Source organism: Miscanthus floridulus, chromosome 6, assembly GCF_019320115.1.
Source record: "Miscanthus floridulus cultivar M001 chromosome 6, ASM1932011v1, whole genome shotgun sequence".
In the NCBI taxonomy this organism is placed as follows: Eukaryota; Viridiplantae; Streptophyta; class Magnoliopsida; order Poales; family Poaceae; genus Miscanthus; species Miscanthus floridulus.
Genome location: NC_089585.1, coordinates 25,715,388 through 25,857,516, shown reverse-complemented (window position 1 = coordinate 25,857,516; position 142,129 = coordinate 25,715,388). Strand labels below are relative to the sequence as shown.

The window sequence follows — 142,129 nt, the reverse complement described above, 5'->3', positions numbered from 1 at the left end:
AAGGAGAGGAACAAGGAGGCCTCGGAGGCTGCAGCCGCACACAACTCACCAGGGAAAGGTACCCCGGCGTCGGGCGCATCGGGAACGGGGACAGGCCGCTGATCTTCTGCCGCCCCTCAACCGCCTCGTTCACCCGGCGTAGAACCTCCTCGTCGGAGAGGGGCGCGGCGGACATCCAGATGCCATCGATCGGCTCGTCCGGCGTCATCTCGAACAAACGTCGCCGCCGCGCCATCAGCGGCAGCACCCTCCGGCGATGGAAGGCCGCCATCACCACTGCCGCCGTAAGGCCATGATCACACAGCCTCTCCAGTGCCTTCAGCAGTGGCCGCAGCCTATGTTGCTCCTCGCTCGGGACGCCATACCGCCAGTGCTCCAGCTGAACCTCCACTACCCTCCCAGTATAAGGAGGAAGCCCGCCGTCATCGTTCTGGAGGTAAAACCAGCTAGAGTACCAGCGACGATTGGACGATGTAAGTTGGGCTGGGACGTAGAGGTTTAGCCGGTCCTGACGCACTTGGAGAGTGCAGCCGCCGATCCTTGTCGCCTTCCTCGTGCCCGTCATACCCGTCAGCCTGGTGGTATGCGTCGCCCGAAACAGGTGAAGCCATAGCTCCCAATGGGGAGGGATTCCCAGGTACCCCTTGCAGACGGCGACGAAGGTGGCCGCCTACGCAATGGAGTTGGGGTTGAAGTTGTGGAGCTCCACGCCATAGTAATGCGGGAGCGCCCGCATGAACCGATCCGCTGGAAGGCCAAAACCACGCTCATGGAAGGACACGAAGCTCACGACATAGCCGTCGCGAGGCCTCGGCTCTGGTTCACCTCCCGGAGCCATCCACTCCGGCCTGCTGGGATCGGTGATCGGGCGGAGGAGACTGACGTCGACGAGCGACTGCAGCACTCCCACGGTCATGTCAGACCGATCCCATGGGTCTGCCGGGAGGACCACGATGTTGGCCATGCACGCGGTGGAGGTCGCGACTACCGCGGTAAGGCTCGCTTTCTGCCTCTCACTCCCCCCTTTCTCCCTTCTTCCCGGTGCTCTCTGTTTTTCTTTAGCAACAGCTAGAAGGCAGCAATGGCGGACACAGGCAAGGTGAGGGGAGAAGGGGCGAGGCTTGTTTCGTATTTATGCAGGGAAGGGAGCAAATCGTGGGCGACGAAATCGGGGAAGTTACCCCAAAAAATTCGCTGCAGTTATCCAGATCCGGTCTTACCGCCCACGCGCCCACTCCCTCCTCATTAATTGCGCGTACGGTTACGTCCCATCGGCTGACACTATGTCGCGTCCAACCACAGCAGCAGCAGGCGCCGTTTCGCCTCCCCGAAAAAGCTGCCTCAAAAGACGCGCCTACCGTTGTTAGCCGTAGGGAGAGAAATAACCCCCACCCGATTCCTTTCAGGCAAAGGAACTGGGCACCAAGCCTACTATGGTCCAGGGGTTCGAAGGCTGGACCCTTAGGGGTTTCGACGGCCGCCCCAGGGCAACAGAGTCAGGGGCGACCACGGGCGAGCCTGTATGAGGCCGAGGCCCAAGCAAGCAAAACGCTTGGGATGCCCTGTGTCGTGTCCGAGACCGGCAGGGAGGTCTCCGAATGGGATCCCACCGTAGGGAGGCACCGAGCCACCGAGGCCCAGCGAACGGCCTCGGCACCCACTAGAGAAACCCTCTGGTACTCTTGGAGCGCGTCTCCAGACCGCTAGCCGACCCCCAGCGAACGGGGTACGGGCCTCCACTCAGACTTACCCGATAACAGCTCACCGGAAATGCCATCGCTCACGCCCACCGAGGGTAGCGTGGCACATTCCACCCCTCCTTCCGAGCGAAAAGGAAGCGCGAGGGTCAAACAAAAAGTTAGGAGAACCCCTGACAGCCCTCTTGCTCCATGCAGAGGCTAAGGGACTCTTCCTGCAAAACATTGCCGAGGCCTAGCGACTTAAGCTCGCGCACGAGGGGGCTCGGCAAAACAAACCCTCCTTCCGGGCGAAAAGGAAGCGCGAGGGTTGTTCGAAAAGCCAGAAGAACTCCTGACGGCCCTCTTGCTCCGTGCAGAGGCTAGGGAGCTCCTTTTGCAAAGACACCGAGACCCCATGACCTAGGCTCGCACCCGAGGGGGGCTCGGCAGACAAACCCTCATGCGTGAGGGGCGAACCAAAAGCCAGGGGGACCTTTGACCGCTCTCTCTCTCCATGCGAGAGACTCGGGGGCTCCTCCTGCAACTTTGCCGAGACCCAGCGGCTCAGGCTCGCACACGAGTGGGCTCGGCAAATAACCCCCCGTCTGAGCAAAAAGGACGTACGGGGGACGGACAAAAAATTCGAAAGGACCCCTGACCGCCCTCTCGCTCCGTGCGGAGGCTCAGGGGCTCTTCCTGCACCCAAGATAAAGGCAAGCAACCCAAACCCGTTATGGTCCAGGGGTTCGAAGGCTGGGCCCTTAGGGGTTTCAACAGCCGCCCCAGGGCAACAGAGTCAGGGGTGACTATGGGCGAGCCTGTACAAGGCCGAGGCCCAAGCAAACGCTTAGGACGCCCTGCGTCGTGTCCGAGACCGGCAGGGAGGTCTCCAAATGGGATCCCACCGTAGGGAGGCACCCAGCCACCAAGGCCCAGTGAACGGCCTCGGCACCCACTAGAGAAACCCTCCGGTACTCTTGGAGCGCATCTCTGGACCGCTAGCCGACCCCCAGCGAACGGGGTACGGGCCTCCACTCGGACTTACCCGATAACAGCTCACCGAAAATGCCATCGCTCGCGCCCACCGAGGGTAGCATGGCATCTTCCACCCCTCCTTCCGAGCGAAAAGGAAGCGCGAGGGTCGTACAAAAAGCCGGGGGAACCCCTGATGGCCCTCTCGCTCTAGGCAGAGGCTAAGGGGCTCTTCCCGCAGCATCGTCGAGGCCCAGCGATCCAAACTCGCATCCATGGGCTCAGCAAACACAATGAAAACCCCTCACTCGAAAGAGACGAAAGCCCCAGAAGAAGTGAAATCACTCCTCTAGGGCCTCGGGGGCTACACCCGGCGGGTGCGCTCGCGCGCACCCACCGAAGCCCTGAGTCCAAAACACCATCCCGACAGGAACTATCAAGAGCCAATTCTCGTCAAAACCTTAGGGGGAGTGCCTCCACTCCCCCCAAGGCTCGGGGGCTACTGCCGGATACCGTGAGAAGGGGTACCCTAAGCAAGAACCAAAAAACGACTGCTTATACTTCATAAAGATCGAAACCAGCTAACAATCGCTGGCCTTGGGCGACCTCTCACCAAAGGCCTCGGCCAATTCTCCGTATCGCTCGAGGCCCCCTCACCGCTGGCCTCGGGCGATCCTCCACCGAAGGCCTCGGCCGACCCCCTCTCGTCGCAGGCCTCGGCCGGGTCGCCGACCCTCCGCCTCGCGCGAGGCAGGCTCGGCAACACTCCGCTGCCTCTTCCTTCACCTGTCCCTCTGACCAAACGTCGCGTCACATTAACTCAGCCAACTACTACCACTAACATCGGCCGCATGCTTGGCACAGTACAGCGGAATGGCCGACGGGACGGGGGGCGGGACTGGACAGGGGTTACCCACCACTGTGCCCACCGCTATGCACATGGTTGACGCCCATGCCTCACTGTGCTGCCAACTCCTGCTCCGAGAACAACGCGGCGTGGGGAGCCACGACCGGGATACTGTGGCCTCGGAATCGGTACCCAGGACCAATAATTCCCTTCAAAGCCTCGGCAGTTTGCTTCAGGGGCTCGGCAACCTAGGGATCCATGTCCGCTGAGCCCCCACGATAGCTCGGCCTCGGCATCTGCAGAGCCTCGGCCCCCTATGACGTCATCGCACGATGACCGGCACGTCGCCCGCCATGCCCTGCCTCAAGCTATACTAGAGCCCCACGACGTACAAGATCAAGTATGACCGGCGCATCACTTCTGCACGACAAGGACAGGGCCACTCCATCGACCATACCACAACAGTGGACGGCTACAGGGCTCGGACATGCCATCCCCACTTATCGGACGCTATATAGCAACATATGTACGTCCTGGTTCTCCCTTAGAGTATAAAAGGGAGGGGCCAGGGCCATTTCTAGGGGGGAGGAGAACGACGAGCAGAAAGAGGAACTCACCAATAGAACCGCACACTTCTACGCTGCTTGAGAACAACGCCTCAAGTAGCCCGCACGACCCCCGGCCGAGACTTGGGGCTAGGCTCCCTCTCTCACCTAGCTTGTAACCCTCTACTACGAGCACTCCGGTGCAAGGAATACAAGATCGATCTCTCAGACTGGACGTAGGGCGTTGATTGCCCGAACCAGTATAAACCTTGTGTCTCTTTGCATCACCATCGGGGATTAGGGGCACACAGCACAAATTCACTCGTTGGTTAAGGACCCCCCCGGTCCGAAACACCGACAGGTATCGATGTCGGTAGCGGCTCTGCTCCGATCGATCTGGATAGCGACGGTGGCGGCGGTGATGAAGGGGCGACAGGTGACTAGGACCCTGGTCGCCTCCAACAGCTCATCTCCATCTGTTGCTGGTACATCTTCTGTTGGTAAGCGTAAATCTGTTGTGTGGGCTGATTTTGATGAGATCTATGAGACTATGAATGGTAGGCAGATTTGCACTAAAGCTACCTATAAAATGTGTAAGCATACGTTGTCTGCTAGACCTTCTGCTGGCACTGGCCACTTGAAGAGGCACCAGAAATCTTGTAGGAAAAAAAAACTGATCAAGTTACTAGGGTTCAGTCTAGGCTTGCTTACAATCCTGATGGTTCTGTACATAACTAGGACTATAAACCTGATGTTGCTAGATCTGAGTTGTGTCGCTTGATTGTTAGGCTTGATTTGCCGTTAGGTATTGGTGAGACAGAGGCCTGGGAGGAGTGCATTGTTCGTTCTCATAACCCTAGGTTTGTTAAGGTATCTAGACAGACCACCACTAAAGATCTTAGTAAGTTGTTTACTGAACATCGTAATATACTTAAGAATTCTGTGTTGTCTGCTGCTACCTCTGTTGCTTTGACTTCAGACATTTGGTCTAGTAATGCTAAGGTGGACTACATTAGTGTTGTTGCTCATTATATGAGTGCTAATTGGGAGTTACAGAAAAATATTATTGGTCTTAGGTTGATTGAGGTGAAACATTCTGGTGAAAATATTGCTGAAAGAATTGCTTGTGTGATTGAGGAGTATAGTCTGATTGACAAGGTTTTCTCTGTAACTTTAGACAATGCTTCTTCTAATGCTAAGGCTATGAATACTTTGACATCTATGTTTGCTGGTCATTTGGGTCTTGATCCTTCACCTGAGCCTTCAGATCATTCTAAGCGTAAGCATAGTCTTGTGCATCAACATTGTGCTTGTCATATCATTAATCTGATTGTAAAATCTGGTTTAAAGAGAATCAAACCTTACACAGAAGATTTTAGAACTACTATTAACTTCTTAAATTCCTCTAATCAAAGAATTGATATGTTCAAGAACTACTGTACTGCTCAGGGTGTTAGACCTAGAAAGTTTGGCTTAGATATGGATGTTAGATGGAATAATACATACCTTATGCTTAAACACTTGGTTCCATATAAGCATGTTTTTTCTGTGTTCATTAATTCCAATTATGGCTCACAATTGTTGTCTGCAAGGCATTGGTATGTAGCTGAAAAGATTGGAGTTCCTAGAACTATTTTTTGACTCCACTGTTGTTCTTTCAGGTGTTTACTATCCAACTAGTCCACTTATTCTGCACCATCTGCTAGAGATTTCTTCTCATTTGCATGCAAGTGAAAAAGATCATAATTTAATAGTTGTTGTGAAAATTGAAATTTACAAGTTGTTTAATAATTATGAGAGAAAGTTTGGTGCAGCTAGGTCTCAAAGGGCTGCATAGCCTGCAAGCCATACAGGTAACAAAAAACAGGCTTGGGGAAGAATCTTTGGAAGCCCTGGATCTGGTATTGTTGATCCTTCCCCTGTCTCTATCCCCACTTCATCTTCATCTGGTTCTGCTGTTTGTGAGCTCTCAGTTTATCTGGACAGTGACAATGTCACTTCATATGAGGATGATTTTGATGTACTTCTCTGGTGGCATCACCACAAACTAACCTATCTAATTCTATCTATAATGGCTAGAGATATTATATCAGTTCCTGTTTATATTGTCTCTTCAGAATCATGTTTTAGCTTGACAAGAAGGATAATTGAAGAGCGGCGACGACGCTTGTTGCCTGAAACTGTGGAGATGCTGACCTGCATAAAGGATTGGGAGTTACGAGAAAAAAGGTTACAACATGCTGTTTACAACGAAGAGTTGGAAGACTCCTTCAAGAATTTGTATTTTGATGAAGATGAATCTGGGGCAGTTGCTAGTACAACTTTGGCTAGTGCTACATCTGGGGCTGCTGGTACATCTGGGGCTGGTGCTGGTTAGTGTGAGACTTGAGAGTTGAGACTTGAGAGATGAGAGTGTTATCTGAGGAGTGGGGATTGGGGCTGGTGCGGGTACTTAGTGAGTTAGTGTGAGACTTGAGTTGAGACTTAACAGAGGTGAGTGTTATCTGTGAGACTATGACTGTGAGACCTTTGAACAATGGTTTAGTTTAAGAGCTGTGCTGCACTCTTTTTTTCTTTCTAGGGTTTCTCACAAAGGTGAGTTTTACCTAGAAAGGTTTTTAATGAGGCAGTATTGCACAAACAGCTCATTTATCTTATCTCCTTTGGTGCCTTTTGTTTTGTTGGATTTGGTCATTTGGAGTTTGCTAAGTTCTTGACTTAGAAGTTAGAATCTGTGATCAGTTTGTGGTTGAGTGTTGGATGAGAAGAATTTTGGAGTTTGCTAAGTTCTTGACTTAGAAGTTAGAATCTAAGAAGAATTTGGTCATTTGGAGTTTGCTGAGTGTTGGATTAGAATCTGTGATTACTACTGATCAGTTTGTCACTTAGAAGTTCTTGACTTGTGAATTGAGATTTTAAAATTTGAATGAATGAATCTATGCTAAGTGTTGGATGGGAAGAATTTTGAGGTGCCTTAAGATCGCCAGGCTTTGTGCTGGCCCGATCCGCAGATCTGGCCGTGCTTCGCGGGTCAGCACGGCACGAATTACGGCCCATAGTGTCGTACTTGGGCCAAAGGCTAGGCATGAGGCCCGAAGAGGCATGACCCGGGTGGCACGACAGTGCCGTGCCAGCCCAGACCCCTACGGGCCGTGCCTGGCCCGTGCCCCGTGTCGTGCCGAGCCGGGCCGGCCCGTTGGCCATCTATAACGTCATCGTCGGACGCCCGCTAATCTCTCCGTCACTCCATCACGCGCACATACAGAACCACGCCCACGTACAGACCCGGGCTCCAAACGTAAAAAGGGAAATCAAATCATAAAAGGAAAACCGCGCTCCAAACGAAATCCGATACGTGCACCAGACCACGTGCAAAAAGATGATGTTCACTAATTAATTCCAGTATGTTTTCGGAAAAAAAATAATTCCAGAATGTATGTGATAGCTTTAGAGGTGAAAGTGATGCTCAAAATTTTCTGCTCCCCTCCTATCTGAATGTGAATTTTGAAGGCATAGAGAATTCTTTTAATATACATACGGATATGAATAATCTGAATCAGGTTGTGTGCGGATGCGGGATAGGATATGCAGTTGGCAAAATTCAGTGGATACGGATTATCCAAAGTTTTGAATAGGATATCCAAAAATTTCTGCTCCTAAATTAAAACCTAGAGGAATTCAGATTTTAAAAACAGTTGGCGTCGAAGTGTTTGACTCCACCCATTAGCGATTTTTGTAAAAAACCATATTAAGTGTTAATTGTGTCGTTGGCCACTTGGCCGTAGGCGTGACAAAAATTCTTATCCTCGTGCAACGCACAGGCATATCTATATCTATATAGCTAAAAAATAGTGTTATCACCATTGTCGCCACGCCCCGCTCGACCCACTTGCGCTGATGACATCACCCCGCTCGCTAGATCCGGATTTATTAATTTCTAAAAACAATGAAATCCGTCGCAATAAGCTTGGGCAAAAATTTGTGCTGCCGTGCAACGCACGGGCATGATTCTAGTATGTAGCTAAATTTGGTAAACCGAAGAATCCCGAATATAGCTAAATTTGGAAACTAAGAATATGAAAAAGTAATTTGATTTCTATACAATCAATTCCATGAATAATATAACCAAGGAAAACTGTTGATAACGATTAGTATTGTTGGCCTTATACTTCGCCGTCTGTGTTTCTTGGCCTAATATTGAAGAATCTTATCTTATTATATATCCATCTCTAATAAGTAGTTTGTTATCTCTAAATAAATGTGCATTCTGCACGTATGCACAGGTGCAATGGCCAACAATGAAACGATGTGGAAAAATCGAGAGCGGCCTTCTCCATAATCATCAGATATAGTAGCCCTTGACATCAATAAAACTCCACACTAATTTGAGTTAAAAATTACGTGTCTTCAAAAGAATTCGTGAAACTTCATATTTAAATGCATCAATGTATGGATATTTAAAAAAATTAAACTTAACTTATATCTGCGAGCAAATATTTTTGTGCTTAGCAATGCGAGAACAAAATCTATCAGAACCTTATTTTAATTTGATATAAGCTTAATTATACATTATCATTTTATGGTCAACATTAACTTATATTTTGGATGTCGTCACAAAATAAATAGTTATGTAGCACTTTTCTTCCGTTGCAACGCACGGGCACATTTGCTAGTAATAATATTAAAGAGCCAAAATTTCAGTCCATATTTTGTTCACCCCTCTAACTATCAGATAATGAAGAGTTTCTTCTGTCCAGACTTATATGACCTGTGCTCATAGGAGTTTCAATAGATCGCGTCTAGCGATGATCGATATAGAGTCCGATACCAATACGTATTAGATGGCGTCCTACGTATATGTACCTTTCTATCTCTATTCTCTATTTTTTTATTCGGTAATGCTCTCCTTAGGGTGTGTCCGTCCGCCTGGATGTTCACGTTCGAGGCCCGCGACGCACGTGCAAATGATCCCCTCCTATCCGCTCGTCCAATGACTCTCTAGACACTGTAGTTTCTCAAAGAAAAAACCACTACAGTGGAGCTTGGCCAGCGCACAACTCACAGTGCTCCACCCGCGCACTTATCGTGCTCCGCCTGCCTAGCTCGCCACGGTCGAGGGTGGAGCTCGCTCGCGTGCAGCTCACGACAGCCTGAGCGGAGCCCGCCGCGCACATCTCGCGCTCCACCTACCCAGTTCACCGTGGCTAGGGTGGATCTCACCCGCGCGCATCTCGCGATGGCTGGGGTGGGAACTCGCCCATGCATAGCTCGCCCTCCACCTACGCAGTGTAGAGATCCACCGTGACCTTCTCCAGCGGACATGTCGCGACCTTCTCCACCGGAGCGCCGATCTCCGCACCACCGACAAGCTCTACACCTGTGAACTCCACATGCCGATGAGCCTCCATTCTCCCAAGCAGCAAGTAGATGTTGCACTAAAACCGCATGTTGCAACCGTCCATTTCTTGTCTTTCAAATGTTTCATAGGTATGTCGCAAGTGTTTTATATCGATGTTGTAAAAGTAGATCAGGATGTTGCACATGTTGCAATGGTGTTTTAAGTGTATGTTTCAAATGTTTCATCGGTATTGAGACGTATGTTGCAAGTGTTTTATCTAGATGTTGAAAAAGTAGATATGGATGTTGCATATATATGCATGTTACAACGTATGCTTCAAGTGTTTCAGGTGTTTCATACATATGTTGTAAATGTTTCATCTGGATGTTGCATGTGTTTTGCAATGGCTACTCACATGTTTCACTAGTGTTTTAGACATATGTTGCAAGTGTTTCAACTTGAAAGGATCAAGATGCCCAAGAGGGGGGGTGAATTGGGCTAATTCGAAATTCTCTTGCAATAAACAAATCCTACGGATAGCCCAATTAACCCCTTGTGCCTAGAAAAGTGTTTCTATCAAACTAATGCACAACGAACTCACCACCTATGTTCCAACCTTACTCAAGCAAGCAATTCTATGGATGTAAAACAAGTATTGAATTGCTCAAAGTAAATACTCAAAGTAAGTGCTCAAAGTAAATAGGGAGAGAAAGGAACGCGGCGATGTTTTGCCGAGGTATCGAAGAGTCGCCACTCTCCACTAGTCCTCGTTGGAGCACCCGCGCAAGGGTGTAGCTCACCCTTGATCCGCGCAAGGATCAAGTGCTCTTTACGGGTTGATTCTTCGACACTCCGTCGCGGCGAATCACCCAAAGCCGCTCACAACTTGAGTTGGGTCACCCACAAGCTCCGCCGGGTGAACACCAAACTCCCAATCACCACCAAGCCGTCTAGGTGATGGCGATCACCAAGAGTAACAAGCATGAACTCTCACTTGACCACGCGAAGCCTAATGAGAAGATGGATGCACACTTTGCTACTCTTGATTTGCTAGTGAGGCTACTCTCTTGGATTCTCAAATCACAAACACCTCACTAGGACCTTGCTCTTCTTGGCACTCACAAACGTGTTTCTCAGCTGTTGGAATGAGCAAAAGTTACTCCACTCACGAGTGGAGCTTCTATTTATAAGGCAGCCTGAAAAACTAACCGTTATGAGCTTCTGCGGGGTGACCGGACGCTCCGGTCGTGATGACCGGACGCTCCGGTCAGTTCAACCCACGAACCAGTTTTCAAGTGATGACCGGACGCTGCCAGGGTCCGGTCAGTACCGACCGGACGCGTCCGGTCGCTCTTGGATGCTTACTGTAAACGACCGGACGCTGGATACACAGGGTCCGGTCACACTGACCGGACGCGTCCGGTCACTCTTTTCCAAGTCTGGACCCTTACTGGAGTCGACCGGACGCTAGCCCTCAGCGTCCGATCACACAACCTTCCAGCGTCCGGTCACAACAGACTTAACCACCTCAGTCAAACGAACTGACCGGACCCTACGGCCAGCGTCCGGTCGCACCGGAGCCAGCGTCCGGTCAGTGTTTGACCCTCCATTCACTTCCAACTTTCGAACATATGTGAATGAAGTTTGCTCCAAAGGATCTTAGGCATTCATAGGAGCTGCCTCGAGCTAGTTTTAACAAGTGTGCACCACACCTAACTCACTAGACTCAACTAGGTCAAGCTACCCGTTCATACCCCCCTTCATAGTACGGCCAAAGGAAAAACAAAGTCCTAAACTACTCTAAGTGTCTCTCCAACTCCAATTGACACTTAGAACTAGTTATCCTTAACCTTGTCGTGCGTCCTTTGAAAAACCGAAACGATATCCATCGTAGGGGCATGACAACCTCGATTGCCCAATCGATCTCTATTACAATGACCTAACTTAATTGCCTCTGCAAAACACACGTTAGTCATAGTAATCTTGTATTGACATTAATCACCGAAATCCAACTAGGGGCCTAGATGCTTTCAATCTCCCCCTTTTTGGTGATTGATGACAATACCACCTCGAGTATGTTATGGAGTGAGGTTTTTGACGGGCTTGGTTCATATAAGCTTTTGTCAATAAGAACAAAAGAGTTAGTCAAGCTTATATGACCCAAGCCAACACAATGTACTCAAAGGATATGAATTAAGCATGAGTACTAATTACAAAGCTCATTTGCTTCTAAGTATAACCGCGGAAGCAAAGGGCAAATGAGCATTACTCAAGTGATATGACATATAGATAAAGCAAAGTAGAAGTCACACATGTCAAATATCACAATCACGTAGATAGCACTATCACATATATATAATAGTATGCATGAAAGTAAACACACGAATGCATAGTGTATCACACAAATGAAACTCCAAATGTATATAATAAGCTAATACTAGATAACTAGCTCCCCCTAAAACTCGCTCCCCCTGAGTCTACATACTCAAACCCTCTCCCCCTTTGGCGTCAAACACCAAAACCTAAGGGTCGGACGGCGGGGCTGCAGCGGACGAGTCGGGCGCTGAAGTACGTGGAGCAAGATGGAACTGGGCGGCATCATCATCTGATCCTGAGCTTTGAACTGACTGACCCTCTGAAGCAGGAAGTGTCGCTGAAGCGGTCTGGGTCTGAGCTGGGGCTGGTGCTGCCTGTGACGCTGCAAGTAAGTCTGTCGTAGGATCTGACGAGGCGACAGACGAGGGGAGCCTCTGAGTGGTCATGATAGCTGGAGCTGCTGTAGACGGTCCGGCAGTATGCATGTGAGGCGGAGTAGGCATGCCGGTCAACTCGCTGAATGATGCTCCAAGACTCCTGGAGACTGACGACTCAGGCACGAACAGCGAGGAAGACTGCTCTGGTGTAAAGCCCGTCTGAAAAGGCATGAACTGCGGGGCAACACCCGGTGAGGCTAACCACTGGGACACCTGTACTAGAGGTGACGTGAACTGAACTAGAGGCTGTCCCTGACTCTGAAGCCCGATGGGCTGTACTGCTGGAGTCGTCGAAGTGGTAGGAGGCTGTGCAAGCTGGGGCGAAGGCTGTGGCATTGGGACCCCAATAGCTGTCACTACATGCTGCATGAATCCCATGAGCTGCTGCTGCATTAGTAGCTGCTGGTGCTGAAGGAACTGCTGCTGCCGCTGGAACTCGTCCTGACGAGCCTGAAACTGTGCGAAGTTGGCAGCTGTCTCCTGTGCCTGTCGTGTCTGATCCTGCTGCATCCGCTCAAGAATAGCAATGAGAGCGGGGTCTGTCTGTGGAGCAGGTGGAGCAGAACTGGAGCTACCGGCCTCTGCATCGTGTCTGCGTGGAGGCATCTGAGGTATAGGCTGGTAGTCGTCGTCGGAGCTATCACTGTACTCACTCACCTCCTGCTGTGCCTCTGGCTCCTCCTCCTCAGCAGCTGCAATCCCTCTGATGATCTCATCCTGCTGAGCTGCAGACTCTGGCACGTCGGGGCGACGGCTAGGCTGACTGGGTGCCTGAGGAGTGGCGTGTCTGATCCGCTGTGACAGGTTGTAAGCTGGGAACTCTGTGGTGGCACCTGTATACTCATCCATCATGCCAGGGGGCTTATCCATCACAACTCTGCGAATGAGGAAGGTGATCCAGTGAGCATAGGGAAGCTGCCTGCGACCCTTGAATCCCTCAGCAATAGTATCCTCCATCTCAGAAAGAAGGAGGTCCCAGATGTCAAACACTGTCATCTGCATGATGGCATTGAGAAGCCAGAGCTGTAAGCGAGTCAGGCCCTCCCTGTATCCCAACCTGGGAAGCAGTGTCCTCCTGATGATGGCCTCTAGTATCCTCGCTGTAGGAGTCAAGTCACTGGGGTTCCTGCTCGACCCCTCACCAAACGGCTCCTTGAAGCAATGCCGCACTAAGTCTGTAGGGGGTACCAACCCTCCATGGGGACGCCTGGGAGGCCCCTGCTGTCCATAGCAAACCTCATGCATCTTAACAGGCTGCTCCTGTAGTCTCAGTATCTCCCTTGCTCTGCCACTAGTCACTCTGTGGTCTTTGCCGTTGAAAGCAAAGTGAATGAATCTGTGATGAGGATCAACATAGAGCGAGGCATAAAACTGACGGACCCAAGAAGGTACATATATCCCTGTCCGTCCAATCAGATCTGACAGTCCTGGCAAATATGACAAGTATTGCCGAATGCCCTCTCCGGCTGCTGCCACAATGGACTCTATCTGACAGACCCTCTGTGATCTGAACACTGCCCCACTGTTAAGATATGCATTGTAGAAATCCTCATGCAGTGGCGTGTAGAACCCCTCAGCTGCTCTCTCATCCCTCCTCGGAGGAAACCAGATCTCAAACTCAACAAACCGCAGCTGCTGAACCTGCCTGGCTGTAGCGGCCCTCAAGTCGAGGTGTACCACTGGAGGCGGACCCTCTGGTCTGGGCGGGGGACGTGAACCCCTGCGCTGTGTAACTGGCCTCGGTGGAACTGCAGCACTGGTGCGACTCGAGCGACGTAGCTGAGGTGCCGGCTCGGTCTCCTGACTCTCCTGAGTCTCCTGGGCTGGCTGAGGCTCTGCTGGTGGGGGCTGCTGCTGTGCTGACGGACCCTCCTCAATGGCAACCCGTCGTCCTGCCAACGTGGCAGTCCCAGCTGGACTACCATGACGACGCTCAGCCTCCTCAATCGCAGCTCTGACTGCGGGTGAAACTGGCTGATCTGCTATGACAACTCCGCTGCGGGTACCACCTCTCTCGGCACGCTCTGCGGCCTCTGCAACAGCTGCTGCTCTTGCTGTCTCTACGTCGGGGTACTTCCGCTTCTTGGATGTTACTTGCTTGGTTGACTTGCCTTTGGATCCGGCTGGCTGACGAGGCGGGGGCCTCCGATCATCATCACCTGGACCACCACCAACATTCTTGGTGCGAGCCATCTGAACTGACAAGATGGTGAACTGTCGCTGATGAAGATCAACTGTCAAACTGCTGCTTTCGAGGCTTGCCTCGATCCTTACTCGTGAGCTTGGCTCCGAGTTTACTGCCAACTGCCAGACGAAACACAACGGAACCGACTCGCTGCACGATAGAATAGATGGATATACAAATAAATACCATATATCTAATGGATGCGAAATCCTAACAGAGAAAGCAATGTAGATGCGAATTTGAATCGAGTGGCTTTCTACCTGACGATCAGCGATCCGAGAAGAGATAAGATATCACGCGGGGGATTCTCGGAACCGGGCTAGGGTTAGGTCAAATGCCCTGAATGCAATGGGGAATCAGTGCGATTAGAATTTGATCTAGGTCACAATTTTGAGATCAAGATTGAAACACAAAGATTTCCATACCAATCAATGGGAGGATAGCCCTGGGCAATGATTGGGCAGCGAGCTTGGGCCCGAGGTGACCGGCGAGGTGCAGCAGAGGCGAGCTGGCGCGGTGGTTCGGCTGGAGTGCGACTGGCGAGCGGGGGGGGGGGGGCCGAGCGTGGAGGCGTGGCGAGGCGAGGACACGACGGCGCGGCTAGACAGGCGCACGGAGGCGCGGGCGCAGGTGAGGCTGCGGCGGGTTCGGTGAGGCAGCGGTGGCGCGGCTTGGTGGCGCGTGGGCTAGGGCACGGCGGCGGCTCGGGCTGAGGTCAAAGAAGAAAAGGAGATCCGGATATTTAACCCCCAACACGCGACAGAGAAGGAAACGGGAAAAGAGTCCTTAAGACGCGCGAGATCCACTGACCGGACGCTCCGGTGGTAGCGACCGGACGCTACCACCCAGCGTCCGGTCGATTCCAGAGAGGTCCAAATCCTCTGGAATCGCGACCGGACGCGTCCGGTGGTCCATGACCGGACGCAGGCAGGGTCCGGTCAGTACAGCTTGCCCTTTCTTCATCGACCGGACGCTGGACCCTTTCTGACCGGACGCACAGACGTAGCGTCCGGTCACTCCTTCAACAGCAGTTCACCTTCTGTGAACTGACCGGACGCTGGACAGCAGCGTCCGGTGCAGCGTCCGGTGCACCTTTTCCAGCAATTCTTCAACATGCCTTTGCGCTACCTGTTCCCAATCAAGTCCCAACTTGAATAAGATCCAAATAAACACCAATTGGGACTGATGTGAGTGACCTCTCTCAAACCCTCATATTTTTCAAAATATTATGCCTTAGGCTATAATTCTTTTTAAGAAAATAGGCAACAAGAGGGCAAATGGAACAAAATGACAAAACAACATTCATGCATATGTAATACTTGTAAGTAAATCTAGTTGCTTGTCAAGTTTGATCCAAGGTTAAGCTTCTTCACACGCTTTTCGGCGGTTATCTTAACCATGTTAGACAAGCCCTATATGCATTGCCACAAATTAAACATGTTGTATTTTACAATGAATGCAAGGGACAACACAAGCTCAATTTTTTGTGAAGTTACTAAAATCAAGTACATTGAGCTCGTTCCACAATCTACAAAATGTAGCTTCATCTAGCGGTTTAGTGAAGATATCCGCTAGTTGATCTTCGGATCTTACGCCTTCTAGTGATATATCATTTTTAGCTACATGATCTCTTAGAAAGTGATGGCGGATATCTATATGCTTGGTGCGAGAGTGTTGAACCGGATTATTTGCAAGTTTTACCGCACTTTCATTGTCGCACAAAAGAGGTACTTTCTCTAGAACTACTCCATAGTCTAGTAAAGTTTGTTTCATGTATAATATTTGTGCACAACAAGCACCCGCGGCAATGTATTCCGCTTCGGCGGTGGACAAAGCCACACTATTTTGTTTCTTGGAGGACGAAGACACAAGTGATCTACCAAGCAAATGGCACCCTCCGGATGTGCTCTTTCTATCAACTTTGCATCCGGCGTAGTCCGAATCGGAATAGCCAAGTAATTCAAATAAAGCTCCTTTGGGATACCAAAGGCCAATGCTTGGTGTGTGCTTAAGATACCTAAGGATTCTTTTTACGGCAATTAAATGTGTTTCCTTAGGACTAGCTTGAAATCTAGCACACATACACACACTAAACATGATGTCGGGCCTAGATGCGGTTAAATATAACAAGCTACCAATCATAGAACGGTAGAGAGTTTGATCAACCGAGTTACCTCCCTCATCTAGGTCGAGATGTCCATTAGTAGGCATTGGGGTCTTGATTGGCTTACATTCATCCATCTTGAATCTCTTGAGAAGATCTTTTGTGTATTTCTCTTGAGAGATGAAGATGCCTTCTTTCATTTGCTTGACTTGAAAACCAAGAAAGAATGTAAGCTCACCAATCATTGACATCTCGAACTCCTTAGACATCAATTCACCAAATTCTTTGCATGAGTCTTCATTTGATGATCCAAAGATGATATCATCAACATATACTTGACAAATGAAGATATGCCCATCAAGCTTCTTGGTGAATAGTGTGGTGTCGACCTTCCCAATGGTGAAGCCCTTCTCAATAAGGAAATCCCAAAGGCGCTCATACCAAGCTCTTGGGGCTTGCTTAAGCCCATATAGTGCCTTGGACAACCTATAAACATGATTAGGATATCTAGGGTCTTCAAACCCGGGAGGTTGATCAACATAGACTAGTTCATTAATAAAGCCATTTAAGAATGCACTTTTCACATCCATTTGATATAGTTTCATTTCATGATGTGATGCATATGCAAGAAGGATACGGATGGCTTCTAATCTTGCAACCGGTGCAAAGGTTTCTCCAAAATCTAAACCTTCAACTTGAGAGAACCCCTTTGCCACTAGTCTTGCCTTGTTCCTCACAACAACACCTTGATCATCTTGCTTGTTGCGGAACACCCACTTTGTTCCAATGACTCTTGCATCTTTTGGTCGCTCTTCAAGATTCCAAACTTCATTGCGAGTGAAGTTGTTCAACTCTTCATGCATGGCATTGATCCAATCCGGATCTTTAAGAGCATCTTCTACCTTGGTAGGCTCATAGCAAGAGACAAAGGAGTGATGAGCAATAAATGAAGTAAGTTTTTGAGATCGAGTCATCACCCCCTTTGTTGGACTCCCTATGATGAGATCTTGTGGATGATCTTGTAGGAGAGGTGTATTTCTTCTATTGACCACTTGAGGAGGAGGTTGTGGAGCATCAACATCTTGTGCTTGTACCGCCATTTGTTCATGGGAGATATGAGTATCTTCATTTTCTACTCTCCCAACTTTTTCACCATCTTGTGGTACATTTGATGAAGAGGGTTGATTAATGACTTGTACATCATCTTCATCATCCTTTGGCTTGATGTCTCCCACCGGAATATTCTTCATAGCCTCCCTCAATGGTTCATCACCTACATCATCAAGATTCTCATGTGCTCCTTGGGAGCCGTTAGATTCATCAAATTCCACATCATATGTTTCTTCAACCAAGCCGGTGGCATGATTAAATACTCTATATGCTTTGGACTTTAATGAGTAACCAACAGGAAAACCTATATCACAACGCCTTTGAAACTTCCCTAGGTATTGCCGCTTCTTGTAGATGTAGCACTTGCAACCAAACACCCTAAAGAAAGAGACGTCTGGCTTCTTCCCATTGAGCAACTCATATGGTGTCTTGACAAGGAACTTTTGAAGAAATAGGCGGTTGGATGCATAACATGCGGTGTTGATTGCTTCCACCCATAGAGCTTCGGGAGTGTTGTACTCATCTAGCATTGTCCTTGCAAGAGTGATCAAAGTCCGGTTCTTCCTCTCAACTACACCATTTTGTTGAGGAGTATAGGTTGCGGAGACTTCATGTTTGATTCCAACTTCATCACAATAAGCTTCTATGTTTGTGTTGTCAAACTCTTTGCCATTGTCACTTCTTATCTTCTTTAGCTTCACTTCAAATTCATTTTGAGCTCTCTTGGCAAACTTCTTGAAACATGATGCAACTTCGGATTTGTCATGAAGGAAGAACACCCACGTATATCTTGAATAGTCATCCACAATCACAAGACAATAGAGATTTCCTCCCAAACTCTTGTATGTTGTTGGTCCAAATAAATCCATGTGTAGGAGTTCTAGCACTCTTGTGGTTGACATGAAAGCTTTGGTTGGATGAGTGTTTGCAACTTGCTTGCCGGCTTGACATGCACTACAAAGCTTGTCCTTCTCAAACTTCACATCCTTCAACCCTCTCACCAAATCATTCTTCATAAGCTTCTTGAGTGAGCTCATCCCAACATGAGCAAGTCTTCTATGCCATAGCCACCCAAGTGTTGTTTTGGTGAATAGGCAAGTCTTCAAGTTTGCATCTTCGGAGGTGAAGTCAACTAGATATAAATTGTTGTATCTAAATCCATTGAATATCACTTGATTGTCATCTACCTTGGATACTACAACCTCCTTTTCGGTGAATAAGCATTGAAAGCCAAGATCACACAATTGCCCAATGGATAGCAAGTTGAAGCTCAATGAAGCAACATAGAGCACATTGGAGATGGAATGATCATTTGATATTGCCACTTTGCCCAATCCTTTGACCTTGCCCTTAGAATTATCTCCAAATGGTATTTTCTCTTGTCCATCTACCTCTTCATCTAGTGAGGTGAACATACGTGGATCACCGGTCATATGTTGAGTGCAACCACTATCAATAACCCAATGACTTCCACCGGTCTTGTAGTTCACCTACACACAAGAGATTCAAGCTTTAGGGATCCAAGCTTGTTGAGGGCCCTTCACCTTCTCAACAAGTGACTTAGCCACCCAAATTTTCTTAGGCCTACTCTTGTTGGGGGGACCTAAGAACATGACTTTCATCTTTCCACTCGAATCTTTTCTAAGCATGTAGTGAGCATTGAAAGCAAAGGGTCTAGCATGCTTGGGCAAGGGTTGTGGTGGTGGAGTTTGACACTCATGAGCAAAGTGGCCTTCTTGTCCACACTCAAAACATCTCTTTGGCTTTGGCTTTGGCTTTGATTGTTGGTGTTGAGCTTGAGCCTTCTTCTTCTCTACACTTGCCATGTATCCAATGCCACTTCTATCCATCTTCATGACGGTATTCATGAGTAGCTCACTTTGGAGATGCTTGCCTCTAGCAAACTTGCTCAATCCCACCTTGAGATGCTCTTTCTCCATCTTGAGCTTCTTGTTCTCTTCTTTTAGCTTCTCATTCTCAAGGATCACCTCTTTGTCATGATCAAGAGTTTCTAGCACAATGGTGTTGTGACTTTTTATTTCTTCAAGATCTTTCATGAGCTTCTCATTGTCACTCTTGAGCTTGACAAACTCATCATAGTCATTGCACTCAACCACTTGCTTGCCCTTGCTACTAGATCCATGCTCAATGCTTTCATCAATTAAATCATCACATGAGGTAGCTATATCAATCTTAACAACAAGGTTAGTAGCATCATGTGGCTCATTTGGTAAGAATTCTTGTGCAATAATAAGGGTATCATAATTGATCTTTAGAGTTGTATATTCATCTTTTAGCTTATGGTGACTAGTGACAAGCTCATTGTGCACCCACTCAAGTTTATCATTTTTATCTTTAAGCTCTTTCTTAGAAGATTTGAGCTCCTTGAGTTTGGATGATATAGAATCATTTGTTTCTTTGAGCTCATCATTAGCCTTTTCTAATGTATCACACTTAGCTAAGAGTGAATCATTTTTAGCATCAAGTTTTTCATTTGTGGCTCTACTCTTTCTAATGATCTTAGTATATTTTCTTAGTATTTTGACAAGATCATCATATGTAGGTGAGTCATCATCATCGCTATCACTATCATCACTAGCATGTTCATCATCACTACTATCATCACTCTTAGTTACCTTGCGTTCACCTTTGGCCATAAGGCATAGGTGTGTAGAGGATGATGGCGATGGTGGCGGTGAAGATGCAAGATCAATAGCAATGGCGGCCACCTTTTCATCGTCACTCTCATCATCGGATGATCCACTTGATGAATCAATGTCCGTGAGCCAATCACCGACAATGTAGGCCTTGCCACTCTTCTTCTTCTTGTAGAAGTCCCTCTTTTTGCCATCTCTCTTCTTGTATGGCTTGTTCTTCTTCTTTTCATCTTCATCACTTGAATCATCTTTCTTGCCCTTGTTCTTGAACTTGTCTTTCTTGGGCTTTGTGCATTGATGAGCTAGATGGCCAAGTTCGCCACAATTGTAGCAATCCATCTCAGAGATTGGCTTTCTTCTTGAGCTTGTGAAGAACTTCTTCTTCTTGCCATCAAACTTGATGCCACTCTTATTTAGCCTTTTTAGCATCTTGGTGGTCTTCTTCACCATGAGGGCAAGACTTTCTTCATCATCTTCATCACTTGAGCTCTCATACTCAAGTTTTGCTTTGCCCTTGTCTTGGCTAGCTTTGAATGCTAAGTCCTTCTCTTTCTTCTTTGTAGAGGATGAGCCATCTTGTGGTGTGATGTGCATGTACATCTCATGAGCATTGATCTTTCCCAAGATTTGTGTCGGTGTAGCGGTGGAAAGATCACCTTGATGTAGCACGGTCACAATGTGCCCATATTTATCAATGGGGAGGACACTCAAGATTTTTCTCACAACATCGGATGGTGACATTTGAGTAAGTCCAAGCCCATTGACTTCCTCTACAAGAACATTTAATCGAGAATACATCTCATTAGCACTTTCTTTGGAAAGCATCTCAAAAGAATTTAGCTTTTTAATCACAAGATGATAGCGTTCCTCACGCTCACTCTTGGTTCCCTCATGGAGCGCACAAACGTCCGACCATAGAGCATGGGCGTCTTTGTGGTTCCTTACACGATTGAACACCTCTTTGCAAAGGCCTCTAAAAATGGTGTTGCGAGCCTTTGCATTCCATTTCTCATAATTTACTTCATCGCCTTGAAGTTGTGCGGCATTCCTAGGTGCGGGGAACCCTTGAGAGGCGGCTCTAAGAATTCCAACATCTAGAGCTTCTAAGTATGCCTCCATGCGGATTTTCCAATATGGAAAATCATCTCCCTCAAAGATAGGAGGAGGTCCATCCCCGTGAGACATCTTGCTCTAAGCGATTAAGCTTAAAAACGTGAGCACGAGGCTCTGATACCAATTGAAAGGATCAAGATGCCCAAGAGGGGGGGTGAATTGGGCTAATTCGAAATTCTCTTGCAATAAACAAATCCTACGGATAGCCCAATTAACCCCTTGTGCCTAGAAAAGTGTTTCTATCAAACTAATGCACAACGAACTCACCACCTATGTTCCAACCTTACTCAAGCAAGCAATTCTATGGATGTAAAACAAGTATTGAATTGCTCAAAGTAAATACTCAAAGTAAGTGCTCAAAGTAAATAGGGAGAGAAAGGAACGCGGCGATGTTTTGCCGAGGTATCGAAGAGTCGCCACTCTCCACTAGTCCTCGTTGGAGCACCCACGCAAGGGTGTAGCTCCCCCTTGATCCGCGCAAGGATCAAGTGCTCTTTACGGGTTGATTCTTCGACACTCCGTCGCGGCGAATCACCCAAAGCCGCTCACAACTTGAGTTGGGTCACCCATAAGCTCCGCCGGGTGAACACCAAACTCCCAATCACCACCAAGCCGTCTAGGTGATGGCGATCACCAAGAGTAACAAGCACGAACTCTCACTTGACCACGCGAAGCCTAATGAGAAGATGGATGCACACTTTGCTACTCTTGATTTGCTAGTGAGGCTACTCTCTTGGATTCTCAAATCACAAACACCTCACTAGGACCTTGCTCTTCTTGGCACTCACAAACGTGTTTCTCAGCTGTTGGAATGAGCAAAAGTTACTCCACTCACGAGTGGAGCTTCTATTTATAAGGCAGCCTGAAAAACTAACCGTTATGAGCTTCTGCGGGGTGACCGGACGCTCCGGTCGTGATGACCGGACGCTCCGGTCAGTTCAACCCGCGAACCAGTTTTCAAGTGATGACCGGACGCTGCCAGGGTCCGGTCAGTACCGACCGGACGCGTCCGGTCGCTCTTGGATGCTTACTGTAAACGACCGGACGCTGGATACACAGGGTCCGGTCACACTGACCGGACGCGTCCGGTCACTCTTTTCCAAGTCTGGACCCTTACTGGAGTCGACCGGACGCTAGCCCTCAGCGTCCGATCACACAACCTTCCAGCGTCCGGTCACAACAGACTTAACCACCTCAGTCAAACGAACTGACCGGACCCTGCGGCCAGCGTCCAGTCGCACCGGAGCCAGCGTCCGGTCAGTGTTTGACCCTCCATTCACTTCCAACTTTCGAACATATATGAATGAAGTTTGCTCCAAAGGATCTTAGGCATTCATAGGAGCTGCCTCGAGCTAGTTTTAACAAGTGTGCACCACACCTAACTCACTAGACTCAACTAGGTCAAGCTACCCGTTCATACCCCCCTTCATAGTACGGCCAAAGGAAAAACAAAGTCCTAAACTACTCTAAGTGTCTCTCCAACTCCAATTGACACTTAGAACTAGTTATCCTTAACCTTGTCGTGCGTCCTTTGAAAAACCGAAACGATATCCATCGTAGGGGCATGACAACCTCGATTGCCCAATCGATCTCTATTACAATGACCTAACTTAATTGCCTCTGCAAAACACACGTTAGTCATAGTAATCTTGTATTGACATTAATCACCGAAATCCAACTAGGGGCCTAGATGCTTTCACAACTATTTCGGATGTATGTTGCAAGTATTTTCATCTAGATATTGCAAAAGTAGATCTGGTGTTGCACATATTGTAGTAGGATCCACCGCAGTCACCTGCTACAGCTGCTGGGCCCATGTGCATGCACATGGGAGCGAACAGGCACAAGCCACAGGAGCGGGAAACAGAGCGAGGCGTAGATCGAGACATGGCCCCGCGTGGGCGCATGCATAGAGGCGGGAAACAGAGCGGTGTGGGCCCCCACATGAAGCGCGGCAGCGTCCGGACGCTAGCGTCCCGGAATGGACATCCAGGCGCTAGCAAGTTCGTTTTTTATTTTATACCAAGACCAAAATTTCTACCCTAAATTTTAGGTCTATCTTCTTTACCTATGGTGGAAGTCAAGATACAGTCTCATCGTCATCCACTAACTAAAAACAAAGGTGCAGTCTAACCAAGTTGTCCTCCACTGAGATGCATATGGATCAATAACTCACCGGTTGCGCTACTTACCAGACATCCGGGGCATCCGACGCATCTCGTCCACTGCATGCATCCGCTCTCTTTTAAAAAATCCTCCACTGCCCTTATCCTCCACTCATTCGCTGACTCGCTCGCCTCTCGCCCTCACCATTGCATGCGTCGCCCGCTCCCTCCATGGCCGGCAGCAGCGATCCCACTCGTACCCCGACGTGTGGTCATGGCTACCTCCTTGGTCGGCGACGGCGCCCTCACCCACCTCGGTAGCTCCGTCCCCCACCCTGGCGGAGCACCTCCCCCCACCCCGGCATCCTCCCTCACGCCAGCGTCCTCCCCCATCGGGAGACCCTAACGCCCACAGATCTGGCGGCCCTCTCCCCCACACCGGTGAGATCTATGGAGCATGAGCGAGATCCTTTGGAGGTGGCGTGGCGGTGTTGCAGGGGAGTCGACGGCTTTCCCCCACCCAAGTGCGATGCCCTCCCCACCCCCGATGGTGCCCTCTCTCACCCCGACGACTGTGCTTCCCCCACCCCGGTGGCCATGGCGCTCCCCGCGCTAGGCTCTCTCTCTCACCCTATGTTGCATATTATGTTTCAAGTGTTTCAGGCGTTTAAAATGTATGTTGCATTTGTTTCATATGGATGTTGCAAAAGTAGATAAGAGAATATTGTACATGTTGCATATGTTGCACTTTGTTTTAGAGGCATGTTGCAAGCGTATGTGTTGGGTTCATAAACCTGGGGTCCCTCGGGGATCGGCTTCCACGCCAAGGCTTGGCCCAAACAGGCAGCACGCAACTCATGGCCTGGCCCAAGGGTCTAAAACGACAGGCCGAATGGGCAGACCAATCACCGACCAGAGGGTCTGGCCAAATAGGAACGGCGCCCGCTCGTCGACTACTTTGGCCCACCTCTCCGACCGGAGCGCTCGCTCCGGACTCCAACCACCTCTGGATGGCCCCTCCGATTGGAAGGCCTGGCCCAAAACGCTACTCCTGACTCTGACCCCGCGTCTCCGACCGGGGTTTGTAGAAACCCTGCTCATCGTTCTTCTCCAACTGGCGCGACCATGGCCGACTAGGGCCATCCGACCGAGGACACCCGCTCGGAAGAAACCAGGGGACAAACGGAGAAAGCAAACCAGGGCGCACAAGTCAAACCATGATACCAGGGACCATACCCTATACACCTACAGGAACAATACTCTGCAACCGCCCTAACACAAATAGTATTGTAGGCACCTACATTTCCCTCTGCAGTGTTGTGGGCGCTGGCAACTCCCATACGGTAAGCCGCCCCACATGCCTCTGGGCATCAATAGTGTTGTGGGCGCCGGGATTTACCATACCAGGTGAACGTGGTGAAACTCCTCAAATGCCTCTAGGCATCAACAATATTTGCAGGTACCGACATCTGCCATTTCTAAAGAAGGCAACGCAACCTCCCATGTGCATCTAACTTCTACAGTGACAACCAATAGTGTTGTAGGCGCCTACCATTATCTTGTACCTGCCGACATGGGCAACAGAGCCCAGTAGCATACGTACCCTCACCCTCTCACTTGTAAAGCCATCCCTTTTATCTATAAAAGGGGATGCGCTCCCTCCAACAAAGGAGAGCCTTTTTAGTCCTTTTTAGTGAACCAATGTCGATCTAATTCATCAGCTCACAACCACAGAACCACCAGGTTCGTACACCAAAGACACGCCTAAACACTTAGCTCATAGTGGAGCTCCTGTCGCTCTTGGCCCTTCCGACCAGACCTCTCGTACACCCCATCTTTCTCCTCCTCGTTTGTAACCCCACTGCAGACTTCGAGCACCTGAGCTCAGGAATAAAGTCACCGACCGACTCAGACTGGACGTAGGGCATGTTGCCTGAACCAGTATAAACCCTATGTCATTGAGTGCTAGGACACCTCCGATCATAGCATACGGCAAAACTATAAATATTTACTAGTTGGTCACATTCTGCACTGAAAGTTGGCGCCGTCCATGGGGAAGACGTTGTACGTTCAACACTTTTTGGTCATCGGATGGCCCACTTTTCCGCCACCCTCGCCGTGGTGGGCTCGGGCGATACGATTCGCTTTGGCTCACTGGAGTTTCCCGTACTCTCACCGGCTGGGATGCGGGTTCCACCCGTCTTCGAGCCATCCCAGGCCTTCCTCTTCGAAAGTCTAGACTTCATCACCGACTGGCTCGGCGTACTACACCTCTACGAGGAGGCTCATGTCCTGGCACCCATTGGAGGGACGCCCTCCATCAACTCTAGGATGCACGACTTCGACAACGCGGCATTTGCGCTTCATTCCAAGCAAACTCTCTGCTCAAACCTCGCTGTAAGTAATATGCGTACTGTCATTTACTTTTTATTTACTATCACCCACCGATCATCCGGAGGGACTATATCACCCACGCCATGAACACCGTACGATTGGTTTCCCTACGGCCTCACATCCTCTGCGGATGCGTACGCTCAGGGGCTCTGAAGGATGCTGGCGCCATCCCCTCTTGCATCCAAATTCATGGGAATGATAGGCCATGCTCCTGCCGCTTTCCATGAACTCCTGGATGACGAGGGCGAGAGCGACGGTTCCAGCATCAGTGACGTGGCACCCCGCCATCGTCCATCCCAGGAATGTGCTATGGCGGACGTTTTGGGATAGCCGCCAGTGGTTGTGGAGTCTGCGTAGACTCACACCCCTCCGAACCTATGTGTGGGGGCCCTCATGTCTGCGCAAGCACACACCGAGGAATTACGACAATGGCGGCAGCACCAGCCGCCGCCTACGTCGACGCACTCGATACAGCACGCTGCGCCCCATGCACATGGCCCGGCGGGTGGCGCCCGGGGTCACGCCCGTTAGGTCCAACATGACATCATAAACGATGGGAACGATCTCCCACAATTCGCTCGAGCCGGCCAGAACATCGTCGCTGCGGCAATGCTTCTGCGTGGCATTCCTGAGCCCGTCGACCCTAGGAACGGGCAGTCTACCGGAACCTCCGGGTTCTAGTAGAAGCCGCCGCCGTTCAATAGGCGGAAAGCTCCACATCGTGACTCCGACTCACGCCCTCTCTCCCCTCCAGGGGACGAGGATGCACCAAATGGATCACTCCATTCGCTTGCCACTACAGCCGTCAGGCATGGCTCGGGGGGCGGCAGCCACACCACGGTCCGATCCGGCACCTTCTCCACACCGACCACCGGTACACGAGTGGCCTGATCCGCACCAGGACACTCGCCGCATCATCAACAACCGGCATCGGGCCCGATAAGATGATGATATCCACCATACGGTGGCGGGCGACACGAATCCTGGCCAAACCATCGAGGGGAGCGATGAAATGTGCCCCAGGCATGCTCGCCGGCCGGACGACCGGAGCCCCAGCCCTGAGGGCCCGGGACCACGGGCCTTCAGCAGGCGTATTCGGAGAGCACCGTCCCCACAACGTTTCTGACCGCCCGCCCACATCACCAAATACACAAGGGAGACGAACCCAAGCATTTGGCTCGAAGACATCCGGCTCGCCTGTCGGGCCGGAGGAGTGGATGACGACTTGATCATCATTCAGTATCTTCCCATTTGCGTGGGGGAACATGTTCAAGCATGGCTTGAGTTCCTCCCACATGACTGCATCCACGACTGGGCGGACCTCAAGAGGGTCTTCGTTGGAAATTTTCAGGGGACGTATGTCCGTCCTGGAAACTCTTGTGACCTCAAGAGCTGCCAGCAGGAGCCTAGCGAGTCCCTTTGGGATTACATCCGTAGGTTCTCCCAACAATGCAACTCCCTCAATGATGTCGTCGACGCAGACATCATCGGCGCATTCCTCTCCGAGACAAACTGTGGGTCCCTGATCCACAAGCTTGGCTACCTAAAACCCCGTACCACCCATGATGTGCTCGACGTTGTCACTAACCACACCTCTGGTGAGGAGGCAGTCGAAGCAATGTTCAGCGGAGGCCAAGACAAAGGCAAGGCCAAACGTGTGGACCTAGACAAGGGCCCCTCCACACAGAGGGGCAAGAAGAACAAAAAGAATCAGCACCGATCGGACAACACCACGATGGTCACCATGGCTGATCGCACGGGCAAGCAGCCCCAATAGGGGCTGCCTAACTACTTCAACAAACTCATGGACAGTCCATGCACCAACCACATCTACTCCGTCAAACACCTCTACAAGGACTATGAGCTCCTCAAATGTTTCCTCCGACAGGCCAGCGGGCCAAAGGAGGGAGACGGCAAAGATGCGGCAGCCAAGAAAGGAGGCACGGCAGGAAAGGATGGAGATGGTTTCCCCGATGCTGACGAATGCATCATGATCTTCGATGGATCTGATGCCATCTGGTCCAAGCGACAGCATAAGGTTCGCTATAGAGAGGCATGCACCGCCGAAACGGCCATCCCCTCCTTCCTCAGCTGGTCGGAATCTCCGATCACCTTCGATTAGAGGGACCATCCCTCCCACGTCGCGAGACTAGGACGCTACCCACTCGTCGTCGACCCCATCATCCGCAAGAAGTGCCTTACCAAGGTGCTAATGGATGGAGGCAGCAGCCTCAACATCCTATACATCGACACCCTCGATGCCATGCACATCCCCCGATCGAAGCTTCACTTGGCGGGCTCCCCCTTCCATGGGGTAATCCCGAGAGCGCAGGCATACATGCTTGGACAGATCGATCTACCCGTCACATTCGGTAGCCAGGCCAACTTCCGCTCGGAGGTCCTCACCTTTGAGGTGGTGGACTTTCCAGGGTCCTACCATGCCATCTTGGGCCGACCATGCTATGCAAGATTCATCACCGTCAAGCTGAAGATGCCGAGACCAAATGGCGTCATCACCGTCAGCAGCGCCTTTTTGCATGCCTTCGCATGCGACCGTGAGCACTGAGATCGCCACTATAGTCATCAATTCATCTGAGCTCCCACGGCTCGGGGAATCGTTGGCTCCGGCAGTCCCAGACTACAGCAAACCAACCTCCTCGGCGGCCTTCCGCCTGCTCGAGGAAACCAAGGCGGTGGGAATCAACCCCACCAACCCAACCAAGATGGTTCGAATCAGGACCCAACTCCCAGCTAAATAGGAATATGAGCTCATCGACTTCCTACGCAACAATCACAACGTCTTTGCATGGTAGCCTTCTGACATGCCGGGCATACCACAGGTGGTCGCCGAGCACGCACTGTGCCTTATCCCAGGCTTGAAGCCTGCCAAGCAGCACCTGTGTTGCTTCAATGACAAAAGACGTAGGGCCATAGGCGAAGAGATTGCCAAACTCCTAGCAGTCGGATTCATCAGAGAGGTATTCCACTCCGACTAGCTTGTCAATCCCGTTCTTGTAAAAAAGAAGATCGAGAGGTGGAGAATGTGCTTTGATTATACTGGACTCAACAAAGGCGTGTCCAAAGGATCAGTTTCCCTTGCCGCGCATAGACCAGATTGTCGACTCCACCTCAGGTTGTGAAATCCTCTTCTTTCTGGATGCCTACTCAGGCTATCACCAGATCACGATAAAAAAATCCGATCAGCTCGCAACTTCGTTCATCACCTCGTATGGTTTGTACTGCTACGTGACCATGCCTTTTAGCCTAAAGAACGCTGGCGCCACCTACCAAAGGTGCATGCAGCAATGCTTTGCCGACCAAATCGACCCGCTCGATCAGCCTGATCAAGCCGAGCGGCCAAAACCAACAATCGCCATCTATGTTGATGACATAGTGGTCAAAATAGGTCAAGCTTGCGACCTGATCGCAAACTTGGCCGCAACATTCATGAACCTCCGAAGGTTCAACATCAAGCTAAATCCCGAAAAATGTGTTTTCGGGGTTCCGAAGGGGAAGCTGCTTGGATACATCGTGTCCGAGCGTGGCATCGAGGCCAACCCCCAAAAGATCACGACCATCTACAACATGGGCCCCATACGCAACATCAAGGGTATGCAAAGGCTCACCGGCTATCTGGCTGCCCTGAGCCGCTTCATCTCCCGGCTCGACGAACGGGGGATGCCACTTTACAAGCTCCTCAAAAAGATGGACTCCTTCATCTAGACTGAGGAAGCCCAGCAGGCTCTCGAAAGCCTCAAAACATCCCTGACGTCAGCCCCAATCCTCATCGCTCTCGAACAGGGAGAACCCCTCCTCCTTTACATCATGGCAAGCAACCATGTGGTGAGCGCCACCCTGGTCATCGAAAGGGAGGAGCCAGGACACCAGCTCAAGGTACAGCGACCCATATACTTCATCGGAGAGGTACTTACTGACCCCAAGGTCCGGTACCCCCAGGTGCAGAAGCTCCTATACGCCATGCTAATGGCAACCAGGAAGCTCCTACACTACTTCATCGACCACGAAGTTGCGGTCGTCACTTCATACCCACTTGGAGACATCATCCGCAACCACGATGACGTGAGACGAATCTCCAAGTGGGCACTCGAACTCATGGGCCATGACATCAGGTATACCCCTCGCACCGCTATTAAGTCTTAGACTCTCGTGGATTTTGTCACCGAATGGATGGAGGTCTAGCTACCGACCCCGGACGTCACCCATGAGTACTAGACAATGTACTTCAACGGGTTCGTAATGGTGCCCAGCTCAGGGGCTAGAGTGGTTCTGATCTCCCCAGATGGGAGTAGGCTCCGCTATGCCATCCGTCTCCATTTTTCAGCCTCAAACAACGCCATAGAATACGAGGCCCTTATCAACAGACTACGCATCGCCATCGAGCTCGGTGCTACACGACTCTACGTTCGCGGCGACTTAGAACTGGTCATGGATTAGGTCATGAAGGAGTCCTCCTACAAAAGCCCCCCTCATGATAGCATACTGCTAAGAGGTGCGCAAGCTCGAGGACAAATTCTAGGGGATCGAACTACATCATGTCCCTCGAAGGGACAACGATGCCGCCGATTTCCTTGTGAAATTGGCCGCTAGATGGGAGCCATCCTTGAGCAGGGTCTTCATCAACGACATCCACAAGTCGTCCACCCGGATCCTGGAAAGTCCAATCCAGACACACCCTGACACCTAGCCAGCGCTCAGGGGCTTCGACCCCGACGCCTGGCCGACACTCAAGGGCTCTGACCCCAACGCCAAGCCAGCACTCGGGGGCTCCGATCCTAGTACCTCTAGGACGACGTCACCCACGAACGTCGCCATATTGGCACTTGATCAAGCTGACTGACGAGTACCGCTACTTGCCTACCTCCTCGAGGAGGTTCTCCCATCCAAAAGGACTGAAGCCCGATGGATCGCTCGATGCGCCAAGACCTTCGTCGTGCTTGGTGACAAGCTCTACAAACGGAGTCCATCAGGGGTACTCATGAAGTGTATCCCCACCAACCAAGGGAGGTAGCTCCTCCTCAAAGTCCATGCCGGGATTTGCGGGCATTACATGGCCCCAAGGTCGCTGGTCAGAAAAGCCTTTCGCCAAGGTTTTTACTGGCCCACCGTGCTACAAGATGCAAAGGAGGTCATCCGCAAGTGTGAAGGATGCCAATTCTATGCTCGGCAAACCCATTTGCCAGCGCAGGAGCTCCAAACCATCCCCATCACCTGCCCATTCACGGTCTGCGGCCTTGACATGGTGGGACCCCTCAAAAAGGGACCAGGCGGTTTCACTCACCTACTCATAGCAGTCGACAAGTTCACCAAGTGGATAGAGGCCAAGCCTATCACCAACATCCGCTTGGAGGAGGTAGTCAAATTCTTCCTCGACATCATCTACCGGTTCGGTGTTCCTAACTGTATCATCACTGACCACAGGACTAACTTCAATGGGAAGAAGTTCCTAGACTTCAGCAATGGATACGGCATCAGGATCGACTGGGCTTCGGTCGGACATCCATGAACTAACGGTCAGGTCAAACGCGCCAACGGCATGGCCCTCTAGGGACTTAAGTCACGCATCTTCGACCAACTCAACAAGTATGTCGGACGATGGGTTTTAGAGGTCCTAGCGATCCTCTAGAGCCTAAGAACGACCCCAAACCGATCCATAGGGTTCACACCTCTCTTCCTAGCCTACAGAGCTAAGGCAATATTACCCTCCGACCTTGACCATGCCGCCCCAAGAGTGAAGGCTTTCGACCGCGACCGAGCCACGGAGGCCCAACAAGACACAGTCGAACTGCTCGAAGAGGCCCGCAAGACGACTGTCATCCACTCTGCTCGCTACCAACAAACCCTCCATAGATACCACGAAAGGAAGATCAAAGGGAGGATACTCGAAGTCAGCGATCTCGTACTCCGGAGGACCCAATCGACGAAGAAAAAACACAAGCTCTCTTCACTATGGGAAGGGCCCTATACGGTGACCGAAGTAATCCGACCGGGCGCCTACCGACTGGAGGACAACAACGGCAATGTTCTCACCAACACTTAGAACATTGACAGCTACGTCGTTTTCCCCCTAAATTTGGTCTAACCACTTTTTAGTTAAACACATGCTCCTGTAAAAGCACCCCAGCCCGAACACTTTTAGCCCAGGGTGCTCGGGGGCTTCATAAGGATACAATATCAAATATTACCTCTCTTCTCCTTACTATCACATGATAAAACAACTTTGTCCCTGAGCGGAAGCACATTCCATTCCTTTGATTGCCCTATGTGACTCTGTTCTTACTCCCAACCGAACACACCCCGCCATTACCTACGGTTATAGGAAGCCGAGCCCCGCGGGCCACGCCCAGGCTCTTAACAGCTGTGGCCTACGGAACTAACGGGCAGGTGAGAGAGGAAAGGGATAAAAATGAAAGTCATGCTGGGATAGAAACAAGGAACAGATATCATGGTTCTATCACAAAAGTAGTACTGGTGTATTCATTGATACAAAAAACTGTTCACACGGGGATGCACCCATGAACTCAACTATTACATTTTCTACTAAATACTATTGTGGCCGCTCACTGACATTGCCTGAATGCCAAAGGAGAAACCATGGGACATGCCGCTAGACATACTCAACTTCACTGGGGCCCCGCCTGGTTCCGCTCCCTCAACTTCGGCGAGCGCAACGGGTATCTCAAGGGACCCACCCAGTTCCGCTCCCTCTACTCTGGCAAGCACAACAGGTACCTCATGGGCATCACGCCCATAGATACTCAGCAGAAGAGCATAGAGCTCCTGACCTTCTCATGCAATCGAGGCAGCCCCTAGTCAGGGACGATGCTACCGAGGTATGGCCACCATGGCTAGAAGAGATCTCATCAAACTTTATGAACTGGCCAACCTGAGCAGCTGCAGGCGCGGAACCCTCCACCGACGCGATCCCGAGCAACTTCCTCTCCGACAAGGCTCGCCCAATGAAGATCCACCGGAGAAAGTCCGCACACGGCTCCATCTCGAAGAAGGCCTCATGGATAAATCCAGCAAGCCACCCCCTTCGACGGAAGCCGCACCTTCTCAGGCAAAGACGGCCAACACCGACCCGGGCAGCCTCTAGCTCGACATCACATTCTGGATTCACGAAAGGATCTGTAAGTCCACCCCCTCGCTTACCATCTCTCTCACTTAGGAACCGCCACGGCATACAGGCACTCTCACTGAGGAGGAAGAAGGAGAGACAATAGTTGGAGAACAGGCAAAGGACTACGATGAAAAGCCCCCCCCCTTCCCCCCTATTTAAGGAGGAGACACGACAGCTGAAGAGGGGCAAAAGATCATAACAAAAAACTCTCTCCCTTCCCCCATTCAATACAGATGGGAAACGATGGGACGCACACTGACCGATAGAATGATGTCTGGTCAGACGGAGCGACGCCCAGTCAGGCAGAACGTGGCCTGGGTATGGCCCACCACTACCGCATGACCAAGCATGAGAGACAAAGCATCACCACACGCAGCGGGCTCTCCACCTTTCTAGGCGGGACTTGGAAAAAACCGAAACAGGATCTCCGTCGAGAGACACCACCGGGCTTCCCAGGTCGATCGAACGGCTCAGAAAGACACACTGAGACATAGGTAGGAAGCGAAGGGGCACCCCATGTAGGCCATGCCGACTCCATCACGAACGACGAGCATGGGTCCCGGTCGGACATTTCCGACTGAAGCTCTCCAAACCCCGTCACTCTAAGTCACCAAGGGGAAAACTACAAACCCCCTCTATTTCCTTAATAAACATTTCATACATTCATATGTGCATTCATTCCATACGCCCATGCCTCCCGGATGATTCGGGCCCTGAACCGCCTAGGGGCTTGGGAACTAAGCATCGCACATGCAGCGAAATGCATCACAACGCTCTGTGTTGCGTCATGAAGCGGTGGTTGCCTCGTTCGACATGAGCAACCAACAGAGCTAGGGGAGAAAAACATAGATGAGCCCCATGCGGCCCTCGCCCGATCTGGCAGATTGGGTCATCTCAACCTTCTTGTTCGATCCTAAACCTCTCGCCAAGCCCACATAATCTCCATCGAGGGGAGGCCGTTAGGCCACCTAGGTCAGTCTCCGAAATGACCCAGGCATCTGTCGAGTTGCAGGTAAAGGAGTAGTGGAATGTCACAAGAGGGCTATGTCGACCCCGTCATGAATGACGGACCCGGATTCCACTCGATCACACCTGTTAGCAAACTCACCGAGTGCGTCACTCAAGCCCGAGCGATCGGGACAAGCGACAAAACTCAGCCCCTCTGGTTGTGAGGAACCGAGGATGGGTAACGCACACCACTCACACTGACTCTCACTAAGGCCCGACAGGGCTTGGGGGCTCAAGATACGAAAAGCCCGGGTCTACAACCCCAATCTCGCCCTATCCGGCTACGCTTCTGACTGCGCTCCTAAACACCTGGGTCTGCGACCCTGATTTCGCCCCATCCGGCTACGCTTCCGATTGCGCTCCAAACACCTGGGTCTAGCGACCCTGATCTCGCTCGACCCGGCTACGCTTCCGACTATGCTCCAAACACCTGGATCTGCGACCCTGATCTCGCCCCATCCGGCTATGCTCCGACCCTGATCTCGCCCCACAGCTTCGCCTCACTTGATCCCACGGCGTGCATCGATGTCAAAATCAGTGAGCTCTGTCCCATCCAAACTAACTTCCTCACTTGATCCCACGGCGCGCATCGATGCCAGGATCAGTGGGCTCTATCCCGTCCAAACTAACTTCCTCACCCGATCCCACGGCACGCATCGACGCCGAGATCAGTGAGCTTTGTCTCATCCAAACTAACTTCCTCGCCCGATCCCATGGCGTGCACCAACGCCAGGATCAGTGAGTTTTTGTCTCAAAAACTCTCAAACAAAAACACCTCAGCTACACAATGATGCCTTGGTTAAAACAAACTCCGTCCCAACTAAAAACACGCACACATGCCCGCTACCGAACACCCCCCAAACTGGTTCTACCCGAACCACCCAGGGGCTCAGGTGCTACACCCGTGGGTGCGCTCGCGTGCACCCGCCGACAAAACAGAAAACCCCATAGACGGTTCTGCCCGAACCACCTGGGGGCTCGGGGGCTACACCCGTAGGTGCGCCCGCGCGCACCCGCCAACAAAATAGAAAACCCCCTAGACAGGTTCTGCCCGAACCACCCGAGGGCTCGGGGGCTACACCCGCGGGTGCGCTCATGCGCACCCGCCACCAAAAATAAAATCCCCTGGACGATTCTGTCAGGTTCATACACTCGGGGTCCCTCGGGGACCGGCTTCCACACCAAGGCTCGCCCTAAACAGATAGCACACAACTCATGGCCCGGCCCAAGGGTCTAAAACGATAGGCCAAATGGGTAGACCAGTCACCGACCAAAAGGTCTAGTCAAAGAGGAACGACGCCCGCTCGTTGACTACTTCGGCCCACCTCTCCGACCGGAGCGCTCGCTTCGGACTCCAACCGCCTCCGAACGGCCTCTTCGATCAGAAGACCTGGCCCAAAATGCTACTCCCGACTCCGACCCCACGTCTCCGACCTGGGTTCGTAGAAACCCTGCTCACCGTTCTTCTCCAACTGGCGCGACCAGGGCCGACTAGGGCCATCTGATCGGGGACGCCCGCTCGGAAGGAACCAGAGGACGAACGGAGAAAGCAAGCCATGGCGCACAAGTCAAACCACGATACTAGGGACCATACCCTATACACCTACAGGAACAGTACTCTGCAATCGCCCTAACACAAACAGTATTGTAGGCGCCGACATTTCCCTCTACAATGTTGTGGGCGCCAGCAACTCCCATACGGTAAGCCCCCCACATGCCTCTGGGCATCAATAGTGTTGTGGGCGCCGGGATTTACCGTACCAGGTGAACGTGGTGAAACTCCTCATATGCCTCTAGGCATCAACAGTATTTGCAGGTACCGACATCTGCCATTTCTGAAGAAGGCAACGCAACCTCCCATGTGCATCTGACTTCTACAGTGACAACCAATAGTGTTGTAGGCGTCCTACCATTATCTTGTACCCGCCGACATGGGCAATAGAGCCCAGTAGCATACGTACCCTCACCGTCTCACTTGTAAAGCCATCCCTTTTATCTATAAAAGGGGATGCGCTCCCTCCAACAAAGGAGAGCCTTTTTAGTCCTTTTTAGTGAACGAACGTCGATCAAGTTCATCAGGTCAGAACCACAGAACCGCCGGGTTCGTACACCAAGCACACGCCTAAACACTTAGCTCATAGTGGAGCTCCTGTCGCTCTCGGCCCTTCCAACCAGAGCCGACCGGACCTCTCGTACACCCATTTTTCTCCTCCTCGTTTGTAACCCCACTGTAGACTTTGAGCACCTGGGCTCAGGAATAAAGTCACCGACCGACTCAGACTGGACGTAGGGCACGTTGCCTGAACCAGTATAAACCTGTGTCATTGAGTGCTAGGCCACCTCCGATCATAACGTACGGTAAAACTACAAATATTTACTAGTTGGTCACATTCTGCACCGACAGTATGTTTCGAGTGTTTCAGATGTTTCAGAGGTATGTTTCATCTGTGTTTTCCGAACGCATGTTGTAAGTGTGTTTATCTGGATGTTGCATATATTTTTTGCATACATTGCATGTGTTTTATTTGGATGTTGTGTATGGTTGCAATGGTTTTTCAAGCGTTTTAGGTGTTTTTTAAGTGTTTTAGATGCATGTTTTAAGTGTTTCAACTGCCTTAGACGTATGTTGCAACTGTTGTATTTGGATATTTCAAAAGTAGATCAGATATTTCATGTCTCCTCCCCACCTTCTAATGCATCGTCTCTCCCGGCGCCGAGGCATCCATACAACGCAGCGGCCAGGTCCTTCCATATCGGAGGTGCGCGCCCTTCCATCCCCTCTTGTCGCTCGGGCGGCGCAGGCCCCACGTGGAGCGTGAAACGGAGTGTAGTACGTGGGCATTCGGACGCGGGCGTCTGTCCGAACGTCCAGGCGCTAGCGCTTCCGATAACTCCGAGAGCATGATAAAGGAAGCTGAGCTTGTCAAGGCCCTGTGCGAGATGCACATGGTTCCTGACTTATATAATAATATATTATATTTCATATAAATAAGTAAAACATATCATTTATGTTGATGTTTTAAAAAATATTGTAACCATGTTTATTTTATTTATATTTGATCTGTTTTGTATCAAATAGAAATACAATGGTCTACTGAAATAATATTCATGATTGATCGTGCCTACCTATAAACATTAAATAACTTATTACGAACAGTTAAATAAATAGACAGGTACAAGCTATTTGTGTGTCAGATTTTAAGAACTTGCATACAATTCCTTGTCCGTAGGTTACACATGTCCCAAGTGGATGGTACAAGAATTACATACTAAGCAATTTTATGGATTAACGACCCTGTGTCTCTGGCTAGCTCTCAAAGCAAACCACACATTATCGACGTCATGAATGGGACCACATTATAATACGTGCACGTGATTACAAACACACATCACCATCAGCCATTATTGACGTCCCTGCCTGCGCCGGCCGATCTTCCGGTCTACTGGTGGCAGTGCAGAAGGCGGCGAAGGGATTGGCGGGGGAGCCCCGGGGAGTGAGCCGCAATGGTCGCGGCAAGACGACCTGCCCGGCCGTCGATGGAGCCCGGCATGCGGCGGTGGCGGCGGCCGGGGCGCATGGTTTCCGCGAGGCAGACGAGCTACGGCTGAACCTGGATATGCATGCATAGGACTAATTTCATCACCGTCACTGAACAAGCGCATGCAGATTCACTCTGCCACACAGCCTAGAGTGAGATTAATGACTCCACAAATCGGTTAGCTAGTCGTGCGTACCAGTACCACCAATATGGGCTTGGACCTCTGGCTCTGAGCAGTGGACGACGACGGAGCAAGAGATGGTGATGGCCAGCGCGATCGTTACTATCAGCGCATACTTCACCCCGACAGTGATGGGAACTTCTTCTTCATGATATCTAGTATTTTCGACCTTGCTGAAACTTAGCAGAAGCTAGGATTAAACAAGTGGTGGTGAGATGGCTAGCCTCCTCCTTGCGTTCGATCGTCTTCTCAGTCTTAACCGCCTTTTATACAACTAAGCCCTTGTTTAGTTCCACAAAGTTGGAATTTGGGGCTACTGTAGTACCTTCATTTTTATTTGGCAATTAGTGTTTAAACATGGACTAATTAGGCTCAAAACGTTCGTCTCGTAATTTCCCACCAAACTGTGCAATTAGTTTTTTTTCGTCTACATTCAATGCTTCATGCACGGGCCGCAAATACTCGATGTGATAGATACTGTAGCACTTTTTAGGGATTTTGAGGTGAAACTAAACCCGAGCTAATATGAATACGGGTGCTAAAGTTCCCATTGAGTTTCCTTGCAACTCATCTCCAATGGGCCATGTGCATGCAAGGAGGACTTGACGAGCATTGGAGCTAGCGATTCAAGAGATTGACCTTGTCAAGTCCAGTCCAATAGTCAATAAGTCCAGTCCCATTCATACATGCATGGAAGTGTTCAGGTACTGCCTCGAGATTCGGGAATCGGGAGGCATCCGAGATTCCAACCGCAGGTTTGACTCGTAGTCTACCACGCGTACCTAAGCCGTCTTAATGGCTACAAACTTTATGTAATTTCTATACCTATTAATTTCTATAAACACTACATATAGAAACCATGGTCTTAATGGATAGTTTCTACAGAACAATTTTTTATCCAATCACATAAATTCTCTTAATTCTCTACCAATCACATCTCTTTATGTCTTAGTTCTCGTGTAGACATGGTTTCTAATATAGACCCGGTTTCTATGATTTTTGATCTCTCTCTTCAATAACTACGTTGCCATATCAGCAAAAGGCTTAGGTGACAGTACAATTAATGTCCATAGAAACTATGATGATTTCTGCATTAGGTGTGCCCTAAGTGGGCCGAGCGAATCCTTTTGGGTGGGATGCCCATGGACATAACCGCATGAGTAGTAGTCTCGCCAAGTTTCAGACACTTTGTAGTGAACACTAGTGATTTGTGTGCGCCCATGCAGGCGAGTTCTCGTCCGAGCTTTATCTTGGAAATGGATTAATGTTGACGAAGAATGAATATGATGAACTCTATCTGAAACAAACGGGGAACAATAAAATAGCGACTACATATTACACGAGACATGGGGGTCCTCTAGACAGCATCTTAATGTTCCAGGAGGCATAGCCACGGTGGGATGATAGGTGTCTTACGTACATAATTCTACATAAAAGTGCTAGGGGGCAGGTCGCAAATGATACATGATCTGAAAGGCAGCCTAATACAACATACTGAGCACGACAAAAGGCATAGCAGCGCATGGCCAGACAGAAGAGCGACGTAAGGAGTGCCAGCTTCTAAGGTATCACTGATGTTGGCAGCTTCAGTAGAGGTGCCAGCTCCGATCCGACTCAAAGCTACAAGCGGGTGAATAATCCGATAATTGCATGTGTAAGGCCCTGTTTACCAAAAATTTTCACTTCAAACTATCACATCAAATCTTACGACACATGCATAGAGCATTAAATATAGACGAAAAAAAATTAATTGCACAGTTTGGTTAGAAATCGCGAGACGAATGTTTTAAGACTAATTAGTCCATGATTAGCCATAAGTGCTACAGTACTAACATGCGCTAATGATGGATTAATTAGGCTTAATAAATTCGTCTCGCAGTTTCTAGATGTGCTATGTAATTAGTTTTTTATTAGGATCCGAAAACCCCTTCCGACATCCCAAAACATCTGATGTGACACCTAAAATTTTCATTTCGCGAACTAAACACGCCCTGAGCATGTGAAAACTGCAACTTGCAGAAGCAGAGCTTGTATTGTATATGCCATGCAAGTGTCAGAGATGACACCGAGGCTGCTGGCGCATGTTAGCAGACGGCATCATCGTATGCACGCATGTGACGAAGCACAATAATCGCGACTCTCGCAACCCATCGTGGGAGTATATATGTAGGGATGGATTGGACTCGCATGAATCAGATTTTGATAGCACTATTTACTACTTCCTTCATCTCAAATTATAAGTCATCTTAAAAATCTTGAAGAGTTAAAGCATCTTAAATTTGATCAAATTTATATGATAAGATAATAACATTTATGATGCCAACCAAGTATCATTAGGTTCTTCGTTAATTATATTTTCATAGATATCTATTTGATGTCATAAATCTTTGTACTTGAGATACTTTGGCTCTCCAAAATTCTTAGAATGGCTTATAGTTTAGGATGGAGGGAGTGTATTTAAATTTGAATCCGAATACGGACATAACCACTATCAGATGTAAATATAAAACAGATATTTCAAATTCGAATTCGTATTCAGATATCTACTAGATTTTAAAGATAACAAGTATGTATTTTCTTATTGATAGTTTATTACAACAAAATCATTATACAGGTAGAAATTTAAAATATAACTACATAACACCCATAGATAAGAACGACTCATAAAACAACATATATAATAATAAATATTTTCTATAATTAAATATATAAAAGTAAAACTATTGATAAATATTTATGAATAAATAATTAAAGTACCTAAAATTAATATGGTTACACATTGTAGGGGACCGTGACGTCTAAGAGGGGAGGTGAATTAGGCAACTTAAAATACTGACTCTAAACTATAGTCATTTTTCTAACCTTAGCAAAAACATATACAAAAGATAAATTATCTAAATGAACGACTACGGTTTTACTAGTCTGCTGCGTCGTTTGGTTGCATAACAGAGAGCCCAGGAAGACGGTGTCCGGCCTATATTTTTTATATAGAATTAAATAGCCGAGGTAAGAACGTAACAGCGACGCGTCTATGGATGTGTATACTATTTTTTCTGACAAGAATAGAGCACTATCAGTAGAGGAAAGTGTAGCATTGAGTTATACCATGTCCTGCTGACCGTCGATCAGATCTGTCGGAAAGGGATGAGCTCGAAAGCGAACCCTGCAGCATGAAAGGCACGGTCCGTGAAATAGGGAGCAAGGAAGGACATCTCGAATAATAGCCGGAAGGGAGGGACCAGAGGCGCTTGGAGGAGTGTAGCGCACCTACGGTGGTCCGGCGCAGTTGGTGCTTGTCTTTGGCCGGATTTGGTGGAGGCCCAAGCGCGGTCCCTGGCAGCACAGATCTGGCGTCCTTTTGAACTCCACTCTCAGGATCTGCAAGCAAAGAGCAGGGAGTGGTGCATCTTGAAGGCTCGATATACGGAACGAAAGAATGTAGGAGGGAGGGACGGCGGGCAGAGCGAGGAGACGCACCCGAGGCGGCCCGAAGAAGAGAAGGGGAGCGCACGTTAGAGCGACACAGCGGGAAGCTGCTCTTAGGCGGTTTAGGAGGCTGATATGGGCCAGGCGTCGTATCTGACGGTGGGCCATGCTGGGTAGGCTGGGCGTAGAAGAAGGGGCCTGGATGTCTATGCTGGTCATCTGGAGGCAGGGGACGGTGCGTGGCTGCCAGTGGACCCGGCGTACCTGGCCCAATCGCTGGTCGACAGCGAGCTGAGCTGGCAATGGACAAGCACGAACGGGTGGGGACTGTGGAAGGGCGATGGGGAAAGGAAAAGCTGCAGTATGGACGGTGTCCGAGTTCTATCAGGAAGACGAATTCTGTTACTGAGCACACGTATAAGATGGATTCCATGCTAATTAAAATAGCCAGAGTTTCCTTACTCAAAGAGATGGACAGATTCCAGTCAAACAACGCTCTACAAAAGCAACTCCCAGGCGCATTGATCTTTCTAGGAGCATGCTATGAGAAGAGTTTTAAAACATAGCCACGTACAGAGGCTAAACAAAATGTCAGGATACACCAACGTCATTCCTCCTGTTCGCTTGGCTTATAAACCGTATTTTTTCAGCAAATGAATAATATTTTTCTCTAACAACAAATCAGCAACATTACTTTCAGCTATGACTTATCAGCCAAGTGAATAGGGCTATTGCTAATGAGATGCAGGGGAAGCCTATTCCTTGACAGAGTTCCCAGTCTGTTTGGGAAGAAGAGGCAAGGCGTTGTCTGAAGATTCAAGAAGACATTGCAGCTCTGCACGCAGTTTCGTTAGTCTTTGAGAGGCTGCAGCAGGCCGAAGCTGGATCTATCTTGCTACTGCTCTGAATCATCTCCTGACGGCTTTTCATTCTCGGGGATGCCATCGAGGCCTTGTTTAGTTGAGAATTTTTTTTAAATGGTACTGTAGCACTTTCGTTGTTATTTGGCAATTAGTGTTTAATCATAGTCTAATTAGGTTTAAAAGATTCGTCTCGTGAATTTCGTCTAAACTGTGTAATTAGTTTTATTTTTTATTTATATTTAATGCTTCATGCATGCGTCCAAAAATTCGATGTGACGGAAAATTTTAAAAAAATTTGTAAAATTTTGGGAACTAAACAGGCACCTACTTGGGTTGGAAGGAGTGGAAGCACTGTTGAAGCCTCCTGGCACACAGAGTCTCTGTTCGGATGATATTAAAGTCGGCTGATAAGCCGGTTAAAGCTGATTTATTGTGAGAGAAAAATACTGTAGATTCTAGTTGATAAGTCGGCTGATAAGATCAAACGAACAGTAATTTTTTTTTTCAAAAAAATGTCAAATTGTAAAAAATCGGGCTCAGTCTCAGGATCCACGGGAAAGCGAGCGGGGCTCTGATCTAGCTCTGACAAATGCTAAATTTATTTAAAGGGCATGCTGCATGCATGGAATCATCGGCCAGTGGTAGGGCCATTCATCACACATTAATATATGATTTAATTATATCCTATCATATTAGTTAATCAACTGGTTATACACTACTACTGCCATAAACAATTTTATTGGGATGTCAAGATTTTTTGTCTATTCCTCTCCTCCTGTCTTAGCAGGGCGGCTGTGGTTTGGTCAGGTTTCGGCATCTGATGGATGGAATCAGAGGTAGATCCCTTGCAAGGGAATAGAAAAGCCTCCACTTGGAACGGTCACTATGCAGGCACTAGCTCGATCAGATCTCTGTGTTAATCTTGGTTCCAGTTGTTAAGTTTGGGATCTGATTTAGCTGCTATTTACTCGCTCATCGGTGGATGCATTATCTTGAGAAAGAAAATGTGTTTTGGAGTGGCAATGTTTGGCCACAGGCATATGCAATGCAAGCTGGCTTTAGGGCGCGTTTAGTTTCAAAAAAATTTGGTTTTTGTCCATCACATCAAATTTTTTGGAAGTATGCATGGAGCATTAAATATAAACGAAAAAAACTAATTGCACAGTTGGGTGAGAAATCACGAGACAAAACTTTCAAACCTAATTAGTCCATAATTAGACACTAATTGCCAAATATAAATGAAAGTGCTACAGTAGCCAAACCCAAAATTTTTCGCGAACTAAACGTGCTCTTATTTTGGAGAAGTGGCAGAAACATCAATCATGTGCTGGTAGCAGAAATTGTAGTGATTTAATTACTACTGCTCTAAGTACATCACAGTACTGCTCTCCTCTCGGCTAAGTACTAAAAAAAAGGTGCTCTCGTGACAAAGAGGAGGCAACTCAAAATTTCCATGGAGGCAGTCTTCATTTTTCTTATGTTTTTTTTTCTTACATATTTACTTATCTGTCACTACAAGAAATACCCTTATACATGACGGTTTCGAGATGACGTTATAAGAAATTGTCATAGAAAGTCCTTATCTGAGATGGTTTGTATACGAGGTGATAGAACGCTCTAAACTGTGACGGTTTGTAATAAAAATTTAAAAAGAAAAGAAAATTTCTAAACCTAATCCACCGGCCTCTCTCCCACAGTCTACACACATCCATCTACTGCGTCGCCCCTTCCCATCCGCCGCCACCCGCATCCATTGTACACGCCCTCCCCTATCCGCCGCCACCCATAGCCACCGCACGCCCCCGTCCCCCATACTTCAGGTCCCATGCCTCCCCTGCGCGGGCACCTCCCCTGCACTGGCGGGCCGCACGGTGACGGCGGCAATGCGCCCCTCCCCAACGCGGGAGGGCATAGGGGCATCTTCTTTGCACTCACGTCAGCTTTGAGTTTTGAAACATGTTCAGCAATCATCAATTACTATTCTCTTTTCGTTTTCAAGGTGTGTTAGCACAGTGTGGTAAGCGTTCTCGATTGATAGGTTCTTTGTGAGTGCAGAGCTGCCCAAAAACTCTTTGGTTTCCCTATCACACGATTCTTTTGACCCAATATTGCCAATCTCTAGCCTGGTGATGAACGTGTCCCCATCGATCTGTGTTAGCACAGTGTAGGATGTTTGTGCCTAGGAACCTCTCCTGCTATATGCTAACAGGACCAAATTTATACGATAAGATAATAACATTTATGATGCCAACCAAGTATCACTAGGTTCTTCGTTAATTATATTTTCATAGATATCTATTTGATGTCATAAATCTTTGTACTTGAGATACTTTAACTCTTCAAAATTCTTGGCATGACTTATATTTTGGGATGGATGGAGTATATTTAAATTTGAATCCGAATATGGACATAACCACTATCAGATGTAAATATAAAACAGATATTTCAAATTCGAATTCGTATTCAGATATCTACTAGATTTTAAAGATAACAAGTATGTATTTTCTTATTTATAGTTTATTACAACAAAATCATTATACAGGTAGAAATTTAAAATATAACTACATAACACCCATAGATAAGAACGACTCATAAAACAACATATATAATAATAAATATTTTCTATAATTAAATATATAAAGAGTAAAACTATTGATAAATATTTATGAATAAATAATTTAAAGTATATAAAACAATGTCATCAATATGAATAATTAAAGTACCTACAATTAATATGGTTACACATAATGAAATTAATTAAACTTAACTTTTTATATATTATTAATAATAGTAGAATTAATATAACATCATTAACCATAGAGATAATTGTTAAATAGTTTAAGTGATGTATACCATTTGTTATATTAAAACATATATCATTTACATTACTAGTTAGCCATAGATATAAGTTTTAAATGATTTTGTCCGGTGCTTTGTTCTCCGTGGATGTAGACAATGTTAGTTTTTTATATGTTTTTTCAAATATAGATTTTAAATCAAATAGAGAAAAAACCATAGAAAACAAATTCGGAAACGTCCATTTACTATCTATTAGAATTAAATACAAATACAGATATCTCTATTAATATTAATATTAAAATGAATAGGGATATACCCTCTCTATTCTAAATTATAAGATATTTTGATCTTTATTACTTTTGTTGTTGTGTATTTAGATATAGTGTATATCTAACTACCTAACATAGTAAGGTATATAGAAAAAAGTCGAAACGCCTTATGTCGACGAAATATGGTTGGCAGTCCATCTAGGGGTATGCCCATGATGGTAGATTGTCGGTAGACGGTGTGTGTAATCAGGAACCAGATGGTTACAGAGGCACAAAACACAAGATTTATACAGGTTCGGCCACCGTGTTGGTGTAATACCTATATCCTGTGTCTCATTATTCTGTATTGATTGAGGTGAGATCTGTATGATCTGTATGATCTAGATGATCTGTCCTCTAGGGGGACCATTGCCCCTCCTTATATACTCCGAAGGGATAAGGTTACAAGTAAAGTATCCAATTTGGTACAATTACAATATAGCGTGCTCCGCACGCTTCATCTTGCGGGCTGGGCCACCCCCGGTGGTGCGGCCCATGTATACCCGTGAGGGTATAGGGGGTCTATTCCCCCATAGCTAGTCCCCGAGCGCCTTGTATCCTTCGAGTAGCGCCGTCTTGAGCTTGCCAGAAGGATGTAAGGGGCTCAAGATAAAATTTGAAAAATATTTCCCCCGAAGTGTGCCCACTTTGACTCTGAGTCGAGAAGAGACACCGTCGTCCTTGTAGAATCGGAGGCGTTTGATCCAACAGATCGAGCACATTCACCGTAAGGTGAAGTGTGCCCACTTAGTCCCCGAGCCTGGTAGTAGGTGACGTAGGCACGTGGTGCCAGGGTCTAAAAAGAATTCCCAGTTGAGAATCCAATCATCGTACAGGCGATACAAGATGCATCGGTAGGTGCATCGTACCGATGTAGTCCCTGAGCTTGCTGGAAGGCGAGGTATGGGCCTTGTAGCAATGTCTAAACGAGAAAGAATATCCTGACTGTATGCGACTCGCCAGTCGCATGTAGTTGGGACGCGAAGTCCCCGAGCCGTGGTCGAAGAGTGGTCGAGGCAGTCCCCGAGCACAGGTCGAGGAGCGAGCGACGAAGTCCCCGAGCTGTGGTCGGAGAGTGATCGAGGCAGTCCCTATGCGTAGGTCGAGAAGCGAGCGACGAAGTCCCCGAGCTGTGGTCGGAGAGTGATCGAGACAGTCCCCGAGCGTAGGTCGAGAAGCGAGCGACGAAGTCCCCGAGCATAGCTCGAAATTCCTGCGATATAAATATGTAGAATGGTAGTACATGATGTACAAAATAATAAATTATGGAGAAAAAATCAGCGGTGAAGAAATAACGCTCAGCAGTCCCCGAGCATGATGTGATAAAGCAGTTGGTGCTTTGTAAACATCAGTGTTAATATGAAGTTTGTGTTTATACTTAATATATACTGCCCGACCAGTTAGTATGTAGCTGAGCCTTCAGCCCTATCTAGCTTCACTATAGCGTGGAGCGCGGAGCCCGTGCACGTGTAGGAAGGCGTCGCTAAGGAGCCGCTGCCGACCACCCATAACGCAGAGGGTAGACGCTCGTGCACGTGTAGGGAGGAGCCGGAGATAGGGCCGTTTCTGGAGACATCGAGCGTCAATATGACTGGTCGAGGATTTGCATTAAGTATAGCTGTATGTTATCTTTAAGATGGTATACATGGACAAGCATTATTTGAAGAATAATCACGACGAGGACGTTTGTGGAGAAACGTCGTAATGAAAATTGTATTAAATATAAATATTAGAAGTGTACTTATCTTTGGATAGAAATCTGGTCGATGGCGATAAAGTTGTCCGGTCCTCGAGCTTTCCGACATATCGTTATGACGGTGGTCGTGGTTGTCGTAGCGCCGTTCTTCGCGGCGATCATTATTGCGACGTGGTCTAGGCGGTCGATGTGGTTGGAGCTCGGCAGAGCTGTTCGGGACGTGGTCGTGGTCGACGTGGTCGGAGCTCGGCGGAGCTGCTCGGGACGTGGTCGGCAGAGCTGCTCGGGACGTGGTCGTGGTCGACGTGGTCGACGTGGTCGGATCTCGGCGGAGCTGCTCGGGACGTGGTCGACGTGGTCTATGGTCGACGTACTCGGAGCTCGGCAGAGCTGCTCGGGACGTGGTCGACGTGGTTCCGTGGTTGACGTGGTCGTAGTCGGCGTCGCTCGCTGGTCGGCTCGACGTGGCTCGCTTGGCTCGATGTAGCTTGCTCAGCGGATCGATGCGGCTCGCCGATGGCTCGGTGTGGCTCGCTTTCTTCCTTGGATGGATGGGTACACGACGAGTCGTTGTCGCAACGAAGCTGCGTCGTCGCGGAAGACGTTGATGAAGAGAATCCCCATCAGGTTCGCCGAAAGATCAGCACGCACAACCCCTAAAAGGGGACCCCTACCTGGCGCGCCACTGTCGACGAAATATGGTCGGCAGTCCATCTAGGGGTATGCCCATGATGGTAGATTGTCGGTACAACCCCTAAAAGGGGACCCCTACCTGGCGCGCCACTGTCGACGAAATATGGTCGGCAGTCCATCTAGGGGTATGCCCATGATGGTAGATTGTCGGTAGACGGTGCATGTAATCAGGAACCAGATGGTTACAGAGGCACAAAACACAAGATTTATACAGGTTCGACTGCCGTGTTGGCGTAATACCTACGTCCTGTGTCTCATTATTCTGTATTGATTGAGGTGAGCTCTGTATGATCTGTATGATCTAGATGATCTTGATGATCTATCCTTTAGGGGGACCCTTGCCCCTCCTTATATACTTCGAAGGGACAAGGTTATAAGTAAAGTATCCAATTTGGTACAATTATAATATAGCGTGCTCCACACGCTTCATCTTGCGGGCTGGGCCACCCCCGGTGGTGCGGCCCATGTGTACCCATGAGGGTATAGGGGGTCTATTCCCCCACACCTTATAAATTGGAAGGGAGAGATGTAGTGTGATCTTTTAGATTTTTGAACATCCGGATCCATGCATATGATCAACAACCACACCCAGCTAGCATGGTAGGCTGAGATGCACACCGACGCAAATCATGTCATCTGCTTTTTTTAGGGGAAATCAATGCCATCTGCTTTTTTTTTTTTTGAGCAGAATCATGCCATCTGCTAAGGTACAGTATATATGTGCTGGGTAGAATAATATCTACACCGGCCCATATCCCGCGCCCGCACGCGCTGATGGTCGGCCCATCTGGCCATCTCCCGCACCCGCTCGTGCGCGTCTTCCTTTTCCGTATCACCGTGCATGACAGCACGAGGCCGCATGCATGCAGTACACTGCTTTAATTCTCTCTCTCCTGCCATGAGCATGCTGTGCATATGATCCCTGCAATGGACACGAATCATTATCAGTCGCACGTTAACTAGATATCTTTTTTTAATCAAATCAAAGGTCCAGCCCAGCTTTTTATTAGAAGAAATTTGAAGAGAAAATTGGATTTTTGTCACTCAAAATAGTGAGATTCGCAACTTTGCCCTTTAATTTAAATCTTTGATTTCGCAAAAATACTATTCAAAACATTTGCTTCTTAGTTTTCTTTGCCATTTTCCCTATTTCTCTCTTTCTTCTTTTTCTCTCCTATAATCAGCCACGCTGAAGGACGAGATTGCCCAATCGACGTGGGAATCGACGTAGGCACCGATCGGTGTTTAGCATTGCAGCCGCTTCGTCTCCTGCCGCTCGCCTGGACGAGGACGAGGCACGGTCTCACCCCATGCATGGACGATGGCCGCTGGGCTGGGCTGGGCTCGGGCCAGACCGACCGATGCACCCCGGCCCGCCGCCCGATGCTTCCCTGCAGGTCTTGCTGCACCAAGCGCCGGATCCGCACGATGCCCTAGCGCCACCGGTACGGTTGCTGTTGCGCCGCAGCCAACTGTGTCCGGAGGCTACTGCTCGATACGGTCTCACCCTGCAAGAGTTGGTGTTTAGATCGGGGTGTCACATCGGATATTATATGGAGTCGTATAGAATATTTGAATACTAATAAAAAAATAAATTATAAAATTCGTCAGTAAACCACGAGATAAATTTATCAAGCCTAATTAATCCGTCATTAGCATATATGTTACTGTAGTACTTTATTGTCAAATCATGGACTAATTATTCTTAAAAGATTCATCTCGCAAAGTAGTCGTAATCTGTACAATTAATTATTTTTAGCCTATATTTAATACTCATGTGCCTAAATATTTGATATAATAGGCCGTAAAGTTTTGACTGGGGAGATGCAAATACAACGGGGTGCAGTTGCCGTTCGAATGCAAGTACTAGGCAGAGACTACGGCTTGACGCAACCCATGTCCTGCGTCTGATGCCCAGCTGAGGCCTGAGGAGACGACGCATTCAATTGTCACGACCCAGTCGAGGTACCACGGCCGGAAGTGCTAAATATAAATTAATTATATATATTTATACCTAATATTAAAGAGGTAAAATTTCTATCACCTATAATTTTTCGTCCAACCTGATCACCGGGACCTTATTCGTATTCAGGCCTTATTTAGTTCCACCCTAAATTCCCAAAAAGTACTACAGTACCTGTCACATCGAATGTTTGCGGCCCGTGCATGGAGCATTAAATATAGACGAAAAAAAAACTAATTGCACAGTTTGATGGGAAATTACGAGACGAACGTTTTGAGCATAATTAGTTCATGATTGAACACTAATTGCCAAATAAAAATGAAAGTGCTACAGTAGCCCCAAATTCCAACTTCCTGACACTAAACAAGGCCTCAGCCAAGTTTTGCTTCTGTTTTCATCTCTATTTTTTCTTGGGCTGCTTTGTCTTTTTTTTTTCTCTCCTTTTTTGGCACCGGGTCTTAGCTATGAAGGTGCCGTACCAGCTCCTGGATGATGTCCGTGACTTTCCTTCCTTTTATTTGTTTTTCATTTTTTATTTTCTAATGAATTAATTTTGCTTTTATATTGTAAAAATAAGATAAATAATAATAAAGTATTACAATTTTTTAAAACGTTGACCCTTACTTAAAATAAACAAATATTTCTATTTTTATTAAGTTGTTTAATAAGAAATAAATTATTATTATAACATGAATTAGCCGATGAGCTCTAAAAAAAATAATCAAACGTATATAAACTTAAATCTTGAACACTTCTCACCCAAACCAGTAAAAATAATGTTTCTTCAAGCTTCTACAGATGTCAGTGCAAATCTCTAAGTTATCCTCATATAATAGGGCAACTCTCGATAAGGCTGACATGTGAAAATCGAGGCTACGATAACTACTAACCCTGCCCCACTTTAATAAATATTAAAATATATATTTTTATGGATCCTCAAAAGAAGCCATAGAACTTGATATCCAACTATTGTCATCCTTGTTTCCATTAATGAGCCTGTTCGTTTGTGATTTGTTTAGAGATTACAAAGTACAACATAAACGCTCATAATGCACGCTCACTCACCCGAATGAACGCACATACGTAAAATCTACCCCTACGAATACCTTCGAAGACTGGACCGACAAATCCTCGAGACAAGATTGACGAAGTCACCCACGCCTCGCTATCGACGGGAACGTCGCCTACCACGGAAAGCACGATGCCGTTAAATCCTAGAATACGAGGAGTCAAACCTAGGATCGTAGGTGCTAATGAGGCTCTTATAGACACTAGGCTACGAGCCCTTCGTCCGTTCGTTTGTAATTGTTGCAATAACCACCCACAATATCAAAAGTAGCACCTGTACAAATTAAACTGTCGTGGCCATTGCAGCTATGTAGCTAGCTGAAGTGAAGTGAATATATCGAACGCTTGATAGTTTTTTCTCTCTCGTAAGCAACGCACACTTATGTTTTCTCAGTTAAAACAAGGTGTGGCTTGACATATATTTTCTTAACATATGGTCATCCATAGCAACGCACGAATATTTTTCATAGTAATATTAAAGAGGCAAAATTTCTCTTCACTCATTTTTCGGTCCAGCGTCCAGCCTCCCCTAACTAATGTGGAGATGGTCTCTCTTCATGTCTGTCTATAACTCTCTTATATATGCCGTGTTTCTTGAGGTAACTTGAATTAGGAATCATAATCCTAATCAAATAGACCTCTCTAATCTTTTTCATATTATTTTTGAGTAAACCTGAGTAGGAATCTAATTCAATAGTTTTACTTTTCCGTGTACGCTTCAATTTTCGTTTCATTTTTCCTTGTTCACGTTTCTGTTCAACAATAACAAAAAAAAAAAAACAGACAAACGGATCAAAAGGAAACAAGAGCCCGCTGCTTTATAAAGGAACACAAAATTTCTGTCATGGTAATTTTGTTCTACCCGTACTGCTTAAGTCGTGAATGCTCGCTCTAAGGTTCGACACGGCAGACGACTCCGTCCTTTTCCTGTGTCATCCGACTCCGTCTTCGTCGTGTTTTACCGATTTTTCCTGAACCATACCGTTCACAGTTCCGTCCTTTTTTTTTCCCCATTGATGGATGATTCTTCCGAGCCGGCTGTTCCTATTTTCTTTTTTTATTTACGTTTCTTCCGAGCTGACTGTTCTGAATTTGTTTTCTTTTTACTTTTTTTTTCTGACTCCGTCAACCGTTTCTTTTTTCCTCCGGTCCGCAATTCCATCCATTTTTTGGTGTTGTTTTATCCTAAGCAAGATCCTTCCATTTTTTTGCCAGTTTTTTAGTGTCGCCTACGGGATCTCAGGGGCTTGGAACAATTGGTTCTTTTATGAAAAACAAAGATTTCTACTACTAAGTTATTGATGCATTGCTGATTTGCATATTAGAACTTGGTTCAGCCAATGATATAGCTCATCACACAGTGAACTAAGATCTTAAGGCTCTATAAATAAATTTGTCTTTGCACTATAGGCATACACCAATACAAACCCTCATCGTATGGAAAATCAAGACAACTCTCCTATTATAAATCATTATTACCAAGAACAGTTCCTTGACACATCGATACATAACATTTTTGCTGACTTGAAGAGAGATTAGATTTACAATGTTTTATAAATTTTAAAGGAAGTCACAGAGCTTTGACATTTAAGTACCAACGCATGGATAACATGAATATTAATGTTATAAATTAATAAGTCAGTGTGCATTGCAATGAGAGAAAAAAATCTCTTAAGATTATTTTAATTTCATACAAACTTTATAGGTTACCAGCATTAACTTAAATTATGAATGCCATAATAACAGTAAAATAATAAAAATAGAGCATTGATTAATAGATCCCCATTTCGAACATAGGGTGACAGACTTTAGCTGGTGTCAACGCAGAGGCTAAGCAATCTATGTCCATATGTACTCAGACACACTAAGGATGACAGAGGTCGGGGTTGAGAAAACTATGAGCAAGCCGGCGCTGACTGAAGACGAAAGCGGGTAACCATCTGTTGCAACGCATGGGCACTTTTGCTAGTAAAACTAATTATAGAAGTCATGGCTAATTAGGCTAGACGAATCTATTAAGCCTAAGTAATCCATCATTAGCACATGTTTACTGTAGCACCACATTGTTAAATCGTGGACTAATTAGGCTTAATAGATTCAGTCTCGCAAATTAGTCTCAAACTGTGTAATTAGTTTTGTAATTAGTCTATATTTAATACTACAAATTAGTGTCTAAGCATCCGATGTGACAGGGACTAAAGTTTAGTTCGTGGAACCAAACACCGTCTAGTCCGTGTCATGTCGGACGTTGAAATGCTAACTAGGACTAAACATGAGCTAATTCTAAACTAATTGCACTAGGAGTAGACTAATTAGCTGAGATGAATCTATTAAACCTAATTAATCAATGATTAGCACATGTTTACTGTAGCACCACATTATCAAATCATGAACTAGTTAGGCTTAAAAAATTTCGTCTCGTAAATTAGCCTCCATCTGTGTAATTTGTTTTTTAATTAGTCTATATTTATTACTCCTAATAGTATCCAAACAACTTACTAGTTTATTTCGAAAAGAGAAAGAAAACAATTTTAGAGTCGCCAGGAGCGGTGCCGCCTGTACTCGGACTTTCTCCTAGACGTGCTGCGGTACTACAAAATCCGGCTAGCCCACCTCACTGCCCAACTCCATCGTCGCCCTCTCCGTCTTTGCCCACCTCTGGGTGAAGTGGCTGGGGCTGCCGCCCTCGCTCGATCTGTTCCATTCATACTACGTGTCGGATAATTTAGCTTCAGAAATGTCTAGGAACGAGATCACGTAGACAGATTTAGATAGTAGCACACGAGACATAAGGATTTATATTGGCTCGAGGCGCGGAGGCATGCTAAACCCTACTCCAGTGGTGTGGCTGCTATTGTATTCGTATGCTTAGTTACAGGGGCTGTTGCTTCTAGCTACGAGGTAGATTGAAATGAGGCGATGGTGTCGTGGTAGACATGCCTGTCGTGGGATCCTTACCCCTTTATATAGGCAGAGGGGTAGGGTTACATTGAGGGCGATCGGCGTTACAGGTTGAATTCCTAGATTGTTACAATAGATCAATCTTATCCTACCATAAGTACGATGGCGGCAGATACTCTTGATACGCCGTGATCTCTAAGTCGATGGTTGCGCCTAATCCTCGTGGGCTTCATCCTCGGCGTCCTCCACTGATAAGCCAAATATATGGTCGGTGAGGGTACGCCGGACCTATATGTCTGACACTACCTTTTCCGCGTTGTGCAGGGGTCGAAGGATATAATCGGCGAATGCCTTTTCCGGCTTTGTGAATCCAAGTCTACCACAGAGTACATCCACGTCCCGTGGCGCGGATGGTTTAAAGGATGGAACAAACAGTGGTTGTACATCGAGGACGGCGGCCTTGAGGAGACAGTCGTCCCGACCACGCATGCTGTGAGCACACCGTCGTGGAATGCACCGGTCCCAAACACCCCTGAGCTGGACTCGCTCCGGGAGCGTGTGGCAAAGCTCAAGCGACGTGGCCTCACCAGGGACATGGTGATGCTTGACGCCGTCAAGTGCAAGCTGGCGCCGCTCTGAAAGGACATTGAAATTTTCCCTCAGGGCGTGCATGGTGAACCTTTTCGGTCAGAAGATAGCCAAGCCTGTCATGGAGGATGACGCGGGGGGGGGGGGGGGTGGCTCTGTTCGCTTTTTATCAGCCATGGAACATTGTTTTTTTCTGACAATAAATCAGCCTCGACTTATCAGCTGCAGAAACCATCAGCCGAACAATTCAGAAGAAGGGGGTGAAAGAGGATGACGGCGAAGAGGGGGACGAGGACGCTTCTTATCAGCCATCGAACCATGTTTTTTCTGATAATAAATTAGCTTCAGCCAACTTATCAGCCGCATAAACCATCAGCCGAACAATTCAGAAGAAGAGGGTGAAAGAGGATGACGGGGAAGAGAGGGACGAGGATGACGTCCCAGGGTCCGTTGCGGCACGGTGGGGCGACGAGGATGACATCCCTGGGTCCGCAGGGGCGCAGGGCGACGAGGATCACGTCGTCGGGTCCCAGCGTTTGATGAATGAGGTCGAAAAGGCCCGGCAGAAAGCCCACCGCTTGACGGAGGAGCTCGAGCGCTGCAAAACAGAGAACAGCAGCTTGGTGTCGGAAGTAGAGAAATATCGCTTGTTCTTTTGCCATGAGGATAGTCTCAGAATCCATAGCATCCTTGGTCCGTTGCGAGGTTGTACCGGTCCCGGGCATGGCGAACTCCGACCAGGGCGAATGCGCGAGGACAGGGAGGACATGCATGAAGGAGATGCTTCTGGTAAATAGTTTTCTTTTTATTTCAGTTCAGTTTCCTAGCTACTAGGCTGTTTACGGGAGGTATTACGTGCTGCTATTATGGTTGAGATAATTGGACAATTAAGCTTGGAAATGTATGCATCTAAACTGTGTGTCATGTGTCAATTGTAGTTTAAGCTTTCCTGTTATTTTCCTTATCTCAGCAACTCTAGCATCACTGATAGTTCAATTGAGAATTTTGAAATTTGACGGTGGAACCAGAGCTTTTCAGTCTCTTTGTGTTAGCAGAGCAAATGTAGTTAGTTTCTCTCTCTTTTTTGTTAATTTAATTACCGTGCTGAACTAATTTGCTTGAAATACTTCAGCAGTACTTTTCAAGCGAACGAACATTGTTTTTCTGTCACAACAAATCAGCATATGTCAAATTTCAGCGAAACCAACAGGGCCTAATCTCTGTGATATTTGATGGATGACTAAAAGTCCATAGGACACTGCGATGAGGATGATGTCCCTAGGTCCACTGGGGCGTAGGACGACGAGTATCACGTTGCCGGGTCCGCTGCGGCGCCTCACCTCGTGCTCCCCCAATCTCTGGAACCGACTCAGGTGGTGGGAGGCAAACGCCCAGTCAGGACAAGCACAGTGTTGGGGACCAATACTTGGATACCCGAAGAAGAGGAGTTGATACCTGTCAGGTTCATAAACCCGGGGTCCCTCATGGACCGGCTTCCCAACAAAAGGCTCGGCCCAGTAGACAATGTTGCGAACGACGCACGTCTCTTGGGCTGGCCCAAATACCTAAACGACAGGCCAGAAGGGCGATCCAATCTCCGATCGGAAGGCCTCGCTGAGGAGGAACAACGCTCGCTTCCGACCCCGTCCTGCCTCTCCAACCGGAAGGCCTGGCCAAGGAGGAACAACGCTCGATTCCGACCCCGGCCCGCCTCTCCGACCGGAAGACCTCAGCCCTTGCTTGGGACTCCGGCCCGTCTCCGGACGGCTTCTCCGACCGGAAGGCCTGGCCAAACACCACTTCCGACTCCGACTCGCGTCTCCGATCAGGGATGCGCCGAACCCCTGCTTACAGCTCTTCTCCGAACGGCACAATCAAAAATGACTAGGACCGACCGGGGACGCCCGCTTGGTGAGGACCTGAAAACGAACGGAAAAAGTAAGGCTTGGCACTCAAGTTAACCGCAATAACGAGGACCGTACCCTGTACACCTGCAGGATAGTACCCTGCAACCTTCCTGACATGTCAGAACCCAAGCAGTGTTATGGACGCTGACATTTTCCCTACAATATCGTGGGCGCCATCAACTCCCATACCAGACAAACACGGTAAGGCTCCCCCACATGTCTCTGGACATCAATAGTGTTGTGGGTGCCGACATTTACCATACCAGGTGAACATAAAAAACCCCTTACATGCCTCTGGGCATCAACAGTGTAGCAGGCACTGACATCTGCCATACCGGAAGAAGACGACGTAACCTCCCACTTGCACCTGACATTTACAGTGTTATGGGCGCCTACAATCATCTTGTACCCGACGGCGTGGGCAACAAGACTTAGCATACGTATACTCTCTCTCTCTTGTAAGGCTATCCCCTTCATCTATAAAAGGGGATGCACTTTCTCACAAAAGGGGGATCTCAGTTCACTTAGATCGATTCAGTACACAACAACAGAACCACCAGGTTCAAACCTCGAGCACACGTTCGAACACTTAGCACATAGCGGAGTTCCCGTCACTCTCGGCCCTTCAGACCAGAGTTGACCGGACCTCTTGCACCCCCCATCTTTCTCCTTCTCGTTTGTAACCCTACTGCAAACTTTGAGCACCTAGGCTCAGGAATAAAGTCACCGACCGACTCAAACTAGACGTAGGGCACATTGCCTGAACCAGTATAAACCCTGTGTCATTGAGTGCTAGGCCACATCCGATCACAACGTACGGCAAAACTACAAATATTTACGTGTTGGTCACTTTCTGCACCGACAGTTGGCGCCGTCCATGGGGAAGATGCTGTACGTTCACACTTTTTGGTCATCGGATGACCCACTTTTCCACCACCTTCTCCATGGCGGGCTCAAGCGATACGACTCGCTTTGGCTCACTGGAGTTTCCCGCACTCCCACCTATGGGGATGTGGGTTCTACCTATCTTCAAGCCATCCCAGGCCTTCCTCTTCGGAAGCCTGGACTTCGTCGCTGATCGGCTCGGCGTACTACACCTCTGCAAGGAGGCACTTGTTCTGGCGCCCGTCGGAGGGTCACCCTCCATCGACTCCGGGATGCACGATGACTTCAATGATGAGGTGCATGCTCTTCGTTCTGAGCAAACTCTCTGCTCAAACCCCGCTGTGAGTAATGTGCATTATGTTATTTACTCTCTATTTACTATCTTTCGCTGATTATCCAGAGGGACCGTATTGTCCGCATCGCCAACACCATACGACCGGTTCCCCTACGGCCCCGCGTCCTCTATGGACGCGTATGCTCGGGGGCTCCGAAGGACGCTGGCACCACCCTCTCTCACATCCGAATTCGTGGGAATGGCGAGCTATGCTCCCCCCACTTTCCACGAACTCCTGGATGATGAGGTTGAGAGCGATGGCTCCAGCATTGGCGACGTGGCACCTAGCCACCGTCTGTCTTGGGAGTGGGCTATGGCAGACGCTCCGGGACAGCCACCGGTGGTTGCGGAGTCTTTGCAGACTCACACCCCTCCAGACCCATGTGCGGGGGCCCTCGCGCTCGCACAAGAGCACGCCGAGGAGCTACGACAACGGCGACAAAACCAGCGGCCACCTGCACCAGCGCGCTCGGTGCAGCACGTTGCGCCCCATGCGCGTGACCCGGTGAGCGGTGCCCGCCAAGTCCAGCGCGACATCGTGAACAAAGGGAACGACCCCCACAGTTCGCTCGGGCTAGCCAGAACATCGCCGCTACAGCAATGCTTCTGCGCGGCGTTCCGGAGCCCATCGAGCCCTAGGTGCGGGCGGTCTACCGAAACATCCGGACACTAGTGGAAGCCACCGCCGTTCAACTGGCGAAATGCTCTGCATCATGACTCCGACTCACGCCCTCTCTCCCTACTAGGGGAGTGGGAGCCACCAGATGGATCGCTCCATCCGCTCACCGCTACGGCCGCCAAGCATGGCTCGAGAGGCCATGGCTGTGCCACGGTCCGACCTAGCGCCTGCTCCACACTGACCGCCGCTATGCGAACGACTTGGTCCACACCAAGATGCTCACAGCGTCATCAGCAACCGACATCAAGCCCGGTGTGATGATGATGTCCTTCGGACGGCGGCGAGGACAGGTGACACAAGCCCTGGCCGGACCATTGAGGGGAGAAGTGAAACACGCCCCAGGTATGGTCGCCGGTCAAACGACTGGTGTCCCAGCCTAGATGGCCTGGGACCACGGGCCTTTGGCCGCCGTATCTGGAGAACGCCGTTCCCACAGCGCTTCTGACCGCCCACCAACATCACCAAGTACACCGGGGAGACGAACCTTGGTATTTGGGTCAAAGATTTTTGGCTCGCCTGCCGAGCTAGAGGGGTGGATGATGACCATTTCATCATTCAATATCTCCCCATCTGCGTGGGGGAACACATTTGGGTGTGGCTTGATTTTCTCCCACACGACAGCATCCGTGACTAGACGGACCTCAAGAGGGTCTTCGTAAAAATTTTCCTGGGGATGTATGTTCGCCCTGGTAACTCCTAGGACCTCAAGAGCTGCTAACAGGAGCCCAGCGAGTCCCTATGGGATTACATCCGTAGGTTCTCCCAACGATGCAACTTCCTCCCTAATGTCGTCGACGCAGACGTCATTAGCGCATTCCTCTTCGGGACAACCTGTGAGTCCCTGATCCACAAGCTTGGGTGTCTGAAGCCTCGTACCACCCATGACCTGCTCGACGTCGCCACAAACCTTGCCTTCAGCAAGGAGGCGGTCGAAGCGGTCTTCAACGGAGGCCGGGACAAAGGCAAGGCCAAGCGTGCGGACCAAGACGAGGGGCCCTCCATGCAGAGGGGCAAGAAGAACAAAAAGGATCAGCGCTGATCGGACAACACCACGTTGGTCGCCGTGACTGATCACACGGGCAAGCAGCCCCAGTAGGTCCTTCCTGACCACTTCAACAAGCTCATGGATAGCACCTCTACAAGGACAACGAGCTCCTCAATTGTTTCCTACGACAGGTCAGTGGGCCGAAAGGAGACGGCAAAGAGGCGGCAGCCAAAAAAGGAAGCACGGCGGGCAAGGACGGGGATAGTTTCCCGACCCTGAGGAATGCATCATGATCTTCAGAAGATCCGACGCCATCTGTGTCATAGAACCGTCTAATTTTTCAGAGCACAAGTACAATAGCAATCACCAAAACGATCAAATCGTCATACTTGAGCCCATATAAACCCAGTAGTCCAAAGAAATCTCGAAGGATCTCAAACAACCAACATACAAACCAAGATCGTAGAGATTCAACACAACCAGTCATATGTTACATCACAGTTCACAAATATATCTCATACATCGGAGTCCAAATAGTTATTACAAACTAAGTTCGAAAGTAGAGGAAGCAAAGTAGTTTAACATCAATATCACACGTAGTTTTAGTACAAAGCCAGTGTCATAGTCATCTCCACCAAAAGCACAAGGGTGAGATGATATACAGAATGACCATTGCCCATGGTCCTAGTCCTCATCCACAGCTGGAGCAAGACAGTTCTTGCAGTAGCCATGATACATAACATTATCTGCAACATTGGGAATAAAACCCTAAGTACGAGAAGATACTCAGCTAGACTTACTCGTCCAACTAATATATTAAGACACCAAGGAGTATGCAAGGCTTTATAAGTAGAGCTGATAGACATTATTTGTAGAAAAAGCATAAGTTATCGAATATCTCTTTAATTGTGAATCACCAGTTATTAATCCTGTCTCATACTAGATTAGCAACAATCCTATGCCAAACATGTTGGTACCATTAAGTCATCACAATAATAACCATATCCAGTTGAGTTCTTGAATAATCTCATAACCATCATTTCCATCATTTACTACGATGAAGTGTACTCCTGTCAAGTTCTCACTATCCGGGAGAGACGGAGATTCGAATCGATTTCAACCCAGCTGGGGAATTATTCCTAACACACACCCAGGCAGACCAGATCATTAGTCGTCTTAGGTCACCTTTGGTACAACTCAGGTACAATCGCGGGTACGACCAGCGCCGCACCCTGAAAGATACAACTAATCTGCCAAGGGTGATCGAGACTCCAACCCGCCCTTGGGCTTACGTCATTGGCTCTCCGCACACCCTTACTACCTCCAGGGTGCGCACTTTTACCGCTCGTGGTCCCGCCTGAGTTGAGCTACTCGGATCGCGGTCGAAACGACTTATCCGGCCAACTATGTGAGAGGCTGCGTTCAACATGACAAGATAAACCTCCAACGGCCGGTCCTTAAACGACACAGATGGAATCACTACCATACCACATATAAGACTCCGCCCGGTCTCCATTTATTCAACAATACCAGGTTATGTTCCACGATTGCACCATATAGCCAACCATGATCAAGTTATCACCTATAGCTCGTAGGTGACAGGAAATCACTTGACTTCTACCGGTCTAAGCAGAGCTAAGCATGATAAATGTTCCTGGACTTAAATAGGATTCATGGTAGATATTTCTAGTCAAGGAAGGTAATATGCAGCAAGTGTTTCCAAGCAACTCCTGTAACGTAATGCAGCAATCCTAATAACTTTAAGTGACATTAATAAAATAGGGAGGCTTATAATGCTCCGGGGCTTGCCTTTCACGAACGTCGAAGGCTGGTGATCTGGGCACTCGGGAAGGTGATCGGCTTCAAGCTCTCCTTCTCCGAGAACCTCCAGGTGCTGAACTTCCTGATTCTCCTGTGGATCGACGTCGAGCTCCACTAGCGTGATCCCCTCGGTTGCACCTATTGCATGCATATGCATAAGTAAGTCACATGAATGCATAAGAAGGATCATGAAGGATGTGATAAAGGAATGTACATGCTATGACAATGATGTTAAGTAGCAAAATGATAACAATGCTAACTCCTCATTTACCTAGTAGGTGCATATCTCTTCTCTAGTTACTTACAAATTTCACACAAGGCAATGTCTAAGCTACACATGATAGTTAGAAGTTTATATCATAACTGAGGTTCTATTTATCCAAATGCTATGATCTTGGACTTTATGGAAAGCTTATAAAATTGTATACAACTCTTATTTAATCACCAAAAGCTAATTCACACTCTAACATAACCAAATCAGGCAATCTATACAGTGCTGTCCAGAAATTTCAGAGAACAAGCATTTCGGAATACTAACTTTAAACATCTATAACTCCTAAACCCTTTGGCCTATTGCCCTGAAATTTTAACACAAGATATATTAAGAAGTTCCCTACAACTTTGTTATTAAACAATTCTACAGAAAACATCTTTTTCACTATGCAACATACCAAACCACAAAATATGTCCGGAAACCCTTCTAACTCAAATTATAAAGCAACAATATTTATACTACATGTAAGCATTCAAAATTTGACACCACCAAGTACACCAACAGTTCAGTATCATCAAATACACTCAAGAAAACATAATGCTAAAGCCCAAACTATTCATTTAAATGCCTTTATCAATTTAATTAGATAATTAGGTTAAATAATAAACATATACCCAATGTGTATAATAAATTCTCAAAAAATTACAGTGGCTTACAAGCGCTACCAATAGACTACTGTAAAAGTTTCATGCCCTTTTACCAAGTATAACATTCTTTACAAAAATGACAAGCTAGCAAGGTCTATTTTAGCGAAAATAGTAAACCCTATAGAAAAGTGTCAAACAATAGATTATATATTTTTCCTAGCTTCATATTAGTGCCATACCACTGTACAAAAATTTGCATATCAATATGTTGCATATTTTTATCCCTATAATTTTCCTCAGAAAACACCATTTATTACTAGATAAATAGAAAGACCCTATTAAAAACAAGTTTACAGCAAGTTCATTATTTTTCCTAGATAGATAATGTCAATACAAAACTAACAAAATTAGAATCACAATTTTATGAGTTTTCTAGCTCAAGATATCTAATTTACATGTTTACTTACATTCAAAAAGCACTTATTTAAATACATTTTAATCACCTAGAAAAATACAAGAAACTATACATTTTATATTTTTATAAAAAACTACACTTTATGTGGAACACAACAAAATTTGGTTCACCAAAATTGGACCTCTAAAACTCCACTTATGATTTTCCAAAGTTGGATACAAATCTAGAAATAAATGAGCTATCCTTTCTGAACTAAGTCACTAACAGCCGGGACCCATCGGTCAGCCAGGCCCACATGCCAGTGAAACGTAAAACAGAGCACGGCATGGGATGATGCTATCTCGCCGGCGGCGACCTTCTTCGGCGATGGCACCGACACAAAAATGATCCCCATGACCTCCCACGCACACTGGTGTAACTAAGTGGACCGATGGCCGGAGCTAAGCAAGACGGCGGCGACCATGGCAGTGCAGCGGAGCGGGACGACGGTGAGACGCCGGAGCTAGCCACAAAAGCTCGATCTAGGGCTACCCAAGCATCTACACACGACGACAAAGCTAACGCACCCACTAACACGGCTAGAGGCAGTCGGAGACGGTGCGGCCACGGTGGCGGAGCACGGCGGCGGAACTCCGACGAGTCCGTGCGCGGCGCTGAGGCCTTACCAAGCGCTTCTAGCTAGCAGGGCGGTTGTGGGGGATAGTGGGAGTACGAAGGGGCTGCTGTGGTGATGGAGGAGCAACGAGACACAAGCTGGCACCGGCAATGGCGATGGCGGCGAGCTGCGCTGCTGCTGCGGCTGCTGCGGGTGCTCGCAAAGGCGAAGGAGAAACCAGGGAACGAAATGAACGCACGGGAGAGAGAGAGAGTGGGCGAGTTTAGGCTTGAGTTGGCACGCGGCAGCCCAACGTGGCCTGGCCGGTCAAGCCAACGGTGACACGCGGCCATCCACACGATGGCCGAAGTCTGAACTGGCCGGCACTATAGCGCGAAGCGATTCAGTCATCAGCGCGAGGGATACCGACCTGACAGCGCAACTTGGTGACGATCCAGATCCTAATCCGTGGATAATTAGCGAAAACAATATAAATGAAGTTGTATACCGTACTACCATCTACAATTCCTATGAAAGGATCATAGTCTAATTCTCAAAGAATCAAGAGTAAAATCATCTCAAAGTAGAGCCAGCGAAACTGTAAACCGAGTACGACTTAGAAAAATTCCTAAGTGTTGGAAATTGAGTTTTTCTGATTTTTGTGAGCTCAAAAAGATCAAGCTATGCACTGAATTAGCTCAAGGCCCAAAAATAAAAGTTGTTGCTCTACTCAAATACTACAACTTTGCTTAAAGGTTCCCTGCCATGCAAAGACTCTATGACATAGTTCAAACTAGGTCAAACACGGCACTTTAAAATGATGTCATACACCATACCAATGACTTAGAAACTAAACTAACCCTGGACATGAATACCAAAGTTGTTCCTTATGCTATTCTAAACATGTTTAAGGCATTCCCAATGTTCCACACACATTTCATACATTGGTTACATGGGAACCCTAATCTAAGTAAGGAAATTAAGTAATATCACATGCAATATAAGACAACAAAGATGGAATACATGATATGCTTATGATCATGGATGCTCAATGATGCTTGTGATCATGCAATGTCAAGGTTAAATGCATGCTTAACACCGAGGGTGTTACAATATGCTCCAAGCGCTAGCATAAGGTACGCTACAGAGAGGCATGCGCCGCCGAGACGGTCGTCCCCTCCTTCCTTAGTTGGTCGAAATCGCCGATCACCTTCGATCAGAGGGACCATCCCTCCCACGTCACCAGACCGGGACACCACCTTAAGGTCCAGCGACCCATATACTTCATTGGGGAGGTACTCACTGACCCCAAGGTCCGGTACTCCCAGGTGCAGAAACACCTATACACCGTGCTGATGGCGACCCAAAAACTCCTGCACTACTTCACCGACCACGAAGTCACAGTCGCCACTTCATACCCGCTCGGAGACATCATCCGCAACTGTGACACCGCGGGACAGATTTCCATGTGGGCACTCAAACTCATGGGCCACGACATCAGGTATATCCCCCGTGCCACTATTAAGTCCTAGGCTCTTGTGGATTTTGTTGCCAAATATACGGAGGTCCAGCTACCAACCCCAGACATCACCCACGAGTACTGGACAATGTACATTGATGGGTCTGTCATGGTGCCCAGCTCAGGGGCTAGAGTGGTTCTGATCTCCTCAGATGGGAGTAGGCTCCGCTACGCCATCTGCCTCTACTTTTCAGCCTCAAACAACGCCATGGAGTACGAGGCCCTCATCAACGGACTACGTGTCGCCATTGAGCTTGGTGCTACGCGACTCTATGTTCGCGGCGACTCGGAGCTGGACATTGATCAGGTCATGAAGGAGTCCTGCAAAAGCCCCCTCATGGCAGCATACTGCCAAGAGGTACGCAAGCTCAAGGATAAATTCCAGGGGATCGAGCTGCATCATGTCCCTCGAAAGGACAACGATGCCACCAATTTTCTTGCAAAATTGGCCGCCATGCGGGATCCATCTCCAAGCGGGGTCTTCATCAACGACATCCACGAGCCATCCACCCACATCCTGGAGGGTCCAATCTAGGCACACCCCAATGCCAAGTCGGCGCTCAGGGGCTCTGACCCTGACACCAAGCCGGTGCTCGGGGGCTCCGACACCGAAACCAAGCCGACTCTCGGGGGCGACGCCAAGCCGGCGCTCGGGGGCTCCGACCCCAACGCCAAGCCGACGCTCAGGGGCAACGCCAAGCCAGTGCTCGGGGGTCCAACCCTAGTGCCTCCATGACAACATCGCCTACCGATGTCGCCAGGTTGGCACTCGATCAAACCGACTAGCGAGCAACGCTACTCGCCTACCTCCTCGAAGAGGTTCTCCCACCCAAAAGGACTGAAACCCGATGGATCGCTCGATGCGCCAAGACCTTCGTCACGCTTGGTGGTGAGCTCTACAAATGTTGTCCATTGGGGGTGCTCATGAAGTGCATCCCTACTGACCAGGGGAAGTAACTCCTCCTTAAGGTCCACACTGGGATCTATGGACATCATGTGACCCTAAGGTCGCTGATCGGAAAAGCCTTTTGCCAAGGTTTTTACTGGCCCACCGCACTATGAGATGCAGAGGAGGTCATCCGCAGGTGTGAGGGATGCCAATTCTACGCTCGGCAAACCCATTTGTCGGCACAGGAGCTTCAAACCATCCCCATCACCTGGCCGTTCATGGTCTGGGGCCTTGACATGGTAGGACCCCTCAAAAAGCGCCCGTGCGGCTTCACTCACCTGCTCGTAGTGGTTGACAAGTTCACCAAGTGGATAGAGGCCAAGTCCATCACCAATATCCGCTCAGAAGAGGCGGTCAAATTCTTCCTCGATATCATCTACTGGTTTGGTGTTCCTAACTGTATCATTACCGACCATGGGACTAACTTCACTGGGAAGAAGTTCCAGGACTTTAGTGATGGATACGACATCAGAATCGACTATACCTTGGTTGGACATCCTCATACTAACGGTCAGGTCGAGCACACCAATGGCATGGTCCTCCAAGGACTTAAGCCACGCATCTTTGACCGACTCGACAAGTACGCCAGGCGATGGGTTGCATAGGTCCCCGCGATCCTCTAGAGCCTAAGATTGACCCTGAACCGATTCATAGGGTTCACACCCTTCTTCCTGGCTTACGAAGCTAAAGCAGTGATGCCCTCTGACCTCGACCACGGTGCCCCAAGAGTGAAGGCTTTCAACCATGACCGAGCCATGGAGTCTCAGCAAGACGCAGTCGACCTGCTCGTGGAGGCCCACGAGACAACTATCATCCGCTCCGCTCGCTACCAGCAAACTCTCCGTAGGTACCACGAAAGGAAGATCAGGGGAAGGATCCTCAAAGTCGGTGATCTTGTACTCAGGAGGACCCAATCAACGAAGAAAAAACACAAACCCTCTCCACCATGGGAAGGTCCCTATACGATGACCGAGGTGATCCGACCGGGTGCCTACCGACTGAAGGATGACAACGGCAATGTTCTCACCAACACTTGCAACATTGAACAGCTATGTCGTTTCCCCCTAAATTCGGTCTTACCGCTTCTTAGTCAAACACTTGCTCCTATAAAGCACCACAGCCCGAACACTTTCACCCCAGGTCACTTGGGGGCTCCATGAGGGTGCAATACTAAATACTACCTCTCTTTTTTACTATCACGTGGTAAAAAGTTTTTGAACAAAAGTGCATTCCATTCCTTTGACTACCCTAGGTGACTTTGTTCTTACTCTCGTCTGAGCACACCCCGCTACGACCTACGGTTACGAGCAGCCTCGCCTCATGGGCCATGCTCGGGTTCTTAAAAGTTGCAGCCTATGGAACAAACATGCAGGTGTGAAAAAGAAAGCATAAGAACAGAGCTATGCTAGAATAAAAATCAAGGAAACGAAACAAAGCACAACTGATGTATTCATTGATACAAAAAACTGTTCCCAGGGGGCTCCCCCACAAACTTAACGATTACATTTACTGGCTACTTCTACCCCAAATGCTACAGTGGCCGCTCGGCGGCATCAGCTGGTGCTAAATGTATGGCCATGGCACATGCCGCCAGAGATAAACACCACCGCCGCAAGGGCCCCGCCTGGTTCCGCTACCTCAACTTCGGGAAGTGCAATGGGTACCTCAAGGACCCCACCCGGTTCCACTTCCTCGACTTTGGTGAGCACAACGCGTACCTCAAGGGTGTCACACCCATAGATGCTCAGTCGAGGCAGCTCCTGGGTAGGGACACTACCCGCCAATGTATGGTCACCGTGGCTAGAAGATATCTCATCGAACTTCATGAACTGGCCAACCTGAGCAGCTGCAAGGGCGAAACCTCCCACTGGCGCAGTCCCGAGCGTCTTCCTCTCTGACAAGGCTCGCCTGAAGAAGACTCGCTAGAAGGAGTCCATGTACGGCTCCATCCCAACAAAAGCCTCATAGACGGTGATGAAGCCAGCAACGTATGGCACCCTCCAGTGCGCCACCTCCTTCGGTGGAACCAGCCCCTTCTCGGTGAAGGTGGTTAGCACCATCTCATCTACATTGGGGGACCTCCAAGTCGACATCGCGCTCTAGAATCATGAACGGGTCTGTGAGTTCTCCTTTCCTACTCCCTTCTACTATTTAATGAAGAGGCGGAGCAGTTGAGGAAAGGCGAAAGGATTGGGGCGAGAAACCCTCTCCCTTCCCCCATTCAATGCGGATGGGAAATGACAGGACGTGCCCTAACTGATGGGACGCACCCTGCCCGACGGAACAGCGTCTGGTCAGACAGGATGTGGCCTAGGTATAGCGCACCACTACCGCACGCTGGGCACGAGAACCAAAGTGCCACCACACGTAGGCAGCCCTCTGCCTTCTCAGGCGAGACTTGGAAAGGCCCAACCATGGGATCTCCGCCTAGGAGAGACCATCGGGCTTCCTAAGTTGATCAGACGGCTTAGGCAAGTGCCGAGAGACAGGTAAGAAGCAGAGGGATGCCCCATGTGGGCCATGTCGACTCCATCACGAACGACGAGCGTGGATCCCGGTCGGACATTTCCGATTGGAGCTCCTCAAACCCCGTCACTCGAGTCATCAAGGTAACATTACCAACCCCCACTATTTCTTTATAAATAGTCATTCATACATCTATACATGCATTCATTCATTCCATGCATCCAAGGCATCGCATATGCGGTCAAATGCATCACAAAGCTCTGTGTTGCGTCATGAAGTGGCAGTTGCCTCATTCAACATGAGCAACGACCGACCAGGGTTCAAAGGCCGGCCCACGAAGGGCTCGAGGCCGCCTTACATCAAACAGAGCCAGGGGAGAAAACACAGATGAGCCCCAGGCGGTCCTCGCCTAGTCTGCCCTGAAGCAGATAGGGTCATCTCAACCTTCTTGTTCGATCCTAACATCTGCCAAACCCACAGAATCTCCATCGAGGGGAGGCTAGCGGGCCACCCGGGTCGGTCTCCGGAATGACCTAGGCATCTGCCGGGTTGTAGGTTAAGGAGCAGTGGAATGTCACATGAGGGCTATGCCGACCCCATCATGAATGATGGACCCAGATTTCACTCGATCATACCTGTTAGCGAGCTCACTGAGCGCGTCACTCAAACCTAAGCCATCGAGGCAAGCGACGTTAGCTCAGCCCCTCCGGTTGCGAGAAACCACGGATGGGGTAACGCACAAAACTCAACCGACCCCTATAAAGCCCAACAGGGCTCAGGGGCTCAAGACACCCAAAAACGCCTCGGCTGCACATGGGTCCGCATCTCTGACTCACCCGATCCCACGGTGCACCCGATGCCCGGATCTGTGACTCTGACTCGCCTGATCCCACGGCACGCCCGACGCCTGGATCCACGACTCTGACTCGCCCGATCCCATGGCACGCCCAATGCTAGGATTCGCGACTCCAACTCGTCTGATCCCTAAACCACCTCGGCTGCACTCGACGCGTGTGCCCAACGCTAGGATTCATGAGCTCTGTCTCGCCCGATCCCTAAACTACCTCGGCTGCGCTCGACGCATGCGCCCGATGGCAGGATCCGCGAGCTCTGTCCCGCTTGATCCCTAAACTGCCTCGGTTGTGCCCGACGCTAGGATCCGCTAGCTCCGTCTCGCCCTATCCCTAAACTACCTTGGTTGCGCTCGACGCTAGGATCCGCGAGCTCCGTCTCGCCCGATCCCTAAAACTACCTCGGCTGCGCCCGATGCGTGCGCTCGATGCCAGGATCCACGAGCCCCGTCTTGCTCAATCCCTAAACTGCCTAGGCTGCGCCCGATGCATGCGCCCGACGCCAGGATCCACGAGCTCCATCTCGCTCGATCCCTAAAACTACCTCGGCTGCGCCCGACGCGTGCGCCCGACGTGTGCGCCCGACGCTAGGATCCACGAGCTCTATCTCGCCTGATCCCTAAAACTGCCTCGGCTGCACCCGATGCCAGGATCCGCGAGCTCCATCTCACTCGATCCCTAAACTGCCTTGGCTGCGCCCAACGCGTGTGCCCGACGCTAGGATCCGCGAGCTTCGTCTCGCCCGATCCTTAAACCGCCTCGGCTGCGCCCAACGCGTGCGCCCGACGCCAAGATCTACGAGTTCCGTCTCGCCCGATCCCTAAACTGCCTCGGTTGCGCCCAATGCGTGCGCCCGACGCTAGGATCCGCAAGCTCCATCTCGCCCAATCCTTGAAAACTACCTCGATCCCTAAAACTACCCGCTGTCTAAACCCCCCAGGCAGTCCTACCCGAATTGCCCGGGGTCTCGGGGGCTACACCAGCGGGTGCACTCACGCGCACCAGCTGACGAAACAAAACTTCCCCCGCTGGAAACACAAAAACCCCATAGATGATTCTACCGGAATCGCCCGAGGGCTCAGGGGCTGCACCCACGGGTGCGCTCACGCGCACCCGCCATCAAGACAAAACCCCCCAGACAATTCTTCTCGAATCGCCTGGGGGCTCAGGGGCTCCTGTCGGGTTCATAAACCCGGGGTCCCTCATGGACCGGCTTCCCAACAAAAGGCTTAGCCTAGAAGACAACGTTGCGAACGACGTGTGACTCCTGGGATGGCCCAAATACCTAAACGACAGGCTAGAAGGGCGATCCAATCTCTAAACAAAAGGCCTCGCTGAGGAGGAACAACGCTCGCTTCTGACCCTGACCCGCCTTTCCAACCGGAAGGCCTAGCTAAGGAGGAACAATGCTCGCTTCTTACCCTAGCCCGCCTCTCCGACCGGAAGACCTCAGCCCTCGCTTGTGACTCTGGCCCGCTGTAGCACCCGATTTTAAAGACAAAACCAGATACACACTATATGTGAGCCCAGGAAGTCAAATCTCACATATAGCCACAAATCAGGGTAATATCAAAAGACAATACTTATTACATAACGTATTAGTAAAAGAAAATAACCTCGAAGTAAAGACAGCAGAAAGTTGACTCCGATCTTCTGGCGAAGACTCCAAATTCACAGGGACGACTGACTGGTTGACCACAAGCCTAACTCCTCCAAACCAGCAATCTGGTACCCATCCGGGATTTTTATCCAATGTATAGAAAAGTAAAACAAGCGTAAGTACATGTCGTACTTAACAATTATATCATAGGGTTCATGAGGCTTAAAAGGCTGACACTGGTTTACTGCGATTAGCCTTTGTTTAGCATAATTTTAGCAATTGATTGGCAACAAGTTTATCCATAAGCCCATAAACTCATGATCAAGTAAACATGAATAATGTATAGCATAAACGATTAATTATTAACATCGTCATCCATTAGTGATCATCTCTATTCCATAAGGGTCCAAGGTCGCTCGTGTCCATGAGCACGGCTGTTATAACAGTTTTATACTCTGCAGAGTTTGTACACGTTCACTGTGAGTCGTGATTTACCCTTTCACCTGAGGTGATCAGCCTCTTGACCCACTACCAAGGAAGGTCGGCACGGTTCACTATGAAGCCTTTCAAAGGTTCGTCTAACAAGTTAGGGCCGCTAAGGTTTACCCATCAATAAGCATGAACCCCCCTCCAAGTAGTGACTAGCAAGTGCACCTACTTGGCAGACCGAGATCATACCAGTTGGAGCCCCTCTTGCGTCGTAAAGGTAACCACTAACAAGCTTGAAAAGGGTCCTCATACTGAGCTAAAGCTAGAGCCATATAGCCCTCACAGCTGTACTGTAAGTCCCGGATGATCACTTACAGATGAGTCCTTAGGGAGAGGAATCTGAAGCTTATAAACACTTCAGCCCCCTGGTTCCATGTTACTAAAAAGTCATATTTTAATGTTTATTGCATATACCATTAGTCAAGTTACAAGATCATGGTTTTGATTAAGCACTAGCAAAAACTATTCCATGCATATCCCAAAGGTATCAAGGTGCAAGATATCTAATATCTAGGATATCCTTATTGGCAACAAGGTAGACACATGCAATATGAATTTAGTGATTAAATATGAATAGGTAACAAGGATGTCCCATGCTATATTTGCCTTACACACCGATCCTTCAGTAAGCTTTATTCTTTGATGTCTTTCTTCTTCTTCTTGGATCACCACGTGTATCTCACCGACTGGACGTAATCGTAGAACACCACACAAACATCCATACACATACATGCATAGCATACAAATTGCATCTATATCAGAACAGTACACCAATCATAGAAAAATAAGTAAAAGAGATTGAAACACGATTCTACGTATCGCTACGAACACATAGTCGCGAGAGGCACGCTAATCGAAGCTACGATGAAAAAGATACATCTACCGAAAGATTTACTTAATACGTGGAAAAGAAACTATAGACTTCATTTATGTTAACCATATGAATCCATATACAAAAGATATTTTATAAACAATATAGATTATATTAAGTTAACTTTAGATTTAAATTATAAAACAAAAGTAAAACAAATCATATTTTATGTATAAAACCTAGTTACATAATCATTAATCAAGATATGATTTAAACTATGATTTTTATGAGATAGTAATGTAGTAAACATCATTACTAATGCGTATACCTCGACGTTATGAAACAAACGCAACTTGAACGGTCTATTTCAGAGTTAGAATGAATAAATTATGATTTAAACAAGTTTTACTTTAGTTAATTAATAGATTAAATCTACTCATGAATTTCAAGTGTTGAAAACATGCCTAACAGTTGTATAAACATGTAGAATACGTAAATACGATCCTAATGCAATTCGAACGGGTCAAATCGGACTTAAAACGCAAAAGTTACGCATGAAATAAGATTCAGTGGCATTCCTGTAAATATTTGAACTCAATTTTGAATTAAAACAATTAAAAATCTGAATTTAAATGTATTTTGGACTGGGCATACTATTTCTAGAATTTACAGGGTCCTAAACGAATAAAAACAGGACCTAAAAGAAATCATTTTGAACTGCATCGGACTGCGGGTTATTTTCTTAAAAAGGAGGGGGGATGCTGACTACGTGACACATGGCGGCTGGTGGTTGGCTCGGTTCACCACGTGGCTCTGTGGACCGGCTGACACAGCACCGTGGCCCAGGTGCACGGGTCCATGGTGGACCGATTACACAGCGAAGGGGTACATCTAATCTAGATCGTCCGTGCTACATCCGACGGTGCTGGCGCGATGGGGGCAGCGGGTCGCCGGGGAAGACAGACACGACGGCGGCGCCATGGCCGGCATGCCTGGACGCTCAATGCTACTACGTTCCAGTGCGCTAAACGATGAACGGAGTACACCGGGAGGCGGAGAAGCTCACCGCGGGGTCTACGGTGGTGGTCGCAGCGTCTAGAAGGCCCGGTAGGGGGTAGTCGATGGTGGCGGCGACGACTAGAGAGAGAGGGAGGTTCAGGTGAGGGGAAAATCCGAGCAAACCGTGACAAAAACCGAGAAAGGAAGGCACCTACGGTCGCGGGGGACAACGGCGAAGCTCTAGACGTCATCGGCGGCGTGGATTGGAGCACCGAAGCGACGATTTGCGGCGGCGGTGGTGGGTGCTTGAGCGCGGCCAGGAAAAGGGAGAAGAAGGGCGTCGAGCTCGGGTCTTATAGGCGGGCGGGCGCGGCGTGGAAGAAAGGGGAGCGCACGGCGATTACGGGGCTTTCCATGCAGGTGGGGCGGCGGCTGTGACCTGCCGTTCGGGCGTGCGCCAACGGCGGGGGAGAGAAAAGGAAAGAATGCGTCGGGGAAGAAAGGAAAGGAAGAGGACGCGGCTGACGGGCGGGACCCGCGGGCAGTGAGGGGGAAGGGGTGAGGCGCACGGGCGGCTGACGCGTGACGCGACTGACGTGCGGGGCCAGTGGGCAGCGGGAAGAAGAGAAGGGCGACTCGTGCGATGATGAAGGCCGAGCAGCGCTGAGTGGGCTGGGGCGCCAGCTGGGCCGCGGTGCTGCGAGCGTAGGCACTGCGCGAAGGGCGAAGCAGAGGCAGGCGCGAAGCGGGCCACCGGGCAGTGGGCCGAAGCCGGGAAAAACAGGAAGGAGGGGAAGGGAGGGGATGCTAGGCCTGTTCCTGGAGTTGGGCCAAATAGGAAGGAAGGGAGATTTTTCCAATTCAAATTCTTTTTCCTATTTAGTTTTCAAAGCCAATTCAAATGTAAACTAAATACAAATTCAAATAGAGTTTGAACATATTCTTTTCAATTCCAATAAAAGTGAGCAATTTTGCTAAGTTTCCAAAAATAACTTTTTAAGTTCTTATATTTTCTAATTTTCTTTTCTTTCTTTTCTTTTATTTCAAAGCCATTTTTAACTCTTTTAAAAAACATTCCAAATTACTTTGGAGTTTGGATCAACACCATTCATCACAATAAATAGAATGCAACAGCATGTATGCTCACACATGTTGCTACCTTATGATGAATTTTAAATTAATGAAACTTTTTATTTTCCTATATTTCATGTGCACAAAAATTCTGACTTAAAGCATTTTAACTCTATTTCAAAAGAGGCAATTTTTAGGGTGTTACACCCACCTTCGGACGGCTTCTCCGACTGGAAGGCCTGGCCAAACACCACTTCCGACTCCGACTCTTGTCTTCGACCAGGGATGCACCGAACCCCTGCTTACAGCTCTTTTCTGACCGGCACAATTAGAAACGACTAGGACCAACCGACCGGGGATGCCCGCTCGGTGAGGACCGGGAAACAGATGGAGAAAGTAAGGCTTGACACTCAAGTCAACTGCAATAACGAGGACCGTACCCTGTACACCTATAGGACAGTACCCTGCAACCTTCCTGGCATGTCAGAACCCAAGTAGTGTTGTGGGCGCTGATATTTTCCCTACAGTATTGTGGGCGCCATCAACTCCCATACAAGACAAACATGGTAAGGCTCCCCCACATGCCTCTGGGCATCAACATTGTTGTGGGTGCTAGCATTTACCATACCAGGCGAACATGGGAAAACCCCTTACATGCCTCTAGACATCAATAGTGTAGCAGGCACCGACATCTGCCATACCAGAAGAAGACAACACAACCTCCCACATGCACCTGACATTTATAGTGTTATGGGCGCCTACAATCATCTTGTACCCAACGGCATGGGCAACAAGACTTAGCATATGTACACTCTCTCTCTCTCTTGTAGGGCCATCCCCTTCATCTATAAAAGGAGATGCGCTTTCTCCCAAAAGGGGGATCTCAGTTCACTTAGATCGATTCAGTACACAACAACAGAACCACTAGGTTCAAACCTTGAGCACATGTTCGAACACTTAGCACATAGTGGAGTTCCCGTCACTCTTGGCCCTCCAGACCAGAGTCCGACCAAACCTCTTGTAGCCCCCATCTTTCGCCTTATTTGTAACCCACTGCAAACTTCAAGCATCTAGGCTCAGGAATAAAGTCACTGACCGACTTAAACTGGACGTAGGGCACATTGCCTGAACTAGTATAAACCCTATGTCATTGAGTGCTAGGCCACATCCGATCACAACGTATGGCAAAACTACAAATATTTACATGTTGGTCACTTTCTGCACCGACAATACCCATCAACACTAATTCATCAGAGCGATCAAGAACACGACTATACTTCCCCGTGGGCCTCGCCTCGTCCAAACCACCAAGGCCACAGGCTCCGTTTCGTCCGATCGTCTGACCCCCAAGGGTTGGGAATGCCTCAGACTGACTCCCGAGGAATGGTTCTGCCTCGCCCGACGTCTGAAAGCTTGCTCCGCCTCACCTAGCGTCTGAAGGATGGCTCTGCCTTGCCCAACATCTGAGGACTGGCTCCGCTTTGCCCGACGTCCGAGGGGTGGCTCTGCCTCGCCCGATCTCCATGGGTTGGCTCCACCTCGCTCGATGTCTGAGGGCTGTCTCTACCTCGCCTGACCCCCATGGGGTGACTCCGCCTCGCCTGACCCTCGAGGGGTGGCACCGCCTCGCTCGATATCTGCACGCGACTCCTTCCTAACGACGCGCGCAAATAAGGCAGGGCACTCAAGTCAACCGTAATTACAAGGACCATACACTGCACACCTGCAGGAAAGTACCATCAGGATATGACAAGAAGGGTGCTTTGAGACCTTCTAGGCATGTTAGAGCCCTAACAGTTTTGTTGGTGCCGACATTTGTCTTACAGTGTTGTGGGCGTCGCCATTTGCCCTCGGGCATGGATCCTGACAGAAGCTCATGACAACCACTATAGTTTAGAAGGAAACTCACATCACCTAGAGTAATGGACATGCGGTCACTGCGCCGTCTATTCCTTGTATGGCCGTGGATCAGCACCCTGGTCCACCGCACCGCCCGTCGAGTCAGGATGGGATGTGACAACTTGCTGACAATGCCAGGACATGGCATCATCAGCGGTCAGATGCCCAACATGGCCCTATTAGGATCAGCGGACGTGCACCTAGCATGGAGCTATCCCTGGCACCACCTGCCATGTTAGCAGGGCCTGCACAGATGAAAAGAAAGACCCAACATCTTTGAAGGACCTCATTTGCCTCTGGTTTTTCTTCTTTTTCTCTCATTTGTAATCCCTGCTCTCCCTTGGCCTATAAAAGGGAAAGTAGGACACCCCGCTAAGGGGATCGATTCAACACATCACGCATAGCTGAGCAGCAACCAAGCTCTCAACACCCATTCGACCTTTCCATCAGAGACTTGGGACCTGTCCCTCTCTCGCCCATTTGTAACCCCTACTATGAACTTTTTAGTGCTAATAACATGAGCAGCAGCCGCGAACTAGATGTAGGGACATTATGCCCAAACTAGTATAAACCTTATGTCTTTTTAGCACACCATCCGAGCCAGACGCACAATAACACAAATTTACTCGTTGGTGTTTACTCGAAACACTGACAGTTGGCGCGCCAGGTAGTGGCCTTTGCGCATGCCGACATTAACATCATGTCATGGATGGCTAGTCATGGCATTAGTTGGGTCCTCGGCACACACATGCGCTTTGGGGACCTAGACTTCATCATCACGGTGGGAGGAGAGTTGGCATTTGCTCACGCCGCCATCCAACCTCTCCCCTCCATCGGCCTCGACATAGTCGATGAGGTAGTTGAGGAGCTGCAACAACATGCACTGGGGCCCGCGCCCTCAGAAACAACCAGCTCCTCGACTACGAGAGGCTTGAGCACCAACTCGGTGTATCCCTAGGACCCCAGCCATCCTGGGAGGACCTGCGCCACCTCACCTTCTCTTACAACAACGACATGGTGTGGCTCGCTAGAGGGGAAGCTCTCTCTCCGGAACACCTCATCTGAAGTGCCCCGACAGTGCTTCCGTTCGGTCTCTGCAATGTCGCAGAGACCGTTAGCCACCTTGTGGAGCAACGCATGATTCCACCTCCCATGAACGATGAATTTGTGGGGGTGATCGAACATGTCGCATAATCTTTCCACAACCTCCTCATAGAGGAGCTAGAGTCGCCTTCTAGCTCTGACTCTAGCAGGGGGAGTCATCACCCCTCTCACAAATGGTTCATGCTGGGTACCCCTAAGGGACACATCGAAAGCATCCACAAGGAGGAGGCTACCCAACAAACGACCTCGACGATGAGGCCGAGAGGGAGACAGCAGCGCTACCATGCATGCGGGAGGAGCAGCTGAAAACCCAACACCAAGAGCTTGAGGAAGCGTGACTCCAACTCAAGCAGGAACATGCGGAGCTCGATCGGGAGATCGAGTGCCATGGAGATGGCGAGCGCACACGCGCCATGGCCCATGACGTGCACCGAAGGATCATCGTGGATGATAAAACCCTCCCTTGCTTCGAACATCGCTGTCGCGATGGCCTTGCTCCACGGTCTTCTAGAGGCCACGACACCCGAGGATCATTGGGCCCACCGCGAGATTCACACGTTGCTCGAGCGTGCGATGGCACGGTAGGCCGATAGCTTGTTGTCTCAGCGATATGAGCTTGATGCCAGCCAACACACGCTCTTCGAGCACCCCGACAAGGACGCATCGGTCCACCAGGCACCATAGGGCGACAGGCAGCGTGCTGTGGTCCTAGTACGTCAGCGTCTCGGCCGCAACCATAACGCGCGTGACACCCTCAATGCTCACAGGCGTACCCATGATGACCCTAGAGAGGGAGCTAGCCACGGCTATCACCCTCACCATGGTGGATGCTACGACAGCGGCGAGGACCAAAGCCCGAGCCCCGGCCTACCGGGGCCTCAGGCCTTCGGTCAACACATCCTCAATGCTGCCTTCCCACCAAGGTACCAACCACCAACCATCATCCTGAAGTACTCTAGGGAGACAAACCCCAGACTATGGCTCGAGGATTATTGGCTTGCCTGCCAAGCCAGTGGTGCAGATAATAACGATTTCATTATCCGCAACCTTCCATTGTTCTTGGCTGATTCGGCATGAACATGGTTGGAACACCTACCATCCAATAGATTCTAGAGTTGGGCAGATCTAAAGGAGATCTTCATGGGGAACTTCCAAGGCACATACAAGTGCCCTGGGAACCCATGGGACCTTAAGAACTACCGACAAAAGGCTGGTGAAACCCTCTATGGGTACATCCAGCATTTCTCCCGGTAGTACAACGAGCTACCTAACGTCGCCGACACCGATGTTATAGGAGCTTTCCTATATGGGACCACCTATGAGTCCCTGGTCCACAAATTGGGATGCAAGGGCTCGCGAACCACCAAGGAACTCGTCGACATCGCCACCAGTCACGCCTCGGGCAAAGAAGTGGTCGGAGCGATCTTCGACTGCCTCAAAGGCAAGGCAGGGTAGGTCGCTTGTGGCCGCCATAGACCGTAGGGGTGGTCGGAGCCCACGGAGGGCACTCTGAATCACTTCGAGAAACTGCTCGAGGGACCATGCCCAAACCATGCCTTTCCCATCAAGCATCTGTACAAGGACTATGGCCTCATAATCGGTTCTTGTCCGGAGGTTCGAACAAAGGGAAGCATGGGAAGGACCCTGACCCAACCACAGATGATGCTAAGGGGAAAGACGGTGGCTTTTCGATGCCGGATGGCTGCCTCATGATCTTCAGAGGGTCGATGGCCTACAACTCCAAGCACCACCAGAAGGTCGCACGCTGCGAGGTCTATATGACCAAACCGACCATGCCTACCTTCCTCTGATGGTCGGAGTCTGCCATAACCTTTGACCAGACCGACCACCCAAAGAGCGTCCCACAATCGGGGAGATATGCGCTCGTGGTCGACATGATCATCGAGACGAAGCGGCTCACCAAGGTACTGATGGATGGGGGCAGCGGCGTAAACATCATGTACGCCGAGACACTTGATGCCTAGGCATCGACCGAGCACGTGTCTGGCCAACTGGGGCACCTTTCCATGGCATCATGCCTAGAAAGCAGGCCTTGCCACTTGGGTAGGTCGATTTGCCTATCACCTTTGGGGGTCCATCCAATTATAGGACAAAGACCCTCACCTTCGAAGTGGTTAGGTTCCACGAAACCTACCATGCCATCTTGGGACGACCATGCTACATGAAGTTCATGGTCATCCCCAACTATACCTACCTCAAGCTGAAGATGCCGGGCCTAGGTGGGGTCATCACCGTCGGCCCCTCCTTTCAGCGCGCCTATGAGTGTGAAGTCGAGTGCTGCGATCACTCCGCAATAATCGTCGCCTCCGTAGAGCTCTCGGCTCTCAAGAAGGAGATCGCTAAAGAAGCACCCGACCCCAAGCGGTCGATCGGGTCCTTTGAGCTGGTGGAGGGCTCCAAGAAGGTCCTCATGGACCCTAAGAGTGTTGAGCGCAAAACGGTGCGCATTGGTACCACGCTTTCCTCTGAATAGGAAGGCACGATCGTTGGATTCCTCGACGCCAATAGAGACATCTTTGCATGGAAACCCTTGGACATACCAGGCATTCCAATGGAAGTCACCGAGCACACCTTGAAGATCTGCCCAGGCTCCAAGCCAGTGAAACAATGCCTGCATTGCTTCGACGAGGGGAAATACAGGACCATCGGCGAGGAGATCAAAAAGCTTTTGGTGGCCGAATTCATCAAGGAAGTATACCACCCAGAGTGGTTAGCCAATCCAGTTCTTGTATGAAAGAAGAGTAGGAAATGGAGGATGTATGTCGACTACATAGGTCTTAACAAAGCATGCCCAAAGGATCCATTTCCTTTGCCGCGCATAGACCAAATAGTTGACTCTACCTCAGGGTGCAAAACCCTTTGCTTCCTTGATGCGTACTCCGGGTACCATCAAATCATGATGAAAGAGTTTGACCAGCTCGTGACATCTTTCATCACCTCCTTCGGATTGTTCTGCTACATAACCATGCTATTCGGTTTGACGAACGCTGGGGCTACATACCAGCGTTGTGTTTCGGGGACCTCATCGAGCGGACTATTGAGGCCAATGTTGATGACATCGTGGTCAAGTCCAAACAGAATGACCACCTCATAGCCGATCTTGAGCAGACCTTTGCAAAACTCCAAGCAAACGGCATCAAACTCAACCCCGAGAAGTGCATTTTCAGGGTCTCGAGGGGCATGCTGCTTGGTTTCATCGTCTCTAAGCATGGCATCAAAGTAAACCCAGAGAAGATCTCAGCCATCATAAGGATGGGCCCAATTCAGAACATGAAGGGAGTACAATGAGCTACGGGGTGCCTTGCCATGCTCAGCCGCTTCATCTCGCACCTCGGAGAATGAGGTCTACCCTTTATCAACTTCTGAAGTAGGCTGACCAATTTGAATGGACATCCGTGGCCCAGGAGGCACTTGACATGGTCAAGCTACTTCTGATGAAGGCCCCGATCCTGGTTCCTTCTACCGATGAGGAACCCCTTTTGCTCTACATTGTGGGCACCACACAAGTGGTCAGCGCCGCCCTAGTAGTGGAGCGGGAAGAAGAGGGGCACGCCCTCAAAGTACAGTGCTCTGTATACTTCATCAGTGAGGTCCTATCCGACTCAAAGACCCGCTACCCCCAAATCTAGAAGCTTATGTACACCATCCTCATCACCAAGAGGAAGCTATGCCACTACTTCGAGTCACTTCTGTTGACAGTCGTGACGTCCTTCCCTCTTGGTGAGGTCATCAAAAACTAGGATGCCATAGGAAGAACCGTGAAATGGGCACTCGAGCTAATGGGTCAGGGCATTGCGTATGTCTCTTTGATAGCCATCAAGTCCTAGGTGTCGGCTGATTTCGTCACGGAATGGACCGAGGTCCAAATGCCACCAGCGGTCGTCGATCAAGAGTACTGAACGATGTACTTCAATGGATCACTGATGAAGAAGGGCACCAACATGGGGCTGGTCTTTGTGTCGCCCCTCGGGGTATGCATGAGGTACATGGTCCGTCTCCATTTCCCCTTCTCCAACAATGTGGCCGAATATGAGGCGCTCATCAACGGCCTACACATTGCCGTCAAGTTGGGCATCCGACGCCTCAACATTCGAGGAGATTCCCAGCTAGTCATTGACCAAGTCATGAAAGAGTCAAGCTACCACGACGCCAAGATGGCCGTATACAGCCAAGAAGTTCGCCCATTGGAGGACAAGTTTGATGGCCTCGAGCTCAATCACATCTCGAGGTGCCTAAACGAGGCGGCCGACGTGCTTGTGAAAGCAGCATCTGGCTGAGAGCCGGTGCCAATGAGCATCTTTGCTAGTGACTAGTATAAGCCCTCGGTTCACTATGATGGATTAGAACAAGGCGGTAACGGTCCGTCCAATCCAGGCTCAGGGGCTGACCAACCGTCGACTCCATCCGGCACCAAAGTCATGGAGCTCGAAGAGGACCCAGCGATAGAGCCCAACCCTCTAGTCAACTAGAGGACGCTCTACCTTGACTACCACCTCCGTGACACACTATCGATGGACAAGATGGAGGCTCGACGGCTCGATAGACAAGCAAAGCCACACTGGGATCTTGCAGCGATGCATCCCCATCGAATAGGGGAAGCATTTGCTGAGCGATATGCATGGTGGGGTCTATGGTCACCATGCCATGCCCAAAACCCTGGTCAGAAACACATTCTAATAGGGCTTCTACTGGCCCACCGCTGTAGCTGTTGCCAAGCAGATCGTGCGCACCTGCGAAGGGTGTCAATACCATGCTCAACGGATTCACCTACCGGCCCAAGCACTCCACACGATCCCTATCATGTGGCCATTTGTGGTCTAGGGGCTCGATCTGGTCGGACCTCTCAAGAGGGTGCCCGGAGGTTACTCCCACTTGCTTGTCACCATAGACAAAGTGGATAGAAGCTCGGCCGATCTCCATGATCAAGTCCGAGCAAGCCATGCTGTTCTTCCTTGACATCGTCCATCGCTTTGGAGTCCCAAACTCCATCATCACGGACAATGACATGCAGTTTACCATAAAGAAGTTCCTTCGATTCTACGATGAATACCACATTCGGGTCGATTGGGCCAACGTCGCGCACCCCTGAACGAACGGGCAGGTCGAGCGCACAAACCGCATAGTCCTATAAGGCCTCAAGCCTAGGATCTTCAATGGTTGAACAAGTTTGGGGCACGCTGGGTCGCTGAGCTTCCTTCAGTACTCTAGAGCCTAAGGACAACCCCTAGTCAAGCCACCAGCTACACACCCTTCTTCATGGTGTACGGTTCTAAGGCCATCCTCCCAACTGACCTCGACTATGGGGCACCAAGGATTAGGGTGTACGACGAACAGGGGGCCAAGGCATCCCACGAGGATGCCAGGGACCAGCTGGACGAAGCGCGTGACGTTGCCCTCCTCCACTCGGCCAAGTACCAATAGGCGTTGCGATGGTACCACAGCCGACGAGTGCGGGGTCGAGCCTTCAATGTCGGAGACCTAGTCCTCTGCCTCGCACACAGCAACAAGGACCACCACAAGCTCTCCTCGCCATGGGAGGGATTGTACGTAGTTGCGGAGGTGCTCCATCCAGGTGCCAACAAACTCAAGACCAACGACGGGGAAATCTTCACCAATGCCTAGAACATCGAGCAGCTACGATGCTTTTACCCCTAAATAATGCACACCTTCTCTTATCAGTTTCATTATCAAAACCCCGCGATCTTTTGTGACATCCAACCCCAGCAACAACAAGGGGTTGGGCCTCACTTGGGGGGCCAATATGAGTATATTTATCCTGCAAACATTCTCTGTGCCTGCCCCCTTTTCTCACGTTAATGCCTAGGAGCTAGGTTTCCGGGAACAAACTCTGAGTATAACTGGTCGGACTGTGAGAAACCTATGCCCCAGCAGCTATGGTGCCTTGGCTCACTAGCGTGATCAGAACTAGCTCACCCGCACTCCGAGCTTTTATGACCTTAACTATGGAAAGGGTCAGAATGCACTAAACTTTTTTTACAAAAAGGGGAAGAAGAGCTAAAAAGTTGTTTGCTATAACGAAGATTAAGACCTTATCCATTTTGCACAATTTCATCGCTTGGCTTACCTGCCTGACTAAAATTCTTGCACGGGATGTTCTCATCTCTATTTCCACAGGAAAATCTTGTCACAACAAGTAACACGAGTTGATCGGACGACTTTGCCACTAACAAGAAACGGATAAGGAGCAGACATGATCTCACTCATTTTTGGCGAAGGTTTTTCGAACCCATCACTCTTATTGAGGTAAAACCAGTGCCTAGGTCGATCGGATGGCACAAAACCGCCGTAGAGAGATAAGCACTCTTACTTTACGTATTAATTTTGATACCGAGCCTCGACCCCAGCAACGGTAGGGGGTCGGACATCGCTCGGGGGCTGGCGGGAGTGTCTATTCGCTAGACATTCTCTTTGCCTGACCCCTTCTTATGTTTAAAAACTAGAGGCACGGTGTGCGGGCGCAAACTTTGAGTAAACCTGGTCGGACCGCTAGGACCCTATGCCCTAGCTGCTACATCGTTTTTGCTCACCAGCGCGATCAGAGTCTTTGTCTCCGCACTCCAAACCTTAACCTCCACCTTCTCGGGAAGGGTTTGGAGGGGCCTACCCACAGAATCTCCATTGAGGAGAGGCAGTTAGGTCGCCCAAGTCGATTGAACAGCTCGGGCCACTACCGAGAGACAAATATGGAAGATTGGGATGCTCGTGCAGGTTACACCGGCCCCATCACGAACATCAGACCCGGACCCTGCACGAACATATCTGGTAAGAGCTCCCAGAACCCGTCACTCGTGCCACCGAGGTAACATTACCGATCCACACTTTTTCTTTATATGATCATTCATTCATCCATTTTCATTCATACATAAGTTCATTCAAATCATTCATACATTCATCTCATACATCCAAGCATTGCATATGCAATTGCTGCATCACAACGCTTCATGTAGTGTCACGAAGCTGTAGTCGTCTCATTCGATATGAGTGGCGACCGACCGAGGTTTGAAGGCTAGCCCATGAAGGGCTCGAGGCCGCCTCGAGTCAAACAGAGCCAGGGGAGAAAAACCGAGATGAGCCCCAGCGGCCTTGCCCGACCCCGCTCAGAAGCGGATAGGGACATCTTGACCATTCTCATTCGATTCTAACCTCGAGCCTAGCCCCTAGAATCTCCATCGAGGAGAGGCCAACGGTTATTTTGAAGCTGGATGCCGGCGCATCCCATCGGTGTACTCAACTCCTACCTCTTCTCCCTCTTCTTCTAGAGGGTGATGGCGAAGAAGTGCCACCATAGATCAAAGTGGGGGCTGATCCCCAGGAATCCCTCACATAGGGCGACGAACGCTGCCATGTGTTGGATCCCATTAGGGTTGAGGTGCTGTAGCTCTATCTTGTAATAGTGTAGTAGTCCTCGAAGGAATCTGTGGGTGGGGGTGGCGTATCCGCGCTCATGGAAGTGCGCGAATGAGATGACATAGCTATCGGGCGGCGACAGCACGTCCTCCTCGCCGGGCAGCCACCACTCCTCGGTGGCGGTCCATGCACAGAGAAGACCGCAGTAGACAAGGCCCTCCATGCGTTGGAGGGTGATTTTAGTGCAGCATTTGACGACGGCTGAAGACGTGGATGCGAGGAGCTTAGGCAATTGGCAGCAGAGGTGGCAGATGTGAAGGCAAGGAGGCAAAGTATGAAACCCTAGGGGTGAACCTTTTGGTTTTATAGGGGCAATGGATACGAGGAAACCAATCGTCCACCTAGATCTCCGCGCCTCCCACAATCTGCCCCAACGTCACACCATAGGATACATGCACGCAATCCCTATCCTTTCCTTTGGGAAACTCACTGGATGTTTCACCTCCCTGGGCAGACCGAGACTCGTTACGAGTAAGAGGAATATGGATAAAAATGCATCTACAGTCTGTCTGGGCCTAGGAGTTCGATGTTTGGCCCATCAATGGGTCCAACAGCCGCTGGGGCGTAGGACGACGAGGATCACGTTGCTGGGTTTGCTACGGTGCCCTACCTCATGCTCCCCCAATCTCTGGAACCGACTCAGGTGGTGGGAGGCAAACGCCCAGTCAGGACAAGCACGATGTCAGGGACCAACACTAGGGTACCAAAGAAGAGGATTTGATACCCATCAACACTAATTCATCAGAGCAATCAAAAACACGAACACACTTCCCCATGGGCCCCACCTCATCCAAACCACCAAGGCCGCAGGCTCTATTTCATCCGATCGTCTGACCCTTGAGGGTTGGGAACGCCTTAGGCTAACTCCCAAGGGATGGCTCCGCCTCGCCCAATGTCTGAGAGCTTGCTCCGCCTCGCCCGACCCCCGAGGGTGGGCTCCACCTCACCTAGTGTCTGAAGGATGGCTCCACCTCGCCCGACGTCTGAGGACTGGCTCTGCTTTGTCCGACGTCTGAGGGGTGGCTCCGCCTCGCTCGACCCCCGAGGGTTGGCTCAACCTCGCCCGATGTCTGAGGGCTATCTCCAGCTCGCCCAACCCCCGAGGGGTGACTCCGCCTCGCCTGACCCCCGAGGGTGGCTCCGCCTGGCCCGACGTCTACACGCGACTCCTTCCTAATAACGCGCGTAGATAAGGCAGGGCACTCAAGTCAACCACAATATCGAGGACTATACCCTACACGCCTATAGGAAAGTACCATCAGGATATGACAAGAAAAGCGCTTTGAGACCTTCCAGGCATGTCAGAGCCCAAACAGTGTTGTAGGCGCCAACATTTGTCTTACAGTGTTGTGGGCGCCGCCATTTGCCCTCGGGCATGGATCCTGACGGAAGCTCACGACAACCACTATAGTTCAGGAGGAAACTCGCATCACCTACAGTAACAAACGTGCGGTCACTATGTCGTCTGCTCTCTATATGGCCGTGGATCAGCACCCCGGTCCACCGTGCCACCCGCTGGGGTAGGATGGGATGTGACAACTTGCTGACAATGCCAGGACATGGCATTATCAGCAGAGAAACATTCAACACGGCCCTATCATGATCAGTGAACATGCACCCAGCGTGGAGCTATCCCTGGCACCTCCTGCCATGTCAGCGGGGCTCGCACAGAGGAAAAGGAAGACCCGACATCTTTGAAGGACCTCCTTTGCCTCTGTTTTTCTTCTTTTTTCTCCCATCTATAATCTCTACTCTCCCTTGGCCTATAAAAGGGAAAGCAGGGCACCCCACTAAGGGGATCGATTCAACACATCACGCAACACATCATGCATAGCTAAGCAGCAACCAAGCTCTCAGCATCTATTCGACCTTTCTATCAGAGACTTGGGACATGTCCCTCTCTCGCCCGTCTGTAACCCCTACTACGAACTTTTTAGTCCTAATAACATGAGCAGCAGCCGCGAACTAGATGTAGGGACATTTTGCCCAAACCAGTACAAACCTTGTGTCTTTCTAGCACACCATCCGGGCCAGATGCGCAATAACACAAATTTACTTGGTGTTTACTCGAAACACCGACACACGGACACGGTGGAGGTATCGTAGAAAGCCCCACACTCGGTCCCCTCATCCCCCGCCATTGCAACGACCGTGGGCCTTGTCGATCGTGTTCTCTCTTCATCTCAGTAAGGGTGTTGTTGTAACACCCTCGGTGTTACGCCCTAAACCAACAACTAAATCGTGTCACGAGCATCGTGTTTGTATAAAAATGCATGCGATAGAAGGTGTTGATAAATTTCTAGTAGCCTAAAATAATTAATAAAAATGTTAAATTAATGTTGATGCAATAGCTCATGTATATCAAGTCGGGTTTAAAACCAATTTTTATTAAGCAAAAATACTATAGAACATGTGTGTGATACTTAAATAAAGTTGGGAGTGCAAACTTTATAGATGACAATGAAATACTTGCTGTTGAAAAATAATATTCCTTAGTAATATTTTCAATAGCTTAGAAATGCAATTTGAAATAGAGTTCAACTCAAAAAACTTAAAAAATTTCAAGCTTGTGTACAGCTGGACATTGCCAAGTTTAGCAATTTATTTAGATTGATTGGGATAGAGGGTGATCTGGTGTTTTATCTTGGCTAAGTAGCCTCATGTATCAGTTTGATCGTGGTGAAGTCGGTTTCGGTTTAGAGGCAATGGTTTAGTGGTAGTCGCTGCTTTAAAATCCATGCATAGCACATTCTAGGGCTAGCCCTTTGGGCTGGGCGCGGTGACCAGGCCGTGGGGTGCACTGTCATGGCATTGGCGTGCTCTGCATGCGCACATGCGCTGCCCTGCTTGGCTGGCCTAGTTGCCCACGCTGTGGCGTTGGTCAGCCCCGGCCCGGCTGACCGCCGCTGCTGCCACGCTGTAGCGCTGTGTGCCGCTGCCGCTGCACCGTGCCATTGGTGCTGCTGCCACCGCTCCGCGCCGTGTGCATGTACTACCAAGTCACGCATAGGACTACACTCTACCTTCTCTATCACCTTGCCTTGCCCTGTAAAGTGCATTCACAGCCGCTCACCTCACCTACCCGGCTTTGGCTTGTACCGGCCCCTACCGCATCGTGATGCCACGCTGTCGCGTAGACATGACCGCACATGCACTCCTAAAGGCTCCACCCGAGCATTAACCATGCAACTCCTGCCCTCGCTCATGAAGTTGTGTCCTCATGCTGCCATGCCTTTTTGTGTCTTGGTCGGTCCACGTTAAGTCGAGGCCACTGTCCATAATGTAGCGGCGGTAGCACACCATTCCTTCCTTTCAAATTCACCAGCTCAGGCTTCGTAGCGCAATTCTCAGCACCAGTGGGTGCATGGGTAGTCAGCTATGCGCCCTGTTCTCCTCAAGCCCGGCCGGTCACTACCGATAGGCAATTTGGCATTTTTCTCACCGCCGTCCAGGTGTGCCGCCGTGCCTGTGAAATTGGGGTAAGGTCCGAATTAGTTCAATTGTTTGTATCTAGGAACTCGCCTTGACCTCCTCTATCTGGTGCTCGCACCATTTGGCCAGGGCGCTTACCAAAGATGTGGTGATGCGCTAGTGTCTATCGCAGAGCGCCACCGCCCCGCTCGATCGCACGTGGCCAGCCCACCATAGCGCTTCCCAGCTTCAACCGTTAGTAGGACGTACACCACGGTGAGCTACGGATGCTTCTCCACCATCTCTACCTTGCCGTGAGGGCGTAGGCTCGCTGGAACAGTCATGCCACCGGTGCGCATAGCCGCTCGCTGTTGCAGCTCGCGCCAGCGCGTCTCCGAATTCCTAACTGCTCCCATCCTTGCGCGTTTAGCTGTAGATGGTGGTCGGCCCCTTAGTGCCATCGTAGCGAGTCTAGTTTGCCTGGTGTAACCACCGTTGTCACCGGTGTGCCGCGTCGTCGCGTTCGGGTACGTTGAGGACTGCCTCGTTAGAAAGGCAACACATTCTAGGGTCTTTAATGCAAAGCGTGAGTCTGTGGTAATAGTGTTCCGTTGCTCCACGTGATTATTCAAAAACCCGAGCCCTCTTTTGCAAAATGTGAGCGCGCGTGGGCGCCCCGGCCTTGGGCTGTTGCTGGACCGTTGCGACGTGTGCGCAGCTGCGCCGCGCTGGGCAGCCGGGTCGAAATGGTCACCACCGGCCCTTTTCCTTTTCTAAGCATTTTCTAATTTAGCTTCGAAGGTAAACTTATAAATTCAGTATAAAATTATGTATTTAACCAAAAATTGTGAAACTAGTTTTGTTAGGTTCCTAAAATCATGATCTATCTGCTAGTATGTTTTGTTCACATAGTTTTATAATATTCCTAGGAGTTATATAATTAAATTGAGATACTTAATATTGTCAAAATATAAACTTGTAGGAATTGTTGTTATTAATTGATGATAGTGTTGGCTCTGAAACTTTCACAGTAAATTCCTAACATTATTAGGTGATCACTGTAGTTTTTATAGGTCCATAATAATTAGTTTGCTAAGGTAACTAAATGAGCCCTAGCTCAAAAATATATGTTTAAGCAATAAAATGCCGAAACACATTGGGATTTTAAAACTAGAACATTTTCCAGGAAACAACGCCTTATTCGACAAAGTGGATACGTAGACTAGTACGTTAGTCATTTAAGCTAGCTCGTTAGCTTGTGGAGCATAATCATATTTTTAAGAGTTGCGGTTACCGTTGATTAATTGCGTCTCTATGTTGCATCCACGTATATCATAATAGGAACAACGATGGATCATGGAGTCGACCAAGGTAGAGGAAAAGATGGTGCCTTGATGATTGTGTCACCATGATGGAATGCTAACTTTTGGTTATATATTACCCAGGCAAGGCCCGGTGCATAACCCCTATTATTCTGCACTTTATCTTATGCTTGTGCATTAAGTTTTAAGAAGTTGAATGAAAACCACTTGCATATATATATCCTTATCCTATGAGTCCTACTAGAATGTCAGGATCGTGTAAATTGCTATGCTATAGAATCCGGTAGAAGCCGAGTGATTACCATCACTCGCGAGAGATAGGAAAGATATTATGGTTGTTATTATATTACTATCACATGGATATATATGAATGATAATTGGAGACCGGGTGGAATGGTACTTTGGATCTGGACTTGGTTAGGCATTTGAGCGAGGCTCAGATTGCACTTGTTCCGCCTGTGTCGATTAAGGACCGTCCGTTGCTATGGATGGTAGTCAGGTCACAAACTTATTATCCTGAGCACATACTTGCTTATGGGAGTGGGAAGGCTCATTGCTCTCTTGTCGTGGGTTCCGACTCTTTCTAGACTGACTGATTGGAGGCAGGGATGGTGGAGGTCTAAGCACCACATTGAGTCCAGGACTCTAGAGTGGGGGCTTGGAGTCCAAGTTTGGACGGGGACCTAGACCCCTTGATAGGAGAGTGGTGGGTTGGTCTTGCTTGTGCCTGGGGTATAAGCAGGGCATGTGTTTTAGGGTACCTAGCTAGGATATATTGGTTTAAAAATTGCCGTGTGATACGGTATGACTTGGCTATGGTCTAGCACCATAGTAAGAACTAGAATATGAAAGATGGTAAAATGGTTCTGATTGTTTATCACCTGCTAGAAAGTAGCATAGGTGCTTACATAGAATGGTTAGTTAATGAACTAATGATGACTGCTAATAAAATAAAATATAAGGATGCATGTTTAGTAATGCTTTCGCAGACACAACAACCCACAAGCCAAATAAGCCTTGCATATCTTTGGAGTCTTTTATTTTCCTCTAGTCGAGTAAGTCTTGCTGAGTACAATCGAGTACTCAGGGTTTTATTCCCCCTGTTGCAGGTGATTGAAGGATACATAGAGCTGACCCTTGTGTGTGGTAACCTCCTGGTGGGCTCAGAGAGGATTCCTTTCACGCTACGACCGTAGTGTTTATTTATAACCCTTACTAAAGGTTTTTATAAGAAAAGATGTAAAATCTACTAGCATCTCTTGTATGAAAATGCCCACTATGTTAATGCTCCACCATGTCATTAAATTAATATTGCTTCCCCTATAACTATGATAACATTGTTATATTCTGCTGTTATAATAAATTGAGGTAATATTATGGTACTGTAATAACGTGATGTAAGAAATGACTTAAGAATGTTGTAAGCTTTATTCTCTCATTTGTGATCCTGATGGAAAAATGTGAATTTTCGAGTTCTCCCTTGGGGTGTGCTCGACGGAACTGTGTAATTTAGTGTCATCTCTTGAGTACTTAGTGTCTAATAGAAGACAAGTACTCTAGGGAGATATTGGATTAGGCAGTTGAAAGGTCCTAATATGGCTAGAGGGGGTGAATAGCCTATTTAATAGTCTACAAATCAACTAGAGCAATTTGATTAGTATAACAAATAGCGAAATGCAAACTTGCTCTAGCTCTACAAGGGTTGCAAGCCACCTATCCAACACTTCTAGCTACTATGATCACTAGACACATAATTTGCTAAGTCACTACTCACTAAGAGCTCTTACACTTGCTACACTAAAGAGCTCCACTAGATGAACTCAAACTATAAAGCAAACTCTCAATTCTAATTACACTAAAGAGCTTGCTACAACTAGTTTGCAAGAATATAAATAAGTGAGTAGGGTGATTATACCGCCGTGTAGAGGAGTGAACCAATCACAAGATGAACACTAAATCAATCATCGGGAGAATACCAAAGGGCAAGAGACAACCAATTTTCTCTCAAGGTTCACATGCTTGCCAACACACTACGTCCCCATTGTGTCGACCAACACTTGGTGGTTCGGCGACTAAGAGGTGTTGCACGAACCTCGTTCACACAATTGGACACCATAAGAACCTACCCACAAGTGAGGTAACTCAATGACACGAGCAATCCACTAGGGTTACCTTTCGGTGCTCTGCCGGGAAAGGTACAAGTCCCCTCACAATCACTGGGAGATGACCACGAACAATCACCAACTCATGCCAATCCTCCTCTGCTGCACCAAGCCATCTAGGTGGTGGCAACCACCAAGAGCAACAAGCGAATCCCGCAGCAAAACATGAATACCAAGTGCCTCTAGATGCAATCACTCAAGCAATGCATTTGGATTCTCTCCCAATCTCACAAAGATGATGAATCAATGGTGGAGATGAGTGGGAGGGCTTTGGCTAAGCTCACAAGGTTCCTATGTCAATGCAAATGGCCAAGAGAGTGAGCTTGAGCCAGGGATGAAACAGCAGTGAGGACGGCAGATGAGCAACCAAGCAGGTCCATAAATAAGGTTTTTGCAGTACCTCCAAAGCAGGTAGATTAGTAGCCTTCAAAAAGAAAAGGGAGGTAGTAAAAGCAATTATAGTGAAATTATAGATAACAAAAGGAGAATCAGGGGAATGGGAAGAAAGGAAGATACCAGCAGAGGCAATACAAAGGAACCAAGGCAGTAACAGGATGACAGTATGTAACTGTTCAGTGCACCAACGCTGCTACGTAGCATCTGTGATAGATAAAAATATGATCAGGAAGCTAGTTAGTATAATACGTAGCTGCTATGTCTATTGTTCAACGGAGAAAAGTTTAAGCAAGACAAGATGCTTCCTGTTGCTTGGATTTTTTTTTTGAAAAAAAATTGGAATACCTAAGAACTGATTAATCATCAGTCTTGAGTATGTAAATGATATCCTATGGAACATGTACAATGACATTATGCTGCTCATTCAATTGGAAAACCACACCCAGTGTAGGGACATAGACATGAATTTGCATCACCAGAAAAAAAGAATGGCAGAGCAACCTCTTATTCTCGAAAGACAAGATGGAAACACCTAACTTTTCTAATAACCATGAAGGATAGCGTAAAATGGAGCGTTCAGTGGAAGATCACCATGCAACTTTATATGAACACACATTGAGATCTTTAAGTATAAGCACGCATTAAATTGGATAAGAACAAACATGAGAAAGGGGCTTACTTTGTAATATCTGCCGCAATCGACACTGCTGAGACTATAACATTTTCAGCTGCCAATAAGAATGGCCAGAGATTACATAAATTAGATTCGGAAACAACAGATGTGCAAAGACCATGGTAATAAATGCAACATTATATCAATATTCATTAACCCCACAAACTGTTCGAACATAATTACCCATCTCTGTTTTTTTCTGAATTAAACATATTGCTCCCAATGCATAGCTAGTGCTATTCGATGTATTCTTTCATAGTCAAGAGCTCCTAAAATTCCGTATGAATCAATTTTTTAGTTGCTTTGCGTTCTAGAATTTCTTTTTTTTTTCTGATTGTACCATGAATCAGAAATTTGAAATTTGAGTGGCACTCAAGAAAACATGGACTAAATTTCACAAAATTAAAACTGCAGAGAAGCATTACCAGGTATGAGCACATGTGAACTAACCTAATAATATTCGGAACCCAGTTGACATAGGAAGAACAATACAGGCACTAAACATGATGACCCCACCAACCAGGTCCACCTGAGGTAGCGTTTGCAGTAGCTTGAACAATGTACAAAAATGTTAGGCAACAACTACATGAACAAACATAACGAAAAAAATACTGCAACATCTGAAAACCAATTCATCAGTACTTACGCCCTGCACATAATCATAGGTGTTCGCTAACTGCGGCACATCCGGTGTGCTCACGAAGCGCACAAACCTGAGGCACAAAGCCAAACGAAACATCCATCAGAATGCAACTTTTTGGTACCGCCAACCAGGAGGCAGCAGAGGTCAGAGGCATCGTACGCGTCGCTGAGCAGCTCGCATGCCACACCGGCAGACGCAGGCCAGCGGCCCGCAGGCGCTGGCACCCGCTGGAGGTCGCGAACCGCGGCAGCACGCAACAAGCGCACGCCGGCCGCCGGAATTCGGGAGCACAAGGACCGGAGGAGATCTGCTGGCGGCCGCAGCCGGCACACCGGCCAGCCCGCATCTGTGAGGGAGAGGTGATCTAGGGGAGGAGGCATGAGAGGAAGTAGGGGAAGAAGATAGTGACGTACCGGCAGATGCAGCCGCTGAGCTGAGCCGGCGCCGCCGCCGGCAAGGAAGCGGCAGTTAGGGTTTTGTCGAGCGCCCATGGACCGTTGGGAGGAGGCAACGCAGGGGGGCAGCAGCGGCGGCCACCTTGGGGGCTCGCGCCGCAAGGGCGCCGTCGCCGTCGCCGTCGCCCGTGTCGGGGGAGAGAGCGAGACGAAGCGAGCGAAGAGGAGAAGGGTCGGGAAGCAGAAGTACTGGGTACCAGGAGCGGAAGCTGTTGTATATGCTTTGCTGGATTTGGGGTTCTGTGGAAGAGCGTCTCCCAATTTAAAGGGGTTAATATCTATGACAATTGGTCTTATCTAGACGAAACTCTTTCTATCCCATTTTATAATTAAACTAAAATTAGGCTTTATTTAGATCGAGGTTAGGAGTTAGTATTTGGCACTATAATATTTTTGTTTGTATTTGATAATTATTGTCTAATTATGGTTTAACTAGGCTCAAAAGATTCGTCTCGTAATTTACAATTAAACTGTGTAATTAGTTATTTTTTTATCTACATTTAATACTTCATGCATGTATCAAAGATTTAATATGATGAAGAAAGAGTGAAAAAACTTACAATCTAAACAAGGCCTTAACGAATCTCTTGATGCGTTATGGTACTAAATTAGACTAAAAAATACTTTAAAACTCTCATTGTACTGGCCCAAATATTAATTTTTTAAAGAAAGGATTAATAAATATAAAAAAAATACTGTAGGGCCAAAGGTTCGGGCTCCCAGCTCGTGTGAGGCCCCGTTTAGTTCCGGTCAAAAAAAAATTTAAGATTTTTCGTCACATCAAATCTTACGGTACATGCATGGAGTACTAAATGTAGATAAAAAAAATTAATTACACAGTTAGCCGAGAAATCGTGAGACGAATCTTTTAAGCCTAAATAGTCTATAATTAGATAATTTTTGCTAAATAAAAATGAAAATGCTACAGTAACCAAAAGGCAAGAATTTTCGAAACTAAATGGGTCTGAGTGCTGCAGGCAGCAGTGTATCACGGGCGACACGCAAACACGACAGCACTGGACCGCGCTTCCATGCTTCGCTCTGCGCGCCCCGATCAGACCCTGACAAGAAGAGAAGAGAGCACGCGGGGAATCGACATGTTTGTGCTTGTTTACGTCTTTTAGTTCCATCTCAAATTTTTAAAAAGTGTTATAGTACTTATCACATCGAATGTTTATGGTCGTACATGGAGCATTAAATGTAGACGAAAAAAAACTAATTGCATAGTTTGGTGAGAAATTGCGAGACGAACGTTTTGAGCCTAATTAGTCCATGATTGAATACTAATTGCCAAATAAAAACGAAAGTGCTACAGCAGCCCCAAATTCCAACTTCCTGAAACTAAACACGCGCTTAGTTCGCGGAATTTGGCTATAGTAGCACTTTCGTTTTTATTTAATAATTAGTGTTCAATCATGGACTAATTAGACTCAAAACGTTCGTCTCGCGATTTCCAACCAAACTGTGCAATTATTTTTTTTCGTCTACATTTAATGCTCCATACACACATTGCAAGATTCGATGTGATGACTACTGTAATATTTTTTAAAAAACTTTTTAGGACTAAACAAGCACGCACAAGAGAAGACAGCACGCGGGCAGGATTCCTTGCGCCCTCGAATCGATGCTCCAAAGTTCAAAAAAAAAAAAATCGATGCTCCCGCTGTGCACTGCACGGTGGGTCCTACTCCCCTGGCGGCTGGCGCCCTGGCCTGCAGGCTGCAGCGAGCCCGTGACTGTGAGGTCGATTCGCGGCGTGGCACGTCCTTGATCTGGTCGTCGGGGCTCAAAATCAAAGGCTTGGGAAGTGCTAATCCAGGAGGCCAGGATGCAGTCATCACTCATCAGAATTATAGAGCCTGTTTAGATCATTTCTAAGGTCCCATTTAGTACCGTATTGCTCAAAATAGTTTGGGCTCTTTCCTGCAGACAAGATACAGCGTGTGAACTCTGAAGTACCGAACGAGTATGAGAATGAATGTGCCAATATGATGATTAGTCATTCACTTGACAGTCTCTGCAAATTGACAGTCTTTTTGTTTTTGCCACGAAACCATTTTCGTAGCAATAGAACCTATTGCAACAAAACAATTTGCGTGGTAATTGGGGCTATTATATTGCCACAAAACATTTTTTTTGGTAATAGTGCATATAACCACTAGATACATTGCGTTGCAAAATACTCAATGCAACGGAACAAGGTGCGAGACACAATATTTTGCTGCCATTGATTTCTGTGGCATTAACTCCTACTGTCATGAAAACATAGCGCGTGTTTTGTTCTAACCCTAAATTCCCAAAAAGTGCTACAGTACCCATCACATCGAATCTTGCGATACGTGGATGAAGCATTAAATGTAGACGAAAAAAAACTAATTGCACAGTTTGGTTGGAAATTACGAGACGAACGTTTTGAGCCTAATTAGTCCATAATTAAACATTAATTGCCAAATAAAAACGAAAGTGCTACAGTAGCCCAAATTCCCAAATTCACCAAACTAAACACGCTGATAAGTATGGTAATAACGTTTTTTAATGAATTCAAATGTGGTAATAAAAGGGGGTTTTTTTGGTAATGGGTTCAAATGAGGCCGTATACCTTGTTGCCACAGTTATCCATGACAACACCCATCAACCGTAACACATGATTACATTTCAATAAGCAAGTAATTGCAACAAAATGCAAAACTGTTGCAACAAAAGTGATTTCACCACTATGTTTTACGTAACACCAACAGAAGTGATTCTATGGCAATCGGTATATGTTACCAAGATTTAGGCTCTATTGTGACTACTTCAGGACGTTGCTTTGGGACATATAAATCATAGTAGCGCCTCTTCATGTCCAAACGAGTACGAGAAATGGCCATGGAGACTGCAGCCCAGCCAAAACAGTCCGCTCGGCCCGGCCCATTCATGTCCAGCTTGCTCTTGCTCACATCAAAGGTTTTCCGTACGCATGGTGGGCTCTCCCAATCTGCTACTACGTCACGTTACTCGTTACCACGGAGCTCTCGCTGTACCTGGCTGAGAAACAGAATCATAATATGGCAGCCATGAGCCGGGAAAAACAGAGAGAAAGCATGAGACGAAGATCCAAGCGGTGAAACGGGCAACGCCATCCGAAGTTGCACGGCCCTTGTGCTGGCAGCAGAGGTGCTTCTTTACAGTTTACGCCTGCCTGCCGAGAGCAGCTTCAGCATAAAAGAATCTAGAAAGGTCATTTTTACGAAGACAGTAATAGTTGCGTAAGAAGAAGAAGAAGAAGAAGAAGAAAGCTGAACAAGAGGATTCTTGCCATTTGCAGCGGCTATTGCGATAGCATTGAAAAGCAGACGGAGCCAGAACCGAAAGAAAATGCAGGGTTTTCACGGGAGCAAGAGCAAGAAGACCATGCGACAGCGACAGCGACACCGTGACCAAGTAGCTTCGGCATGGCAACATGAAGAAATGGAGCGCCCAGAAATCCAAGGGCGTGTTTGCAAGGGTGGCCCGTGGGCCTGGCTGCGCCCCCGGGAGCCCATTCTAGTGTTTGGTGGCGTTTTCTCCTCCCTCAGCCTGGCCCACGCGGTGCAAATTCTACTCTCTCTCGTGGCCCTCAGAAAACGGTGAAATCAGTCGTTTTTTGGGAGCCTGGCCCGATGGAGCGACGGGTCATTGGGGGCGATTTGGATCACCTCCTGCCTCTCACCTTGACAGATTGCATTCAATTTTACAAGCACAACAAACACGATCTCAATCGGGCTTGGCTCTGTTGAGTCACGATGACAAACACGAGCACTTGCACCATTTGGACCGGACTAAGGGTGGCCAGGCCATGGCCAGCCGGCCAGGCCGGCGAGGTACACCCTCGCAAACGCGCCCCAAGAAAAAAAAAACTACAGTATGCGCTATCAAGAATGGAATGGAAACGTCCTCGGCGGATGGGTGCGGGCGAAGGAAAGGAGCCCATGGAAATCATCGGACTGGATGGAATAGGAAAGTACGCAGCGCAGAGACGCGTTACGAGTTTCCAGTTCGTCCAATCCGACGAACTCCCAGGAGCTCTGCTCCCGTCGCCACCTATATATATATATATATATATATAGAACTACTATCCTGTAGCTGGCTACAGAATAACTTATTCTGTAGCCACTTTGAGTTACGATAATTACTATGTTATTTTACGAGATTATAGTAACTCTTTACTAAGTGGTTTAATATAACGTTATGGTAAATATCCCCATGTGTTATAGTAACCCAACTATCGTAAATATGTATTGACATTATGGTAAATTAGTATATAAAATTATAGTAAATGGAGGTGGCTACAGAATAACTTATTTTGTAGCCGGCTACTGAATAGCCTCTCCCTATATACATATATATATATATATATATATATATATATATGCCCCGTTCGACTTATCTTAAAACTGGTTTACTGGACTTCTTTTTTTAAATTGAACAGTATTTTTCTCTCACAACATTTAACTTTAGCTTGTTTTTCAGCCAATTTCAACCGAGCGAACCAACGAAGCCTATAGAAAGGTTTGGGAGCTAGGATCCAAAACCAGCAGTTATTACTCCCTCCATCTAATAATAATCTAATAGCACGGAGTACAAAGTATAACTATTAGTACATTTTTATATGTATTTATTAGTGAGTATTTAGAGAAGTAGTACACATATTAAAAATGGCATGCGCATTTCTTTTGAGCCCAAGGGAGTACAAAGTGCGCATAACAAAACATTTGTCCAAAGCAGAAATAGTTATTCTAAAATAGTGCTGGTTTAAATGTTTTAATTTCAATCTAATTTAGTAAAATAATGATAATATTCAAAATATATATTATTAGAATCATCATAAAATGTATTTTATAATTTCTATAGAATTTAAAATATTTTGACTCTAACTTATTCTCTCTTTTTACTTCTCACTTTTTAAAAAGTCATTTAAAATTTTCATCAAAGTTCTATTAATAATACTTATATTTATGAATGGAAATAGTATGTATTATTGTTGGGGGATCAACCTCAAACAACGCAATCCCCCAAGTCCATTAATAAGTTTTCAGCTAACATGTTATCAAAGCGGCAATTGCTCATGTTTTTTCAAGGACTTCGCTTAAACACTGTAAGGTCCTAATAGCTAGAGAGAGGTGAATAGCCTATTAAAAAATTCTACAACAACACTTAACAATCTGGTTAGACAATTATGAGACGAAGCAAGTGTTGCGCTAGCCCACTAAAAAGCAAGCCACCTACCATAATTCTAGTTTATATAGTTTCTATCCACACAATAGCTATGACACTATACTAAGTTAATGTGCTCTAAAAGGCTAACTAAAGAGCCACACTAACCGAACTAACAAGCTCTCACATCTAGCTACACTAAAGAGCTTGACAACTAGTTTGCAGTAAAGTAAAGAGAGTGAGCAATTTGTTTATATCGCTGTGTCGAGGAAGGAGCCAATCAATCACAAGAATGAATACTAATGAAGACCAATCATCTCGAAATCAAATGATGAACACAATGATTTTTTATCGAGGTTCACTTGCTTGCCGGCAAGCTACTCCTCGTTGTGGCGATTCACTCACTTGAAGGTTCACGAGCTAATTGATATCACACGCCAAACCCTCAATAGGGTGCCACACAATCAACACAAGATGAGAATCACACAAGCCACGAGCAATCCACCAGAGTACCTTTTGGCTCTTCACCGGGGAAGGGTCAAGAACCCCTCACAATCACCACGATCGGAGCCGGAGACAATCACCAACCTCCGCTCGACGATCCTCGCTGCTCCAAGCCATCTAGGTGGCGGCAACCACCAAGAGTAACAAGCAAATCCCGCAGCGAAACACGAACACCAAGTGCCTCTAGATGCAAACACTCAAGCAATGCACTTGGATTCTCTCCCAATCTCACAAAGATGATGAATCAATGATGGAGATGAATGGGAGGGCTTTGGCTAAGCTCACAAGGTTGCTATGTCAATGCAAATGGCCAAGAGAGTGAGCTTGAGCCGGCCATGAAGCTTAAATAGAAGTCCCCATGAAATAGAGCCGTTGTACCCCTTCACTGGACACAACACGGGGTGACCGGACGCTCCGGTCATATTGACCGGACGCTGGACCTCAGCGTCCGGTCACGTGATGCGTGCCACGTGTTCTCTCTCTTCAAATATTGATCGTCCGATCTCAACGGTTAAGTGACGATCAGACGCAGCAACTCAAAGTGACCGGACGTTAAATCCCAGCGTCCGATCATTTCCAATAAGCATCCAGAGATGACTTTTCATGATCGGACGAGCTTGACCGGACACACCCAGCGTTCGGTCACTCGGCGACTCCTCTGTGCGCGACCATGTTAGTGTGACCGGACGCTGCCAGCCAGCGTCCGGTCATTTTAGCGCCAGCGTCCGGTCGTTTCAGCGCCAGCGTCCGGTCGATGACCGACGCTGAGCTTTTTCTGCTGCTACTGGTCGGACATGCCGGTCCTTCAGAGACCAGCATTCGATCACTTACAGTGACCTCCATCTTTTCTGTCTAGGGCGCCGGTGGTACCATCTGACTATCCGCACTCTACGGATGGACACTCCGCCGATGAAGTTCCTAACCCTTGCTCAAATGTGCCAACCACCAAGTGTATCACCTTGTGCACATGTGTTAGCATATTTTCATAAACATTTTCAAGGGTGTTAGCACTCCACTAGATCCTAAATGCATATGCAATGAGTTAGAGCATCTAGTGGCACTTTGATAACCGTATTTCGATATGAGTTTCACCCCTCTTAATAGTACGGCTATCGATCCTAAATGTGATCACACTCACTAAGTATCTTGATCACCAAAACAAAATGGCTCCTACCATTTATACCTTTGCCTTGAGCCTTTTGTTTTTCTCTTTCTTCTTTTCAAGTCCAAGCGCTTGATCATCACCATGGCATCGCCATCATCATGTCATGATCTTCATTTGCTTCACCACTTAGAATGTGCTACCTATGTCATGATCACTTGATAAACTAGGTTAGCACTTAGGATTTCATTAATTCACCAAAATCAAACTAGAGCTTTCAAACACTCAATGAAGGAGGACCTTCGTAGATGACCGACAAGATCCTAATAACGAAGCCAAAGATGAGAAGACAAGGTTGAGGACATGCAGCCTATTTGTTTCGGCTTATACAATCGTGGATTATAAGCTGGAACAATATTTTTCTCTCACACCAAATTAGCCAGCAGTGCTTCTAGTTTATAATCCACGATCGTTTCAGCCAAAACGAACATGCTGATGGACGAAGGTAATCAACCCACTTTGGGGTGAAGCGAGAAGGCAAAGTCAACATGAGAAGAGCCCACGAAGATTCATTCCAACCCGAAGGGTCACTTCACAAGATGAAGCTAGAAGAACGACTATGAATGTTTCTTTATTTGTGTAGGAGTATAATGACTAAGTTGTCCTTAACTGTAATGAAGGCAATACCTAAATGTAATAGCGACATCAGGGTTAAAGAGGGGATTGTATAAGGAGGATCTCGGGCCTGTTCGCTTGAACTTATCAGTTGGCTTATCAGCTAGAATCTATGGTATTTTTTTCTTACAATAAATCAGCCAAGACCGGCTTATCAGCCGGCTAATCAGCCAAGACCGGCTTATCAGCCGGCTTTAATACCAGCCAAATAGGCGAGACTCCCCCACTATAAATACCTTGTGACATATACTTTTTTAGACATGAAATCGTTATTCAATAGAGTAGAATCCGCTCTGTGATGCTTGTGTGGATATTCACCAACGCCATCGTTTGTGTATGCTCGAGAGACTTCACAACCATAGGGACTCAATGGCTCGACAAACAAAGAAAATACAACAAAATAATGAAAACAATCTTGACAACCCCTAAGAACCAACGAAGTACAAAATGACACCCAAACAAGGCAAGGACCACTCACCCTGGGCGCTTTTTCACTAAAAACCGAACACCGAACCGAATAGTCGGTAGTTCGGTTTTTTGGTTCGGTTTCGATTTTCCAGTTTTGTGAAGTTTGGTGTTCGGCTTCAGCTTTGGTTTCTATGCCATACCGAACCAAAGTACCGAGAAACTGCTGAGCCATTGAGCGCTGAGCGGAGTGAGCACCAGCCCACCAGGCACCGACCCACCACCCACCAGCCCACCACGGCACCATCGCTAGTCCACCACGGCACCCCGCATGGCCGTACCCTCACCACGGCACCACTTCACTTCCCCGCATCAAATCGAGTCGCACCGCATTCCGCACGTAGAGCCTCGCACTCTCGCTCCTAACCCTAACCCTTTGAAGGCGCGGCAGGTGGCTGGTAGCACACCCAGCAGGCCAAGGCACCAGGTGGCCAGCAGCGGCGGCACCACCATCGACCATCGTTAAGCTCCTCAACCACGACAGCAAGAATAGAGCAGTCCTCCAATGTAAGTCTTTAGTTCTTCTTGTTCTTGCTTAATGCCTAATAGATCCAGATGCATGTTGGTTGCTTTGTGACAATGTGTAACAGAACCGACCAATTATACGAAATTAAGTAAGAAAATCATCCGCCAGAGCAGACGATTTAGCAAACTTAAGCCCGTATAACCCAGTAGTCCATGAAATCACGAAGGATTTCAAACCAATTTCCATTCCAGCCAAGATCATAATAAGTTTAGCGGTCACCATCACATATTACATAAAAGTTCACAACCTCAGATACATCAGAGTTCAACATAGTTATTACAAACCAGTTCGAATAAAAGTAGCGGAAGTCATTTGTTCAAACCACACACACACTCACGCAGAGTTTAAATATAGTGCCAGCGAATGATCATCTCCAACAAAAGCATCAGATGAGACGTAGGGAATGACCATGCCCATGGTCCTAAGCATCACCCATCGCAGGATAAAGGCAGTTGATACAGTAGCCGTAATACATCTGCCCATCTGCAACAAGTGAGAATAAAACCCTGAGTACGAGAAGGTACTCAGCTAGACTTACCCGACATAACCGAAAATAAGTGACACCAAGGATTATGAAGGGCTTTATAGTAGGGTAGCTGACTCATTTGTAAAAGAAGCATTTTTAGCATTTCAAGAACCTTTCTAAAAGCATTATTGCCAAGTTAATTATTATGAATCTGTTGACTAGATTTGCACCTATACTAGAGTAAACATGTGATTAAGCAGATAGCGATAATCAATGATCATTAAACCACTTCCATACTATCATATTCATTATAACTGTCCAAGTGTTCCATAACATTTTCTACGATGAAGTAACTCAAGTCAAGTGCTCACTATCTAGGAGCGATGGCAATTCAAATCGATTCCTAACCAGCTAATGATTTGTTCCTTACACAAACCTCACTCACCCGCTAAAGTGAGATATTGATCATCGAGTCAACTTTCCAGGAATCTCGAGTTTGCCAGGAACCACATGTACCCGGGGGCCGACCGACTGCACTTTGGTCTTATCATCCCGCCCCCGTGTCCTACCACACCTGCTCCGGCACAGTGCGTTGCGGGCAATCTACTCGGCCCGAAAAATCTCCCAGCTTCGCGGTCGGAAGGTACTTTATCCGGCCAGCTAAATGTAAGGCATGTGTTCAACATGACTCGAGGCCCAACAACGGTCGGTCCTTAATCGACACAGATGGAAAGCACTACAGTCAAAACTCTATAAGTCTCCGTCCGATCTCAACTTCATTTAACACTTAGTTATACCATGACTTCATAGTCATCCAAGCAGATCCAGGTAATCACCTATAGCTCGCAGGTGACAGGAAATCACCCAATTTCTACCGGTCTAGGCCAGCTAAGCATTGACTCGACTGCGGATACCCGGGTAATAAGGATATAGTATAACAAAGGTAGACAAGATATAATGCAGCAACGGTTTCAAACAACTCCTGAACGTAATGCATCAATTAAAATAAAGCATTTAATTAAATAATTGCAAACCGGGAGAAAAATGCTCCGGGGCTTGCCTCTCTCGAAGGAGCTCGGACGGTGATCGGGGCACTCCGGAAGTTCCTCAACGTCCTCCTCGTCGGCTTCTAGCACTTCCTATGGCTGCACCTCGAACTGCTCCTCGGGCTCCTCAGGTATGACAACTGGGTTCTCGATTTGCGATCCTATATGATGCAATGTGCGTAAGTGCTTATGCAATCAGTGCATGAGATGAGATGAATACAATGGATATGCTCGAATGCAAGGTAGTCAACATCATTCAAGAAAATATACTACAAGCACATGTCATCTACTGCATTCTCTTCTACTACTAATATGTTTAAGTCAACACACTTTATCAAATGCTTCAAAGATACACCAAAACTATTATTATTAACTAATCTTGTATTAAAGATGATTATTTTATTTCCTTTTAAATTAGGGCTACAACAGCAATCTATATTTCTGGTGCTTATAAAAATCTGAGAAAATTACAGTAGTATGGTACTACTCTAATTAGCCTACCATCAGATTTTCATGGTGTTTGAATGAGTGAATTAGCCTACACAAAAATCACAAGCTATGGCATGATTTTGTACATAAAAATACTTTGAAGTGTGAAAAGTGTCAAACAATAGAATTAGTATTTTTCCTAGGTTCTTCATAGCATACAATAACTGTACAAAAATTGTCACATGCATGTTTTATACAAAATTTGTTCTCTAGCAAAAATAACAAAAATCAGCCATTAAAGGTACTTGAACTACACCTCAAAACTTTCCCACAGCACATGCATGAAACATATTTTTCCTAGGAAGTACATGACATAAGAAGATTAACAAACTTGGAATCATATTTTTCTGAAGCCTATAGTTTTTTCTACATATTTTTCAAGTTATCAGCAATATACATGATTAAATAAAGTTCTACAGAAAAGTATCTCAAAAATGTCATGCAATAATTTTCTCAAGTAGACCTGGTGATAAGGAACCTAGCAAAATTTGTTTCAACAATTTTGGAGCTAAAAGGAGTACACAAACATTTTCCAAAGCATTTAAATAGAATTCTGAAAAATCATTTTTGAAATCCCTTTTAAACTTCAGGCTCAAATCTGCTAGATACACCCGGTTATCCACCCAAATCCCGTGCCAGAGAGACAGATAGGTGGGACCCGGCGGGTCAATCGGCCCACTGGCCAGCCACCCGGGGCCTTTGCCAGCCACTGCGGCTGGGCCCCGCGGGTCAGCGACCCAATGGCTGGGGAGGTGCCCCGCTGTGGCGGTTCTCGCCGCCGGTGAACTTGCCGGCGGTGAGGTCACCACCAGAGGCTTCCCCGAGACAAGGTGGACCTAACGTTACCCCTACCACGGCCAGTGGAGCTCAGGAGCAAGCTCACCGGCGTCCATGGCGGCATGGTGGTGCGGCTCAACGCCGGCCGGCCAGCTCCGGCTGAGAGGTGGCGCGAGGAGTGGCTGGCGAGCTCTACCATGTCAGTGCGGTGCTGGTGTGTGCAGAAAGAGGGAGATAGGTGAGGCGGAGAGGCGAGTCCTAGGGAGCGCGGCATTCCGACGAGGCGGAGCTCACCCGATGAGCGATTGGCGAGGAAGGGGAGCTCCCCAAGGCTTACCGAGGTGAGCCCAGGGTGCGCGAGGTGATGGCAGAGCTGTAGGCGAGACGAAGAGGTCGCCGGTGAGCTGTAGTGGCCGGATGAGCGAGCTCCGGCAAGGCGTGGCTTGCGGTGGCGATGGCGGACGCGCGCGCTGCTGCTGTCCGAGAGAGAGACGAAGGGAGGAGCAGGAAAATGAGATGCCGGGCGAGCTCTGTGGTAGCCTAAGCAGTGGCCAGCAGTGCTAGAGCTGCCGCGGTGCGTGGACGCGGTGTCAAGCCACCGTCGACGGGTGGCGCCACGCGGCGAGCAAGCCCTGACGCGGTCGAGGGCGTGGCGTGGCGACGGGCACGGCGCACGCGAAGTAGGCCGGACGAGCGGGCCAGTGCGGGAGCTGGGCCGAGGTGGAACACGCGCGGCAGGCGGGGACACGTGGGTCGGTGCGCGAGGTGGGCCGGCGCGCACGGGCGGGTTCGCTGGCGCGCTGGGCCGACTTCGGCCGTGGGCCAGAAGCGAGGCGGCGGCCCACGAAGGAGAAAAAGTCCTTTTTCTTTCATATTTTCAAGAAATTTTTAGATGCTAGATTTCAAATATTATTTTGAGCAAGAAAATTACATCTTTTGAAAATGTACCAAAAATAAAAGTTGATTAGAATTTAATTCTCTACAACTTTGCTTTTATGACCAAAGCCAAATTCTTTCTAGATTTTGAATTGTAAATTCAAAGTCCAAATCTAACTCAAAACCCTAATTTTTGGGAATTTATTTTGAAGCCAAATTTTGAATTAATTTGAATACAAACCTTGCTCCAAAAATTGAACTAAACATCTTTAGATGATTTACCATGATATCCAAACATGTTTTACTAACTGAGCAAATAAAATCAGGGCAAAACAATTCTAACAAAGGTATGCAACATTCAGGTTTCACAACACGTTTCATATATTTCGAAACAGTGTTTCAATTGTTATTTACATGATTAGGCATGTATGATTAGGATGCTTGATGATGCATGATATGTATGATTTGTAGTGCCTAAATGCAGGCATAACACCGGGGTGTTACAGCCCTCCCCCCTTATAAAAATCTCATCCCGAGATTTGGGTTACGAACCATTTGTTATAAAATTCTTCATAAGCTTTTTGTAGATACTCTCCTATTTCTCAAGTTGCATCTCCCTCATCATGATGATCCCACTGTATCTTGTATGTTTTCACCACACTATTCTGAGTAGCACGTTCCTTAGTGTCTAACACTCGGACTGGTTGCTCATGATACACCAAATCTGATTTGAGTTGAATACCTCGAGGTTTTATTCTTTCCTCCGGAACACGCAAACATTTATTGAGATGTGATACATGGAAAACTGGGAAAACGATACTCATTGCCTTAGGTAACTCTAACTTGTAGGCTACCGGACCTCTTCGTTCCAAGATCTTGTATGGTCCTACGAATCTTGCGGCAAGCTTTCTTCGGATTCCAAACCTTTTCTTCTTCATTGGCGTGACTTTCAGATAAACATAGTCACCAACTTCAAACACAAGGGGTCTCCTTCTTCTGTCTGCATAGCTTTTCTGACGTGATTGGGCAGCTTTCATATTCTGCTGAATAATATGAACTTTCTTCTCGGCTTCTTCTACAAAGTCAATGCCATAATACCTTCTATCTCTAGGCTCGACCCAATTCAATGGTGTTCTACATTTTTTGCCATATAAAGCTTCGAATGGGGCCATCTTGATGCTTTCTTGGTAACTATTATTATAAGAAAACTTAGCTAACGGTAACCATGACTCCCATGATCCCTTAGAAGACAATACACAGGCTCTTAACATATCCTCTAAAACAACGTTTACTCATTCAGTCTGACCATCTGTCTGAGGATGATAAGCGGTACTGCGAATCAAACTAGTTCCTAAGCCTTTGTGTAAATGTTCCCAAAAGTGAGCCATGAACTGTGAGCCTCTATCAGATACTATGGTCTTTGGTATACCATGCAACCTCACAATTTCTGCGATATACTTCTCGGAATATTAAGGTGGTCGATAATCTGTTTTGACCGGCAAGAAATGAGCGGTCTTGGTAAGACGGTCCACAATTACCCAAATCGAATCATGTCCTTTTTGAGTAGTGGGCAAACCCGTGATAAAATCTATACTGATATCGTCCCACTTCCAACTAGGGACTGATAAGGGTTACAACATACCAGCAGGTTTCATGTGAATGGCTTTCACTCAACAACATGTGTCACATCTGACAACATATGCTGTAATTTCTTTCTTCATTTTGGTCCACCAATAACGAGATCTTAGATCTTGATACATCTTACTACTTCTGGGATGGATAGATAGCTTAGAAAGGTGAGCTTCATCCATGAGTTTATTCCTAAGCTCTCGATCCTTGGGAACCACAAGATGGTCGTCAAACCACAACACGCCCTGTTCATCCACTTTAAAGTGTTGAGACGGCTTTTCTTTTATTTTCTCTTTGATGTGGAATATCCCCTTGTCGGTTTTCTGGCCTTCTATGATCTTACTTTCCAAAGAGCAACTAATCTGAATACTATGTAACACAGCAAGATGCATTAGATCGAACCCATCTTCAAGTAATGGCTGCACATTCAAGAAATGTGACTTTCTGCTCAAAGCATCTGCCACTACATTGGCTTTACCAGGATGATATTGCACATTCAAGTTATAATCCTTGATCAATTCCAACCATCTACGCTGTCTTATGTTTAACTCTGGTTGGGTAAAGATATACTTAAGACTCTTATGATCGGTGAAGATGTTGCACACATTACCAAGTAGATAATGTCTCCAAATTTTTAGGGCGTGCACAACTGCAGCAAGTTCAAGATCATATGTTGGATAGTTGGCCTCGTGCTTTCTCAATTGACGTGATGCATAAGCTATGACTCTCCTTTCTTGCATAAGAACACAGCCCAATCCAGTCTTCGATGCATCGCAAAACACATCAAATGGTTTCTCAATATCTGGTTGTGCTAGAACAGGAGCAGTGGTCAACAGTTTTCGCAAAGTGTGGAAAGCTGCTTCACACTCCTTTGTCCACACAAACTTGTGATCCTTCTGTAGGAGACTCATCATCGGTTTGGCAATCTTCGAGAAATCTGGTATGAAGCGACGGTAATAACCGGCTAGTCCTAAGAAACTTCTAATCTTAGGAACTATGGTCAGTGCTTTCCAATTCATAACTTCTCGCACCTTACTTGGATCGACTGAAACTCCATTCTCTGACAGAATGTGACCAAGGAAAGGAACTTCCTTCAACCAGAATTCGCATTTGCTAAACTTAGCATACAATTGATGATCTCTAAGTCTGGTCAAGACAGTTCTCAGATGCTCTTCATGATCTTTCTCGTTCTCGGAGTACACCAGAATGTCATCGATGAACACTACCACAAACTTATCCAATTCTGGCATGAAAACTGTATTCATCAAAAACATAAAGTATGCGGGAGCATTTGTCAAGCCAAAAGACATGACAAGATACTCATACAACCCGTATCTGGTGGAAAATGCAGTTTTCGGTATATCCTATGGCCTAATCTTAATCTGATGATAACCGGATCTCAAATCTATTTTTGAGAATACCTTGGCCTTGGATAATTGGTCAAACAGAACATCAATATGTGGCAAGGGATATTTATTCTTGACGGTCACAGCATTGAGTGGCCTATAATCTACGCACATTCTCAACGTGCCCTCTTTCTTCTTTTTCACAAACAAAGCGGGACATCCCCATTCAAACTTGCTTGGCCGAATAAACCCCTTTTTGATAATTCTTCTAATTGCTTCTTCAGCTCAGCTAACTCATCTGGAGGCATCCGATAGGGTCTCCTTGAAATCAGAGCTGTTCTGGGGATTAGCTCAATTCCAAACTCAATCTCCCTATCTGGCGGAAGACCAGGTAGCTCATCCGGGAATATATCTGGAAATTTACACACTACCGGAATCTGATGAATAGGAATGACTGTCATAGCACATGTAACACTTATAAGGTCTGTTCTTTGAGGCAATGGTACTTGGAAAGTACCCTCACCTAGGGGATCCTTAAGGGTAAGTACTCGACTTCCAGTATCTATGACTACTCCCTAATCCTTCATCCAATTCATCCCTATAATGACATCCAAGACTAACCCAGGCATAACTATCAAGTTCACTCGGAACTTCCTGCTACCTAATTCAAGGGTTGCCCCTCGAACCATCCGGTTGGTCAAAACATCAGCCCCTGCTGAACTTATACGGTACCCATAACCCAATTCTATGCATAGTTGTCCATGTTTCTGTGCAAATGCTCGACTCATAAAAGAATGTGATGATCCAGAATCAAATAGAACAACTGCAGGGTTTTTGTTGACAGGAAACTTACCAGCAGTGACGGGCTCTCCCTTTGGAATTTTATCCACTGTTATACTATGCACTCTAGCATTATAAGTCTGCTGCTTCTCTTAGGTGGGTACGGACAAAACCTCGAGAAATGACCGGGTTGATCACAGTTATAGCAGGGTCCTCTCACTGTCCCGGTAGATCCCACAGCTCCCTTGGAACTGTCTTGTACCGTGGTTGCGGCTGCTTTGTTGGGCTGTACTGCCATCTTGTATGGCTTTTGAGGTCCACGGAAATTCTGACTTCTTTGCTGAGGTGGCCGGAACCTAGCGCCAGGTGCCGATGGGCGATATGGAGGATGACCTCCCATAGGTGCTCTAGCTTGAGACGGCCCACCTTCAAAGGCTCTCTTGCGTGTCTTGGCTGCGGTGCTGGCGTTGTTATTCTTCTCCTGCTTTAGACAGTCGCTGATGAAGTCATTGAATCTGACGCGGTTGTTGGTACCAACATGCTTCATCATTTTTGGATTGAGACCCCTCTTAAAACTGGCTATTCTTTTAGCATCTGTGTCAACCATATCGGGAGCATAGCGACATAAGTTGTTGAAGGCATGCAGGTACTGCGTCATGGTTTTGGTGCCCTGGTTCAACGCTAGAAACTCTCCCAACTTCATCTCGGTCAGCCCTAGTGGAATATAAACTCCACGAAAGGCCTCAGCAAACTCTCTCCAAGAAATCTAAGCATTTGGAGGGAAGGTGGTGCGATGGTGCTTCCACCACATTCCCGCCGGTCCCTGCAATTGAAGTGCAGCATACTCTATTTTCAAAACCTCAGTCATCCTCAACACTCGGAATTTATCCTCTATCGTGTTGATCCATTCCTCAGCATCGAGTGGCTCTATTGCTTTCTTGAATACTGGCGGCCTGGCGTCCATGAAATCTTTGAAGCTGCTATATTGGTTCACTCCCATGCCACCACCTTGATTGTTACCATGTTGAACGTTGTTGGCGATAGTTCACAGAAGATCCTCCATGTTCTTCTGGGATTGTTCCGCGTTGCGCTGACTCCCGAGCAGCTGTGCGAGGAACATCTCGGGGGTAAACGGGGGAGGAGGTGGCAAATGTGGTTCATGGGGAGGTTCATTGTTGTTGCCGTGGTTTCCACCACCACCACCAGTCCCCGCACCGTTAGCACCGGGCTCAGCGGCCTCATACGTGGTTCGGCGAGTGTTTGTCATCTGCATAGTTCAGCAACAAGTAACGATTGAGTGAAGCTGTAATAATTGCGAGTGAAGGAAAAATTATGCCATACTGAATTTACTGGAGAGAATAAATTCATGCAATAAAACAGAGGCACAACAATCGCATCCCAATTAAAACAACAACACTTAATCGAATTACTTCAACGGCAAACATCGTGTCCATACAATCAAATTGCCAGCATATATACACTGGACTTTTTATGCGTTCAGATATCGCATTCGAAAATCAAGTTCCAACCACATGCCAAGTCTCATACGTTCGAAGCAACATCCGATAGGTTACATGCCAACAAAAGAAAGGTCATCGCGACGAGACCTAGATACTAGCGCAAGGCAACTAGCCTACTCCTCGGGGCCATCGTCGGGATCGGAGACGTCACCATCGCCCCTAGGTGAAACTGTAGGCTCATCCTTGTTGTCGTCGTCGATGTCCATGCCAGCGGCGTCTGGTGGAGCATATGGGCCAACCCCATTGTAGAGCACATAAAACTCCTTGTGCAGGTAGCCATTGTATTCCTCTAGATCATTGACCCTCTGCAGCAGAAGGTTTCTTGCATTCCAGGCTTCATTCCTTTCCTGAACCAGCTGTCCAATCATGCGGTCTGCATTGTTGTTGGCTTGAGTCAACGTATGCACTCTCTGCATAGCTCTATCACCTCTCTCAACCGCCTGATCTCTTTGTAAGTTCATATCAGCCAACTGCTCCTGCAAGCTAGCTATAGCACGTGCCTATCTCTTCTTCTGCTTTTTCCCTTTTAGCTTATCCTCACTACGCAAGCCAGTCAAAGTCTAGTAGGTACTCTCGAGACCTTCATATGCTCTGATGGCGGCGAACATAGCACTCATTGCCTAGTTGTTGCTAGCCTGTCCTTCAGTTGGACTCCTGACCAATGCACTTCCCTAAGGCTGAACCCAAATGGCATCATGAGGATCATCCCTAGGAAAAGTACCAGCTAGAGCTGCTGCAAGCTCACTGGGAAATCTGCTCATAATGTCCCTGATAACATGGAAGGCTGCTCCCTCTGCACCCTCAGCTGGAGTGCGACCCTCAAACTCCAAATGCCAACCATCCCAATCTGGAGCATCACCGAGAGCAGGAACCATGATCTCCACCACTGCAAGTCCATCTTCTGCTAACTAGCTCTCATTCCAAGAGTACACCGGCTCTTGACCCTCTGGGTACCCCACATCATGGAGCACTCTCCAAAGCAAAGTTGGCATGCCAAACTCCCTCAAGAAGGTGTCCGTGGTGTGGTGCTCCCTCAGGGCCAACGAACATCGGGGTGCTCTTCCTCCGGTGGACTTACGGGTGGTCTGCTTCGTGTGGGCCATCTGTAGCAAAAGTTCTTTTATTACCTCGGGGAAACATATTTTAGGTGATACAACTTTTATCAAAATGAGATAATCAATTTATAAGGAGAGGAATGCATGACATGAATGAAATGCACAAGTAACATGATGTATGTACATGCCATACGTTCTCACAAACTTAGGAAATAAATAATTTCTAACGACGAATTTGGTGGCATACAATGATCTCTCAATACGTAGCTAATACGTTCTACACGATAGCGTTGTTATGTACCTGCAGAAGATTCATTTCAGCCCAATTCCCAATGAATGCATAAAAGCAATAAAGTTTTATCTACATGCTCTACACGAATCCCCAGATATGTGTACAACGGTAGTAACTACCCGAACCATCGTCCTATTGACGGCATCGCCTCCACAGACGAAAGACCCATACATGAGATACCTTTGTAAAACATGCGTAGAACATGTAATTACTCTAGCATCATATAAGCATTCACCCTAGATCGGCGGTGTATCCGATCATGCTCTCACAACTCACACTTACCGATGCATAGAGGCAAATGATCCATTCATTACCACTCAAACAAGTGGCACTCATACAATAGCACGCCGTATGAGCGACGAAAGAGAAATATGATGCAAGAACCCCAAGTCAGTACTTAATTAAGCCACCTAGAGTCCTTAACTGGGCATAGAGGATATGACCACTGGCACACTTTATGGTTTGGAAATCATGTTTTTCAAATGCCTTTTTGTTTTAAATACACTTGTGAACAGTAACACGCTAAACCATGCTCTGATACCAGCTGTAACAGAACCGACCAATTATACGAAATTAAGTAAGAAAATCATCCGCCAGAGCAGACGATTTAGCAAACTTAAGCCCGTATAACCCGGTAGTCCGTGAAATCACGAAGGATTTCAAACCAATTTCCATTCCAGCCAAGATCGTAATAAGTTTAGCGGTCACCATCACATATTACATAAAAGTTCACAACCTCAGATACATCAGAGTTCAACATAGTTATTACAAACCAGTTCAAATAAAAGTAGCGGAAGTCATTTGTTCAAACCACACACACACTCACGCAGAGTTTAAATATAGTGCCAGCGAATGATCATCTCCAACAAAAGCATCAGATGAGACGTAGGGAATGACCATGCCCATGGTCCTAAGCATCACCCATCGCAAGATAAAGGTAGTTGATACAGTAGCCGTAATACATCTGCCCATCTGCAACAAGTGGGAATAAAACTCTGAGTACGAGAAGGTACTCAGCTAGACTTACCCAACATAACCGAAAATAAGTGACACCAAGGATTATGAAGGGCTTTATAGTAGGGTAGCTGACTCATTTGCAAAAGAAGTATTTTTAGCATTTCAAGAACCTTTCTAAAAGCATTATTGCCAAGTTAATTATTATAAATCTGTCAACTAGATTTGCACCTATACTAGAGTAAACATGTGATTAAGCAGATAGCGATAATCAATGATCATTAAACCACTTCCATACTGTCATATTCATTATAACTGTCCAAGTGTTCCATAACATTTTCTACGATGAAGTAACTCAAGTCAAGTGCTCACTATCTAGGAGCGATGGCGATTCGAATCGATTCCTAACCAGCTGGTGATTTGTTCCTTACATAAACCTCACTCACCCGCTAAAGTGAGATATTGATCACCGAGTCAACTTTCCAGAAATCTCGAGTTTGCCAGGAACCACATGTACCTGGGGGCCGACTGACTGCACTTTGGTCTTATCATCCCGCCCTCGTGTCCTACCACACCTGCTCCGGCACAGTGCGTTGTGGGCAATCTACTCGGCCCAAAAAATCTCCCAGCTTCACGGTCGGAAGGTACTTTATCTGGCCAGCTAAATGTAAGGCATGCATTCAACATGACTCGAGGCCCAACAACGGTCGGTCCTTAATCGACACAAACGGAAAGCACTACAGTCCAAAACTCTGCAAGTCTCCGTCCGGTCTCAACTTCATTTAACACTTAGTTATACCATGACTTCATAGTCATCCAAGCAGATCCAGGTAACCACCTATAGCTCGCAGGTGACAGGAAATCACCCGACTTCTACCAGTCTAAGCCAGCTAAGCATTGACTCGACTGCGGATACCCAGGTAACAAGGATATAGTATAACAAAGATAGACAAGGTATAATGCAGCAACGGTTTCAAACAACTCCTGAACGTAATGCATCAATTAAAGTAAAGCATTTAATTAAATAATTACAAACCGGGAGAAAAATGCTCCGGGGATTGCCTCTCTCAAAGGAGCTCGGACGGTGATCGGGGCACTCCGGAAGTTCCTCAACGTCCTCCTCGTTGGCTTCTGGCACTTCCTGCGGCTGCACCTCGAACTGCTCCTCGGGCTCCTCGGGTATGATGACTGGGTTCTCGGTTTGCGATCCTGTATGATGCAATGTGCGTAAGTGCTTATGCAATCGGTGCATCGGATGAGATGAATACAATGGATATGCTCGAATGCAAGGTAGTCAACATCATTCAAGAAAATATACTACAAGCACATGTCATCTACTGCATTCTCTTCTACTACTAATATGTTTAAGTCAACACACTTTATCAAATGCTTCAAAGATACACCAAAGCTATTATTATTAACTAATCTTGTATTAAAGATGATTATTTTATTTCCTTTTAAATTAGGGCTACAACAGCAATCTATATTTCTGGTGCTTATAAAAATCTAAGAAAATTACAGTAGCATGGTACTACTCTAATTAGCCTACCATCAGATTTTCATGGTGTTTGAATGAGTGAATTAGCCTACACAAAAATCACAAGCTATAGCATGATTTTGTACATAAAAATACTTTGAACCGTGAAAAGTGTCAAACAACAGAATTAGTATTTTTCTTAGGTTCTTCATAGCATACAATAATTGTACAAAAATTGTCACATGCATGTTTTATACAAAATTTGTTCTCTAGCAAAAATAACAAAAATCAGCCATTAAAGGTACTTGAACTACACCTCAAAACTTTCCCATAGCACATGCATGAAACATATTTTTCCTAGGAAGTACATGACATAAGAAGATTAACAAACTTGAAATCATATTTTTCTGAAGCCTATAGATTTTTCTACACATTTTTCAAGTTATCAGCAATATACATGATTAAATAAAGTTCTACAGAAAAGTATCTCAAAAATGACATGCAATAATTTTCTCAAGTAGACCTGGTGATAAGGAACCTAGCAAAATTTGTTTCAACAATTTTGGAGCTAAAAGGAGTACACAAACATATTCCAAAGCATTTAAATAGAATTCTGAAAAATCATTTTTGAAATCCCTTTTAAACTTCAGGCTCAAATCTGCTAGATACACCCGGTTGGGCCCCGCGGGTCAGCGACCCAGTGGCAGGGGAGGTGCCCGGCCGTGGCAGTTCTCGCCGCCGGTGAACTTGCCGGCGGTGAGGTCACCACCGGAGGCTTCCCCAAGACAAGGTGGACCTAACGTTACCCCTACCACGGCCAGTGGAGCTCAGGAGCAAGCTCACCGGCGTCCATGGCGGCATGGTGGTGCGGCTCAACGCCGGCCGGCCAGCTTCGGCTGAGAGGTGGCGCGAGGAGTGGCTGGCGAGCTCTACCACGTCAGTGCGGTGCTGGTACGCGCGGAAAGAGGGAGATAGGTGAGGCGGAGAGGCGAGTCCTAGGGAGCGCAGCATTCTGACAAGGCGGAGCTCACCCGATGAGCGATTGGCGAGGAAGGGGAGCTCCCCAAGGCTTACCGAGGCGAGCCCGGGGTGCGCGAGGTGACGGCGGTGCTGTAGGCGAGACGGAGAGGTCGCCGACGAGCTATAGTGGCCGGACGAGCGAGCTCCGGCAAGGCGCGGCGTGCGGTGGCGATGGCGGACGCGCACGCTGCTGCTGTCCGAGAGAGAGACGAAGGGAGGAGGAGGAAAATGAGATGCCGGGCGAGCTCTGTGGTAGCCTAAGCAGTGGCCAGCAGTGCCAGAGCTGCCGCGGCACGTGGACGCGGTGTCAGGCCGCCGTCGACGGGTGGCGCCACGCAGCGGGCAAGCCCTGACACGGTCGAGGGCGTGGCGCGGCGACGAGCGCGGCGCACGCGAAGCAGGCCGGACGAGCGGGCCAGCGCGGGAGCTGGGCCGAGGCAGAACACGCGCGGCAGGCGGGGACGCGTGGGCTGGTGCGCGAGGTGGGCTGGCGCACGCGGGCGGGTTCGCTGGCGCGCTAGGCCGGCTTCGGCCGTGGGCCAGAAGCGAGGCGGCGGCCCACGAAGGAGAAAAAGTCCTTTTTCTTTCATATTTTCAAGAAATTTTTAAATGCTAGATTTCAAATATTATTTTGAGCAAGAAAATTACATCTTTTGAAAATGTACCAAAAATGAAAGTTGATTAGAATTTAATTCTCTACAACTTTGCTTTTATGATCAAAGCTAAATTCTTTCTAGATTTTGAATTGTAAATTCAAAGTCCAAATCTAACTCAAAACCCTAATTTTTGGGAATTTATTTTGAAGCCAAATTTTGAATTAATTTGAATACAAACCTTGCTCCAAAAATTGAACTAAACATCTTTAGATGATTTACCATGATATCCAAACATGTTTTACTAACCGAGCAAACAAAATCAGGGCAAAACAATTCTAACAAAGGTATGCAACATTCAGGTTTCACAACACATTTCATATGTTTCGAAACAGTGTTTCAATTGTTATTTACATGATTAGGCATGTATGATTAGGATGCTTGATGATGCATGATATGTATGATTTATAGTGCCTAAATGCAGGCATAACACCGGGGTGTTACACAATGCGAGTTGATTAGTTAGTTAGTTTGTACCCTGACTAAGTACCTAGATGGCTGGTTTTTGTTTTGATGTCTTGTAGATGGGGGACACTGAAGAAATAGTGGCGCATCTGAATGTTCAAGTGAATGAGAATGAAGTTGTAAATGGGGAGAATGACAAGCAGGATGAGCAGCAGTCCAAGGATGGAGAGGAAGTGGGAGATGAGGAAAGCAAGAAAATGAAGCCCATGGTTCTAAGATCAGATGTTTGGGAACACTTTAGCAAGATCAAACTTGATAATGGGGAGGAGAGAGCCAAGTGTAAGTACTACGGCAAGCAACTCCGCTGTGACACAAAGTTAAATGGTACGTCCTCCATGAAGGCTCATTTGAAAATCGACAAGAAGAATCCTCACAAACCTGTAGTAGATAATCAAGGTACTTTACAACTACAACCTAGCCCTAGCAATAGTAGTGTTGGTACTCTATCTACTTGGAAATTTGATCCTGAGGAGTTAAGGAGGAGTTTTGCAGAGATGATAATAGAAGATGAGTAACCTTTTGTGTTATTTGAATGTTATGGCCTTAGAAAGTTTATGTCAAAAGTATGCCCACATTTTGTTTTGCCATCTAGAAGAACAATCACTAGAGCCTGTGTGAAAGTGTTTGATGATGAGAGAGAAAAACTTAGAAAATTTTTGAAAGACAACTATGAAAGAGTTAGCCTGACAACAGACACATGGATGGCTAAGAACAGTCATAATTACATGTGTGTTACAGCACATTTTATTGACAATGAGTGGAATTTGCACAAAAAATTATTGGTTTTTTCTTGGTTAAGCGCCATAGGGGGGAGGACACTGGAAAATCTTTAAAGAATTGCTTGGCTGACTGGGGAATTGAGAATGTTTTTACAATAGCAGTAGACAATGCTAGTGCAAACAACACTGCAATTAAGTACATGCAGATGGTCTTGAATGAATCAAAAGGCTGCGTTGCTGAAGGAGAGTACCTTCATATGAGGTGTTTTGTACATATTATCAACCTGATAGTAGGTGATGGGCTGAAAGAATTTGATAGATCAATCGCTCGTGTTTGGACTGTTGTTAAGTATGTTAGGAGTGGACCATCTAGGTTGGTAAAGTTCAAGAAATGTGTCAAGTTAGCAAAGGTTTAGACCAAAGCATTTTTCAACCTAGACGTCTGCACTAGGTGGAACTCAACTTACCTAATGCTACAAACTGCACAAGAGTATGAAAAGGCCTTTGAAAGGTATAGTGATAAAGACCCATACTATAGTCTAGAGTTAGAGAGTGAGAAAGCACCAGGAGTTCCAATCAAATTAGATTGGGAAAAGGCAAGGAAAATGGCTCAATTTCTTAAATACTTCTATGATCTGACCCTTCGTGTCTCTGCCACAAGTCGCCCAACATCTCACACATACTTTCATGAGATTGCTGATGTTTTGGTTCTGCTGAGACAATGGTGTCACAGTGAAGATACATTATGTAAGGAAATGGGCCAGAAAATGTTAGTGAAGTATTACAAATATTAGGGAGAGAAGTATGGAGAAAGGCCGAGAGATAGAGAGAAGAGAGGAGAGAAAGACAAGGGGGATCAATTGCTTAACATTGTTATTTTTTCCTGTGTTGGTATTGATCCTCGGTTCAAACTTTCTAACTATGTCAAAATGGCAACTATGGTAATGTTTGGTGATGAAATAGGTCACAAACTGTGGGCAATAGTCAACACTTATTTTCGTGCTTTGTTTGAGGAGTACAGAGAACTGTATGCTCCATCTCCAAGTGACAAGGTGCCTACTAAAACTCAAGAAACACCAGAATTTTGTTCTGGATTGATGAGCTCCATAATTGCACAACAGATGAGCAATAAGGGGAGTGCCAATACCACTGTGAAGTCTGAACTAGACAAGTACCTTTCAGAAGATAATGAGGAGCTTAGTAAAAGTTTTGACATTATGAAATGGTGGAAGAACAATGCTACTAGATTTCCCATAATGTCTCATATGGCCCGTGATCTTCTGGCAATTCCTATCTCAACAGTAGCCTCTGAGTCAGCCTTCAGTTCAGGTGGAAGAACACTTGATGATTTTAGGACATCACTCACATCAACAATAGTTGAGCGGCTCGTTTGTACAAATGATTGGCTTCGTGGAAACAACTACATCAGTGTTGAAGAGGACACAGAAGCATTGGCCAAGCTTGAGGAAGGTAATTTTTAATGCTAAGTCTAAGTTGTTATCATTTCTATTGTTTATCTTGATAGTTTATTGCAGTAACATGATCAGTTATTGTAGAAATTGGTGCCCTAGCCATTTCTAAGGATAGCACTACTGCTACTGCATCTTGATAATGGTAAGTTGGTTAGCTGGACGACTGGACACATCCTGGTGGCGCCATGGAGCATTGTTCTCTTGCTGTTGTTGATGCCTGCTGGGCTAGAAGTCTGGAACCTGGAACCTGTTTTTTTTCCTCACCAACATGGAACCTAGAAGGCTGGAACCTGTGTTTTTTTCCTCACCAACATGGAAGTGCTGGCTGGAAGTTTAGAACCTGTTTTATTCCTGTTGTTTATCAAAATTGATGGAGTACTGTGGTTTATTATCAAGAATGAACTGCAAATTTGTAATATTTGATTTGAGTATTGAATTGTTAAGTTTGTAACAATCTTGAGTCTTCAAATAATATACTGTGATGTGCAAGTTTGTACTGTATTGTGCTGTCAGTTCTAAATCTTGTCTGTTGTTTTTTTGCATCGGTTTATTCGGTTTTAACCAAAAAAACCAAACTAAAAAACCGAATCGAAATTGGTCGGTTTTTTGAATTTTAACAAACCAATCGGAGATTATTTTCTAGAAACCAAAATTTTGGAAAACCAAAAAACCAAACCGAATCGTCGGTTAAAACCGAACGTCCAGGGTGAAGGACCACCGGAACGAAGCAGTTCCGAAAAACAATCCAAAAGCGAAATAACAGAAGAGACTCAAAGAACTACGAGACCAGCTTCAAAAAAGAACTTTGAAGAGTTCAGAGCCAAGGCTAGGGAGAAATCACTCAAATAAAGAATAGAAGAAGCAGAAGCATCACTTATTCTCTCCATCACTTATTTTAAAAATAGTGCTGATTTAAATGACATAAATTTCAATCTAATTTATTAAAATTACATTGATATTTGAAATATTAGATAAATATTATTAGAATCATTATAATATTTCTAGAATTTAAAATAACTTGACTCTAGCTTATTCTCTCCATCCATAAAAGATATACTCAATTATTAAAATTACATTAATCGATGGTCGATGCTCCCGCTGCGCACTACATGACTGCACGGCGGGTGTCTCCCCAGGTGGCTGGTGCCCGAGCAGCGAGCAGCGAGCCGGTGACCCCTGAGGTCGATTCGCGGCGTGGCACGTCCTTGGTCCGGTCGTCAGGGCTCAAAATCAACGGTTTGAGAAGATGAGAAGTGCTAATCCAGATCAGTTTGTAGTCCATCTCCCTCCGTCAAATAAAAAAGTGGCACATCTTGCCTCTCAAAAAAACCAAATATTTTTAAGAGTAACAAAGTGTATAAAAAAATAATCATATATGATATACAACAAGAAATATCACCGGATGAAATTTATTTAGAGATACATTCTTTCATCAAATTTTAAAAGATTTGACTACTCAAAAAGCAAGATGTGCACTGAGTATATTTAAAAGGAGGGAGTACAGTACACAACTTCTCAAGTCCCATTTAGTACGGTATGGCTCAAAATGGCTTGGGCATCCTGTACTAGACAAGATACAAAAGGAAAATGGCTTTATTAATTCTAATTTATTTCATTGTGAAAGTAATTCTAATTTATTTCAAAAAGAGAAACAAATGGGGATGGAATCCAAGGTGGTAGCGCTCGCCAGCCTGTTCGTTTGGCTGTGGTTTGTCGTAAACGATCGTAAATTTCCAGCTGGAATAGTATTTTTCTCTCACACAAACCAGCCAGCAGTACTTCTTCACGAACCAGCAACGATATGAACCTGCCAACCGAACAGGCTAGCGTCCGTAGTGGCTCATAAACCAACAGCATATTCGTTTCGACTGGAATGACTTATAAACGATTAAATAAATTATAAAAAAATTAGGCCAAAGGTCCAGTCCCCGTGCGCCTGAGTGCTGCAGGCATCAGCACCGCTTCCGCGCTTTGCTCCGCGCTGGTATCTTTGTAATAGCTCGTTTTTGTTTATAAGCCGTACTTTTTTAATTAATTAATAGTATTTTTTTTATGATAAATATTTTCGGTCATCATTTATCAATCAAACGATAAGGACCCGTAGAAGAGAGCACGGCGCACAGGATTGCTTGGCCCCTTGCGCCCTCCAATCGATGCTCCCGCTGCGCACTGCACGGTGGTCCTACTCCCCTGGTGGCTGGCGCCCTGGCGCTACCGCGACCCCGTGACCGTGAGGTCGATTCGCGGCGTGATAACTGACACGTCTTGATCCGGTCATCAGGGCTCCAAATCGACGGCTTGGGAGGTGCTAATCCATGCCTGTTTGCAGTCATCAGAATTACAGAACCTGTTTAGATCATTCCTGGGGTCCCATTTAGTACCGTACATATGGCTCAAAACTATCCTCCAACGGGAACGGCTCTCTATTTCCTTATAGATTTTGTTGAAAAACTATCCTCCAACAGTTTATTTAAATTGTTGTCCAAATATAGTTATCTTTTATTTTAGATTTTTTGTTAGTAAAAAATAGAAGATGAGATGCCTTTCTACATTGCGTACGAGATATAGAAAAACTGCTGAAAAGTAAAAAAGATATAGAAAACAATATTTATGCAAATGACTCTCTAAATAATGATTTAGAGAGTGAGATTTAGGGTCTTTTTGGTAGGGCTCTGGCTCCCGCACCTGTCTGCCGCCCATGGGCCAATAGGTGCCAGACGGAGCCGGAGCCGTGGAGCCTGAAAAACGAGCTTCTCTGGCTCCGCTTCTGTCTGTGAGAGAGGAAAGGAAGAGAGAGAAAAACTGCTCCGGTGAACAATAGCCCCCCTATCGGCCCATGAGCAGCCGACAGGTGCGGACGGGCGGGAGCCAGAGCCGCAATAGAGCCTTAGGCCATGTTTAGTTGCTCCGAATCTGCGCCGCCGAAAGCACTATAGGTCACTGTAGCGTATTGTAGCATTTCGTTTGTATTTGGTACTAATTGTCTAACCGTTGATTAATTAGGCTCAAAATGTTCATCTCGTAAAGTACAATCAAACTATGCAATTAGTTTTTGATTTCGTCAACATTTAGTACTCCATGTATGTACCGCAAATTTGATGTGACGGAGAATCTTCTTTTTACGTAGGGGGTGTTTAGTTCCCCCAATTTCCAGAATTTGGCACTATGCAAAAAGAAGATTCCCCGTCACATCAAACTTGCGGTACATGCATGGAGTACTAAATGTTGATGAAATCAAAAACTAATTGCACAGTTTTGTTGTACTTTACGAGACAAACGTTTTGAGCCTAATTAGTCAACGTTTGGACAATCATTACCAAATACAAACGAAATGCTACAGTAGCCACTGTGGCTACAGTAACTCCGACGGCGCCGATTCCGCGCTGAACTAAACGAGGGCGTAGTGTTAAAGTTTGGATTTTAGGGTAAATTAAATATGGCCTTAAAAAGGTTTTTGAAGATGCTCTGGCCCTACACCCATTTGCAAAGACACGATTTGACCGTTCACAAGACACGCACACGCATGCACAAGTACTATGAGGCATACACACGGCCACCAAGAGAGCCCAAGACGCGGCTTTCCATGTTGCGTGCACCGCATGCATGCATGCACGTCACAGGAACGGCTGTGCCACCAGCCCAAAGCCCCAAACGCGGCTGAACATGCTGCATGCGCCCGTGCCAAATCGTTTCAGCTGATGGTTATTACGACGATAAGCAGACTAATACTATTTTATTACTAGAGAAAAATATTGTAACATAATTGATAAGTTCAAACGATTAAGGCCGCCCATGCAGCTGAAAACAAGGAAGGCATCACATAGCGACGACAACATTCGGCTTGGACGCCTCCATAAATCCAGAACACAGGGGTAGCTTCTCCTCATCCCGATACCTTTCTCGCTCGTCTCCTCGCGTCCGACTCTTTCTTCCTCGCCTCCGACCCGGCGCGCTGCTTGGCGAGCGAGCTCTTGCTACCCAGCATTTGGTGGTTGAGATTGCTAACTCGCTCTGTGTGGCTTCCTGCTGACAATTAGGGGTGTATTTGGTTCGAGGACAATAATGGATGGGATATGATCATTCATGGATTTCGAGGATTTCGAGGATATGGATATACATGTTGTTTGTTTGGTTGAATGGATAGGATAAGCCATTTTTCTATTTGGTTGGATGAATGAGATTGTATGGGATAAGAATACTTGACTAATTATATCTATTATTTAAAAATAATAACAACTAATTATACCATAATAAATATACACCGACACTAATCTTGTCATTATAATCACTAATTAAAAATAAAATATGTTAATTAGCACTATACTACTCTAATTGTTACATAAAACATGTGCTAATCAACATGTGGATATCCTCATCCGCCAAATTTTTGAGGGCCAGAATATCCAGCATCTACCTCAAATATTTCCTGTCGTGGATATCCAGATTCAGCTTGTCCATCCTACCAGACACCCTGTATCCATGTCCCATCCATGAAACCAAACACACCTTAGATAAAGCTACGTGGTTATCTGTCATTATGAAAACGGCATGTTGTCAACTAACATCCCTAAATAACTATCGCTTTTGGATTCCATGCCATAAGTTTAACTAAAATTATAAAAAATACGTATAACATTTATATCTCTAAATAAATTTATTATGAAAATAGAATCAAGCATCTATCTAATGATATTAATTTTATATTATAAATATTAATATTTTTTTATATATATTGAGTTAAAGTTGTTTATTGAAAAGTGAAAACAATAGTTATTTATGGACCGAGAAAGTAGTACATGTTAGGCTGTGAACCGTAAAGCTGATCATGCATAAAAATCTTCTGCAATTTTGAAATTAGCATTCTGGTTTTGATTTAGAATACATGTACGTACTCCGTAGAATTTAGCACTAGTAGGTTCACTACAATTTGCTGTAGCTACAATTTTCTTGTGTAGGGCTACGATGGCGTATGGACCTGCCATGTTGATCTACCTGCCTGAACTCCTATCTATCTGCTACTCCCTCCTTCCCGGGCTACTCCTGGTCGTCCTGGCTGCTGTCGGACACGGGGTCCGCCGCCTAGCCGCGTCTGCCGCCGGCCTGCCTGACTCCCGCCGCGGCGCCGCCCTGGCCGCCACCGGGCACGGTTCCGGCACCCCTGGCCTTCCTGGACGCTGCCGAACGCGGGATCCGAGACCCCTGGCTGTCCTGGGCTCCTGGCTGCCGCAGGTCGCGGAGTGCAGCCTGCCTTGGCTGTTGACGGGCGTCGATCGGAGGATCTGGAACTTCCACGAGGAACAGGGAGGAGGGAGGTGCGGCGACGACGACGCAGGACCAAAGGAACGCGTGAACCCGTAAAACGAGTGAACAGAATCGGACAAGAACTTCTCGAGCCTCCCGCGTTTTTTTTTCCATATATGTGTATTGAGGTGAATTGGAATAAAATTTATGTTAATTTCACTTTAATCTATTTTAATATATATGGATTGAGACAAATAAATGCACATCTAAATAAGACCTTGTTTTGATATTTTCTTGGGCCCAAACGTAGCTAACTTGTGGCTGGTAACGCTGCAGCACTACAACACCTAGGGAGCAGCAGATGTTGTACTCTATGTATGCATGTTAATTTGGGACAAAACTAAAATGATAGATGTGCAAATATCATGGTGTTTCACCTTTTTATTTCCCATATTCTAAGATATACATACAATATTCACGTAGTATGTGTATATATATATATATATATATATATATATATATATATATATATATATATATATATATATATATATATATATATATATATATATATATATATATATATATGATGTTATATAACATATTTTGTGATATTTATGTAGTATAAATGGGATGTTCTATGATTATTTTTTGAGTATTTACATTGTCCTCGTAAAATGTTTTATGGTATGTTTTAGGATATTCAATTAGTACCCCATATGATGTACTCTTGTATTTTTCACAAATATTATAAGGGTTCGTTTGGATTTAGATATTGGGGGAGCTGGAATTAAATTGGGTTCAATACCAAAGCAGCCATGGTATTGAAATGACTGCAATTCGAATATTGTTGTTTGGATGACCATTGAATTGACTTTTAGAATCCTAGCAAGTAGCTCAATACCGTTTTTCTGTTTGGATGCAAAAGAATGGAATTGAAATGTTGACCCATGGCAGGGGAGCTCAACTGCGGCCATAGGGGAGCTTGACCCCGGCAACGACGAGGGGACCTTGACCCCAGCCAACATGGCAGGCGGATCTCGCGCCGCCAGTCATGGTGGACCTCGCGCCGTCGGCCATGGGGGAGAGGAAGAGGAGGCCGCGGTGCCGTCCATGGGGAAGAGAAAGCGGATCTCGCGCTGCCGTCCATGGAGAAGAGGAAGAGGAGGTCGTCGGCCATGGGGAAGACGAAGAGGAGGTCGTGCCGTCATCCAGGGGGAAGAGGAAGTAGATCTCGCGCCGTCGGCCATGGAGAAGAGGAAGAGGAGCTCGCCGGCCACAGGGAAGAGGGTCGCTGGCCGTGGCGACGGGGAAGAAGGCGCTCACACTGCCGCTCGCCTGCCACCGAAGGGAAGAGGGCGCTCGCCGACCACGGGGAAGAGGGGCGCTGGCCGCCGGCGATGGGGAAGAGGCCACTCATGCCGCCGCTCGCCCGCTGCCGATGGGGGAAGAGGGCACTGGCCCGCTGCCGAGGGGAAGAGGGCGCTCGCCGGACACGGAGAAGAGGGCGCTCGCGCACGGTGAAGAGGCAGTTGGGTCCGATTTCACTCAATACGGAGGGGTCGGGCTCTGTATTGGGATAGACCCCTTTTAGTTATAGTTCAATACCAAGGAATTGGGTCTTCAGTGTCAAATCTCAATTCCATGTGCATCCAAACAGCAGTATTGAGGAAACCTGATTCCAATTCCAAGGCCTGGGCTCCAATATCTACATCCAAACACTACCTAATACAAATCATATGAACTTATTTTTCAAAAATATTATATATACAAATATTATTCTCATAAACCGAGAAAACATTTTCCTTCTATATGCGGAACATTGTTTTCTAAATCTAGAACATCACATCTATTAATGAAAGAAAAATATTCTATCATTGTAAGACAAAAAATGTTTGCTAACAAAATTTTATCTAAATATGACCATGTGGGGTCTTGTTTTTGAAGGATTTATTGCAACAAACATGATGCTATAATTGAAATTTAACTTGGATGCTCGATTTAACAGCTACGGCTTTTTCAAAACTTCATACAAATGCTTACGTAAGCATATTCTCTTTTACAAACCAGCCTGCACATGCATGTTGAGGAGCGGATCAAAGCAACAGTATGATTAAATGGGCTATATTTAGGCCCATTATAATATATTCGAGTTCAATAGCACTAATCAGTCGTTCCCTAAAAAAACGTAGCACTAATCAGTCAGCAATCACGTAAAAGTCTATATGCTGGCGCGTGGCTATCGTCCGGCCGCCCAGACTGTAACAACCCCCTTTCGTCCCAAAAATAATGCAAGTCTTTATTGTTGAGGAGTCAAACAAAATTATATTTATAGCTTTGACAAATAACAATTATGATCCACAATAGAAATCATTATCAATTACGAAATATATTTTCATAGTAAATCTATTTAGAATTTACTATTTAGAAACATAAATATTGTTATTTTTTTCCAAACTTGGCCATATTTGAAATTTGTAAATTTTCATCTGAATTAAACAAAAATAACTTTGAATCTCAACTTACAATAAAGTATATCATAACATGTATGTCTAAAAAATCTATGAAGTTGAAAGGTGTATTTATTTGCACCTTTTTGTTAAATCTGCACAAAATGTCCACACGTACCTGCCTCTCGGCGTTGTCTGCTTGGAAGTGCTATTTTGTTTCTTCCGCCTTTCACCATTAGAATTGATTAATTCGCAGTCAGCCGTTTGACCGGATTATTGGTATCGTAGCGTAGCGGAGACCATCAACATCAATCCAAATTGTGTACGGCGTTGCTAGGAACCTGCATGGCAGTTGGGATCTATAGCTAGCATTACAAAAGGCGAGCCGCCAAGGACGGAGAAGACGAAGGCAAATCATCCTACAACTTCCAAAGTTGCAACGCAATCAATACTACCCCATGGTGAAGAAGCTCTCTTCTCGTCTCTATTCCCTGCCAGCGATGTCGCTGCTCATCATCGTGGTGGCCATCACAATCTCCTGCCCCGTCGTCCAATGTTCGGAGGCCAGAGCCCAAGGTACGGATCGACGGTGCTCTTCTATTGATCACTCTAGCTAGCTAGGTTGGCACTGAAATTAAATTGTTGATCGGATGGCGATGAAACCTATATTTGCATGCAGATGCAGCAGTAGCTCATCTAGACGGAGGCCGTCAGGGCCAAGGGCCGCCGACACCGGATCCAGGCACACCGCGACGGCCACAGCCGCCGTGCTGCCTACGGCCCGGCGCTTAACGTCCTAAAGTGGGTCAAGCAGGATGGAGGATACATAAGACCAACCTAGGCCATGACGACCATATAGGTTCTTAAATTTTCTTAATAATATATAAACATAAGAGAATTCATACTCTATCCGTATCAAATTATAAGTCACATAGGTGCATTAACTGTTTGTACACCTAAATGTATGTTATGTCTAGAAAAGGAATGGGGAAAGATAATTTGGTTCATGTATCGTTAGCGTGGTCCTGCTAGTCCATTATGTGGCTCAAGGTCAGACCACAGCGGCTCATAATCGATCTAATATCATCTGTTGCTTAAGCTATATAATGTATAGAATAAGCACTGAATCTATATACAAGACTCACTTGTGGGAGTGTTTTATTTTTTTAATAAAGATAGGTGCGGTGTTGATTTCTGTTTACAGTTTTTGTTGTAAAACATGTCGCTAGCTAGTGGTTAGGATCTTTCTCTCCCTATCTCTAGAAGAACATAAATGTATAAAGTAGAGGAATTATTTTTTATTCTCTGAATACTAATGATTACAATGTAGAACATCCACATGTGTGTATATATCGTATGGACATGGTCTAAGAGTTTGGTAAAAGTCCATACAGAGTATAGACTACGATTAGGATTTCATCCCCTCCTTTCCTTCCATGTCGGGAATAAATTGGAATTTTGCAGGAATCAATTTAATTTCACTCGAAAAGCGTAGGAACTCAAAGAAATTCTCAGCATTCTAAACAAGCCTAAAGTCAATATGTTTTACAATAATCTTCCTTGGGAACATATCTCATAAAAAACTTCATCCAAAAACCGAGTGGAAAAGGGGCACTTAGAGAAAAAGAGTACATCACATTCACAAGCTGAATTGTACATATTGATGTCTCATTAAAAAAAACTTGTATGAGAAATTTTCATACAAAACTCACATAGGGAAAAAGAGTATAACATTTAACCTTTTTGGTCATGTATTCTTCAGGACTTTCTATTTTTTATAAATAGATGTCGATCTTCATAAGATATGAATAAACTTTAATATTTTAGTAAATATGATCGTATTGACATTTATAATATTATTAGTGGTTTACCTTCAAGATAGATTCAATCAAATATGCTTCCGCTTATAAATTCAGCTTTTGAATTTCTTTGTTTAAGATAATGGTATGCAATACCACAATACAATATCTTTCAAAGACTTGGCCACAACTCTACAGGGAATTGTGAAATGAGTAAATAGGTCCAATATGCTATGTATAAATTCTTAATTGTGCAATACAAACAAAATTTATCATTATTGGGCACTAAATCCCTTCAGAGGATTGTGGACGTAAATAAGTTACATTATTATATATCTTCTGGACAATACATCAAATCTCATACTAGAGTTAATTAGCTACTTGTAACTCTTTCTTAGTAGACTTCTTAAAAACTATAGGCAGTTAACATGTTCAATGAATCTTCAAGATTTGGCTTGTACCTCTAAATTGTACAACTAGTCTTGCTTTTGGCATTTAGGGATAATGAAATTTCCAATATCACCAATATTTCTATATCTATTGTAGTATTTAGAGGATATCATCACTTCATTACTAGTTGATAATATACACTTTCTGAGTGTTTTTATAAGGAACCTTCATGGTGTTTACAATTCATCATTTGTTTTTCTCTCTGGGGCTGTTTGAATCCTTTCATTTGGAGGAATTAAAATATACTTAATAAATTAGGCTATCTGGTTTTGAATTTGACATTCCACCACTTTTCAAAGTTCACATATAAGTCTATCTCAAATTCATAGGATGCGAGATAGAAATTAATTCTATAGATCAACATTCTATGTTTCTACTTTATAATTTATAACACGTTCTTTAACTTGCTCCCCTACGGTAGAAATGCAACACATAAGTATCTCTCTCGTATAGCTAACAATAATATATAAATATAATTCATATACAACCATATTAGCTTTATTAACATGGATCTAAATTATGATTATTAAAATAAATTCAATTCCAAGGATCCAAACAAGACCCTAGATCTATGTTCAGTTCTAAGATTAATATTATTTTTTTCAAAAATTAATTAGTAAATCATTGATGGATTAATTCCTTCCAGGTTCTAGTTCCCTGGGAATATCATTTCTGTTTTTTAGGGCGAATATCATTTCTCTTCTATGTTCTCCCTGCACAAGAGACTATTGTGCAATAAGACCATACCCACTACTCGACTGAGTGCATGCATAACAACCGACGGATGCAATTATACATTTTCTCTGCTGAGTCAAAAAATGGGAGCTGGTGGGCATAGACAGTGACTGTAGTCTAGTTGTGTGCCTTTGACTGTATTTTCCCAAGTTGCATTAGTACTCTCTCTCTCTACAAAAGGCTGTAATTCTCATTTTTGAGAGGTCCAACGATTTGAAATTTAACTAAAGTTACATAAAAATACTAACATTTATATGACACGAAATAAATACCGTTAAATTAACTATGAAATATATTTTCATCATACATGTTAATATATTTTACTATAATCTTAGTCAAAGTTAACCTAGTTTGACATGCACAAATTTCATAGTTGCTTTCTTGTGTGAACGGAGTACTACGGTATAAGGAAGACTTTCAAGAGCACTCTATTAATTGTCCTGCACTGTACCATTAGTTGGTTCGATGGAGTTGAATTGCAACGCCTACAAAACTCCATAGAAATTGTCATGGACCGTACCAATTAGTGGTCACCATGGTCCATTGGAGTTGAATTGCACTGCCTACAAAACTTCATAGACCATAGGATGCTAGTCTTTCCTATATATAAATGCCCTGTTCGTTTGGCTGATAAGCCATAGCTGAAAGTACTGTTGGCTAATTTGTTGTGAGAGAAAAATATTATTCGTTGGCTGAAAAAGTATAGCTTATAAGTCAAGCGAACAGAACGAAAAGGCAGTTAAGACTCAGAGCAAGGCAAAGCAGCCTAAGGAGGGAAGGAGTCCGGCTAACATCCCCACAAGGCCACTATTGTTAATACTAGGTTTACTACCATGATTGTGAAGAAGTTCCTCTCTTCCCTGCCAGCGATAGTAACGATCATGCTGGCCATCACCATGCTCTCTTGCTCCGTCATCCACTCGTCGGAGGTCAAAGCAGCCAAGCAGGGTACGCACAACTAACTTGCTACGACTCTGTGCCCTCACACCTCAGTTTTTTGCAGTGAAATTAATAAGTTGCTGATGTCTGATGATGATGATGTTGGAATCGGTAGTGACCACCGAGTTCATGATCTTGGAGCTGGCTTACAGCCGGCCCGACTCTAGCCTAATAGGTGGGGCTTCTTCCGCCTTATATGTTATGCTCTTGGGACTAAACCCCAACAATCCCCCCCTTAGTCACACATCAGGGTGCCCCCGCCATATGTGACGCTCGGGATTTTTTTATCGGGTTTAGTTTTTTTTAAACCATGGGCTCTGATACCAATTGTTGGAACCGGTGGTGACCACCGAGTTCTCGATCTATTGGAGCTGGCTTGTAGCCGGCCCGACTCGTTACCACGAGCCTGTGCTCCCACAGATCCTAGGTCCACCGAAGCTACAACATATAAGGCATTGGGTCTTCCCAACCCAAAAGACTAGCCTAATAAGTGGGGCCTTCTTCCGTCTTATATGTTATGCTCCTCCACCATCGCTACACGATGTGGGACTAAACCCCAACAGATGATGGAAGCATGTATGCAGATGCAACAATAATAGCTCATCCGGAGGGAAGCCACCAGGGCATGCCACCCCCGGCGCCGCATGGTGGATGTACTGTGCACGCATACGGCGATGTCCCGCCGCCGCCACAGCTGCGCAGGCTCTTGAACCACACCGGCACTGGGAGAACGGTCCGAGTGGGTGGTGACATCAATAATTATGTTACTGAGCGCCATGTTTAACCCTTCACCATGATGTGTTTGTGCTTGTGCATGTACGATTGGATCAATCATTTAGAGACTTCACCTTATATATATATATATATATATATATATATATATATATATATATATATATATATATATATATATATATATATAGGGAGAGGCTATTCAGCAGCCGGCTACAAAATAAGTTATTCTGTAGCCACCTCTATTTACCATAATTTTATATACTAATTTACCATAATGTCAATACATATTTACGATAGTTGGGTTACTATAACACATGGGGATATTTACCATAACGTTATATTAAACCACTTAGTAAGGAGTTACTATAATCTCGTAAATTAACATAGTAATTATCATAACTCAAAGTGGCTACAGAATAAGTTATTCTGTAGCCAGCTACAGGATAGTAGTTCTATATATATATATATATATATATATATATATATATATATATATATATATATATATATTCTTTGTGTACAAACTCTTCAGCCTACGAAAGCGGAGAGTGGACAGCCTTCTTCTCACTCTTGCACAATCCCTCCCGCCTCCCCCCTCTTCGACTCGTGCCACACAACATTCCCTGATGAAGCGCTCATGGACCTACTGCAAAAGCACGCCCGGTCGATACTTGTCCTCGTGAGATCGAGATATAAATCATGTGACGTCCAAAAATGTTGTTGATGCTTCAGTGTGATAAAAGAGAGAATTTTTTAAAAGGATGATAAAATTTTGCCTAGAATTTTATTAGAAAGAGAAAAGAGAACAACTCTCGATACAAGAGAGATAATCATGGCTCTGATGCTATAAAAAAATCTTTAGAGATGCCTTGAATTTTTCTAGAAATGGTTGGATAAAAAAACGCTCCTTAGAGATGTTTTAGAGACAGGGAGACATGCCATTCCTGAAAATCGAAATCTGCAAACATATGGTTGATGTGTGACCATTGTGTCAAGCTGTGATGAGAAGTTTGGCAAGATATGATTAGACTTCGGTTGAGTTTGAGACTAACCATAGCGTGAGTGTGTGGGCAACATGTCTCTTGGCTATGTTGGTGTTGCAGGTGTGCAACACAGAGACAGTTGACGGCCTTGGAGACGATCAAGTAGAGATGTACCGTACCTATGGACTGAGAGCGGTGAAGGACGGATGTGAGGCTTAGACCGAGGGAGCAAGGTGGCCGGATGACTAATCGTGGGTGGCTGACAACTGGGACATCAACAAGAAAGTGTACATGTAGAGGAGTAGACCGTGTTGACCAAGTCAAGTGGAGGCACCAGAGCACTTGGTGATCGAGTGGTCGTGGACGGACGGTGGCACGCGTCTAGATCATGGAGCAGGCATAGCGATACGCTTCTCCATAGGGCTTTGGTGGTTTAATTTGGGCCACAAAACCACATGCGGATAGTTTTTTAGTTTGGGCCTCAAAACCCGGTTAGAGTTTGGGATGGATTCAGAGGCGGCACATGGCGTCACCGTGAAGTTTGCGTCAAGGCAAAGCAAAGTCGTGAAGAGATCGTAGCCGTCAAATGCACCAATAAAAAGTTGGACTATTTTGCCCTTAGGTTAAGTGGTTCAGCTAAAATATCTAAGGGTTGTGTTGAGAATGTGTAATAGGCCTATAAATAAGATAGGAAGCTGTCCCAACTAGCTATCTCTCCAGTTTTCATTCCTAGCCTAAGACTCTAGTTGCAAGTAGTCATTTCCTAAGTTTTTCCTACTGTTGAGATCCGTAGTGTAGAGAGTGATTCTTCTGTTGTATTTAATCTTTTCTCTATAAGAACAAGATTTGGTTGGTCTTCAGCAATAAAGAAATCATGTCCTTTGATATCTGAGTCTATGTTCTTACTTTGAGTTGGATTTGGTTTTTCCTCTCTAGTTCCCTTCCATTTCTTTGCTACGATGGAATTTGAGATCCAAGGATTTGGGGGTGTTTTGTGTGCTCAGATTCGTGCAAGGACCTCTAGTGAAGCTAACTCCCCAAGTGATTTTGGCAGAACACCACGAGCACGAATGTCTCTACTCTGGGAGAATTTTAGAACCCCTATCTTTTTTTTTCACTAGTAGTTCACTTGTCACCGAACCAAAATGACAAATAGTATAGCCGTAGTTAAGCTCAACCTGCTCGTGTAGTGCTGGCCCAGCCAGATTTCTGATCACGGTCACATTATGGAATTTGGTTTTCCCAGATCTGCTCAGAAGAATGTTGTCCCATCAAAACTGCCCAAAACAAATCCTATGTTGCTCATTCTCCCAGAGGGCTTTTAGCATTGACCTTGCAGCCTCCTTAGCCTCAGTCACTTGCAACAGAGATGTTGACATTGTCAGTTGTCTCTCCAGGGAAATAGAGAAATCCATTGTTATCTAGTTGCATATGTGGGGCAGAATGAAGAACCATATAGTTCATCATCACGAAATCCCCAAGAGGAATTGCATCATCATTGTGAACATCGTCCTCACCCAAAAGATATTGATCATATGCAACATAAGACAAAGCAGCATTTGGAATAGGAAGTGGAAGTTGAAGATAGATGTCCATGTCTTGATGACAGTCCGACGATCCTCCTAATGGTTTTTTAGATCTGCTACGTTTTGTGTTGTTTGTAGGATTTGATTCTTTGGGAATATCACTTAATATACCTAAGAATCATCTTTGCAAAGTGTGATATTTTGGGAGGTGTTTTTATCCTTTTTTATTTTTGGAGCTTTTGGGGTGCTGGCCGAGACAACCGTCCAGGTCGGTTCCAGCCCCAGCCAGACCGACCAAGCCGTTTTGTGCGCAGGCCAGCTAGGGAGCTGGCTATACAACGGGTGCCAGCCCTAGAACTGGATAGACCGGTGGAGCAACCAGCCAAACTAGTTTGGCAACGCGTGCAGCGGTTGGTTTTGCGTCTTATGAGTTTCGTTGTTCCATTTTGTGTTCCACTTGTTCTTTAGGTTGACAATAGTGCCTAGGTATTTCTCTCACTTCTCAAGTCACCGGTTGGTTTGGAGAATTTTGTGTCGGACTCTTGCTTCAGGGAAATTGAAGTTGAGAGCTCTGTTTTTGAGTTTTGGAGTTCTTTTGTGTTGCGCTTGTTTTTCTGCTGTTGTAAGTGCCCCACTGTGTGTTCTTCGGTCATCACCGAGAATATTCAGCCACTTACTCAAGGGCACCTTTGTTGAGAGTCTTGGTGTTTCGGAGGGTGATTTTGGGACGGTTGTCATTTGGAACAAATTTTGGATTGGCTCCCATTGACCCCCTCTGGTCGTCTTTCTCGATCCTTCATAAGCCGTTTTGGAAGAGCCACAAATTGTGCCTCCTCAAAAACGGCTCCAGCTCCTCCGAATGAGATTTTTTTTTATTTTTAACACTTTTTATAAACTAATTTTAAATCTAACACTATTTAATTTTTTTCTCTTCAAAACTAACACTTTTGGTCGCTGCCTATTACCATGGCGTGGCAAAACACCTGTGCCGTGCCATGCATGGTGGCGCGGCGAGAGGGATGACGTGACGATGACCGGGCCGTTGACCGGTGACGTGGCAGGGTCTGTTGCGTCACTGATCTTGGCGCGGCACTGACGCGCCCTGATCAGTGGCATTGTAGAGCCGGCTAGAGGCCCGCGGCCCAGTCCCGCCACGCCACGCCATGCCCACCCGCCTGCCCCGCACACACCCGCCGCGCCTACCCGCCGCCGCGCCTACTGCTCATAAGAGCATTATTGTTGCCTAGCGCATGATCGTCCGTGTAGCCCACGCGGCGCACTCGACAAATGTACCACACGGCCCACACGGCGTAGTCAACTAATCAGGGGATGGATAGACCATAGATTATATTGTTCAGCACTCAACAGAGTAAGCTATACCACTTTGTTCCCTTATCTAACAAAACAGAGTAAGCTGTACCCTTGCCAAGCATAAAAGCTTTAATATCACTACTATAAAAGTTGGCACCAACGGCGGACACACATAACCATAAGCGACTCTTATCAAACCCAAAAGCACAAGTCGTAAACAGCAGCAGAAAGCACTTCCCAAATCTCACTCTTTGCGAATGATACGCACATTCATCCTGTACTTCTTGGTCTTCAGTGGCTCAAAGAGGCAGATATCTCCCAGCTGCAAATTGTTGTCACGTGCAAACCGTGCCCACCCTTTGGAAAGCCTTTTAACTTTGTGTTGAGCTTTTGGAACCTGAATGCGGCAAATCACTTCCCAGCTCTTGCCATAACACTGAAGAATCAACACTCTGCTCTTCAATGGAAGACATATATCAGAGTATTTTCTGGAGAATTTCTGGTTATAGAGGGAAAGGATTTTCAGTGTTCGAAAGTCAAAATAGTTAAAGTTTTCCATCGAACTTAGCTTGTAAATTTCTTCAAGGAGTCTAGGAAGCTAAACAACCTGCTTGCTAAAGGACGTGCAATTGAAATGCAATATTAATATCAATCTAGAACAAAAAAAAGAGAAAAACCTAACTCACCATAGCTTGAGATCTTCCAGAAATGTTTGACTTCTTCACGACACACATAGATAGGGATTTCAAAACAAATAGCTAGGAGTCTCTCTTTCAGTTTCTTCTTTTGCATACTATCATGGCTGGTGCCTCGTGGGAGCATGTAACTCAGGAACAAAATGTGCTTCATCGTCCTCTAAAGATGTCATTCCTCCTATGACCGAACAAAACAATGATGTCATGATCTTGTAGATATACATAGATGCTACTAGGTTTGATGACATTATGACTCAACCTGATGAGTTGGATAGGGATCTTGATGAACTGATACTGATCCTACTCCTGTCCCTTTGCTTCAATGCTTTCTTTTTAGTTTCTGGTGTTCTCATGGAAAGATTAGCATAGCTGCTTGAAAATGTCAATGGGTTCTTCTCTCTTCCGTCCACCACTAATAGCATTTTTCATGACAAAACATGGTTGTACTTTCTCGCAACCACTAGGATCAAATATCAGAACCTTCATCCGATACATCCCATCATACTTGAATACGAAGAAGTCCATCTTTTTCAAGTTATGAGCACTAACAAATGACTTCCACCCAGATTGAAACACTATTCTGCCTATATTCTTTGCAACTTGAACATCAAAAGTATAACCGTCAAGTGATTCAAGAGTAATACTTCCTTCTATTTTGTCTTCGAAATGTTTAACAAATTTATCCGATATAGCCTGTGGACAGCAAGATTAACGTAGAACAAAGTTCAGATGAGGTAGGGAGAACTATATAAATTCTACCTCATCTGAACTTTGTTGTGCACACTAGTACACTGCATGCCACTAACGTAAGAAAAATGAGCCCATTCTGCTATCCATGTGGCCCAGGATTTTTCTCATTTATGGGCAAAGTCTATTCAACTCCCTAAATTATTGGGCCTGATCAATAGTGCTATTACTGCAGCCTCCAACGACACCGCCCCCCCCCCCCCCCCCCCCCCCCCCCCCCCAAAAAAAAAAAACACACCGGCAGTTCACAACTGCTGGCTGCTGCAGTAGCATGTAGTAGAAGCGAGCATTGTCATTGGTATTGTCTGTTTTTTTCTCTTCCAATTTTAGAACCAGACATATTTTACTTCTTGAATTCTTAAAACGTTCAAATTACCTCCCTATACTGGTTTAGAGTTTTCTAATGTAACTTTGTCCTTTTCAGTTAAAAATGATAAACACTTGATAAGGTTTTTAAACCATAGAAAAATGTCTCTGTATATTAAAAAAATTCAAAAAAATTTCTAGATATAGACTGAGATGCAATAGATCCAAATAAAACATTTAGAGCTCATAAAAATATCTCTATGTGCTTTAAAAACATATTTCACTTTAGAAAAAATAAAAATATCCAAAAAATCTAACAAATTCTCAATACATTTTGGTCGATGTATAAACATGTTTTTAAAACTTTGAACATCAAACATATGAGAAGCAACTATTATGAATGCAACATACATTAATGTTGAATCCATTCGTGTTGGTTGCGTATTATGTTTCTTTTTTCAAAATCATTTTAAACCATAATGGGGAGCTAATTTGAGTGGTTTTAAGAGTTAAGAGGATAAGATGTCTGGTTTTATAGTTCGAGAAGAAAAATTAGACTACAACGATAATTTAGGGAGGTAGAATGGACCTTTTTCCTTTATCTTCTTACTCTCCTTTGATACCATGTTAGGTCTGAAATTTTTTCTAAGTTGACAGTGATAATTATTTAGGTCGGGCTGCTTCAACGACATGAAAGATGTACGAGGCCCAGGTAGCTCTCTCAGCTATCCGACGCCTAAGGTTGGATTTGATGCCTGGCTGTGCAACTGCGTGGTCTAAGTTTACATCCGAACATTTTTTTAATGCTTATATATAACACTTTGCACTGGGAAGCTTACTACTACCAAACTGACACTCACTGTTGGCTCATCCTACCGGTTCGTAGCTTCAACCCACAACCAATCATTATCGATTCGTGGCTTGAACTGACAGTGATAACTGTTTTAAAAAAATTATAACTTTTTCATATGAGATCAGATAAAGATAAATTTTATATCAAAATTGTAGAGTCTAAAGAGATATAAAACTTTGTGCGCAGTTGATAACTTCGTAATTTGAGATAGTTTACAAGTTGAAATATTCAATATAAGTTCTCGAATCATATTTAATACGATTAACAATGTCGAATAGAGACAATGTCAACATCAAAGTTGTAGTACTCAATGAGATCTACAACTTTAACAACTTTTTCACTTAAGATTGTTTTGAGTGTCAAATGTACAGTATAATATTTAAAGTATGGCAACGCGTGCGGCGGTTGGTTTTGCATCTTGTGAGTTTAGTTGCTCCGTTTTGTGTTCCGCTTGTTCCGTGGGTTGACAATAGTGCCCAGGTAATTCTCTCACTTCTCAAATCACCAGTAGGCTTGGAGAATTTTGTGTCGGACTCTTGCTTCAGGGAAATTGAAGTTGAGAGCTCTGTTTTCGAGTTTTGGAGTGTTTTTGTGTTGCGCTTGTTTTTCTGCTGTTGTGAGTGCCCCACTGTGTTCTTCGATCATCACCGAGAACATCCCGCCACTTACTCAAGAGCATCTTTGTTGAGAGTCTTGGTGTTTCGGAGGGTGATTTTGGGACGGTCGTCATTTGGAAGAAATTTTGGATCGGCTCCCATTCACCCCCTCTGGTCGCATTTCTCGGTCTTTCATAAGCCGTTTTGGAAGCGTCACAAATTGTGGCTCTAAAAACTGGCTCCAGCTCCTCCGAAGAATCCTCCCTAACACACCCTTTCAAAAATCTCGAAACTCAGCCTTGCATAATCATGATGCACACAACCTTACAAAAGATTTCTTTTCAAGAAAAAAGTTCAGACGCACTAATAACACTTAATTTGTAGACTAGACTGCCGCCATGTGCCGGGTAAAAAAAACTCATATTTTCTATCTACTAGGTTAAAATTAGAGGAATTTGATTTAAGAACAAACTAAAACAACCTGTTTTTGTCTATGAAGTGAATCAACTCAAGAAAGCGATTATAGAATTCCATAAACGAATGTCAGTCAAGAGAGTTTAATTTCCGAAATCTTTGACGGTCCACGGCCGTAAGTACTATATATTCTCGTGGACTGGACTGCTGTTTGGTGATTGATGGTTCAGAGGGCGACGACACCGATCAGACGCCAGACGATGAGCGAGGAGTCAAAACTTGGGGCTGGGAGACACTGACACAGTAGCTGCGGTGCACGCGTAGCAGATGTGTGCATTGACTAGACTTGCTTCGAATGCTAGCGGAGACCATCAAGATCACTGTACTGTACATGTGTACTGCTCCAGTAATGGCTCGTCCTTTGCATAGTCCATATTATTGGAGAGTGCATTACTAGGAAACTCCATATGATCTTTAGTAGCAGTAGTATTTGTAGTATAAAAAGGTTGCTGACTGCTGAGACGGAGAAAACGAACGCAAAGAGGCTTGCAATTGCATCCAGCCACTACTAGTAGTAAATCACAGGTATTGCATCAAGGTTAATATATACCAGCATGAAGAAGTTCTCTTCCCCGCCGGCGATGTCCGTGCTGACAGTGATGCTGGCCATCACCACCTATTGCAGCGGCGTCGTCCACTGCTCGGACGTCCAGGCAGCAGCCCCTGGTACCCGACACTAACAGATGACTAGTGGAGTTATAATATTGTTAATCACTCTGCTGTGCTGGCAGTGAAATTACGTTGTTTATGTCGATGGTGATGAAAATGTGTACTGTATGTTTCCAGATTCAGCACTGGTAGCCCATCCGGATGGAACCCATTGGGGCCGGGCGCCGCCGACGCCGGATGCCGGGGACCCGCGACAGCCGCGGCCGCGGCCGGAGCCGGAGCCGGAGCCATCGCCGCCATGCCCAAATTGCTCACGCCACAGGGCGCCCCCGCCAAGCCTGCGCCGCCTGCTGCACTGCACCGGGAGATCAGCCAGTGAGGCGTGACCCTAATCGATCACCTTGTATTATGCACGTCCAGTGCTCTGCAATGGTTGTTGCGTTGCTTATTCTTGTAGCATGAACTTAATTATGTCGTTCTTGAGTAGTTGTATAATCGATCGTATGTGTTTTTTATATTTTGATTCAGGAATAAAAAAGTATTCCGGCCTCGGGTTGTATTGTATGTTTCTCGCAAAAAAAGATGTTTTGTACTCCCTCTATTAAAAAAACATACCAGTCAGCACAGCGTCATGGTTTAGCAGATAAAAAATATCAATATTTATGATATCAAATGAATACGATTAGATTAATTATGAAATCTATTTTCTTAATAAATTAATTTAGAGTCATAAATGTAATTAGTAGTCACTAGAAATTTGGTCAAACATAAACTATTTTTATCGGCACGCAACCTGTTGTTACATGTTGTCTTAGACAGAGGGAGTTATCGATACGGGACCCACAGGATACCCCACAAAGGAAAGAGAAGATCCAGTCTAACTAGGATTCTTTCCTTATAATCCTAGTAGTAGTACTATTCAGTAATCCTACTAGTAACTCTCATTATAAACCGACTAGGACTCTGACCTCCTGACTATATAAAGGAGGGCAGGGCTCCTGGACGAAGAGACGACAATTGTACAACACAACATATCGCAATCAATCCAACGCAAAGGCTAACGCTGACTGGACGTAAGGTTATTACTCGATCCACGATCGAGGGCCTGAACCAGGATAAATCGACTGTCTCTTGCGTTAACCATCGAGTTCAGCATACGCCGAAGCCCAAACATACTGCCCCGGGTACCCCCGTGGCAGGCTATCGGTGGTAAAACATCGACAGCTGGCGTGCCAGGTAGGGGCTTTCGGCGACTTTGCATCCGAAAGCTCGATGTACCTCGATAACATGATCTTCCCGATGGGATCAACTTTCATCTTCGGCTCATGGATCTGTGAGGCGGACAACTACGGCAGGCTTCAAAGCCATCTCCTCAAAGATCCGGATCATCATGAAGAATTTCCTATTTCGACAACTACGATGGATCAGCTCACCAGAAGATTCGCGCAGCTCATAATATCCGATTCGAATAAGATTTCATGGCTACACGCATTCGACTCGAATTCAAGCTCCGTGTCTAAGATGAAGTTTTATTCGAGTGCTTTCAAGAAACCGAGTTCTCTTTTGGCAGGATTCCAGAGCACAACCCAAAACAACTCGGATTACCCTCAGAGTTCTTTCAAAAAGTCGAGTTCTTTTCCATTTGGGCTCGACAACACGGCAAAATCCTATCAGGGACAGATCGAAAGGTCTTTCAATCCAATGCTTGGGATACCACTGACAGGAGCCCAGGAGGGTCTCGTGCTAACAATAACATCACAAGACTGTATCATCCACTGGCCAGGTTCCATTCCTGAAGATAGCGGAACCCAACTAGTCTGCACAACAACGACAGTTATTCTACCTTACCAAGAAGGAGACTCGATCTGCGACATCGAGGCGTCTACTGAAGTCATCAGCAACTCTGATAGTATGAAAACTAACACCAATAACAGAACGGCTCACGCACGGGAAGTGCTCATGGTTCGACGTCCTCGTTCACCATTAAACCCCCCAGAAGCACCCGATGTCAGGTCATCAGATGAATCAGAATCCAACATATCACCCTTTGTCCAGGGCTACGATGGGGAAACCGAGAGTCAGAGACAGGCTAGAGAAAGGAAAAACAAGTTGAAGCAAGGGCACCAACACCGCGCTAGGCAGCGCAGAGAAGCCTAGATCAGATACGAGTCAGATTTGGCTGAATACGATAAAAGAAAATCACAACAAGAAGCCGAAGAAAGACGCATGGTGAATACACCTTACGATAAGATTCGAGAAGCATTAGAAGAACTCAGGGCAACTTCACATCACGGAGAGAAGTATGAACAGCTCCAGGACTTGCTCCGGTCGACGATCCCAAGAACGCATGAAGAGAGAGCCCGATCGAGACTACCCGCCAGATCAACAACCCGCAGGCAAGAAGATCAAAATCAAAGGAAGTCCGCTTTCGAAAGACTTGGGCCAAGTGGAAGCCATAACGGAGAAAGTAGGAAAGAACATAATCAAGGCCACCAATTTGAACAACCAAGGAAGACCAGGAGTAGGGTGCCTACCCAAACAGCCTCACAGACTTATTCCCATCAAAACAACACTTGGCCAGAAGAAGGAGCCGAATCCGAATTCAAAGAAGCCGGAACGCACGACAGATTCCCCTGTTTCGCGAATAGGTTGGCATCAGTACGATTACCTCACAAATTCAAATCGTCTAACCACTCGAAGTATGATGGCAAAACTGAACCAAGGCAATGGCTCAGAATATATTCACAATCAATTGAACTAGCCGGAGGAGACGACGATATCAAAACCTTGTTCTTTCCCATGGCACTAGAAACTATGCCCCTCCAATAGTTCGACAAGTTAAATCTAGGATCTATCAGAAATTGGGAGGACTTGCAAAGAGCTTTTTGTGAAAATTTTGCAGAAATCATTACACACCCAATCACTCATGCAGAACTAAAAGGACTCAAGCAAAAGGGAGGCGAAAGTCTCAGAAATTACTATCAACGATTCGACGAACTACGGGCTCAAGTGCATGACATCACCGAACGAGAAGTAATTGAAGCTTTCTCTCACGGAATCATGGCTAGGTGGCAATTTCAAGATTTCTGCAAAGAAAATCCGAGAAACAATGAAGAATTCAGGCGAACAGTGGAAAAGATGATTACTGTAGAAGAAAAAAAAACGAGAGAGGTTTCCGGATAGAAGCAACCAGGACAACCCGGACAAGCAAAATCATCGAAATAGCAGACATCAAGAAAGGAAACGTAGACCAGACAATACTGTGGCAATGGCCGACAAATCAAAGAAGTTTTCCAAACCCAGAAGATATGATGACATTGAAAACATACGTTGCCCATTGCACCCTAATGGGAGGCACACCATCGGAAATTATTACACTTTCAATGATCGATACGCAAGAAAAGATAGTAAGGAAAACACCAAAGAGGACAATCAGAAAAAAGACGAAGACAACCACAAGGACAAAGGAT

At 46.7% G+C, this 142,129-nt stretch overlaps 1 protein-coding gene across 1 annotated transcript; it reads right to left on the bottom strand.

Moving 5' to 3' along the window:
- Positions 1-59,251: 59,251 nt before the first annotated feature.
- Positions 59,252-110,471, bottom strand: LOC136460376 (uncharacterized). The gene is made up of 11 exons (XM_066460098.1): positions 110,221-110,471; positions 92,686-92,967; positions 92,276-92,342; positions 92,080-92,158; positions 91,636-91,684; positions 91,077-91,160; positions 90,314-90,984; positions 70,948-71,018; positions 69,860-69,968; positions 60,576-60,725; positions 59,252-59,512 (listed from the first exon to the last, which is right to left on the bottom strand). The coding sequence occupies exons 1-6, from the start codon at positions 110,469-110,471 to the stop codon at positions 91,133-91,135; spliced, it is 756 nt and encodes a 251-aa protein (XP_066316195.1). The 3' UTR covers positions 59,252-59,512; positions 60,576-60,725; positions 69,860-69,968; positions 70,948-71,018; positions 90,314-90,984; positions 91,077-91,132.
- Positions 110,472-142,129: the final 31,658 nt, after the last annotated feature.

Coding starts and splice junctions, on each gene's coding strand:
- LOC136460376 (XM_066460098.1), bottom strand. CDS start 110,471: ATGATTGGACAGCTGGTTCAGGAAAGGAATGAAGCCTGGAATGCAAGA. Junction 91,685..92,079: donor TGGGTTCCGAATATTATTAG/GTTAGTTCACAT, acceptor TCTTATTGGCAG/CTGAAAATGTTATAGTCTCA. Junction 91,161..91,635: donor ATTGCGGCAGATATTACAAA/GTAAGCCCCTTT, acceptor TATCTATCACAG/ATGCTACGTAGCAGCGTTGG.